Below are 121896 nucleotides of genomic sequence, written 5' to 3'. Positions count from 1 at the left end.
TGGTTACATGAAATTCCTAATCAAGACTTTTTAATAAGCCCTTTAAATTTTTGTTACTGATTAGAAAAGTGTTCACACAATTTAAAAAGTTTCGTGTATTTATATATTTTCCAGCTTTCTTGAGGTATACTGACAAATACAAATTGTATATATTTAAGGCATACGAGGTGATGATTTGATATACGTATACATTGTGAAATGATTAAAAGTTTTGAAAACCATTTTTACAACCACTTAAAAATTTACGTCTTAAAGGATCGAATGTCTTTCATCGACAAGGGTAATTTTGATATTTATTGTGATGATGTAACTGGATTTCAAGTCTAATCAAACTTTTTCATAACGAGTATCTCAAGATAACGATGAGACGTCCGGGATCCCAGCAGGTGCAGGAGCCGCGGGGCTGGAGTGGAAGCTGCAGTGAGCGCAGGAGCGCGCGCCCAGCGGGAACCCCGCCCCGCGCCCCGGCCGCGCTGTGCGCTGCGCAGCCGCCTTGCGCACTGGAGCCGAAACTAAGCTCGCGGATCCGAGTGGGTGGACGGAGACCCTAGCAGAGCCCAGAGGCTTGCAGGTCAGTGAGTGTTGAATGGCTCTTATGTTACTAGCTGGAGGCTTGTGGGCGTGCCAGCTGACCCCACTTGGTTGCCTTCTGCAAAGTCTGGGTGGAGGCTACTTTGGGCTGGAGGGCTCCCAGCGCCTCCCTTCCCCTCAACCCTCAAGCTGCCCCGTGGGCTGAGAAAATCGGTGTTAGACTGCACATGTGTGCTCTATTCACGGCACAAGAGGCGAGGAGCTGCTCTAGAGCGGTGATTCCCACTTTAGCACGCGTCAGAATCACCTGGAGGGCTTGTTAAACGACGGATTGCCGGACTTCCCTCCCCGCCACCCTCGTCCCCTGTTTTGATTCAGCAGGTCAGGGTGGGGCCTGAGAATTTGCATTTCTAACAAGTTTCCAGTTTATGCCGTAATCACACATTGAGAACCACTGTCACAGAGGTTAAACAAAAGTGTTTTCTAAATACTCCACTTCAAGCACCCCCTTCTCACTCCCTTAACTTGGTTTATTTTTCTTAAGAGCACTTACCATTCCTTGACATTATATATAATGTATTTATCTGCTTTTCGTTTGTCCTTGGTGAGGTCCAGGGGAGCAGGAGCTTTGTTTTGCACTCTCTCATAGTCCCATCGTCTAGAACAGTGCCTGGTACTTAGTAGGAGCTAAAAGATATTTGTTGCTTGAGTGAGCATGCCTTTTGGAAGGCATCAGCCAAAGCTGAAACCATGAGAGTGAAAAGGTCAGGAAGAGGGGGTAAGAGGAAAAAGGAGAAGGGCTGAGGACAGACCCAGGAGTACATGGACATTTAATGGAATAACAGAAATGAGAAGTAGAGCCGAAAGCTAGGAGCCAAGCCGAGTGCAGCAGCAGCGTGGAAACCCACAGAGGAGAGATTTTCAGAAAGGGAGGAGATACCAAGAATAAACAGCAGAGATCATCCAAGATGAAAGGAGTGAAAAGTCCTTAAGACTTGTCAATTAGAAGATTTCTCAATGATTTTGCTAAAAATAACTTAAGATGTGCAGAATATCGGGGGCAGATTGCTTTGGGTTGATTAGTGAATGGTGGATGAAAAAGAGGGAAAAAATGAGTGTGGATTATTTATTCAAGGATTTGGCCATGAAGGAATGGCGAGAGGGGGATGCAGTTCAAAAGAGAGTGTTTTTTTCTCTCTCTCCCTCTGTATTTGGTGTGCGTGTGTATAACATAAAAAGGATTAGAGCATAATTTTATGTTATAGGAAAGGAGTCTGTACAGACTTGTTGAATATACAGGACTGTGTAACAATAACCAAAGGTCAAAGTCATGGTCCTAGAGGAGTCGAGGGGATAGACTCAAGAATGGGATGGATGGCTAGGATGGATGGCCCCTCACCCTCTGAGACCATTAGGAAAGATTGAGCGGGGCCAGTTTTGAGGCCTGGGCTGGAAGTGGAGGGGGTTCATGTATGAGAGCCTCCATTTTCTCTGGGAGCTGGTACAAAGTCATTTTCTAATGGCGAGGCAGGAGTGGGTAAGAAGTGTAAGAAGGATGGCAAATGCTTGAAGTAATTGCAGTGGGAAATAGAATCAACCAGTGGCATCAGATGGCCCCAGATTGGGCATAATGTTAAAAAAACTTTGGCAAGCAGGAATGCTGTATTGGTTCTGTCACCAGCTTCTAACTCACCCACTCCCTCACTGTTTTTCTTTTTCCAAAAGATTCATTCTTGTCATGAGGCATATGTTAAAGCTTCAGAAGCTTGAAAAAACACAGACAAAACCTCTTTACTGGTGTTTTCTAAGGCAGGAATGCTGGTAGGAGCAGCTGCAATTGAAATATACTCCCAGATGCAAGCAGGGATGGGAGGAGAGCAGGTGGAGACAGTTAATTACCAGGAGAAAAGTGGACTTGGTCATTATTATAGGCAGCAGGGTGGAAAACACATTGGTTTGACTCAGAGCTTTCTGTTGTGGTTAATTAAGTGTAGGATCCCAGGGAATGAACTCAACAAACCCACTCAACAAACTCAACAAAGACCCACTATTCCTTTTTTATTTGTGTAACAACAAAAGGAAGCAAACCCAGAAAACACAATTCTAGGTCGGGGGAACAGAGGCCTCTCATGAGCAAAAGAGACAGGACTTGTCACCCTATTCCCAGAACTAAATCAGATCCCAGACACAGGCCCTCTTAAGAGTAGCCTAAATATTCTTACGGAAGGATGCTGCTGAAACGCTGTAGCTAAGCACTGAAAACTTTGATCCCAGCCTTTCCCCTGAGGCCTTGTGATACTTTATAGATAACTGATCTGGAGAAAAGTACCCAAACTTTCCCATGACTATCACTTACTAATTACAAACTAACACTAATTTTTGGGACCCAAAATATCACTGTTTGCCCTCAACATTTTGAGCTTATGGGGGTTAGGTGATAAATGAACTGAATTCTGGTCCAAGTTCACCTTTGGGCAGGTCTAGTGGGACTGTGGATTCATCCTATGGTTATGTACCCTGCCTGCCACGTGAGTAGGTAGAGTAAGTGATCTTAGCAACTGACAGAATTCCTACGTTGGTGCATTCGCTCACTGAGTAAGGGCTATTCTGGTACGAAGCGCCCAGTGGAGGGCCAGAATTGTACATCGGAAGCATGACCACATACCTGGAGAATCGCAGCGGTGAGTGTCACCATCCGAGGCGTGAAGGATGTGGGTATGATGGTTCCTACCTCACTCCCATTCACTTCCCAGGTTAGCCACCACAAAACACTGACAGGTCTTGGAGAATGACAATGCGTTACTGTAAACCCAACCGAGTGATGACGACTCCTTGTAGCTCCTCTTCCAAATGGGGTCTTCTTCTTCTTCTTTTTTTTTTTTTTAAGATTTTATCTTTCCTTTTTCTCCCGAAGCCCCTCTGGTACATAGTTGTGTATTTTTAGTTGTGGGTCCTTCTAGTTGTGGCATGTGGGATGCCATCCCAGCATGGCTTGATGAGCAGTGCCACATGCGAGCCCAGGATCCGAACCGACGGAACCCTGGGCTGCCAAAGCGGATCGAGAACTTAACCACTCGGCCCCGGGGTCAGCCCCCAAATGGGATCTTCTTATTGAAGCGACTCAAACAGCCCCTGACACTCAGTTTGCAGTTACTGATCTGGGATTTAGCTTCAGTATATCTTTTTAAAACTCTATTTTCACCATGTACACCAATAACTGTCTAGATGCAATCATTAGTTTTATATTTTTATTGCCTGTCACTCTTTTTATATCCTTGTCCGTGTCTGTTTATCAGTTTCTTCACTTTAAAATAGGGATAATTGTAACTTTCTCAGAGTAATTGGGAAGAAAATCAAATAATCTTTGTAAATCGCATGTAGTTAAGTGCTCAATGTGTTACCTGTTAGCTCAGATAATTGGGGATGAGCATCTGGGATCATGTGTTTTTCACCTCATTGTTTATTTTGCAGGAATCATTTTCAAGTTATTTAGTGAGATGATAAACTTTCTGAATCCTTGCATGAGTCTTCTTTTCCTCCACTTGAATGCTGATTTTGCTGGGTAACGGATTCCAGGTTCAGCTTTGTCCCATTGGGAAATCGAATGGCAATCTAATTTCCATTGCTTTATAGGTAACATATTTCTGTATAAGAACTCTTGATTCCCTTTGTCCTAGGCTTTGTCTAGGATGGGATCTTTTTTCATTAGTTAGTCTAGGGACTCAGTGGGCCCTTTTAATCTGAAAATCTGGGGCATTTTCATCGTTCTAACCCTCACCACCATTCTTTCTGTTGTTTCTGTAACATCTGTCATTCAGATGTTGGACTATCTGGATCCATTCTTCATGTCTCATCATTTTCCTTTTTGTTAATTTGCTAATTAGTACTGTCCATTCTGCTATAAACCAGCCCATAAATCTTTTCTATTTTCTGTCTTTTAGGGATTCCTCAATATTCCTGGCTCATTGATGGAAGGTTTTGTTCCCCAGAGCTTGTTTTTGGATTTAATAGGTCATGGGAGGTAAGGTAGATGTGTGTGCTCAGGTTTCCTTCTTGATTCACATTCCTTGGTTCTCTTTTGGTTTGTCTGTTCCTTTAATTAGACTGTACATTTTAAGGTGGAAGTCTTTATACTATGCCTCTCTATTCTATACTTCTTAAACTACTGTTTCCTGGTTTTCAAAGACCTTACATCCCCAGGTTATTTCTCCCCATACAGCCTCTTCTTTAGTTTCCCACCTCTTTTATCTCCAGTGGCACCTGGAATGGTCTCCGCTCATTCCAAAAGCTGTCCACGGCCCACATTCCTCTCTTCAGGGAGCCTAGATTGCATCTAGCTCTGCAGTGATTCTCCACCAAGCATGAGAATTGCCTGTAATTGCCCCCCAAAGAGATCTAGACCTGCTGAATCAGAATCTCTGCTCATCAGACCTGGGCATCTTCTTTTCCCCCTTATATAAGCTCCACAGGTGATTCTGAGGCAAACCCGGGTTAAGAACCTCGCGGCCGCCTTCTCCTCCCCGCTGGCTGCGGGTCCCTAAGGCGGGACGGCCCCCTGCCCAGGAGGTGGTTGGAGAGGTTCTCGCGCCGCAGCCCCACCTCACGTCTTCCAAGGACGTCGGAGGAGGTAGGCGCCGGCGATCCCGCTGCCCGAGAGTCCCGCCAAGCGGCCCAGCAACTGGGACGGCCCCCAGACTAGACCCTCGAGCTGCCACTCATGCCCAACCGTCGCCCTGGCCGCGCGCCGCGGGGCTGGCCTGTGGGCCCGGGCGCACCCCGCCGGCCCCGGGCACTGGTGCGCAGGCGCGCGGGCCGCCCCCGCCGCTGCTCGGTCCGGGCCGCTAGTCCAGGCAGCGCCTTCGACTCTCCCGGGCCCGCAACGGCAGCGCCGGCGCCGGGGGCGAGACGGTGAGGGCGGCCGGGCAGGGCGGGCCCGCTGAGGGGTCTCGTCTGGGGGCCGCCCCAGTTGCGGGGCCGCACTCCGCCAGGGGCGGTGAGAGACGTTGGGGGCCGGGCGGGGAAGGGGACCCCGGCCTGGGCAGAATGGGGAGGGGCTGGCGAGGGCAGGGCGTTGACTCCGGCGAGGGCAAGCGGGGAGGCTGCCCGCGGGTTTGGGCTGAGAAAGGAGGCTGGTGCGAGCGCCCTTATGGGGCGCCCTGCCTGCGCTGGGGAAGGCGGGCTTGCGTTGCCCTCCACCCCAGTCCTGGTTCCCAGAGAGTCCACGAGAGATTCTATCTGATACGATGTTTGCAGTGTAGACTCACCCCAAACGAACCCCAGTGAACGCTTCCGCGAAAACGAGACGGGAACTTGGACTTCTCACACCTTAGCCAATGGCAGGGACTCCTTGAGACGCACGTGGGTTAATCAACACAGGTTGAGCTTTACAGTTTGAATTGGGGACTTGGGGGATGGGCTTCACAAGTTTGAGAAAACCCTCACCATATTGCTTCTGCCTTAACCACTTTTAAAACTCTCATCTCCGTTTTATATTCCGCTCTTGGTCGTTTTATTTTTTACGTTTTTGGTGGGGGGTTGTCTGCTTTTCCTCGTGAGCACTGTTTCTGTCTTAAATCCCGTAGGGTGCAATGTCTGAACAAGAGCGTATGCAGGAATGCCTGAGGAAAGAAATAAGGTCACTTCTCATTTCCACCAAAGATGGTTTGACCCCGCAGCAGTTGGAAAAGGAGTACCTTTCCATGGTTGGCAACCATTTACCACTCCGAATCCTTGGGTATCGGTCCACTATGGAACTCGTGTTGGACATGCCTGATGTTGTCAGTGTCTGCCCCTGTGGGGATGGTACTGTAATACTGAAAGGTAGGTTTAAGATTCGAAGGTCTAGAAACTTTGTAAGAATAACTCATTTAGTAAAGAATTGTTCCACCAATTATCCTGCCTCCCAGGCAGGGGATTTTAATTCTTTGAAGGGGAGGGGGTCATAGGCACCTTTGAGGTTTTGGGTAGAATTAGAGCTTTAGCAAAATCAAGAAACCTTTCCTCAGAAAGATGTGCATTCATAAAAACTACATCTTGCATATGATTTCAGATTATTGCACCATTAGGAGGAACATAACAGTGGGACTTTTTAGTTATGAAATCATGCTTTAAGTTTCATGAAGCACAAAAAAAATCATAGGGAAGTTTATTATTTATCTTCAGAGTTTCAGATCTTTAAGGAGTCAATTAGTAGTAGTAAGAATATATTGGGCTTTATCTTTCTCCATCCTCTGGTACAGGAGCTAACAAGCCCATTTCTTGCTAAACTGCAAGAAATAGAGGAACTGAGGGTTCCTGTTTATCATGCTACCTAGATGCACAGTTCCTTGGAGAGTTAAAAATTGTCTGTATTACCATAAATGCAAAGGATCAAGAAGGGAGTGAATTTTCACCTAAATAAGATTTCTTTTTTCACACCTCCTTAGCCATTCCAGATGAATCCACCAAAGGAATAGCAAGCTTAGTTGCAAAACAGAGGAGCAGCCATAAGGTTCGAAACTCCGTGCAGAAGGGAAGGGCCAGTGTTTGCTCTGGGCCAAGCTCTCGTCCGCGAGTACCTTACCGAGGAAGGGTGCCCCCTATTCTTCCAGCTGTTGTGAAGAGTGAGTTGAAAGACCTTTTGGCATTTTCTCCTGTTCTCCTCTCTGATTTTGAAAAGGCGTTTGCCAAGCGATTTGGACGATCATTCCAGTATGTGCAGTATGGATTCCTCTCTATGTTTGAAGTGCTGAATGCTGCTTCAGATGTAATTTCTGTAGAGCAGACCAGAGGAGGTTCTTTGTTGATGCTAAAGAAGAGCGTATCAGAGGAAAAGCAGAGAGGATGGCCAGCAGGTAAGCATGTTAGCATTCGTAACTATTGTGGTCAGCAAATTCTGGAGCAGTCGTGGCACAGATAGAGGTATGTGAGCTCCAAGAGTTGGTTGAAGTTGAATCCTGGCTCTACCTCTTGCTGAGTGATCTCAGGCAAGTTACTTAAAATGTCTAAACCTTAGTTTCCTCATCTGTATAATAGGAATAATAATACTTGCCTCTTGGAGTTGTGCTGAAGATTAAATGAGACGAGGTCTGTAAAGTGCCTGGCATTTAGTAAGCTCGTAATAAGTGGCAGCTGTTATTATAACACAAGATCAGTGCTCTCTAGGGCACTGAAAATGAACATTAGTTGTATGTGTTCATGTAAAGAAACATGGAAAATGAAAAGTATTAAAAATAATAGCATTTGCTATCTGATCTTTGCTGTCACTGATTTTTGGTATCATGGCAGGCACTGCAGTAATTTATATGGTGTAATGATAACCACTTTTTTTGTATAGCATTTTACCTTGGATTCTCATTGTGGTACCATAGACAGGTAGGGTGGGTAACCTCATCTTATAGATAAGGAAACCAAAGCTCAGGAAAGTCAAATGACTTTTTCAGAGTTACAGGGCTAGAAAAGTAGTACAGCTCTTAATTACTGCTCGTCTAGCGCATTTCCTCCCCCATCAGACCAATGTGATCATTTGTATAGTGTCTCTCTAGACCCTAGACAGTGTAGAATCTATACACTGAGCCTATTTGGGGAATTCTGTGCCTATTTCAGTGATTTTTCTTTTTCTCCAAAATCTGTATTTAGATTAATATGGGTGAACCCTGCGAATGTCATGACTTTACAAACCGGTATTTAAACTCTGGTGTGTAATGTAATTTGATGAGGATATGCAGGGGGTTACATACTCTGGTCAGGGAAAGCTGGGGGGGGCACTGAGTGTTTTGAGTCTAGCCCTCACCCGTATCAGTATTCTTGAGGTGCTCGAATTTAGGGAGACAACTCATGCTATTAAGCTTATAAGAGATTGAGTTGTATACAGCAGTCTGCCAACTTATTGAATAGTGCAGGTGGATATTCCTTTCTAGTGATTGGATTGTTCGTGTTCCCCGTCCGTGGTCTCTTGTTCCTATCATCAGGAGATCTTGGAAGTAAAGGTTTTTTTTTGTGACTTTGATCTTAGAGTAAATAAAGAGCTAGGCTATGGTGAGGTCCAGTGATACACCTTCCATGTTGTACAACAGAATACACCTCTCCACTGGTAGTCCCCTCCCTACAAATCTTGAACAAAAAAAATCTAACTCTAGAATAATATCCTTTATTCTGTAGCTTTTCACCACCCCCCCCCACCACGCATCCTGCTAGGTAGTTATCCAGTTTGAGAAGCATAGTTCTAAGCAGACTCCTTGCTGAGACACCTTTTAGTCTCCTAAACAGCTTTTTAGGTTTTTATCTATTGAAGCCTGCCTTTCTGTAGTTATCTTCAGGTGACCTTAAGTGGAGTTTCAGGTAGCCCCAGCCTTTTCAGTAACACACTTAGGGTCTCTTGGTTTTCTTCTATAGATAACTAATCACTTCCATTATATGTAAATTTTATCACCTTATTATGAAAATATTAAGCTTACTTACTTTAACTTTTAGTTCTGAGTCGAGGGTAATTAGCTCACAGTAGCCTCTATATATAACTGCCAGAAAATAAAGTAGAAATTGCTAGTGACCGTTTTTCTCTCTTCTTTTATTCACAAAAGGTAAAATTTTTACCCAGCCTTTTAGAGTGAAAAAACAAGGGTCATACCCCACAGGCTCCCCAGTAGCAAAGACACGCTTTTCACAACCCACTTCAAACGTGGAACCACCGAAGCAAGTACTGAACGTGGAAAAGGCTTCTAAGTCAAATGTAGTGGAGACCTCAAGGCTGAATCACACTGAAAAATTAAACCAGGTGAGATATCTGAGTTTGGAGATATAAATACACCAAAAATGGGTTTAAGTTAGATCTAATGGAAAAGCTGACCTTTAAAAATTCCAGTCATTTACTTATTTCAGATTTAACTCAAGTATTTTCTATGGCTCTGTGGTTAGGAAGAAGTGCAAGGTGGCAGTGAGAAAAGAGTACAATTTTATCAACTCTGTGGTTTCTACTATTTTCTGCAAATGACTCCCAAATCAGTATTTCTAGTTCCAGCTTCTCACCAAAGTTATAGAAGCATATTTACAACTTACCTCATGAGCATCTTCACCTGAATGGCTGGCCCTGAGCACTGCAGTTCTGCTGTTTTTCTGTGACTGTAGTACTGAAGGGCTTTGAATAAAAACTACTAGAATTTAACCAACAAAGGCTTGGTTAAGATAGCAAGATAACAACTTAAGTAGAGCTCAGAATAAGCACATGGAAATTAAATTCAAGACATAAAAGTGCCTTATTTCTATAACTTAAAAAAATTAGCTTTAGTAACAATTTACATTTAGTAAAATTTATCCATTTTAAATGTACAGTTTGAGTTTTGACAAATGTTTCTAGTCATGTAATCACCATAAAATCAAGAAACGGAACGTTTCCATCATCCCTCAGAAAGTTCCTTCATGCCACTTGGTAGTTAATCTCTTTCTCTAGCTGCAGCCATAGACAGCCACTGCTTTCTATAATTTTGACTTTCCAAGAGTGTCATATAAATGGAATTAAATAACATCTAGCCTTTTGTGTGTAGCTTCTTTAATTTAGCATGGTGCTTTTGAAATTCATCTAGTGTGTATCAATAATTTGTTCTTTTCTCTTGTTGAGTATCATTCCACTGTATTAATAAACCTAAAATTATCATCCATTTCCCATTAGATGATATTTGGGTGGCTTCCTGTTTGGGATATTATGAATAAAGCCACTATGAACAAAGTATGCACACTTTGTATGAACATAGACGTCATTTTTCTTGGGTAAATACCCAGAAATAGGACTGCTGGGTCATACAGAAAATGTATGCTTAGCTTTGGAAAACAGTTTGGCATTTTTTTATAAAGTGGCTGTATGAGTTTTATATAATATATAATTTATATATAATACATAATTTTATCTATCTAATTATATTAATATATGTTAATTATTATTAATACTGTATTAACTATAGTTTCCATGCTGTACATTACATCCCCAGGACTTACTTATTTTCTAACTGGAAGTTTGTTCTTTTGACCACCTCACACGTTTTGCCCACCCCCAGCTCCCTGTCTCTGGCAACCATTCGTCTGTTCTTTGTATCTGTGAGTTTGGGTTTTTGTTGTTTGTTTGTTTAGATTATATAAGTGAGATCGTATGGTATTTGTCTTTCTTTGACTTATTTCACTTAGCTTAATGCCCTCAAGCTTCATCCATGTTGCTGCAAATGGCAAGATTTTCTTTTTTTTTCTGCTGAATAATAATCCATTGTGTATATATGTATACACACATTCCACATTTTCTTTACCCATTCTTCCATCGATGGACACTTACTTTGTCTCCATGTCTTGGCTGTTGTGAATAATGCTGCAATGAACATGGGGGTGCAGGTATCCTTTTGAGTTAGTGTTTTTGTTTCCTTGGGATAAATACCCAGAAGTGGAGTTGCTGGATCATACGGTAGTTTTACTTTTAGTTTTTTGAGGAACCTCTGTATTGTTTTCCATGTGGCTGCACCAGTTCACATTCCCACCAGCAGTGCACCAGGGTTCCCTTTTCTCCACACCCTTACCAACACTTGTTATTTCTTGTCTTTTTGATAAAAGTCCTTCTAACAGATGTGAGGTGATATCTCATTGTGGCTTTGATTTGCATTTCGTGTACCTGTTGACCGTCTGTATGTCTTCTTTGGAAAAATATCTATTCAGATTCTCTGCCCATGTTTTAACTGGAGTGTTTGTTTTTTGCTATTTTATGAGTTCTTTACATATTTTGGATATTAACTCCTCATCAAATATATGATCTGCAAATATTTTCTCCCATTTGGTAGGTTGCCTTTTCATTTTGTTGTTGGTTTCCTTTGCGGTGCTGAAGCTTTTTAGTTTAATGTAGTCCCACTTGGTTTTTCTTTTTGCTTTTGTCGCCTTTATTTTGAGTGACAAATCCAAAAAATCATTGCCAAGACCGATGTCAAGGAGCTTACCATCTATGTTTTCTTCTAGGAGTTTTATGGTTTCAGGTCTTATGTTCAAGTCTTTAGTTCATTTTGAGTTAATTTTTGTATATAGTGTAGAGTTATATCGTTTTTGTAAAAAATAAGTACTCTACTAAGTAAAACCTTTCTGAGTTCTGTGAGCTGCTCTAGCAAATTAATTGAACCCAAGGAGGAGGTCATGGGAACCTCTGATATAGGCACTTGGTCAGAAACACAAGTAATAGCCTGGACTTGTGATTGGCATCTGAAGTGGGGGATAGGGACCGCACACAGCCTTGTGGGACTTGGCCCTTAACTCTCCGGGTAGATAGTGTCAGAATGAGTTGAATTGTAGGATACCCAGCTGCTGTTGGAGAATTGCTTAGATGTGGGGGGAAACCCACACATACCTTGTAATTGGAATCAGAATCTTATAGGTTTTAGAAAAAAATCTGTTTATATCATAAGTTACATTGTTTTTTTGTTAATGTTAAGCCAACTTGATATTGCTGGATGACTCCCACTTGGTCATTATGTATTATCCTTTTTATATATTGCTGGACTTAAGGATTTTTGTGTTTATGTGCATAAGGTATATTGCTCTGTAGTTCTTGTAATGTTTTATCTGATTTTGGAATCATGGTAATACAGTCCTCTTGAAATGAGTTGGTAAGTTTTTCTTTTTTATTCTGAAAGAGTCTGTATTAATTTTTCTTAAACGTTTTGTAGAATTCATCAGTGAAGCAAACTGGGCCTGGGGTTTTCTTTTGAAAAGATTTTCAACTATGGACTCAGTTTCTTTAACAGATAATGAGCTATTCAGATTATCTATTTCTACTTGAATGAAGTTTGGTACTTTATGTCTTTCAAGAAGTTGTCCATTTCATCTAAGTTGTCAAATGTGTTGAAGTAAAGTTATTTATAATATCCACTCAGTATCTTTTTAAGGTCCGTAGGATCTGTGGTGAAGCTCCTTCTCTCATTCCTAATATTGATAATCAGTGTCTTTTCTCTCTCTCTTTTATGATCAGTCTGACTAAAGATTGATCCATTTATTTTTCAAAGAACCAGCTTTTGGTTTTATTGATTTTTCTCTTTTATATTTCATTTATTTCTGTGCTTATCTCTATTATTTCCTTTGTGTTAATTTTCTCCTCTTGCTCTTAAGGTAGACGTTTGATCATTGATTTTTGGTCCCTCTTTTTCTAATATAAACATTTAAGGCTATGAATTTCCTTTAAGTATTTCTTTAGCTGCATCTCAAAAATTTTGATATGTTGTATTTTCATTTTCATTGAGTTCAAAATATTTTCTAGTTCCCGTTGTGATTTCTTCTCTCTTATGGATTATTTGTAAGTATGGTGTTTAATTTTCAAATATTTTGGGATTTTTCAGAGATGTTGTTGAGTTCTAATTTAATTGCATTGTGTTCAGAGAACATAGTCTGATTTCATCTCTTATAAATGTATTAGTGCTTGTTGTATGGCCCAGAATGTTTGTCTTGGTGACTGTTTCATATGCACTTCAAAGTAATGTGCTTCCTGCTGTATTTGATTAGAGTGTTCTATAAATGTCAATTAGTAAAGTTAGTTATGATGTCATTCAGGAGTTCTGTATTTTTACTGATGTTTTCCTGCTTTTCCCATTAATTACTGAGGGAGCAATGTTGAAATCTTCAAATATAATTGGGGATTTGTCTATTTTACATTTTAGCTTCAGATATTTTTGAATCTCTCTTAGTGCATACACATTTAGGATTGATATGTGTTCCTGATGAGTTGCCCTATTTATCATTATGAAATGTCTCTTTTTATTGCTCATAATATTCCTTGTTCTGAAGTCTACTTTGTTTGGTATTACCAAAGTCATACCAGCTTTCTTTAGGTGTAATGTTAACATTGTGTATCTTTTTACATCCTTTTATTTTATTTTTAAAAATTATCCTTATTTTATTTTTTGCTGAGAAAGATTCGCCCTGTCAATCTTCCTTTATTTTGTATGTGGGTTACCACCACAGCATGACTGACAAGTGGTGTAGGTCCATACCCAGAATCCGAAACTACAGACCTGGGCTACCAAAGTGGAGTGTGCTGAACTTAACCACTGTGCCACAGGGATGCCCCACCTCCTTTTATTTTTAACCTACTTGTTTTACTTTTAAAATGGGCTTCCTGTAAGCAGCATATAGTTATATCTTGCTTTTTTATCTAATATGACAATCTCTGTCATTTAACGGGAGTGTTTATACCATTTACATTGAATGTGATTACTGATATGGTTGGATTTAAATCTATCATCTTGCTATTTTTTTGATTTTCACCCATTTTTTTTCCTTCTTTATTTTGAATTAATTCTTTTAAATAAAATTTTTTAGAGAAATTTTAGGTTAACAGCAAAATTGAGCCGAGAGTTGTCTTATACTCCCTGCCCCTACGTTCACACAGCCTCTGTTCTATGAGTGTCCTGCACCACAGTGGTACCTTTGTTATAATTGATGAATCTCCATTGACACATCATAATCACCCAAAGTCTGTAGTTTACATTAGAGTTCACTCTTGGTATTTGAAATTCTATGGGTTTTGACAAATGTGTGATGACATGTATCCAGTATTATAGTATCATACAGAATAGTTTCACTGCTCCCAAAATGATCTGTGGTCCATCTGCTCATCTCTTCTTCCTCCCTAGCCACCACTGCTCTTTTTACTGTCTCCATACTTCTGCCTTTTTGTACAGTTTGAATCATACAATGTATAGCCTTTCATATTGGCTTTTTTTACTTAATTATTAAATATACATTTAAGGTTCTTCCATGTCTTATGGCTTGAAAGCTTATTTCCTTTTAGCACTGAATAATATTCCATTATCTGGGTGTACCAGTTTATTTATCCATTCACCTACTGAAGGACGTCTTGGTTACTTCCAAGTTTTAGTAATTATGAATAAACTGCTGTAAACATATAAATGTAGGTTTTTGTGTGGACATAAGATTTCACCTCCTTGGAGTAAATACCAAGGAACATGATGGGTGGGTGATAAGAATAAATTTAGTTTTATAAGAAACCACCAAACTCTCTTCCAAAGTGTCTATAACCATTCTGCATTCCCACAAGCAATGAAAAAGAGTTCCTGTTGCTACATCATTAGCATTTGGTATTGTCAGTGTTTTGGATTTTGGCCATTCTGATAGGTATGTAGTGATATCTCACTCTTTTAATTTACAATTCCCTAATGACATATAATGTGGAACATCTTTTCAAATGCTTACTTTCCATGTGTATATTTTCTTTGGTGAGATGTCTCTTCAGGTCTTTTGGCCCCCCCCCCTTTATTTTTTTTAACCTGAGGAAGATGTGCCCTGAGCTAACATCTGTTGCCAATCTTATTTTTGCTTGAGGAAGATTCCCCTGAGCTAATGTCTGTGTCAGTCTTCCTCTATTGTGTATGTGTGTCACCACAACAGCATGGCTGCCAACGAGTGGTATAGGTCTGTGCCTGGGAACTGAACCCAGGTCACCAAAGCAGAACATGCCAGACTTAACTACTAGGCCACAGGGCCGGCCCCTCTTTTGCCCATTTTTTAGCCGGGTTCTTTGTTTTCTTATTGTTGAGTTTTAAGGGTTCTTTGTATATTTTCAGTGACAACCCTTTATCAGATATGTCTTTTGCAAATATTTTTTCACAGTCTGTGGCTTGTCTTCCCATTCTCTTGATGTTGTCTTTCACAGAGCCAAAGTTTTAAATTTTAATGAAGTCCAGCTTATTCTTTCTTTCATGGATTTTGCTCTAGTGTTTTGTGTAATAAGTCATTGTCAAACCCAAGACCATCCAGCTGTTCCCCTACGTTATCTTCTAGGATATTTTTATAGTCTTTATTTTATGTTTAGATCTGTGATCCATTTTGAGTTAATTTTTGTGAAGGATGTAAGGTCTGCATCTTGATTCAGTTTTTTGCACGTGGATGTCCAGTTGTTCCAGCACCATTGTTGAACAGACTGTCTTTGCTCCATTGTATTGCCTTTGCTGCTTCATCAAAGATCAATTGACTATGCAGTCATCTGCCATTTATTGACGTTTCAGTTGGTGACAGACCACATATACAACAGTGGTCCCATAAGGTTATAATGAAGCTGAAAAATTCCTATTGCCTAGTATATCTGGAAGAAGACAGTCAAGAGGTTTGTCCATGACTTCGAAGGATTTTCCAAGGATGAGGAGGTTGTAAAAATCAACAAGGCTGTGGTTGACAGGGCAGACAGCTTTACCCTGGGTGTGGATGAGGATGACATTGAGGAGCTCCTAGAGGTGGCTCCTGAGGAACTGACTAATGAGGGGTTGTTGGAACTGGAACAGGAACGCATAGCTGAAGAAGAGGCAAGAGAAAAGGAAACTGCAGGAAAAGAAGAACTACCAAGAAAATTCACAAAGTGTTTAGCAGAAGCTTTTGCAGACCTCAGCAAGCTCCTTAAAACGTTTGAAAACATGGACCCTAACAACAAAAAGTTTTTATCATAGAGATGCATGTTCATGGTGTATTATCTGTTTACAACCAAATCTATGATGAAAAAAAGAACCAAATCATGCAAACCACCATGGACATATTTCTCAAAAGTGACACCTCTTCAATAAGAGCTTCAGGAGGTGTTCCAGAAGTCATTGTTATCATAGGAGATGACAGCCACATGTGTGTTAGTGTCCCGGAAGACAAGACCTTCCAGTGGGACAAGGTGTGGAAGTGGGAAACAGTAATATTGATGATCCTGACCCTGTGTAGACCTAGACTAATGTGTGCATTTGTGTCTTAGTTTTTAACGAAAAAGTTTAAAAAGTAAAAAGAAAAGGAATTTTTTAAATAGAAAAAAGTTTTAGAATAAGGATATAAAGGAAATATTTTTGTACACCTATGAAGTGCGTTTGTGTTTTAAGCTGTTATTATGAAAGTCAAAAGGTTAAAAACATTAAAAAGTTTATAAAGTAAAAAAGTTATGGTACACTAAAGTTAGTTTATTATTGAAGAAATAGCTTTTTGAAATAAATTTAGTGTAGCCTGAGTGTACAGTGTTTGTAAAGTCAGTAGTAGTATACAGTAATGTCCTAGGCCTTCACATTTACTTACCACTGACTCACCCAGAGCAGCTTCCAGTCTTGCAAGCTTCCTTCATGGTAAGTGAGCTATACAGGCTTATCATTTTTATCTCTTGTACTGTATTTTTACTGTACCTTTTCTATGTTTAGATAGGGTTAGATGCACAAATATTTACCGTTGTGTTAAAATTACCTACAGTGTTCAGTACACTAATATGCTGTACAGGTTTGTAGCCTAGGAGCAATGGGCTATACCATGTAGCCTAGGTGTGTAGTAGGCTGTCCCATCTAGGTTTGTGTAAGTACGCTCTGATGTTTGCACAACAACAAAATCACCTAACGATGCGTTTCTCAGAATGTATCCTTGTCATCAAGCGATGCGTAACTGTATTTCTGTGAATCTATTTCTGGGCTCTCCGTTCTGTTCCATTGGTTTGTCTGTTCTTTTGCCAGTACCACATTGTCTTGATTACTGTGGCTTCATAGTAAGTCTTGAAGTTGGGTGGTGTCAGTCATCCAACTTTGTTCTTTTTCTTCAGTGTTGGGTTGGTGATTCTTGGTCTTTTATAAATTTTTTAATCAGTTTGCTGATAGCCACAAAAAAACTTGCTGGGATTTTGATTGGGATTGTATTGAATTTATAGATCAAGTTGCAAAGAACTGACATCTTGACAATATTGTGTCTTCCTATCTGTGGACATGGAACATCCCTCCATTTATTTACTTCTTTGTTGTCTTTGATCAGAGTTTTGTACAGTTCCTCATACATATTTTGTTCATAAGATTTATACCTAAGTATTTCATTTTGGGGGGTGCTAATGTAAATGGTTGTGTGTTTTTTTAATTTCAAATTCCCCTTATTCATTGCTGGCATATAGTAAAGTGGTTGGCTTTTGTATTATTAACTTTGTATCTTGCAGCCTTTCTATAATTGCATATTAGTTCCAGGAGTTTTTTGGTTGATTTTTTTTATTTCTACGTAGACATGTCATCTGCAAACAAATATAGTTGTATTTCTTCCTTCTAAATTAGTATACTTTTTATTTCCTTTTCTTGTCTTATTGAATTAGCTAGGACTCATAGTAAAATGTCAAAAAGCAACAATGAGAGGGGACATCTTTACCTTGTTCCTCATTAAGTATTTTTTTGTGACTCCATTTTGTTGCTGCTATTTGTTAACTACTTATAGCCCTTAAAAATATTTTTAGTGGATGCGTAAGGCTTTTCAACATATAGTCACATTTGACCCTCATATAATATCACACCATTTCATGTAGATTGTAAGAACCTTGGAACAATGGATTTAAATTTCTCCCTTCTCATTCTTTGTCCTATTGTTGTGATACATTTTAATTCTACATTTTATATACTCCTTAATGCATCATTATTTTTGCTATAAAATATGTATTTTTAATAAACAATATTTAATATAAATTTAATATAAGTATTAAAATACTGTTTATTTAAAAAATAAGTCAACTATCTTTTAAAGAGGTTAAAAATGAAAAAACTTGTATATTTTTCCACATTTATTTCTGGTGCTCTCCAATCCCTTGTGCCTAAATTTCCCTCCAGTGTAATTTTGCTTTGAAAACTTTAACATTTCATATAACAGAAATCTATTGGCAGCGAGTATTCTCAGCTTTTGTTCACCTGAAAAAGTCTTTGTCCTCATTTTTGGAAGATAATTTTGCTGGGTGTAGAATTCTAGGGTGATAAGTTTTTCCTCAGTTTAGAATTTCAGAGGCAATTCCATTGTCTTCTGGTCTGCATAGTTTCTGACAATAAGTCTATAGTAATTCTTATCTTTGTTCTTCTGTATAAAATGTTTTTTTCCTCTGATGCTTTCAGGATTTTCTCTTTGTCGTTATTTTTCTGCAGTTTGATTCTGATGTCCCTTGGTGTAGTTTTCTAGATTTGTTCTGGTTGGGATTCATTGAGCTTCTTGTGTCATTGCATTTCTTGTATGTGGATTTATAATTTTCTCAAAATCTGGAAATGTTTTTTTCCAGTTTTTAAAAATTTTGAGGTCCTAGTAGTTTATAACATTGTGAAATTTCAGTTGTACATTATTATTTGTCAGTCACCATATAAATGTGCCTCTATACCTCTTATGCCCACCCTCTAACTCCTTTCCCCTCTGGTAACCACTAGTCTGTTATGTCTGTCCACGTGTTTATCTTCCACATTTGAATGAAATCATATGGTGTTTGTCTTTCTCTGTCTGGCTTACTTCACTTAACATAGTACCCTCAAGGTACATCCATGTTGTTGCAAGTAGGACAATTTTGTCTTTTTTTATGGCTGAGTAGTATTCCATTGTGTGTGTGTGTGCGCGACACATCTTCTTTATCCATTCATCAGTTGATAGCCACTTGGGTTGCTTCCAAGTCTTGGCTATTGTGAATAATGCTGCAGTGACTATAGGGGTGCATAAACCTTTCTGAATTAGTGTTTTCATAATCTTTGGATAAATACCCAGAAGTGAAATAGCTGGATCATATGGTATTTCTATTTTTAATTTTTTGAGAAATATCCGTACTGTTTTACATAATGGCTGCTCAGTTTGCATTCCCACCAGCAGTATGAGGGTTCCCTTTTCTCCATCTTCTCCACACTTGTTATTTCTTGTCTTTTTAATTCTGATGAATGTGAGGTGATATCTCATTGTAGTTTAGATTATTTTCATTTCCCTAATAATTAGTGACGTTGAACATCTTTTCATGTGCCTGTTGGCCATCTGTATGTCTTCTTTGGAAAAATGTTTGTTCATATCCTCTGCCTATTTTTTGATCGGGTTGTTCTTTCTGTTGTTGTTGAGTTGTATATGTTCTTTATATATTTTGGAAATTAACCCCTTATCAGGTATATGATTTGCAAATATTTTCTCCCAACTGGTGGGTTGTCTTTTCATTTTGTTGATGGTTTCCTTCGCCATGCAGAAGCTTTTTAGTTTGATGTAGTCCCATTGTTTATGTTTTCTTTTGTTTCCCTTGCCCAAGGAGACATGATATTCAAAAAGATACTGCTAAGACCAGTGTCAAGGAGCATACTGCCTTTGTTTTCGGCTAGGAGTTTTATGGTTTCAGGTCTTAAATTCAAGCCTTTAATCCATTTTGAGTTAATTTTTGTGTATGGTGCAAGATAATGGTCTACTATCATTCTTTTGCATGTGGCTGTCCAGTTTTCTCAACACCATTTATTGAAGAGACTTTCCTTTCTCCATTGTATATTCTTAACTCCTTTGTTGAAAATTAGCTGTCCATAGATCTGTGGTTTTATTCCTGGGTTTTCATTCTGTTCCATTAATCTGTGTGTCTGTTTTTCTGCCAGTACCATGCTGTTTTGATTACTGTAGCTTTGTAGTATATTTTGAAGTCAGGGATTATGATACCTCTAGCTCTGTTCTTTTTTCTCAGGATCACTTTGACTATTTGGGGTCTTTTGTTGTTACATGTAGATTTTAGGAGTCTTTGTTCTATTTCTGTGAAGAATGTCATTGCGGGGCCAGCTCCATGGCCGAGTGGTTAAGTTTGTGCACTCCGCTTTGGCAGCCCAGGGTTTCACCAGTTTACATCCTGGGTGTGGACACGGCACCGCTCATCAGGCCATGTTGAGGCAGCATCCCACATGCCACAACTAGAAGGACCCACAACTAAAATATACAACTATGTACTGGGGGAATTTGGGGAGAAAAAGCAATTAAAAAAAAAAAGATTGGCAACAGTTGTTAGCTCAGGTGCCAACCTTTAAAAGAAAAAATATCATTGCAATTCCAACTGGGATTGCATTGAATCTGTAGATTGCCTTAGGAAGTATAGAGATTTTAACTATGTTTATTCTTCCAATTCATGAGCATGGAATATCTTTCCATTTCTTTATGTCTTTGATTTCTTTCAATAATTTCTTATAGTTTTTAGTGTGTAGGTCTTTCACCTCTTTAGTTAAATTTATTCCTAGGTATTTTATTCTCTTTGTTAAGATTGTAAATGGGATTGTATTCTTAATTTCTCTTTCTGCTGGCTCATTATTAGTATATAGAAATGAAACTGATTTTTGTATGTTGATTTTATACCCTGCAACTTTACTGTGTTTGTTGATTATTTCTATTAGTTTTTTGGTGGATTCTTTGGGGATTTCTATATATAGAATTATGTCGTCCACAAATAGCGAGTTTTTTACTTCTTCCTTTCCAATTTGGATCCCTTTTATTGGCAGGGGCTGAGCTGCGAGTGCACCCCCTGCAGCCTCTGTTCACAGGTGCGGGCACTGGTGTGAGGCTTCACCCCTTGGATTGCTGCTGCTGTGGGAGGGAGTGGGGGCTACTCCCCCGGTTCCACTGCCTGCTGGAGGTCTAGTTCACCTACCTTCAGATGTATAGATGCATGGATCTGTTAGGCCTCCTCTTGTACTGTGTCAGGAGTCCTTTGCTGGCCAATGGATGTCCCATTGCTGGTAACGTAGAGGGGAGAGACAAAGGGAATAACTCACTCCACCGTGATGTTGACGTCACCCTGAACTTGTTTGTTTTAAATAGATTCCTCACAGGTTTTCCAAATAGACCACGGTAATGTTTATGAATAATGTTTGCTTTGTTTTTTCCAATGTTTAAAGTTCTTTTTAAATTTTTATTATTATTTTTTTAAACATTGGCACCTGAGCTAACAGCTGTTGCCAATCTTCCTTTTTTTTGGTTCCTTCTTCTTCTCCCCAAAGACCCCCAAGTACATAGTTGTATACTGTAGTTGTGAGTGCCTCTGGTTGTGCTCTGTGTGACACCGCCTCAGCATGGCCTGATGAGCGGTGCCATGTCCATGCCCAGGATCTGAACCAGCAAAACCCTGAGCCACCAGAGTGGAGCACACTAACTTAACCATTCAGCCATGGGGCTGGCCCCTCCAATATTTAATGTTCTTATTTGCATTTTCTAAATTTCTTGTACCGACTAAGAATTCCAGAAAAAATATTAAAATATGATAGTGCATAATATTTTTCCGAGACTTTAAACTTTGTAGACTTGAGTGGGAAGACTCTGCCTTTAACTGCTGAGCCAGGCAGTAACAACTGCAAAGATGGGACCTTTGCTTTGGGCATGGCTCCAAGGAATGGAGTGAGAGAGATGCCAGGTACACTTTTTCTATGTTTGTTTTCCTTTGCATTTCATCCTGTGTTTTGCAGCTCCAAGAATTCCTCGTAGATGTAACCTAACAACCACATCTCACTTCCAGTTGAAGTTTTGGCCATCAGAACTATTTAAATCTTATTCTAAGGAGTGGGCTCTATTCCTAAACTATATATTTTAATTTCCTAGCAGGCTAGAGTCTACATAATTATCAGATCCCATGTAATCCTATTTATAAAAAGTATAACTTTCCATTTCTTTAAAATTATAGACCTATCACTTTGCTAGGTAGTCCCTCAAAACTCTACAAGTATATGTTTCTTTATGTGCATAGAAAAAAACATAAATATGTTAATAATATTAAAGTTGTAAATTTGCAGATTTCTGTTTTCTTTTGATCGTCTGTATTTTATATTTTTCTACAGTGAAAATATGTTATTTTGTTATAAGAGAAAAATGTTATTAAAAAGACAAATATTTGGGGCTGGCCCCATGGCCGAGTGGTTAAGTTCGCGCGCTCCGCTGCAGGCGGCCCAGTGTTTCGTTGGTTCAAATCCTGGGCGCGGACATGGCACTGCTCGTCAGACCACGCTGAGGCAGCGTCCCACATGCCACAACTAGAAGGACCCACAACGAAGAATATACAACTATGTACTGGGGGGCTTTGGGGAGAAAAAGGAAAAAAAAATAAAATCTAAAAAAAAAAAAAGACAAATATTTGTTTCTGCTTTGTGAAATGAGAATTAATCCTTCTTCATTTTTCTACTGCAAGAGGAACAGGCAGGCTTGGTCATTAGCATCCAATCCTTGCCCATTGCCATGCTGTGTTTCACACAGCAAATGGTTAGAAGCCTGTTTTATAAGACACGAATAAGTTTTTTACCCTTCAGTTTCCTTTATTTTGAGCTCTGGAGAGGAAGTTGAGGTGAGGAATGAAATTGTGAGTGGGTGAGTATGGATTAACTATATTTTCTGGTGAATGAAGCCTCAGATGTGCTGTCCAGCCCAGCTCATCAGAATTCTCTGCATTAGTGTCCAGTCCTAGACCACAGCTAACGCTGGTGTTTCTTTGCTTGCCATTAGTAGGTCATTGCCTGTAAGAGTGGTCAAGGAACCAGGGATCTGGCATTTCTATGTTCTCTAGCCTTAAGACCATCTAAGAGTACCCCATCCTACCCTACCCACTGTCTTAAACGTTAGAAAACTTTTTTGTAACATTCAGCATGAGATTTAAAGTAGTGTACCTGGAATTATAAAGGAAGATCTTCTGGTCTTAAATGAATTAAAAATGAGGGCTGGGGTCTTAGTTTGCACCTAATTTTGAATTTGTACCTAAACGATTGATAGTTTTTATGTGAGTTAGGTGTTATACTTGGTATTGCATATAAGAAAAGAAGCTTTTTTATGTCACCTGATGATCTGGCTGAACTATCTTTTAAGAGTATCCTTGACAAGTGACTGGATATGTTAAACAATTATTGTTAGAAAGAGCCATTCATTGAGTTAATTAATGTAATTCTCTGGAAGTTGCATTTTCTGGCCAACTTAAAATAGTTTTTTTTTCCCATGAGTTCAGATGAAATTTTTAGTATGGCAAGTCAGATTTCATATTGCCTAGCTTTTAGTCAAATGAGATTACCTAGCAAATATTTAAGCAGTTGAAAACATCACTTCTGCATGTGTGTCTCTGCCAGTTTTGTGATCTTTATCAGAAACGTATTAATGTTTTACCATATGGCCAAAAGTTTCTGTAGTATATTCCTCTAAGATGTAACTTCTGTTCCTTTCTGCTTTTAGCCTCATGCATCTTCCTTCCAAAATGCTTCTGCCCTCGTGTTTCTGAATATCACCCAGGTGTCCAGGTGTCTGTTTAAAACTTTTTCTTGTTACAAAAGTAATACAGATTGATTGCAGAAAATTTGAAATACAAAAAAGGATAGAAGAAAAATAAAAATCACCTATACTTTTATCACCCAGAAAAGTTTTTAAAAAATAAATAAAATTAGAATCATTTTGATCTAGGTTTGTGAACTGCTTTTTTTTTAGTCCTAATTACATGTTATGAACATCCCACATTCTTAAATATTGTCATGTAACATAATTTTTAATGGCAGTATGGATATGCCATAATTTAACTTATAACCTCGGTTGAGCATTTAAGCTGTTTCTAGTTTTTGCTATTAGAAAAACCTTATGGTGAAAATCTTGCTCAAATTGGCACATATCTCCATTACTCCGCAGGATAAATTTCTGGAGGAACAGTCCCTGCTTCGAAGGAATGTGTACTTGTAAGGCTTGTCATGTATGCAGTTAGTTTGCCCTCCATAAGAGCTGTTTCGGGTAATGCTCACATAGATGTACGTGAATGGACTTCTTGTCCCTTTGCTAATACCCACAATAGATGAGCACTTTTTCAGAAGACCTCCCCTGGCCTCTCCCTCCTCACCAAACCCAGTGGAAGTTAGGTCTCTCATTGCTTTCCCAGCACCTTCAGGCATATTATCCTTTCATGACACTCTGGGCTTTTTTCATAATATTTATTGTAATTGTAACTATGTATTATTTGTGTGATGTTTCATGTCTGTCTCCTCACACTAGACTGCAAGTTGCATGAGGGCAGTGACCATATCCAGTTTATTACCCCTGTATATCCCGGGGTATAATTAGTATGATGTGAAACACGTAGGGTGTGTTCAGTACCTATTTGTTGAATGAAGAAATGGGCATTATTGTAAAAATTTTCCAATTTGATATGAAAATAAGTATATCTATTAGTGCCTATTTATTAGAAGTTGAACTTTCTGCTTTTGTTGGCTATTTAGTATTAATTTTTATGAATTGTCTGTTCATGTCTTTGTCCATTTTTCTGAGGAGTGTATCTTTTTGATTCAAAACTCTTCTCTGGTCCTAGAGGCTTCTCTCTGAATATAACCTGTTTTGGGTCACTTCGCATCTTTATTTATGCCCCTTGTCCTCTTGATTTATTGCCCGTTCCTTGTGTTTTGGTATGTAGGCGTCGGAGACTAAAGCATTATTGAAATCAGGGTCCCCTCTTGATTACTCTCCTCTTGTCAGTCACTGATTACCTCCCACTCTTACTTTTTCCCCCGACGTTATAACTTCTATTCTCTAATTATACATTTCCCCAAGTTTACCTGGACTTTAAAATTAAAAGATGTAAAAAAAATCGCTCCCACCACTTTTGGTTTAAAGTCAGCTTAATTTAGTCATCTAGCTTGAGGCAAAAATTATTTTTTTCTTACTTTTTTGAGAAGCATTCTGTTCCTAGCTAAGAGCCCATCATGTGACATCTTAAGCCCAGGCCTGGCACGTATTTTCTCTAAAGGCCACATAGTACGTATTTGAGGTTGGGGGCCGGATGGTCTCTGTGGTACCCACCCTACTTTGCCCTTGTAGAGCGAAAGCAACGTGGGCAATGTCAGTGAATGAGTGTGGCCATGTTCCAATAACACTTTATTTATGGATACTGAAATTTGAATTTCATATAATTTTCATGTGTCAACAAATGTTATTCTTTTTTTGATGTTTTTCCCCCAACCATTTAAAAATGTCAAGGCCATTCTTAGCTCATGGCCTCACAAAGACAGATGTCAGCCCAGATTTGGCCCAACGGCCACAGTTTGCTGACCTATCAGAGTCCGTGCTCAAGAGAGACAAATCAAGTTTTTAATCACCATCCCGCCATTTACATTCCAGTTTCCCAAACTCTTGCAATTGATTAAAAACCTACCTCTGTGTTTCAAGGTCCTTTAGTTGCCTGCATAAAACTTGAAGTTCTTGAGGCTGTTTCCATGGTTTCTTCTTATTCCTTCTTGTGGAATCAGCAATTCCTTCCTCTCTGTTGTCTTCTTTCCCAGTTTCTGTGGATTCCACTTACGTAATATCCCCCTTTCTCCTCTTGTTCTCTTAGCAGCCTTGTGACAGCTCTCACTCAGAGAGTTGCAGTGGTCTCCTAACTGGTTGTCCACCCTCCAGTCTAATTTTCTGCTTCAGGATTAAAGTTCTGGTAATGTCTTTCCCCTGCCAAAAATCTCTGATGGAAGTTTTGTCTACATGGCCAAGGAAAGCTCCTTAGTTTGGATTTAAGGTTCTGTGATATCCTCCAGTCCACCTCTCTCAGTTTTCTCTTTCATCCTTAATGCCTTCAGGGAAACTGTTTCACTCTTTTTCCTTTGTTCGTGAAGTTCCTTCTACCTTCATTGCCCTCTCTACCACCTCGCTCTGCAGTATTCTCCCCATCCTTCAAGGCCCTTCTAAAAGGAAGCCTTCCGTATATTTATAACTGAATGTGATGAATATCCCGCTGCACTTTGTACCTCTTTAATGGCACTTAGAGCCCGCCTTAGGTTGGAGCTGTTGATGCATTGATCTTATTTCCCCACCTAATTGTGTAAGTGGCTTGAGAGGAATGACGCTGTCAAAGATGACCTTTTTTTGTCCCCTGAAACACCTAGCACAGTAATAATTTAATAAGTTATTGTATTGAATCTTCAGGTGGTAGGAGCATATTGGGATGTGAAAAGTCAGTTATGTTTAGATTCTCTTACTGTTCACTGGGAGAGCTTCAGGGAATCGTCTCATGGCAGCAGGAGTACAAAGAACAGAAGACCAAGGGCTGAGGCCTTTCGTGAAGCTGGTGACGTAATCGTAGGAATCTAATCCTCCGCTTCCCAGATCCCATTTTCCCATTAACCTTATGAGATACAGAGATTATCTTCATTTTTCAGTTGAAGAAACTGAGACATAAAAGGTCACACAGTTTGTCATTCCTTACAAGTGACAATAAGATGAAAGATTAAAAAATAAGAAGTTTAGAAGGAAAAAATATTAAGTGATTGTGCTTGTGTGATAGGATTTTAGGTAATTTGTGTTTTTCTTTATATCTTTGTGTCTTTTCTAATGTGTGTTTTTTTACGTTTCTCTCTAAGCATAATGATCTTTCACTCCACTTTAGATCTCCCCTGCTGTGGCTTTTCGCTGGACCTTGGCTATCTGGATAGGCTCCATCCTACTCTCTGATCGTAATCTCCTGTGCTTCCAGCTTATGTTTTCAGTTGTTCCCATACATCATCTTTTTACCTTATTGGGGCCTCTCCATGCCATTGGCTTCTCTCTGCTAAGATCCTCAGATCCCCTGCTTTCTTAACTCAGGCCCCTCCTGTCTTTACTCCTCCCTATAGTTTAGATTATCATCCATTATTTCCTCAACTTTTATTTTACCACTTTTTCTACTTTCTCAACTGTCTGAGCTCTCTCCCCTTTCTGTCCACTCTTAGGAATGGGCTTTGCTTCTGAACTCACAGAGGAAATACTGAAGCCATCAGATAGTAACTCTGTCCACCTTCTGACCCACATTTGTGGAGCTTTTTCCCTATCCCTGCTGGGTCTGTCTTTCCCCTTTTCTCTACATCAGAGGAGATTTCCTTCTTGTGCTCGCTTGAGGGCCAGTCATTCCACCAGTGCCCTGGTTCACACTTAGTCCCACCTTCCAGGGACCTTCCACCATCCCATCTCTTCCCCGCATTAGGCGTTCACTATGTATGTGTTTAATAAACATTGAATACTTTCATAAACAGAAGAAAATGAGTAATAAAAGTCCTTTCTGGATAAGAGTATGGGATGGAGTAATTGAAGACTAGAATCTAATTGTTATAGAGAATGTTAATTATCCTGGAAGATTCCAGAGTGTTTAGTTTTATAAATATTCCATCTACTCTAAATGTATTTTATATGCTATGAAATGCTACAGTGCCTCTGAAGAGGTATTGTATCCATTTGGTTGAAATACATTTCCTCTGATAGATATTTCCTTTACATACAGTTTAGATTTATTTTTGACATTTTTTTTACTAGATTTTTTTTCTTTTTTCATAGTTGGAGAACACATTCAAATCAGTTATTGCACAAATTGGACCTGGAGGGACTATCAATCCAGAACTAAAAGATAAGATAAAATTTGTAAGTATTTTCTCTTTCTGAAAATGGATAAGAATAAGTAATTGTACATTTAGATATCATTTGTGGATAAATTTAATTTGCCTACAACTATTTATTAGTTTTGTATTTATACCTGATCTTTTCAAATGTATTGCAAATGGAGGGGCTGTTCTTTTAAGATCAGGAAAATAACCCGATAAATTACACACCCCTAAAAATTTTTAAATGTTGTCAAAATTATTTAGAAAATTTGTTCCTCCATAAATTCTCTCTCCTCTTTTTTCTCCCCCTCACCCCAATAAATCATCCTTAACAAACAGTTCAAGATCCTTCAAATACCAATTTTATATACATATATGTGAACTATTATTTTAAACAGTGCATGGTATGCCATTGTGTTGATGTACCATATTTCATTTATGAGATCCATGATTGACTGACATTTGGGTTATTCCTAGCCTTGGCTATTAAAAAATGCTGTAGTTAATATCCTTAAACATTTATCTAGAAGTGGAATTGCCAATGGTATTGAATATTTTAAATTTTGATGTTAAATATTACTAAATTGCCCTCTAAAATGTTTGAACAAATTTACACTCCCGCTTACAGTGAAATGTTATTATCCAATCATGTTGTTTTAGTTTATACCTTTTGGTTTCTACATTAAGTATCTTTTCATATGCTTAGTAGCTGTTTATATTTATGTGAATTGCCTGTTGATGTCCTTGCCCTAATTTACTGTTTTGCCTTATTAATTTGTAAAAGCCCTCTGACTGTTACGTGTTGGGCTAGAGAGTATGTACACTTAAAATTTAGGTGGGAGCTGTTAATTCTGATTTGAATAATCAGAGTGCTATTACCACGCTTAACTGCCTTATATTATTCCTTTTTAGCTGTTGTGATTTTACTGGGAGAAATACAAAAACCTTGGTGGATTCAGGCCCCGTTTTTTTGTTTGGACATTTTAGCAAGTGTCCAACAATTGGGTTTACTCAGCAGTGCTCAATATGACTTCTTTATGGTAACAAAAAAATCAGAGAAAAATTAAGAATCCTTTGATAAAGGATTGGTTAAATTACCCACGCAAACTAGGGAATATCATGCAGCTCATAAGAAAGTTGATGTATGTCACTATTATTTACATGCAAGTATCTCCTTGGCATGTTGTTGGGCTTTAAAAAGAGATTTTATAGAATGGCATGTTTAGTATTGTCCGTTTGTATAAAATCATGAACAGTCTGCATATATGTGTGCATAAAGAGGTTTCTGGAAGGATGATTTCTGAAAAGCAGCAATGATTATCTCTGGGTCACAGAATTTGGGGATAATTTTTACTTTATATTTTTCTGAAGCTTGAATTAGAAATTTTTATAAAATATATCTGGACAAATCTAGGAAAACACAAAGCTTTTTATACTTTATAGGAATAGAGTAAGTCTACTTGTAAGAATTTATCCTAAAAAATAATTGGACAGGTGTGCAAGATGCAAGTGTGAGGATAATTGTTACAGTATTTGTGATGATGAAAAATAGGAAATAGTCATAGAGGATAGAGTAAATAAATTTAAGTATATTGAATACTTTTTGAAAAGTCTGTAGCCAGTAAACATGTCGATCCGTATTTACCAACATGGAAAGATGTCTGTGGTATGATAGTAAAAAACTGGTTATGGAAATAATGGCCTTATTTTTATATTAAATATAGGTATATTGTTGTGCATATGGACAACAATGGCTACTATTTATGGACATTTTCTCTTTGCTTAACTGTATTTTCCAAAGTTTTCTAGAATGTCCATTGTACTACTTTTCTGCCATTTAAAATGCTTGAAATTATTTTGTAGAATATTTATTTTATGAGAGCTAAAGCTAAATATGGTTATATTGTATTTTATTTTCTATGTATTAGGTTGTATCCAAGTTTCCAGAAGGCTTGCTTATTTCTAAACTGCTTGGAGAGTTTGAGGTGAGTGTTTTCTTTTTCACCAACCTGGTTTTTTATGGCTTATGTTTCTTGTGATAGAGGTTTTGTTGCTACTCCCGGGATCCTCCAAGTCTGTGCTCTGGAACATCTTGTTTTGCAATTTGGTGTCCTTTTCTTTACTAAAGAGTTAAGAACATCGTCCTTAATAAATGTTTGATTATGCATAGGAAGGATTTTTTTTACTACTTTCTGTTATTGTTAGATTAAAAGTTAATTTATTTAATGTCTGATAATACCAAGTGTTAGTGGGAATGTGGAGAAACAGAATACCTCCTACACTGCTTGTGGGACAAGACCCCTTTGGAGAGCATTTTGGCATTATCAAGTAAAGCTGAAGATATTTACCCAGTGATCCAGTAGTTCCACTGCTACATATGCACTTTAGAGACACTCTTACACGTGTGCACATGGAGACATACATGAGACATGTACATTGCAGCATGGCAGAAAACTGGAAACAAGTTAAATGGCCATCAAGAGGAGAATAGATAAATAAATTGAGATTGACATTCCATACAATGGAATAATATGTAGTAGAGAAAATAACTGAACTGGATCTGCTCTGTAGCATGATCATTTTTGGAATCATAATGTTTAGTGAAGAAATCAAGTTGCAGAATGATAATTCAGATACTGCCACATATCCAATTTTTAAAAATGGTAAGACTGTACGTATGTTAACTGTGTGCCAGGCTCTATTCTGATTGCCATTCATATAGTAATTCATTTGATTTTTCACAACAAACCGAGACACAGAGAAGTAACTTGCTTAAGGGTCAGACAGCCAGTAATGGGTAGAGACAGGGTTTGAACCCTGGGCAACATGGCTTCAGAATCCTAACTCTTAACTACTATGCTGTGAAAACTATCATATATTTGTAAATATAAACATGGATATTATGAGATACTATAGCATAATGGTTAAGATGCGTCACTCACCTCTATGTGCTATTTTATAGAGGATGTGTAAAGTCAGGATAATATTACCTACTTTATAGAGTTTTGTGAAGTTTAAATGATTTAAAATAAAGTGCTTAGAACAGTGCCTGCCACATAGAAATTGTTCAATAAATGTTAACTCATAGTTGAAGAAGAAGAAGAAAACTTAGATAGGAAAGATACACATCATCTCTCAATGATGGAGAAAACTTAAATTCACATTCTTTTAAAGAAATGAATCTTTTAGAGCCAAAAAGTTTATTTAAATAGGCCCATGGGAGAAAGGGTCTTGATGTTTTTTGGATTAACAAATAAAGTCACTTATCTAATATTGAAATTACAGAATAAAGTCTGGGAATAATAGAATATGACTTAATTGTCCTAAAATTTATGGGTAAAATCAACCTCTTATGCCAGATTCATGACTCAAAGTGAACAGTTTTCTGCCATGAACATTTTAGTAAATGTAGTTTCCTGTAATAAAAATGCATGGTGTTAAGGTTACAAGTCAACAGTTTTGGAGAAATTAAAACAAACATTTAAATTTTATGGAGAGGCTCTTTGCTCTTCTTTATAAACACACTTAAGCAGAAATCCAACTTTATGATTAGAAGTATATAGTAAGTATAGATTTAATTTAACCTGTATTCTAACTTGTAGAAACACTTTCTAACCCTTTATTTATCCAACATGATATTAAAGCTACCTGTGTGATTAGTCCTCTTGAAATACTTGGTCAACAGTATGCCATTCTTGTGTTACATGTACATGTAATTACATGTCTTACATCTACATGTGTTGTAATGTAAATGGTTATATGTTTGTAATAAAGCCAAAGAATGGAACAGAACAAATACTGAAAACTGTAATTTGAGTAAACTTTAATGAAATGGAAAATTTGAAACTATATATTGAAAAAGCACATTGCATACCTGAGAATATCAACCCAGAATGACCAACACCAAATAATTGGACTTAAAGAAAAAGAGAAAGCTGTTCTTTGGGCATCTAAACAAAAAGAGCAAGTGACTTATAAGGGAGACAGAATTAAGTTATAGACATTTTCACAGCAATGTTCTATGCTAGAAGAAAAGGGAGCAACGTGTTTCAGGTATTCAAGGAAAGAAAATGTGAGCCAAGGATTTTATAGGTAGCAAAATTGACTTTCAACTATAGAGAACCAGACAAGCTATTATCACTGTGCAAGAATTCAAGAACTATTGTTCCCATGAGCCCTTCACAAGGAGTCTACTGAAGAAGGAACTTCAAATGACCAAACTCACTAAGGAGACATGACAGAACTGACAGCGCCACTTATAAAACTAAGACCAAATGAGCGTTAGAAAGGGGAGAATATAGTAAATAATGGCTATATACCCTTACAATGTAGATAAACGACAGTTACACAAAATAGTAGAAAGAGAAGGGGTAAGCATGGGCAAAAAATTTTAACTGCTTTTATTAATTATATTGGTGGTAATATTAGTACTATTATTCTGAGACTATGGTGTAATGTGGTATAGAGCATATTAATAATTACGGGACATATGGGAGTAATTATGGGATAATTTTAATTGTATGTACAAGGATATTATAATTAAGTAAATCGAGCCTGGAACATCTTATCATTCCAGACCACAAGGAAGCTCTTAAAGACTGGGTCAACACCAGGAGGGCTCAGGAAATCCACTTGAGGAGTTATTTCACATTTCAATATGGATAATAATTGCAGTGGTTTGAAGCCCATCAAATATGTTTAATTCTTTGAGTTCATGTGATATTAAAAACTATTTGGTCACCATGGAGGATGATAGAGAACCAATCATTTTCTTGAAAAATGGTAAATAAAGAGAAAGAGCCAGTCACTTATTCTGGCTTTCCTAAATGAACTGGTATGACTAGCTAACCAAATAGCAGATGAGGGGAGCATATCTCTATAAAATGTTCCAACTAAATAACCAAAAAAATTTGATAAAATTAGATTATCACTATGTTAAAACCCTCAATAAAATAGTGAATCTAGGCATTGATCAGTAATGGCTCCTAACAATGCCAAAAAAGAGACAGCCAGACACTATGTGCCTCTTTTCAGAACACAGCATCGCTTACAGTGTTGTCAAAGAGATGGAGCATGAGTCTGATCAAGCCTATGGACCCAGCTGTCAATTTACAGAAAATAGTGTTTGCACTACGTGTGTGTCATCTGCAGAATCCAACTGCGAGGAAATGAAATCATGTAATAGGGATGTATACATATATTTGAAGGCATAAATATAAACTCTAAGGAAAGAATAATATAACTAAAAATGGGTTGGAGATGGAAGAGGAGTGAGGAGAATGGGAGTAGAAATATACCAGTTACTTCCTTGCTTATGGTTGGGAGTCTGTAAAGCAGAAAGCGTAACAAAGGAATTAGGGCAAAATATATCTGACATGTCAATCAGTGGACTAAACTAACTTACTGAAAAACTGAGTCCCAGGGTCACAAAGCAAAGCTCAGTTATGTTTCATATACTGACATGGAATTATCTCTATATTAACTGAAAAAAGCAAAATGTGTATAATAGATGTAATGTGTTATATTGAAGGATGACACGTGTTCATGTTTTGACAATTTCTGGAAAGTTTCACGAGAAACTGGTGGTGATGGTTTGTGCAAGAAACTACCTCTAGGCAGGTGCTCTCCTGGGTCACTGAGGGATGGATGGGAGTGGACTGGAGACTGAGTTTTTGCTGGATACCTGTTTGAAACTTCCAAATATCACTTAATTATTCAAAAAATTAATAACTTACATTTAAAAAAATCCTTGCCAAACTAGTCTTGTGCTCAACTGATTTGTATATTCATAGTATTAGGCTCTTACAGAGAAGGTAAAAAAAAATTAAAGAGATTAATGAGCATAAAAGGAAAAGAAGCCACGATATGTAACGTGCAAACAAGTAGACAGAGATGCCAAGTCTGGTTCACCATCGCGCTCCCCCGGGCCTCTGCCAGTTCTTTCGCTCTTGGGGTGTTCACGATTGGCTGTAGGTGTGATTATGAATGACTGTTTTAAACCATGGCTTGACTGATGGTGGGCCCCCATTTCTAGAAGAGTCCTGGGAGAAGTCATAAAGAGTTAAGTTGGGCCTCAGAGGATCACACGAACAGGAAGGTCTACCCTGCATTAGTCCCAGCCTCTGTCAGGGTCGGTCCTTTCAGAGTGTCTGCCTTCTGTGTACCTGTCCATCTTCCCCACTGTGTAAGTCAGAGCAAGGATTTATTTCTTCCTAACACCTAGTCAGAGGAAGAAAGCAAGAATTATGATTAGCTTAAGTGCTTTACCTCAGTTTGGGAGACACAAGTTTAGTTAAGAATTTGAACATTTTTATCGTGTGCTGTGCTTGGGTGGACCAGGGTTCACGGGTTTGGATCCTGGGTGCTGACTTATGTGCCGCTCATCAAGCCACGCTAAGGAGACATCCCACATACAAAATGGAGGACGGTTGGTGACAATAGTGACAATAGTTCTTGAGCAAAAAGAGGAAGATTGGCAACAGATGTTAGCTCAGGGCCAATCTTCCTCACCAAAAAAAAAAAGAAGAAGAAGAAGCATTTGAACATTTTAATGGGAGGTCTTATTAATGAGGAAGCAAACTTCCTAATTCACTGTACAGTTTAAACCAAACATTTAGTATCTATCCTAGATATATTCTCTTCTGTCTATATTTGGTATAATTTTTCTTGTTTTCCAAGGCAAGGAAATCAAACAGTATACGGTAAGAAATACACTGACACCTGCTTATTTGTCTCAACTTCTTGGGTGAAATAATAAAATTTTAAGGAAATATTTTAAAATAGTATTACTTTATTGCATATTGAAAGTGGTAGTGAATATTCTCTCTCAAAATAGGGGAATATCAACAGTTTTATTAGAATTTTTGTATTTTGTTCATTCTCTTTTTTTTTTGACTTTCACTTTATAATCAGACGTTAAAAATGAGAGATAAAAAGGTCCCCTAGTTTTCACCTCAGTTTGTCATATGCTCTAAGAGGAGCTGGAGCTTGCCCTAGAAGTTTCGTGGTGAGGGCTTTTAGGTCTCTTGGTTTGCATTGTACTTGCATGGAAGCAGCCTTGAGAATGCCTGCATTCACTGAGCCTTACAAATTTAGCTTGGCTAAGTCCAGATTGAAGCGTTGTCCAAGGGCAGCTGTATATGTTGTGTTCCTGGTATCTAACGTTGTTTCATATTATTTGTGTGTGTGGTTTTTTTTCCTGACAGGTACATTTTAAAGAGCAACTTTCACCAAAAAAGTTGGGCTTCTTAAATGTAACAGAACTTGTTGGAGCTCTAAGTGACATTCTCCATGTTGAGTTCAGGGAAGGAGAACAAGATTTACTGGTGTTTGATGCTGATATGAAGCCTCTACCACCTGGTGAGTTGAATTACAATATGATGCAAACCTGATTTTTAATTGTCCCTGTATAGACAAGGAAAAAGAAAGCACTGGTTATGTAATGTTCCTTATTGTAACCGCATCAGCCAAACAGATCACACGTTAGCCTTGAAAATGTTTTGCATATAATGACCTTCTTTCTGGTGATATTTGTTGTAATAAGGCTAACCTATATTATTAATAAAGACCATCTGAATTTCTAAAATTTAGTTTCTTCATTGTCCAGATTTTTGGATAATTCTGAGGAGATCAATTTTCTGAAAAGATCTGGTGGGGAAGCGCTAGATAGTTCAGTGGTCCTTAACTCTGGCTGCGCATCAAAAGCTTTTTAGAAATACATGGAGATTTAGAATAAATGGGTGTGCACTGAGACCTTGTACTTGTATTTTTTTTAAATACACTATTTATTTTGGGATAATTTTAGAATTTTATAGAAAAGTTTCAAAGATACTACGGAGTTTCCATGTGCCTTTCTGCCAGTTTCCCCTAATATTAACATTACCATGATACATCTATCAAAAGTAAAAAATTAACATAGGTACCTTACTATTAACTAAATTCCAGATTTCATTCCCATTTGACCAGTTTTACCACCGTTGTTCTTTTTCTGTTTGTGGATTCACTCCTGCATACCGCATTGCATTTAGGGCACTTGATGTTTTGTTTTGTTTTTTGTAAGGAGGATTGGCCTTGAGCTAACATCTGTAGGGAACTTGATTTTTGTTTGTTTGGGCTTAACTTTTTTTCTTTTGAAATTTATGTTGAGATTATTATAGATTCATATGCACTTATTAAAAACAAATACAGAGAGATCCCATATACACTTTCCTCAGTTCCCTCAATGGTAACGTCTTGCCGAACTATAGTACAATATAGTGCTTGTATTTTGATAAGTTTTTACAGGTGGTCATGATGGACAGCTGTTGTTTTTCCAAAATGTAAATGTATCTTTGTTGATTTTTCTGATAATTCAAATAACTCATGTTCATTCTAAAATATTCGAACAGCACAGATAAGTAGAAAGTTGAAAGTGAACATTTCCCCCAAAACAGTTTGAAAGTAGAACAGCTGAACATTTTACTCCTCCCAAAAGTGCTGTTAGAATTTTTATGTAGCCTTCCAGATGTTTTTCTTTTTTTTTCCCCTAAAGATTGGCACCTGGGCTAACATCTGTTGCCAATCTTCTTTTTTCTTCTTCTCCCCAAAGGCCCCCAGTAGATAGTTGTATATTCCAGTTGTAGGTCCTTCTGGTTGTGCTATGTGGGACGCTGCCTCAGCATGTCTGCATGAGCAGTGCCATGTCTGCACCCAGGATCCAAACGGGCGAAACCCTGGTTTCGCCCAAAGCAGAGCCTGTGAATTTAACCATTCGGCCACAGGGCCAGCCCCCGCAGACTTTTTTTGATGTATATGTAAGCATAGCTGGATTATTAAAAACTTACAAAAACAATATTTGCTTGTTTAAACAATTCCAACAATGCAGAGGTGATAACTAGCAGTCATAGTTTTAGTGGGTCTTTTTCTGGACCTCTTCTATGTAATATAGTTATTTATCATATGTATAACTTTCTTATACAATATTGATTATTGATATAATAGTTTTGTGTAAGTCCTTGCTTTTTATACTTCATATATTATGGATGTTTTTCCATATCAGCATATACAAGTTTATTTCATCCTTTTTAACTACATATAATTCTTTTATGTGATTGTATTATAAATTCATTTAACCTGTCTCCTATTGATGGACATGTAAAGTCTATCCATTTTTTATCATTAAAAATACAGTGACAAATATTCTTGTATCTCCATCTTTGTGCACGTATTAGTTTTTCTTTAGGAGCCACCGTGATTTTAGATCTATATGGGGTCTGTTTTAATGTGTCAACCTCTTGTAATCATTATACACATGTAAATTTGAATAAAATACGTGATTTATTGGGAATTCCCTAAAAATTAAGACACGTATTATGAAATATTAAGTAGTCACGTACATTAAGCAGTGATTAATGTTCACTGCTAACGTTGAATGAGAAATGAATCGAAATCAGGATGTTGAAAAATAAAACCTTTCACCGAAGTTTAAGAGACCTTACCAGACTTACCCTCTCCCCCCACAACATAAATAAAGATTTGTTCCTATCTGGAACTTCATTTATATCCCTTCATACTGGATCTGCAAAGACAGATTCCTCTCTCTCATTTATCATTATCTGCCCAGTGCCTGGCACATGGAATGTGCTTAGGAACAGTTATACAAGTTATTTTAATATATATACATAGGACACTCTGTTGGTCATTTCAGATGGAGCTGTTTCGTCAGTTAGAAATTCATGTCTGGTTCAATCAGATAAGAAAACAGAGGCCAAAGCTTGTGTCTCCAGTCCCCCTAGAAATTCACTGTCTACTGCTGCTGTCAAGGCGACTACATGGGATTGCCCTTCAAAAAACCTTGAAGAGCAGAAACAGAAGATTTGCAAGAAGCCTAATCTGGTGGTAAAGCCTTTACAGCTGGTGAGTAAGGTTTAAAGACTTTGAGCATTGGAGATTCAGCATTATGGAAAGTAACTGAGTGAATGTTTCTTTAAACCAAAATTGTGTTTTAGAAAAGTCTTATTTCTAGATAGGTGATTTCTTGGAAGTCACCTTATGAGGATTTATTCTGGTTTTTGTCTTCTTTATAACTAGCTTTCCCTCAAGTCTCATTTTAAATTTTTCAGATCGCTTTGAAGATTTGACAGTTCGTTCAAGATGACATTGCTGATTCTCTGTCCATGTTTTTCAAAATGTAGTATTGAAACCCTCGAGAGCTTTAGTGGGAAGAACAGAGGAGCTGTGTTTCAGCTGTATGCCTCAACCACTGCTGCAGGCTGCCCCTATCCTCAGTTATGGGGTGCTTTTATTTTTTTCTCCTTCATTACATCTCCACACACAATTCTCCCTTTTTGTGTCCTCATCTCCTATTACTTATTTTGTTGTTATTAAAGAATCAATTTCTTACTCTTCTTCCCTTCTACCCTCTATTTGTGGCTTCTTTCATGGAAGGAAAACATTTTGTTTGGGGAGCCTGCTATATTTTCTCAAGGACAGTAGGAAAACATAAAGAAAATAATATATTTTAGAATGACAGAGTTTGAGAAACCCTGTTTTTGATCGGAAGACTAGTCTGAAATTAAATCCATTCTTTAAAGTTACCTTTGTTGGAAGGGTTGGGTAGGATGAGTATCTTAGTTCAGCCTGAATATTTGCAGTATTATATTTTCAATTTTGTATAGGGCAGTTGTGTAGCACACTTAATTCTTAACATCATAAGGCAGGAGTTTTCGTGTTTTAACACAGGTAAGGATCACCTAAGGAATTTTTTTAAATGAGTAATTGTGGGCCCCACTTCCAGGTATTCTGCATCAGTAGATCTGGGCTAAAGCCTAAGAATCTTCATTTTTGTAATTTCCCGGGTGATTCTGATAAAAGTGACTCGTGAAATATACTTTGAATACATTGTCATAGAGTTTGAAATGTCACCCAAAGATTTATAGTGGTTTCTATGATTTCTTTTTTTAACTTATAGCAAGTAGAAATTAGCAAATCACAGCTCAACCTGGCAATGGCAAATCATGATATCCCACCAGATGCTGTGCGGGACAAGAAACTGTGCAGGTTGCCACCGTTAGATACCAGTACCCTTGTGGGAGTCTTTGTGGAGTACGTCATCTCTCCTAGTCAATTCTACATCCGAATCTATAGCAGGGATTCATCAGAGAAACTTGAAGACATGATGATTGAAATGCGGTAGGAATCTGTTCTTTTCAATGTATTTTCCCTGTATCTCATTCTAAATCAGCAGTTCTCAAACAGTTTGGTCTCAGGGCTCTTAAAAATTAAGGACATAAGAGAGCTTTTGTTTATTGATATTTATCATATAGAAATTAAAATCGCGAAAGTTTAAAAATAATGATAAGTCCATTTGTGTGAATATAACCTGTTTCTATGAAAAGAAACTATTTTATGGAAATTAGAAGAGTGGCATTGTTTCACATTTTTGCAGATCTCTAATATCTGGCTTCAAAGAAGAAAGTTGGGTTTTAATATCTCCCTCTGTCTTCAATCTCTTGAGATACGTTGTTCTGGTTGAAGTATGTGAAAACATCTGGCCTCGCACAGATAGGTAGCTGAGAGAAGGAGTATTTTAATAGCCTTTTCAGAAGAATATCTTTGATAGTGTACCAAATCTTGACAAATGGTAGTTTTTAAAGATTAGTTGCAATGTGGAATTTGAATTTTCATTCTCTGCTGTGTTAAAATCCATTGCTCTGCCTTTGCACTTTTTTTTTTAAAAGATTGGCACCTGAGCTAACATCTGTTGCCAGTCTTTCTTTTTTCTTCTTCTCCCCAAAGTCCCCAAGTACATAGTTGTGTATTCTAGTGGTAGGTCCTTCTGGTTGTGCTATGTGGGACGCTGCCTCAGCACGGCCTGATGAGCGGTGCTAGGTCCATGCCTAGGATCTGAACCAGAGAAACCCTGGGCCGCTGAAGCACAGCATGCAAACTTAACTGCTCGGCCCTGGGCTTGCCCCCTGCCTTTGCACTTTAATGGATCTAGAACTGGCTGTGTAATTGGAGGCTCTGGTGTAAAATTAAAATGCAAGGCTTCTTGTTTAAAAATTAAGAATTTCAAGACAACAGTAGCAGAGCATTGAAGCAAGCATAGGCCCTCCTAAGTGTGGACTCAGTGAAACTGGCCCTGAATGGCTGTGTGACCCCCGGCTGTGATTTCAAAACATGCCTTGGTCATTTGGAAAATACTGGTTCACTGAGTTACGTAGAGCTTCCAAATGTTGACATACTTCATCACACAATATATTTTTAAAAAATCACATTCATTAATATCGCCACTGATCTTATCAGAAAAGTATTAAGTATTAGGAAGCTGTCAAGCTCATGGTGGTGGATGCAAGATTTCCAAAATTCTAATTGTCACTTGAAAGCTTTGAATTTTATCAATGTTTTCCAATGGCAGGCTCAGTTCGTTTTGGAGAAAGTGTATGAGTTACCCGAGTCTGAATAAACATAGTTTGTTAGTGGTCCTTTCAAGCAAAAATGGTGTTCCATGAAAATAGTGTCTAGTTCATCTTTCAAGTAAAAATAATTTACTTGAAAGATGAACTAAAAGCTGCTAGTTCAGTTCACAATTCAAATGGACAAGTGCTTTTCCTTAAGACAGCTTGGGAAGTGTTTTATGTTACTTTCATTTTTCTCACAGAGAATATTGAGAAGAGTCACTCAGTGGTTGGGACTTAATAAACTTAGTAATTTTTATTCCTTTATCAAGGACATTCTTAAGTGAGATTTGCCTTTTTTTTCTTTCCTTTTTTATTTACTGTGAATGCATGACAGTGACAAGTAAATGACAACTAGTAAAACTTGGTGCCACTGGCTTGATTTAGCTAAGGTGCCTGGAGTTTTACCCACCCTTGCTTTTACACAATCAATGCAAATGTTAACACGGTGAAAGGGGCAAATAACTATTTTCATAAGAATACTAAAATAGCAAAATAACTTTGATCCTACGGACTTCTTGAAAGGATATCAGTGTCCTGGGAGTTCCTGAACTACACTTGGGGGACTACTGCTCTAAATACCTTTTCTTTCCTGAAAAATGATGCTCTTTTGTTAGTAAACACTATGTAAAATATGTACATTTTCAATCTCTTTAGATTTGTTCATGAACAACGTCTGATTTTTATATTGGTGTCACATATAAGAATAATTTATTTATTTTGTATCTCTCCAAAAGCATTTCATGTTTTTTTCTAATTTTACCATGTTATATACTCATCTACCACCCAAGAACCCCTAGCATAATGCGAGTCACATAATAATCACTTATTAAAAATATTATCAAATATTCCATTCCAGTATTCCTATAAGAGTTAGTGCACGTTTTCAAGCACACTTACTGGTTCTGTGACCTTGAAGTTTAACTACTTTACTTCTCTAGGTCTTGTCTTCTCCAAAGTGGAGATAATAATGGTACCTACGTGACAGAGTTGTGAAGATTAAAGTACTTAGAATAGAGTCTCGCTCAAATGTTGGCTGCTATTATTATTAAAACTGTATCTGCTGTGTGCTTGGTGTTGGGATGTTGAAGCACTGGTGGTACGAGGAGAAGACAGACATGTCTTTGCCTTTGTGAACACCACGATTAGCTAGGAAGATAGGTAGGGGATAAGTGGGATGTTGTACAAGGCAGTAGTTCTGCCTGGGCAAGGTGGAGGAAAGCTTCACAAAGGAGATACTTGAGCTAGGCCTCTAAAACAAGAATTTGCCAGTCAGGGAGGTGTGAGTGGGTGTGTGCAGGTTCACTCACTGGCACCAAGGCCAGCACTAACACAGGAGGGAGCGGCGTGCTCTGGGAACAAATAGGGAAGTGAAGTCACTGCCACGTGAGGTTGGGGGGACAGTGACTGGATGTGAAACTGGAAGATTAGGGAAGAGTTAGAATATGAACACCATGGGAAGGAATTTTGCCTTATTCTGTAGACAATGTGGAGCCTCTGAAGGCTTTAGGAAAGGAAGGCCATCAACAAGTTCGTATTTTAGAAGGATAACTCCAGTTGCAATGTGGACGATGGATGGCGTGAAGAGGAAAATGTCCATTAATAGGCTGGTCTTGGTGAAAGAGAGTGAGTGGAAAGGAAGAAATAAATTTAAGAGAAATTAGGGAAGTAAAATTGTCAGGTCTTGGTGACAAGAATGGGGTTGAGAAGCAGGAGAGTATGAAAATTGTGTTGACCTTAGAGATTGGGTAGGTTTGAACTGGGGTTAGAAGTTTATGCATAGTGCCTCTAAGATGTCCATGAGATAATGAATTGGCAGTGTTGAATGGACAATATTAGTTAGAATTACAAAGATGTAACTTCGCCATAGTAGCATAAAGAAGATAAAAGTTTATTTCTTCTTCCCATAATAGTCCCTGTATAAGCAATACAGGATGATAAGGTAGCTAGCTCCATGGTGTTAGGGATACAAGTATTTTCTGTCTTAGTGCCCCAGACAATGTGTAGCCTCATCCACGTGGCCCAGGATACAGCTCACCACCACATCCACTGGGCCCTCATTCCAGCCAGAATGACGGGGAAAAAGAAGAAGGTGGGGGCGTTGGAGGCATGCCCTTTTCTTTGAAAGACACCAGTTGGAATTTCCACACTTTACTTTTTTTAATTGTGGTAAAAGACAGATAAAATTTACCATCTTAAGCATACATGCTTTGTTTTTTCTCACATCCTACTAGTAGAACTTAGTGTTCACATAGCCAGATCTAGATGCAAGGGAGCCTGGGAAATCGGAATGGCCGTCTACTCAGTTAAAATTGGGGATTCTGTTACTAGGGGAAAAAGAGAGGAGAATGGAAGTTAGGGGACAACTAACATCTTTTCCGTATAGTTGGAAATAAAGTTTTAAAGCTCAGAGAGATGCAGGGTGTAAAGAGAGATGGAGAATCATCACTTTATCAGTAGTGGTATAACACATGAAAATTGATGAGATGCTCTACAGCAAGAATAATGATAAATGATTAATATTTGAGTGCTTACTATTTTTGGACTCTGCTAAACATTCATATTATTTAACTAAGATTTTATCATCATCATCCCCATCTTCACCAAGTAAACTGAAGCAGAGAAAGACAAAGCCACACAGCTAGTAAACTCTCGAGTCAGGATGTGAACCCAGGTTACTGGTTCCAAAGCCTGAGCTCTTATTATATGTCCGAAAGGTAAGACCCCAGAGAAACCAAGCTGTTAAAGCAGTTGCAGAGCCAACAAAGGAATAGTTCTTGACACGGGAGAAGTAGGAGAAAATAGTGTCTGGAAATTAAGTAGGACAGAGTTTGGAAGAGGGCAAGATCGGGATCATGCAGCACAGAGCAAGTGTGTTGAAAGCTGAGGAGAAGGGCTATTGGATTTGGGAATTAACTGGCCATTGATGTCCTAAAAACGTCCATTTTAGGAAGTGCTGGGGAGTGAAGTTGGATTACATTCTGTTCAGCAGAGAACATGGGATAAAATGAGTGTGTAAGTTTCTATTTGAAGAAGTTTGTTGGTGAGGAGAAAGGATTTGGATAAGAAAAAGGAAAATAAAATTAATTGGTATTAATAAGCCTTAATAAATCAGAAAAAGTGGGGATGTTATCTTTGCTTTTTGCCAAGATTTTGCTGCTCTTGATACATCAATAAAAATCATCTTTGACTTTTTCTTCCCCTATGGGTTTCTCTGTGTTATGGAATTCCACAGGCGCTGTTATTCTAATCAGCTGGTTTCTGATCGATATGCCATGCCAGAATATTTTATCCAACCAGGACATCTCTGTTGTGTAAAGATTTCTGAGGATAAGTGGTGGTATCGGGTCATTATCCATCGAGTCCTGGGGAAACAGGAAGTCGAAGTGTTCTACCCAGACTTTGGAAACATCGGAACTGTTCAGAAGTCTGCCCTGAGGTTCCTCAAGTGAGTTAACACGTTTAACAAGGACAGCTTAAGTTCTGAATCACAATGCTGAAGCTCTGTGGCGTTAGGATCGCTCTTCTTTTCCTCTTGCCTTCCTCTCTCCGTCCTTCCCTCCCTTCCGTCCCTCTTTCTTCTTAGTGCATGCTTAGCAAGTGGTTGTTTAGGTTCACAGTTTGATTAGACTCTCTCGTGTCTTCTTTCACATGACTGTGAATCTGAATGGGCCATGGACTAAATTTCAGTCTCTTGTTAAGGAAATGATTCTTGTGTCAAGCTAAGAGTCACATTTATACAGCAGGAGGGTTGAACCGTTCCTACCTATATTTTAGTTGCATGGTTTTCAAAGACTATTATGTTTTACAATTTTATTTCTTAGATTGCTTTAAAGTGTAAGATATTAATCTAAAAATGCATGAATAGAACACTCCAAAATGGCATGGATAGCTAGAATCAAGAAATGGATTAGAGATTCCATAAAATGCAGTTTTAAAGTGTGGTTAAATATTCATGTATTTGATTATCTGTTGCAGGTGCTGCTACACAAAGCTTCCAGCTCAGGCTATCCCTTGTTCTTTGGCTTGGGTGAGACCAGTAGAGGTATGTTTGCTGTTTCTCTATTCTTTTGTAGTGAGGAAGATTGGCCCTGAGCTAACTTCTATTGTCAGTCTTCTTCTTTTTTGCTTGAGGAAGATTGTTTCTGAGCTGATATCTGTGCCAGTCTTCCTCTACTTTGCATGTGGGACACTGCCACAGCATGGCTTGACCTGTGGTACGTAGATCCACCCCTAGGATCCAAACCCACGAACCCTGGGTCACCAAAGCAGAGCACACGACCTTAACCACTGTGCCACTGGGCCGGCCTCTGCTTGTTTCTCATTTAATCAGCAAACATTTGATGCCACGAACAATTCTGGGTTCTCAGGATACAAAAATAAAACATGGAATGAGCCATCAAAGAAATCATTGTACACAGTATGGAAGATGGAGATGTAGACAAAAATAATTGTGCTGTGTCATGTTTGCTACAGAGATTTTTATAGTGTATGGTGGAGTTGCAAAAGGAAGAGTGCTCATCCCTGTTCAGGGCAATCAGGGAAGGCCCCATCATAGAGGTGGCGTTTGAGTGGAACTTTGAAGGAAGATAAGGACTCTACCTGGACAAAAAAGAGAAGAAGGACATTCCAGGCAAAGGGAGAGCAGCGTAAAACATCTCAAATTTGAAAAATCTTGAGTGGACCTGTTTGGCTACATGTTACAGAATGAGCTGGAGTTGGTGCATGGCGAATGATGTCAGAGAAATAGGCAGGAATCTAACGGGGAGATCCATATCTGTGTTCAGGAATCTGGACATTGTCCTTTAGCACCTGGGGAGCAACTAAAGGGGGCAAATAGAGAACTGCCACAGTCAGATATGTTTTTTAAAGAATTCTCTAGTGACATCAGTGTGGGAGATGATTGGAGTGGGGTGGAGCAGGAGGCATTTTCATCCATACAGATACATTTGTTTGTGTAGTTATAATTATGCACCTAATTTTATGTTTTTCCCTCGCAACTCTTAATTATACATGCCGTACACATTAATTGTACCGTATTTGTCTGCTGAACCTAAATAACTTATCAGTTGCTTACATATGCATGGATTATTCCTTTAAAATTTTTTTTATCTGGAAAACACGATAAAAATGTTACCTATAGTTCCACTACTCAAATGTGTTCAATTCAGAAATTTGATGTGTTTCTTTCAGTTTAGTTTATTGGATATTGGGGGTAAGGGCTTTTGTAGGGTTTTCAGGGTTGTATAAAATAGTAATCATTATTTTGTGTTCTGCTTTTTCAGTCAGCATTATAGCATAAATACATTTATACATTATTATAGTTCTCAATTTTAATAGATTGATAGTAATCTGTTGGGTAAATAGACGTCGTAGCCTGCGTATCCCTTTATCGGTAGACATTCAGTCTGCTTCTGGCTTTTGAGAATTATAAACAATGTGTGCAAAGTATGGTTTTTGTGCAAGTCAGTATTCAGGATTGTTTTCTAGAGTGCATTTTAGCCCCAAGTAGTTTTTCTTTTACCCCTTCCCTCAGGAAGCTCGGGGCTGGCTTTGTGACCCAGTTGTAGCCGATGTGCATTATTCTCAAGTCAGCCAGATGGCTTCCAGTTTTGGTTCTCTTTGTTGTGTTTTCCTGTTTCCTTCCTAAACTGCCTCTGCCTTAGGGCTTTTGCCCACTGTGATCACTAGAATAGCTTATTCAAAGAATTCTCATGGTTGACTCCTTGTCATTCAGATTTAAGCCCAAGTGTTATTTCCCCAAGAAGGACTTCCTTGACCAGCCAACTTAAAGTGGTCCTGTCCACTTCAGTCGTTCCTTGTCACTTTGTTTTATCTTCATAACACTATCTGGTATTATCTTGATTATTTGTTCTCATACAGCAGTGTGAGCTGCTGAGATCAGGGACATTGTCTGTCTTGTTCACCGCTGTATCTCCAGTGCCTACATCAATGCTTGTGCATGGTAGGTGCTCAGTACATGTTTCTAACTGAATGACTGTATCTCACTTTTTTTCTATGTCTTTTTTCTGGTTTCAAAAATGTTAATGTAGGGCCAGCCCTGGTGGCCTAGTGGTTAAGTTCAGCACACTCCACTTTGGTGGCCCAGGTTCGGTTCTTGGGCACGGAGCTACAACACTCATCCGTGGCCATGCTGTGGCGGCCATTCACATACAAAAAGTGAAATATTGGCAACAGATGTTAGCTCAGGGTGAAAGCTTCCTTGGCAAAAAAACAAAAAAGTAGTTAATGCATTTGATAATGGCAGATTAGCAATAGAGTAGCATAGTGGACTAATACTCTCTTAGACAAAATCCAAAGCAGGAGAAAAGCAAAGGTCTCCTTTGGAAGTCAAACTGCAGTCGGGAAAATCAGGGATTTTTCAGCTTCTTTCCCGAGGTCGCTCCCCAGTCTACAGCCTTGCTGACTTGAAGAGTTAGAGGATATTTTTTGGGATTGCCAGAACAACCAGAAGTTAGGGGGAAATACTTGAAGGGAGGGAGCCACAGAATGGGGGAGTTCCAAAGTCAGTGTGTTCAGTCTGCCCAGGTCCCTAGATGACAGCTAAACTTGGCAGGCTCTGGGGAGAACCCAGTGGCCCCAGGGAAAAATTATTGGCTTGCCTATTCTTTTTCTCACCTTGCATCTCCTACTTTGAAGAGATTTTTTTTTTTTTCTTTTTTTTTGAGGAAGATTAGCCCTGAGCTTACTGCTGCCAATCCTCTTTTTGCTGAGGAAGACTGGCCCTGAAGTAACATGCATGCCCATCTTCCTCTACTTTATATGTGGGGCACCTACCACAGCATGGCTTTTGCCAAGTGGTGCCATGTCCGCACCCAGGATCCAAACCAGCGAATCCCAGGCCGCCACAGCAGAACATGCACACTTAACTGCTGCGCCACCAGGCGGGCCCCACTTTGTATGCTTTTTATCTTTGCCTACGTACTGCTCACTCTCTTTGTAAAAATTATTTATAAGAATGGTTGAATAATATAGGCTGAGATTGCCTACCTCTAGAGAGATTTCCGTTCACTTCTGCCAGGTACCTAGGAATACTACCAGTCTGGAACCATGTTAATTTAACTGCACAACCTGAGGATTTGTGTACCACCCAGGTGATGTGAAATTGAGCTGCAGATCCATGTGAGGGCTGGTTCCTTTCTTTCTCCCCTTCTCCTGAACGTGTAGCCCTACAGGGACTCGACTTAATGAAGAAAAGTGCTCCTCTCCCCCTACCGTGGGTGGATAGTGCTTTGATTTCTGTCTCCATTGACCTGTGAAGCCACCGAAACCAAAGTTCGCATTTGCCTGGATTGACAGATACATTAAGGCAAAAGTAGTGGGAACTCTTCCTTTTAATTTTGGCCTGATAATTTGTTATTCTCTTGTTAGTTCTTTGATACTTTTTGTGGAAATATTTTATCTAGAAAGTTTAGTTGTTTCTGTGGGAAGGTTGGTCCAATAATCTAACTGAACGATTTCTGAAAATGAAAGTTTTTCACCACATAAATAAAAAAAATTTTTTCTATAAACACATTTTTTATCATTTTTCCTTTATTCTGACTTTCTCATCCCCAAATTGTAAGCATCTTCCAATGTGTTATTCTAGTACTTTTACAGTTTTATTTTTACACCACACTCTCTAGTTCATTAGGAATTCATTTTTGTATATGGTTACTATAATTTGGGTTTGAATTTCTCATCTGAATCCGTATCTTGGTTATATTTCAGGAACATTGGACATCGAGAGCTGTTTTGCAGTTCCAGAAGTTGTGTGGCTTGAAGCCATTAGTGGGGGTAGTGGATGAATATGTAGACGGAATCCTCAACATTTTTCTGTGTGATACATCCTCAAACGAAGACGTCTATTTCCATCATGTCTTGAGGCTAGAGGGCCATGCTATCGTGTGCCGGGAAAATGTCCCTTCTAAGGTAGAGCGCTCTGGATGTATTTTGTAACGTATTTCATTGAATCTCAACACTTCAAGGTATAACCGAATTTAATACAGAAGGTTATTTGATTTATTGTTTAATCTTAGAGACATCTGTGAGATTCCCACCTTCTTAATGCAGAGCATTCTCTTAATTTTCAGGTGACCACAGAAAACTACATTTGGCTTGTTGTCCTTTAGAATGTGAATATTTTTATTTTAAATAATTGATTGAGGATTCTGTCTCACCCCAAAGTATTTAATTCTCTGAGGTCTTAGAGAAGAACATGTTCTTATTTTGTAATTATTGATAGCAATGTCTACATCACCGTTAATATTGATGTAGATAATTTTTGTGACTAGGAAAAACAATATCGAATATCATCAATATAGAAAAAATTTTAGAAGATAATACATTTCCACAACATTTGAAAATTATGAAGTGCTGACTGTTTCACTTTTCCTCCGAGTAATTAAACCCTTCCTTCTCTTTTTAATCCTAGGGTTTCAGAGAACTCAACCCCTTAGCTTTATACACTGAGTCCAGCGCGGGGCCGGAGGACGTGGGCTTGACAGACCTGGGTTATCTTTCCCAGCAGCACTATTTTCATGAAGACCGAGAGATAAGTCCACAGTCAAAAGAGAGTGAACTGTATACCCTGGTAAGAGGTTTTTACAAATGTTTTTATAATTGTTAACATTTAGGGAGTACTTACTATATGCCAAACACTTTAAATATGACACGTTATTTAATCTTCATAAAATCCTTGTAACATAGTGACTATAATTGTCCTTATTTTATAGATAAGGAAACTGAGGCTTTCCAAACCCACGAAAGTTTGGAAACTTTACGCAGTGATCTTCCCAGTTCCCTCGTCTCGCGTTGTTTGCTGGTTTACCCCTTTGCTTCAGTCCCGCTTCTCCCTGTGAGGTTCCCTCCGACAGTCGGTTCCCCTGCTCCCCTGGTGCGGCCGTGCCTTCACCTGCGCCTGTCCAGACGCTCTTCATCTGCCCTCTGCGCTCAGGTTCTTCATCAGCTGTTCTCACTTCTTGCTTTCTCTCTAAACCTTTTGACAACTCCCACCCACAGTAATAACAATAATAATTTTTTTATTATATATTATTCCAGCCCACAGTAGTAGTAATAAAAAAATATCGACAACAGCAACAGTTACTGAACTTGCACTACGTGGCAGGTACTGTTCTAAGTGCTCACATGTGCTAGTTAGTTTAATCTTCACAAGCACTTGACCAGGTTGGTAGTTTCTTATCCCCATTTTAGATATGAGTAAAGTGAAGCACATAGTAAGAACTTAAATGATTTTTCAACAAATGAACAAATAGACATGTCTTCTGAGTCTTACATTCTTCATGACCACAAGTACTAGGCTAAGAATATAGGATGTGTTGAGTTTGAGAGCCAAAAATGTGTTTTTTTGGACAGAGCAAGGCTTTTTATTTCCTTTGAATAAAATATGAAAATCTCGTTTTAAGTATGTTTTCTATATCTGACTGTTAAAATAAAATTATAGAGATGACCTTACTTCTTTCGTACACATATACTAATTACTAGAAAAGATAAAAAGGAAAGCCATTTTGACTAGTGGGAGATTAACCTGCTCTGAAAAATAGGTTTGAGTGTTTACTGCTGCATGTTTAAAACAACATAAGGATTTTAGATTTCTGGTTTACATTAAAATTAATTGAGCTTGTTTGGCCTGTAACTCTCTCTGAAGCCTGAATTTTTCTTAGTTGTTATTTGACTAGAACAGTTATATTGCCTAGTTCTTGAATTCAACCTTAAAAATTTTTAAATATCCTATCATTATTCTGTTGATGTCTTCAGACAATCATAGTTCAGTCCAGAGAATGAAATAAGGCAAGCTTTTCTGCAAAAGAGATGACTTAAAACTCCCCTATTCCACTCCAGCCTATATTTTAACGTATCAAGACTCCCGTATGCTGCACACGCATGCACCTGCATCTGTACACCTGGCTCCCTGTAATTCCTTTTCTTTTAAGCATCCCAACAGCTAGTGTGTGTTATCTCCTTCACTGTGTCTTCTCGACATCCTCCTCCCCCGGTAATATTTTCGTCATATCTCTGTGCTGGCTCGACATGGAAGGTTGTGCTGTGGTTCTCTGATTGTGTGTCTTCTATATTCTGCGTTCCTTTAGAGGTGGGACCTCTAAAGGATTCCTGCTTATATCCAAAGAGCTGCACCTTTTGTACTATGTGCTCAATAAGTGTTTGTCAGCTTGAACTGGTTTAGCAGGATGGGAAGACCTAGGGTCATGGACACAGTTAGAAAATAATGTAGCATTTGTATGAACCATAGCAAAAAATTCCCCCCCAGAGTTGATAGACACATAGATTTTGGAAACAGCATTAGTACGGAAAATAAAATAATTTCTTTTTTCATATCTATTAGCAAGATATTAAGGATGAGAAGGCTTTCAGTCGCCTTAAATCTGAGTCAAAGGAGCCAAAGGATTCTGAATTCAGTTCTTTGAAAACCCAAGATAAGAGCTGTGAAGAAGATCCAAAGTGGTGCATCCCCAGGTTAAAGGATCCAAAGGAAGAAAATGAGGTAGGAGAAGGGAAGATAGTTTGTTTTTTGGGGGTTTTTTTGCTGAGGGAGATTAGCCGTGAGCTACCCTCTGTTGCCAATCTTCCTCGTTTTTGCTTGAGGAAGATTAGCCCTGAGCCAGTCTTCCTCCACTTTATATGTGGGTCGTGGCTGCAGGATGGCTCATGAGTGGTGTAGGTCTGCACCCAGGATCCAAACCTGCGAACCAGGGCTGCTGAGGTGGAACACGCCAAACTTAACCACTATACCAAGGGGCCAACCCCAGAAAGACAGTTTTTTGAAAATGTAATTAGTATAATTACTTCATAAGTGAAGGGGACTAGAATAAGATAGCTCTTAACCCTGCTGCTTTCAGTACTGTCAGAGCACCCCCCACAGATGAATTACAAATTCCCTCTTCAGCGGTCACCGAGACCAAAGTTGAAGCAACATGGCTTTGATCACAAAAATGAAAAGGCGTTAACTGGCTTTGATGTGTTGTTACTATCCCGCATCTTTGGGTAGTCTTCAAGAATTATGCGGTGATTAGAAACTAGTATTGAGAAACAATACTAGGAAAACCCATCAGGAAAAATGTTGACAACTTTTTTAGAGAATATATTTTATTTTATTTTATTTTATTTTATTTTTTTGCCGAGGAAGGTTGGCCCTGAGCTAACATCTATTGCCAATCTTCCTCTTTTTTTTAATTCCCCAAAGCCCCAGTACGTAGTTGTCTATCCTACTTGTAGATCATTCCAGTTCTTCTGTATGGGATGCTGCCACAGCATGGCTTGATGAGCAGTCTGTAGGTCTGCACCCAGGATCCAAACCAGGGAACCCTGGGACGCCGAAGTGGAGTGCACAAACTTAATCACTCGGCCGTGGAGCTGTCCCTCTTATTTTTGTCTTAATCAAATGTTTATGTTCATATAGGTTATAGTCCCCCATAACCCCTTCCCCTACATTTCCTGTTTCACAGAACAACCATTTTCATCTCTTTTAGCTGCTGCTTTTGGAATTCACCTCTGTTTCTTTCATTACATAACATGCTTATGTTGTTATTTTCTGATTTTTCAGTTTTAAGTTTGTATGGTTTTCCCACTGTGAAGGAGGAGGGTTGGTTCTTTCATCCCTTCACCCTCACCATACACAAACATATCCTTTCTGTCCCCTTCCACCATCTTACTAATATAGTTGTATCAAACTTTCTATTAGAGCACCATTCAATATTTACATTATTAGGACTCTGTAAATGCTATTCACAGTCAAGTAGTATGTTATGGCAACTTTTCCTTTCCTTCATAACTTTTATTTTCTCTGGTGTTAATCTTTTTTTAAATCAACATACAGTAAAATTGACTTTCTTTTTGGAATACCATCCTATCAATTTTAGTACGTGTATAGATTTGTGTGACCATACACCATTTGTGTGACCACCACCATAAGATGAAGAATGGTTCCATTACCTGAAAAAAACTCCTTGGTGCTACCGTTTCATAATCACCATCTCCCCAAATCCCTAACCCCAGCAACCATTGATCTGTTTTCTGTCACCATAATTTTACCATTTTTAGGACAGTCATATAAGTGGAATCATATGGTATGTAGCTTTTTGAGACTGGCTTCTTTCATTCAATATAAATTTTTGAGATTTATCCAGATTGCTGCACGTATCAGTAGTTCGTTTCTTTTGATGATGAGTAGCATTCTGTCGTATGGCTATATCACAGTTTATATATCCATTCACCCATGGGAGGACATTTGGGTTGTTGCCAGGTTTTGGTAATTTGAATAGAGCTTCTGTAAATGTGCTTATGCAGGGTTTCATATAAACATAATCAGGAATAGGATTACTGGGTGATGTGGTAAGTATATGTCCCACTGTTCTGTGGACTGGCTGTAGCATTTTGCTTTCTCACCAGCAATGTGCAAGTTCCTGTTGCTCCATATCTTAAAAAGCGCTTGGGCTTGTCAGTAATTCTTATTTTTAGCCATTCTAACAGGTGTGCAGTGGTATCACTGTAGCTTTACTCTGCATTTCCCTAATGGCTATGATTTTGAATATCTTTTCATGTGCTTACTTGCCATCCATACATACTTCTAGGTGAAATGTCTGTTCAAGTCTTTTGCCCATTTTTTGATTGATTGGGTTTTTGTTTTCTTACGTTGAGTTTTGAGAGTTCTCTGTGTATTCTGGATACTGGTCCTTTGTCAGATACGTGATTTTCAAATGTATTATCCCACTTGTAGCTTGTCTTTCATTCTCTTAATAGTGTCTTTCATACAGCAAAAGTTTTTAATTCGGAGAAAGTCCAGTTTATCAGTTTTTTTCTTTCATGTACAGTGTTTTCAATGTCAAGACATCTTGAATTAATTTTAGTAGAAGATGTGAGGTTTAGATCAAGGTTCATTTTGTTGCATATGGATGTCCAATTGTTCTAGCACCACGTGTTGAGAAGACTGTGCTTTCTCCATTGAACTGTCTTTGCAGACTTACCAAAATCAGTTGTCTGTATTTGTGAGTCTGTTTCTAGACCCTGTTCTGCTCCATTGATCTATGTGTCTGTCCCTTCACCAGTACCACGCTGTGTTGATTAGCGTAGATTTATAATACCTCTTAAAATCACGTAGTATGATTCCTCCTACTTGATTCTTCTTTTGCAAAATTGTTTCTAATATTCTAGTTCCTTTTCCTTTCAAGTTTTAGAATCAACTTATCTATAGGATTTTCGTTGGAATTGCATTAAGTCTATAGATAAACTTGAGGAGAATTAACGTCTTTAATCTGTGAATACAGTATATCTAATTTATTTAGATTATCTTTTATTCCTTTATTATGGTGTTAAAATTTTCAGTATACAGAACATGTTTTGTTAGCGTTATACCTAAGTATTTCATTTATTTTGGGAGCACTTATAAATGACATCTTTTTATTTCACTTTCCCTATTTTTATTGCTAGTATGTAGAAATTGATTCTTGTGTTGTGACCTTGTATCCTGTGAACTAACTAAGCTTACTTTTCAGTCCTTTGAGGTATTTTGTAGATTTCTTTAGGGTTTTCTACGTAGACAATAATGTTGTCTGCTAATTAGGGCAGTTTTATTTCTTCCTCACTAATCTGTACATCTTTATCTTTCTTCCTGACTTCTTATTACACTGGCTAGGATTTCAGATATGATGTTGAACAGGAGTCATGAGAGAACATCTTTGTTATCCTGCCGAAAGGTTTTATCATGTGCATGTGGCTATGAATTTTATTAAATGATTTTTCTGCATGTATTGATGTGATCATGTTTTCTCCTTTATTAATATGGTGTATTATATTAATTGCTTTTCAAATATTGAGTTAGACTGGCATTCCTGGGATAAAGCCCACTTGGTCATGGTTTATTATTCTTTATATATTGCTGGATTCCATTCGCTAATATTTTGTTGAAGAGTTTTACATCTGTTTTCATGAAGGATATTGGACTGTAGTTTTCTTGTACTGTCCTTGCCTAGTTTTAGTTCCTGGGTGAAGCTGGCCTCATAAAATGAGTCCACAAGTGTTCCTCCCTCTTCTGTTTGCTGGAAAAGAGAATGTAGAATTTCATTTATTTCTTTTTTATTTTTTATCTGACATTTTTATTGTGATAACTGAAGATTCGTGTGCAGTTATAAGAAATAATACAGAGATCCCATGTAGTCTTTACCGACTTCCCCTAATGGTCCCACTTTGCAAAACTGTAGTATACTATCACAACCAGGATATTGATATTGATACAGTTGTCCCGCCACATGCCCAGCTGGGTGAGGGGTGTGGGATAGGTTGCTGAGAGACCAAAGAAAAGACCCAGAGAGTGAATAAGACATATGGGTTTACTGGGGACTGACTTGCAGGGAAGGTCTAGTGGCACCCAGCTGGACTGGCAACGTGCACCTGCTATCTCCCCCTGAGAGAAGCTCGCTTAAGTAGGCAGAGGAACAAAGGCTGCATGCTTGTCAACGGGGACTGTCCCTGTGTGACCTGTCTTCCAAGTGCCTGAGCCCTCCTGGAGAGCGTCTGTGTTCCCTCAGACTGCGAGGGTCTCTGTGCTAACTCTCCCCCAAGAAAGCAGCTGGCTTTGCCAAGCCCAGGACTGTTATCATCATGAGTGCTGGCACATAGCCCAGGCAAGGAGCCTCAAGGACACATGGTTTAAAGGGCACGTTGGCTAGTGCCCCTACATTTCACCCCTCATGTGTCCAGGTGGCCCTTACAATCTCATCGTGCCAGTCTTCTGCAGTTTCCCTTGAGCCAGACACAGAGAGGAGCATTGTAGCCAGAGTCCACCACAGCAATACAGAGCACAACACGAAAATAAAAGAAGTAGTAAAAAGCAAGGACAGGTTACTTGGCAGGAGGGGAGTAGAAATGGGAAACTGCACAACGTTCCTCCACTCTTGCAGGGCTCTCCAGACAGAGGCATTGGCAGCTTGGAGACGCCATGGTAACCCCATGGTTGAAGAGAGGCAGCTCGCTGCACACCCAGAAGTTGGAGTGGTTTTGTATGTCAGCAATGGTGCGTGTCCAAGCAGTGAAAAGGTTGGCAGATGTTGTTCTAAGGGCAAAAAGTAAGATGTTTAAAAGGAACTAAAACAGTGAGGTCATAACTGCCTAACAAGACACACCAGAGGGAAAGGATGAATGTACCTTGGGGAACTGAAGGTGTTATTGTGATACTCAATTTTAACTCTCTTCTCCAGGGGGCTATGAGACCACACCAGTGGGGCACCACCTGCCCATCCCAGGACCAAGTGACTGTGTGGGTCTCAGTAGGGAGCTCTTGTGGCAGAGGAAAAAGCAAGTTGTTTGGAGTGCCCATCTGTGGTTGTAGTGACTCTCCTTGATTAGCTCTTGTCTGTAGATGTCCTTTTGTCAGCCTCTGATATGCACTGGGTTGGGTACACCTCTCACGTTCATTCAGTTGATTTATTACCATTGTTGGGCATCTCGTCTGGTGGGCTTGGATTTCTCAATACATTGCTGAAGGGACTGTAAAATGGTACAGCCACTCTGGAAAACAGGATGATAGTTTCTTCTGAAACTAACCATGAAATTACCATACAACCGAGCAATTGCACTCCTGGGCATTTATTCCAGAGAACTACATTCACACAACAACCTGTAAGCAGGTGTTCACAGCAGCTTCATTTGCAATAGCTAAAAACTGGAACAGCCTCAATGGGCAAATGGTGAAACACACTGTGACACACACATGCCATGGACTACTACTCAGCAACAAAAGGAACAGACTGTTGATACACGCAGCAACTTGCATGAATCTCCAGGGAATTACACTGAGTGAAAAAAGCCTACATGATTTCATTTACATAGCATTTTTAAAATGACAAAATATTATAAATGGAGAACTGATCAGTGGTTGCCAGGGATCAGGGATGGTGAGGAGAGGGCTGGTAGAAGGAAGGTGGGTGTGGCTATAAAAGGGCAATACAAGGGAACCTTGTGATGATAGATTTATTCATCACCTTGACTACACTGTTGGATACACGAACCTACACATGTCAGTACTGTATTGAACTAAATAACACGCACACACAAATAAGCACAAGTAAAACTGGGGAAATCTGAATAAGAATGGTGGATAGTATAGGGGCACTAGCCTACATGCCCTGTAAACCATGTGTCCTTAAGGCTCCTTGTCTGGGCTACGTGCCAGCACTCATGATGATAACAGTCCTGGGCTTGGCCAACCCAGCTGTTTTCTTGTGGGAGAATTAGCACAGAGACCTTTGCAGTCTGAGGGAACAAGGAGGCCCTCCAGGAGGGCTCTGGTTCCTGGAATGTAGGCATTGTTCGGTAGAATGTTCTATTAATGTCAATTAGATCCAGTTGATTGGTGTTATCATTCAGTTCTTCTATATCCTTGCTGTCCACTAGATTATTGATTACTAAGAAGAACGTTGAATTCGCCAGCCACAATCTTTATTTTGTCTATTTTCTCCTTTCTTCCAGTCAGCTTTTTTCTTTATCTTGAAGCTCTAGTGTTAGGCGCTATCCATTTAGGATTATGTTTTCTTGGTGAATTGACCCTTTTATCATTATGAGATGTTTTTCTTTATCCATGATTATTTTCTTTGCACTGAAGCCTACATTGTCTGATAGCATTATAGCCACTCCAGCTTTATTTTTTTGAGTGTTTGCATGGTGTATCTTCTTCCATCCTTTTACTTCTAACATCCTTATAGTTGAAGTACGTTTCTTGAGAGAACATATAGTTTGGTCATGTTTTTTATCCATTCTGACAATCTGAGTTGGGTTTTTTTTTTTTCCTTCTTTTTCTCCCCAAATCCTCCTAGTACATAGTTGTATATTTTTTTTAGTTGTGAGTCCTTCTAGTTGTGGCATGTGGGACGCCGCCTCAACATGGCCTGAGAAGCAGCGCCATGTCCATGCCCAGGATCCGAACTGGCAAAACCCTGGGCCACTGAAGCAGAGCACACGGACTTAACCACTTGGCCACAGGGCCGGCCCCTTGCAATCTGAGTTTTAATTACTATGTTTAGACCATTTACCTTTAATATAATTATGGATATGTTTTGATTTTAGGTCTATTACTTTATTATTTTTAAATTTTTATTATATTTTTATTATCGCTATTTGTATAGTTTTTTTCAGTGGTTACTCTAGGAATTAATTGGTATTTTACCACTTCGAGTGGAAGGTAGATATCTTACCACCGTGTACTCCTTACTGCCTTCCTTTCTGCTATACTTATGTATAACATCTATATATGTTGAGAATTTATAATGTTGTATTTTTTTGCTTTGTATTCTAAAAAATTCAAGAGGAAAATAATAGTCTGTTCTATTCACCCAGATATTTACTATTTCTGTTGTTCTTCCTTGGTTTCTGATATTCCAGTTTCTTTCTGGTACCATCCCCTTTCTGGCCAAAGAACTTCTTTTAGCAATTCTTTTAGGGCAGGCCAGCTGACGGTGAATTCTTTTAGTTTTATTCATTGAGAGTGAATTTATTCATCTTCATTCTTGAAGAATATTTTTGCTGGATGTAGAATTCTAGATTGCCAGTTCTTTTCTTTCAGCTCTTTAAAAATTTCATTCTTCTTCTTTTTTGCTTTCATTATTTCTGATGCAAAATATGCAGTACTGGAATTGTTCCTCTGTAATAATGTGTCATTTTTCTTTCACTACATTCAAGAAGCTTGTCTTTAGATTTCAACAGGTTGATTATAATCAATCTAGGCATGGATTTCTTTGGGTTTATCCTGTTTGAGGTTTGCTAAGCTTTTTGAATCTGTAGGCTTATGTCTTTCACCAAATTTGGAAAGTTTTCAGGCATATTTCTTCAAATAATTTTTCTGCACTTCGCTCTTCCTCTTCTCCTTCTGTGACTCCAATGACCCAAATGTTAAAACCTTTTGATATTGTCCCACAGGTCCCTGAGGCTCTGTTTGTTTGTTTGTTTATTTTTTTCCCAATTTTTTTCTCTCTGTTGTTCAGATTAGATAATTTCTATGGAACTGTCTTCAAGTTCATGCGTTCTTTATTCTCATCTCTGCCCTGCTATTGAAAGGAGAGTCAGGAATCTCAATATTCAGTATAGAAACTTTCACTTAATTCCACTCTTTTTATCATGCTTGCTCCACCTTCAGTTCTACCCTCCAGAAGACCCTTTAGTCTTCCAGCAGGAGGAAGAGGCATAGTTTCCCAGGTTCTTGAAATAGGGGAGGGTAACTGGAGATCTGACTGCTGCTTACACAGACTTTCAACCAATGCTCTTATTTTCGTTCCCACTTTACACTCTCACTTCCAAAAACCTCACAGTAGCAATTCCTGAGCTTTTGCAGTATCTGTGGTATCAATTGCGGTCGCTGCTTGCTTTTTTCTGCTACAAGCTCAGGACTCTGCTTTCTTAAGACTGCTTAATAAGTTGTCACTTTTCTGTTTTCCTGTATCCAGAATGTAGATAGTATTTTCTCCTCTTCTGTTCTCTTTGACCATACCCCAAATCTCTTTACTTATATTTTAGTGATGTTTCAGAAGGGAATAAATTCTGTATTCAAACTGCCATCTTTACCTAGAATCAGGAAATTTGTAAACCTAAATTTTAAAATCTCGTTTTACAGGAACTGTAAATTAAAGTTTTTCTTTGTCTTCTGATACATTCCAGGATGAGATTCCCACTGGAATGCCATGCCTGGAGTCAGTGACCATAGATGATGATATTTGGGATGAGAACTGGTTGCTTTTGCAGACTAAAATGGGAAACGGAGGTGATGCTGTCTCCCACTTATTTACCTCAGGCCTTGATGGGAAGAAGCCATATCCATCCTGTAAAGAAATGCCACCGAAGGTTAGATCCTTGGGGAAACAGAAAGCAAATCACTACTGAAAAAAGGAAATGTAAATTATCTGAGACTCAGGAAAGCTATACATTCTGGAATTCAAAAGGATTTATCAGACAGTAATTCAGAGGAATGCATTTTTTCCCCCCAAAGATGGTCGTGGTAGGGAGGGGGACAGGATGAAGCAGGAGAGAATAAACAGTGTACTTATTGTACCTGTCTACCCTTTCAATCATTGTGATTTTTGTTTTATTCTTGGCACCTAATCATGGTTTTAGGATCTGTAAATAAACTGTTTTCTCTAATTTTATTTTTGTTGCATTAGCCTTATAATATAACGTCTGGATCTCTGCAGTACAAATATTTGCTAATATTGGGCCTATCTATCTAAAATTTATTTCCCACAATTATTAGAAAGAAGAAATATCTACAGTTAAGTTGCTCCTCACTATTTGTGCCATTTGAATACTGGATGGTCATTAAGAATCATCTGGCCATGAAAACAGTATTGAGGAAAATACTACAGAGTTGTATTTATTTTTATGAGAACACATGGGTGTTCAAAAGAATTCAAGACGTTGGTTATGGACCAATAAAGCAAGAAGGAAAAGTCACACTGACATAAAAAGTTAATAAATACCTTTTCCTGTGTAATATGCATTGCCGCCTTGCCTTTACCTTGCCCAAGTTATTTTCTGTTTGGATCATGTGGCACTATATTTCAGTTTATAGTTGCAATTTTTTCTCTCTAGGATTGGTGTTTTTCTATGCCGAAAGATATGTGGGATGATTCATGGCAGCCTTCAGGCCTTGTGAATGGAATGAAAGTAGAAGTTCAAAAACCAGAAGGACTGGGCACTCAGGAAAACAGTACAGACACAGCCAGGAGTCAGAAGGTGACTGTCTAATGAATGTTGTGACAGGTTCTCATGAGCAAGTGCTTTCATTTCTAGAAAGTGAAATTCTGGTTAATGATCTCTCTCTCAGCATTTGGTAGAATACATATACATAAAATGGATGTTGATTTTTAGATTAATTTCAATTAACTTAATATAGTTATTCATCTCTTCAGAAGAAAATCTCGAAGCTAGAATTAAAATATTGATTAAACTCTATGTTGGGATAGAGAAAATAGTATTTTCATGAGCTCTGTATCTGTCCTATCATCTAGGCCAGGTTTTTTTAATATTGCTTTGGCAGAAAGTACTAACCCTGAAACAAAATCTGTTTCTTTTGTGTTTCTCAAATATATCAAGTGTCCTGAAAACAGCAGCACAATTTGTGTGAATCATGAAATTTGGCTACCAGGCCTCTGTACTTTTGCGTGTTACATTGAAAATAAAGGAGTCAAATCTAGGAGACTCGTTGAAAAGCAGATTTGTGGAAGATGAACCTTCTGAGTGATCTATTTCCTGCAGAATGTGGTTACTTTGTGTGAGAGCACTCAAAGTACGCTGTATTACATAGAATAGTCTGTTCCAGAAATGTAAATTTCTTGAGAGCGTTGATTTAGTTTCAGGATAAAATAGACTTTTATATTTTATTTCTCATGTAGTTTGTTTCTAAGAAATAACAGCTTTATTGAAATACAATTTACATACCATGTAATTCGCTTATTTAAAGTGTACAATGCAGATGATTTTTAGTATACACAGACTTGTGCAACCATCACTACAATTCATTTTAGAACATTTTCATCACCTCTTCAAAAAAAACATGGTACCCATGAGCAGTCCCACCCCTTCCCCATCCTCCCACAGTCCTAGGCAACTACTAATCTGCTTTCTGTTTCTATAGGTTTGCCTGTTTGGGGCATGTCATATAATATATGATCATTGTGATTGTGTTGTTTCCTTTGCTGTGCAGGAGATTTTTAGTTTCAAGTAGTCCCACTTGTTTCTTTTTGCTTTTGTTGCTTGTGCTTTTGGTTTCATTTCCAATAAATCATTACCAAGGCCGGTGTCATGAAGCTTTTCCCTTATGTTTTCTTCTAAGAGTTTTACAGTTTCAGGTCTTATGTTCAAGTCTGGAATCCATTTTGAGTCGACTTTTGTCTATAGTGTAAGATAAGGGTCCAGTTTCATTCTTTTTCATGTGGATATCCAGTTTTCCCAATACCATCTGTGGAAGGGACTATCCTTTCTCCATTGTGTACTCTTAGCATCCTTATCAAACATCAGCTGACTGAATGTGTGTGGTTTTATTTCTGGGCTCTTCATTCCATTGCTCTATGTGTCTGTCTTTATGCCAGTACCATAATGTTTTGATTACTATAGTTTTGTAGCATATTTTGAAATCAGGAAGTGTGATCCCTCCAATTTATTTTTTTCTCAATATTGTTTTGGCTTTTTGGGGTCCTTTGTGGTTCCATACAAATTTTAGGGTAAAGTTTATTTTTGTAAAAAATGCCCTTGATGTTTTGGTAGGGATTGTATTGAATCTGTAGATCACTTTGGGTAGTATGGACATTTTAATAATATTAATTCTTCCAATCCCTGAACATGGAATGTATTTCCATTTATTTGTGTCTTCTTCCATTTCTTTCATCAGTGTTTTATAATTTTTGGTGTACAGATCTTTTACCTCCTCAGTTAAATTTATTCCTTGTTATTTTATTCTTTTTGATGCTATTGTAAATGGGATTATTTTCTTAATTTCCTTTTTGGATTGTTCATTGTTAGTGTATAGAAATGCAACTGATTTTTGTGTGTTGATTTTTGTATTCTCCAACTTTACTGAATTTGTTGATTAGTTCTAACAATTTACTGGTGGAGTCCTTAGGGTTTTCTATGTATAAGATTATGTCATCTGCAAACAGAGATAATTTTACTTTTTCCTTTCCAATATGGATGCCTTTTATTTCTTTTTCTTGCCTAGTTGCTCTAGCTATGACTTCTAGTACTATGTGAATAGATGTGGTGAGAGTGAGCATCCTTACCTTGTTCTTGATTTTAGAGGAAAAGCTTTCAGTTTTTCACCATTGAATGTGATGTTAGTGGTGGGCTTTTCTCATATGGCCTTTATTATTTTGAGGTAATTTTCTTTGTATTCCTAGTTTGTTGAGAATTTTTATCATGAAAAGGTATTGAAATTTGTCAAATGCTTTTTTCTGCATCTATTGAGATGATTGTGTGATTTTTTTTATCCTTCATTCTGTTAATGTCATGTGTCACATTAATTGATTTTTATATGTTGAACCATCCTTGCATCTCAGGGATAAATCTCACTTGGTGTATGATTATTTTAATATGCTGTTGTATTGGGATTTCTAGTATTTCGTTGAGAATTTTTGTGTATGTGTTCATCAAAGATAATGGCCTGTAGTTTTCCTTTCTTGTAGTGTTCCTTTCTTGTAGTGTCTTTGTCTCGCTTTGGTATCAGGGTAATGCTGGCCTCATAAAATGAGCTTGGGAATGTTTCTTCTCTTCAGTTTTTTGGAAGAATTTGAGAAAGATTGGTATTAATTCTTCTTTACATGTTTGGTAGAATTCACCAGTGAAGCCATCTGATCCTGGGTTTTTCTTTGTTGGGAGGTTTTTGATTACTGATTCAATCTCCTTAGTTGCTGTTGGTCTATTCTGATTTTCTGTTTCTTCATGTTTTAGTCTTTGTAGGTTGTCTGTAGGAATTTGTCATTTCTTCCAGGTTATCCAGCTTGTGTGTAATTTTTTTGTAGTAGTCTCTTAAGACCCTTTTTATTTCTGTGGCATCAGTTGTAATGTTTCTTCTTTCATTTCTGATTTTATTTATTTTTCTTCATTAGTCAAGCTGAAGGTTTGTCAATTTTGTTTATATTTTCAAAAAACCAACTCTTCGTTCCATTGATTTTTTTTTTCTATTCTCCGTTTCATTTATTTCTGCTCTAATTTTTATTTCCTTCCTTCTGCTAATTTTGGACTTAGTTTGTTCTTTTTATAGTTCCTTAAGGTGTTAAGTCAGGCTGTTTATTTGAGATCTTTCTTCTTTTTTATCTAGGCATTAATCACTATAAATGTCCCTCTTCAGCTTTTGGTGCATCCCATAAATTCTGATATGCTGTGGTTTCATTTTTATTTGTCTCAAGATATTTTCTAATTTTCCTTAATTTATTTTTGGGACCCAGTGGTGGTTCAGGACTGTGTTTAATTTCCCAGATTTCTGAATTTAATCTTTATTTTTGATGGATATTTTCCCTGAGTGTCGAATTTTAGGTTGGCACTTTTTTCTTTCAACTCTTTGAAGATGTTATTCTATTTTGTCCTGGCTTCTGTTAAATTGTCAGCTGTCTGTTAGCATTGCTCCTCTGAGGGTAACGTCTTTTTCTCCTCTGGCTTCTTTTAAGATTTTTCTGTCTTTTGCTTTCAGCTCTTTGATAATTATATATTGAGATGTTATGTCCTTTGGGTTTACCCTGCTTATGGTTCACTGAGCTTCTTGAATCAGAAGATTGATGCCCTTCATCAGTTTTAGAAAATTCTGGCCCGTTTATCTAAGCAAATATTGTTTTTCCTCATTCTCTCTCTCCTTTCCTGCTGGCATTCCACTTATACATATGTTAGAACTTTTGGCTAAGTTCCACATGCCTCATGGGCTCTGTTCTCTTGTTTACTTTCTTTCTTTTGCAGTACCTCAGTTTGGAGATTTTCTGTTGATTTTTCCAGTGCACTAATCCTGTCTTTTACAGGATCTAGTTTGCTGTCAAACCTGCTCATTGAGTTCTTAATTTAAAACATATTTTTTTTTCAGTTCTAGAATGTCCATTTAATTCTTTTTTATAGATTTAAATTCTGTTCAAATTCTCCATATTTTTATGAGTTTTGCCTATCACTTCCTCTACTTTCTTGAACATGTTAATCATAGTTATTTTAAAGTCTTTTTCAGATAAAGTCAATATCTGAATCAGCTTTGGGTATGTTTTTGTCTGTTTTTTTTTTTCCTTCCCTAGTTGATCTTGTCATTTGATCCTGTTCTTGGCATGGGCCAGGGAGTGGGGGAGGTGGAGAAAAGGGAAGCGTACCTCATGATTCTTTTTAATTGAATGTTGGACATTATGGATAAAAAGTTACGGAGGTACTGGATGGCTCACCCTCCTCCAGGGAGGGTAAGCTGTCCTGTGCCCAGCAGATACCAGCCACTCACCTTAACACACGCTCTGAGGCTGGTTTTAGGCTTTGTATGGACTGCTCTATTTCACTTTGTCCTAACTCCTTAGATGTGGCTCCTACTCATAAAGCATGACCTTTTGGGGATCTCAGCTGCAAACCTTGCTGGGGCTCAGACTCCATCCTCTGGCTCCTCAGCTTTATTGAGATATAATTCACTTTCAATACAGTTCACCTATTTAAAGTGTACATTTCAATGGCTTTTAGTATATTCACTAGTATATTAGCATATTGTGCATCCATCACCACCAGCAGTTTTAGAAAATTTTTATTATCCCAAAAGAAACCCAGCATCCCTTAGCTGTCACTGCCCCCCCCCCTCCAAGGCCCTTATGCCCCCAGGCAGTCACTAATCTACTTTCTGTTTCTATTGATTTGCTTATTCTTAGGGATGTTTTATGTAATTGGAATCGGTACAATATGTGGCCTTTTGTGTCTGGCTTCTTAGCATAATCTTCTCAAGTTTCATCATGTAGCATGTATCAGTACTTTATTTCTTTTTATGATTGAATAATACATTGTATAGATAGACCACATTTTGTTTATTCTCAGCTGATGGACAGTTGAGTTGTTTCCAGTTTTTTGCTATTATGAATAATGCTGCTGTGACATTTGTGTAATTTTTTTTTTTAAAGATTGGCGCCTGAGCTAACAACTGTTGCCAATCTTTTTTTTTTCTGCTTTTCTCCCCAAATTCCCCCCAGTACATAGTTGTATATTTTTAGTTGTGAGTCCTTCTAGTTGTGGCATGTGGGATGCCACCTCAGTGTGACCTGACAAGCAGTGCCACGTCCACACCCAGGATCTGAACCAGCAAAACCCCCGGCCCCCAAAGTAGAACACACGAACTTAACCACTCAGCCACAGGGCTGGCCCCTGTGTACATGTTTTTGTGTGGACCTGTATTTTGAATTTTATTAGGTATATACCATGGAGTAGAATTGGTGGGCCATTTGGTAACTCTGTTTAATGTTTTGAGGAATTGCCAGACTTTTCCAAGCATCTGCACCATTTTACATTCACTGGCAATATAAGAGTATTCCAGTTTGTCCACATCTTTGTCAACACTTGTTATTATCTATTTTTTTTATTATAGCCATCTTAGTGGGTGTGCAGTTGCGTGTTATTTTGGTTTGGGGCTGTGCTTTTGATCGCATATGTTAATGTTTCAGAAATCATGAACTTGTTTCTTGAGCTTCTGCCACTAACCTCTAGTTCCATGAAGGTATATTTTCAGACAACTATGGGGCAGTCAGTCATTGATAACTATGGAGGGATAAATCTGGTATAGCAGTGCTTCTCAAACTGTAATGTGCGTACAGATCACCTGAGAATCTTGTGAAAATGCAGGTTCTGATTGAGCAAGTCTAGGATGGGGACTGAGGTTCTCCATGTCCAGCAAGCTTCCAGGGGATGCTGAAGCTGCTGGTTGGCGTACCACACCTTGAGCAGCAGGGCTAGACCACTCCAGAGGAAGAGACGCTTGCTTTTCAATTAAATGTTTCAATTGACTACAGGTACCTGCTTTCAAAGTGTCCTTCAAATTTAGAAAGCATCCCCCTGTCTTCTTGTTTTTCAGCATGAAAATCTGTCGGAGTGTGTCTTAAATATGTTGTAACAGTGCATCTTTCTTCAAAATCATGTTTATGAGAAAAAAAAGAGATAGAGCTTTTAAAAATTTATTTCTGATTTTGATTGTTATTAAACTACTGAAAATAGGCAGCAGAGCATACAGTAAAAAGCACTTGGTCTGAGAGTTTTATAAACCAGGGCTTAGTCTTTACCACCAACTAAATTTACAGGTTTCAACAAGTTACCTTTTGGAGCCTCAGTTTGTCCATCTGCAAAGACTGGTTTAGACTAGTGATCTTTAGAACTGTAAAATTTATCATATTAATGTTTACTGAATTGTTACTGAAGCTTTATTGAAAGAACTCTCTGGTGCTCAACCTTATTTTAAGTGAGAGTAAACTTAAAGGGTAATTAAAGCACACACGTAAGTTGCATAAACCAAGCAAAAATTTGAATCCAGGTCTTTGGTTTCCCAAAGTACCATATTATATGGCCAGTATACCTATCTGGAATTTTATTTTATGTTGGGGAAGATTCTCCCTGAGCTAACATCTGCTGCCAATCTTCCTCGTTTTTTTTTGTATGTGTTCCGCCACCACAGCACGAGCGCTGACTGACGGGTGGTGTAGGTCCACACTCAGGAACCGAACCTGGGCCGCCAAAGTGGAGCACGTCAAACTTAACCACTAGGCCACCAGGGCTGGCCCTAGCCATCTGGAATTTTAGAGTTTCATTTTTTTCTGTCAAAAAAAGGTTACACATGTAGCCATTTGTATATTACATGATTATATAAGCCACATTCATGCCAGCCATGTTTGAAAGTGAGCAAGATTTTTTGTCACAGGACAAAAGAGGAACACCAGCTAATCTAAAATGTCTACTGCACATGAACCTGAAGAACATACAAAGCTGCATTTTCTGTTTGTGTATGATCATTGTTTCAGTTTACTCTAGGCCACTCCCAGACTGTAAGCCACTTGGGTCAGTTTGTTACAGCCTAGTCCTGGTAGGGCCTGCGTTAGTCATGTTAATGCCAGTTAACATCACAGAAGGTAAGTGCTGCTAAGTTACCATAGACTATTTCTACTTCAGCAATGACTATAAGGTACGACATAGCATCTAATGGTTAAAATTTGGCACTCCATTTACTTTAGCCCAAATTTAGCCTCTGTTTGGGACGTTAATCTTTTTCTCTCAAACTCTGCTTCTTAATACTCCATTTTGTCTCTTCTTCTAAGGAGCCTTCCTTTAACTCCTTTGTGTTCTCCTGGTGTGGTGTTCACACTGCAGAATACCTCCCTTCACGGCTAGCTGCAGCACATAGACTGTTTCCCTAATGGAGAACCGGGAGCTCCTTAGGGACAGGGATCGTTTCTTGCTGGGAGGCGGTGTGGTGGAGCACAGAGAACATGGATGGGGCTGAGTTCAGATTTCTACCTGCCACTTCCTGGTTGACATTGGATAACCTGCTCTGCCTCTCATAAAAAGCATTACACTAAGAGAAAGAAGCCATAGTCATCTTCAGACATAACACCTATCCTAGAATGGTTGTACCAATGTTTAAATGAAGAAACGCTTGCAAATAGCCTAGCACTGCCCGACAGTGAGTGCTCACTGAATGTTATTTCTCTGTTTCCTGCCACTCTTCCTTAGCTGTACATGGCAGCACTCAGTGCCATGTTTGTTCATAATATGTGTTCAAAAGTGTTTCTTGAATTGAATTCATGGTCACTAATTTAGAGAAGGACTTGTTTTTCCTAGAGAGTATCTAGGTTCTTAAAAGTGAGTTTTGTTTGGGGCCAGCCTGGTGGCGCAGCAGTTAAGTTCACATGTTCCACTTTGGCAGCCTGGGGTTAGCCAGTTTGGATCCCGGGTGTGGACCTACACACTGCTTGTTGAGCCATGCTGTGGCAGGCATCCCACATATAAAGTAGAGGAAGATGGGCATGGATGTTAGCTCAGGGCCAGTCTTCCTGAGCAAAAAGAGGAGGATTGGCAGCAGATCTTCGCTCAGGGCTAATCTTCCAAAAAAAAAAAAGTGAGTTTTGTTTATTAATTATGATATGAAAAATATCTGTCTTTTGTATATAAGTAAGGGACCAAAACAGGTTTAATTGTTCCTATTATACTAACAGTTACTTTTCATGCTTTTGCCTCATTTTTCCCATTCTGCAGCAGCCAGACTTAAAGAGTTCTTCAGATTCTTCCACATTGCCCCAGTTGGAGGAGTTCTACATCTCTCTTATCCGGTCACAGCAGTCAGCAGAAGGGGACCAGGTTGAGCCTAACGATGTTCAGAATCAGGAAAAGCAAATTCAGCTGTCCACGGCAGCACTCAGTTCAGCTCCTACAGTGGTTGATTCCCCAGAAAATCACTCTAGTTCAGGTAGGTTTACGTATAATCGGCAAATATAATGTTCGCTATCCTGCCAAAAACCTTTGTTTATCTTTTTCAGAACATAACTTGAAAAATTGCTGATTGTATCATTTGTCTCAAATCCTCATATTATTTCTAGGCTCCATTGTTTCCTTTTACTTTACCACTCTTCTTTTTTTCTGTAATTCAGTGTGTCTGGGGGCATCAGGTTTATATACAGTAAAATTCGCCAATTTTTAAGTGTACAATTCTGTGAGTTTTGACAAAAGTACACAGTCTTATAACCACGACCACAATCGTATAGAACATTTCCATCAATCTGAAAGGTTTCCTCATGTCCCTTTGCAGTCAGTCCTTCCCTCCACTACTTGCTGGCTCCTGGCATGTTACTTTGCCTTTTCTAGAATTCTGTATAAAGGGAGTCATACAGTATGTAGTTGTTATGTCCTACTTCTTTCTCTTAGCATAATGTCTTACAGATTTATTTAGTTTGTTTCCATTGTCAAAAGTTTGTTCCTGTTTATTGCCAAGTAGTACCCAGTTGTGTGGATATACCATAATTTATTTATCTGTCCACTAGATGATGGATATCTGGGTTGTTTCCAGATTTGGGCCATTGTGAATGAAGCTGCTTAACATTCACATACAGCTCATTGTGCAGACATGTTTTTTATTTCTATTCAGTATGTTCCTAGGAGTGGAATTGCTCACTCATATGGTCACTGCATGTTTAACTTTTTAAGAACTGCCAAAATCTTTTCCAAAGTGGCTGTACCATTTTGTATTCAGACCAGCAATATATGATGGTTTTGTTGCTCCGTCGGCTTGGCCAGCACATGATACCATCAGTCTTTTTTAATTTTGCCATTCTAGTGGGTGTCAAGTGATATCTTACTGTGGTTTTAATTTACATATCTCTAGTTGCCAATGATGTTGACCATCATTGGTATGCTTATATGCCACCTGTATATCTTTAGTCAATTGCCTGTTCAAGCATTTGCTCATTTTTATTGGATTATCATCCTTGTATTCATTTGTAAAAATTCTTTATTCCAGACACAAAATATGTGTTAGATATATATATATATTGCAAATATTTTCAAGTGTGTGGCTTGCCTTTTCATTTCCTTAACAACGTCTTTGGAAGAGCGAAAGTTTTTATTTTGATGAAGTCAGATTTACTGATTTTTTCTTTATAGTTTGAGCCTTTTGTGTCCTATTGAGAAATCTTTCCTAACCCAAGAAACTAAGATTTTCTCAGAAAAGTTCTAGAGTTTTAGGTCTTACATTTAAGTCCGTGATCCAGTTCATTAATTTTTGTATATGGTGTGATGGGAAGATCAATATTTATTTTGATTACATATAAATATTCAGTTGTTTCAGCACCATTTGTTGAAAAGACTTTCCTTTCTCCATTAAAGTGCCTTGATATCTCTGTCGAAGTCAATAGGCTGTGTATGTGAGGGTCTGTTTCTGGACTTGCTGTTATGTTCTAGTAGTCTGTGTATACACTGTCTTGATTACTGTGGCTTTATAATAAGTCTTAAAGTCATATAATTTTGTTCTTTTTCAAATTGTTTTGGCTATTCTAGGTCATTTTACACATGAATTTTAGAATTAATTTCTACACAAAACCTAAAAGTTTTATTGGGATTTTTTTTTTTTATCTATAGATCAGTTTGGAGAGAAGTGACATCTTAACAATATTGAGTCTTCTCATCTGTGATGATGATCTATTCCTCCATTTATTTCAGTCTTTAATTTCAGCAGTATTTCGAAGTTTTTAGTTGTATTGGTATTACTCATATTTTGTTAAATTCAACCCTAGGTATTTCATGTTTTTAAATTAGTGTATAAATGGTATTTTTATTTTAATTTTTGATTGTTGCTAGTTTATTGAAATATGGTTGATTTTTATATATTGTCATTATATCTTGTGACCCTACTAAATTTAGGTGGTCGTGTCTTTGGGATTCTCTGTAAAGAATTATATCATCTGGGGGTGGGGGGGAAGCAGTTTACTTTCAGTGAAAATTGCTTTCTTCCCTTTTTTGTGTGCTGATTATGAACTCCAATATGGGGTTGAATAGAAGAGGTGAGAATGAAATCCTTGCCTTATTCTTCACCTTTCAGGTAAGGATTTAGTCTTTCACAAATAAAGTATAATGTTAGATGTAGGTTTTTCATAAATGCCCTCGTCAGGCTAAGTAGATTCCAGTTTATTCCTAGATTTCTGATAGCTTTTATCATGAATGGGTATTAAAGCTTGTCAAATGCTTTTTCTCTATCAGTTGAGATGAATTTTTTTACTAGGCTGTTCCTAGGGTGAATTGCATTGATTTTCCAATGTTAAACCAACCTTGCATTCCTGGGATACTGCCCTCTTGATCATGATTTCTTTTTAATTGAGGTAACATTTGTTTATAATGTTATATAAATTTCAGAGTACATCATCATATTTCGAATTTTGCGTAGACTACATCATGTTCACCACTCAAAGACTGATTACCGTCCATCACTGTACACAGGTGCCCTATCAACTGTTTCTCCCTCCTTCCTCCCCCCTTCCCCTCTGGTAACCACCAATGTAATCTCTGTGTCTGTGCATTTGTTTGTTGTTGTTATCTTCTATTTATGAGTGAAATCATATGGTATTTGACTTTTCTCCATCTGACTTATTTTGCTTATACCCTCAAGGTCCATCCATGTTGTTGCAAATGGCTGGATTTCATCTTTTTTTATAGCTGAGTAGTATTCAATTGTGTATATGTATACCATGTCTTCTTTATCCATTCATCCATTGATGGACACTTAGGTTGTTTCCAGGTCTTGCCTGTTGTGAATAATGCTGCAGTGAACATAGTACAACTATCTTTATGCATTTGTATTTTCGTCATCTTTGGATAAATACCCAGAAGTGGAATAGCTGGATCATATGGTAGATCTATTCTTAATTTTTTGAGGAATCTCCATACTGTTTTCTTTAGTGGCTGCACCAGTTTACATTCCCAGCAGCAGTGCGAGAGTTCCCTTTTCTCTATGTCCTCTTCAACACTTGTTATTTCTTGTCTTGTTAGTTATAGCTATTCTGACATGTATGAGGTGATATCTCATTGTTTTCTTTTGCATTTCCCTAATAATTAGTGATGTTGAACATGTTTTCATGTGCCTGTTGGCCATCTGTATATCTTCTTTGGAAAAATGTTCAGATCCTTTGCCCATTTTCTAATTGGATTGTTTGTTTCTTTGTTGTTGAGTTGTATGAGTTCTTTATATATTTTCGATATTAACCCTTTATCACATATATGGTTTGCAGATCTTCTCCCAATTGTTAGGTTCTCTTTTGGTTTTGTTGATGGTTTCCTTTGCTGGGAAGAAGCTTTTTAGTTTGATGTAGTCCCATTTGTTTATTTTTTTTCTTTTGTTTCCCTTGCCTGGTGAGACGTGGTATTTGAAAAGATGGTGCTAAGACCAGTGTTGAAGAGTGTACTGCCTATGTTTTCTTCCAGAGATTTTATAGTTTCAGGTATTACATTCAAGTCTTTAATTAATTTTGAGTTGATTTTTATGTATGGTGTAAGATAATGGTCTACTTTCATTCTCTTGCATGTGGCTGTGCAGTTTTCCTGCATCATTTATTGAAGAGACTTTCCTTTCTCCACTGTATATTCTTGGCACCTTTGTTGAAAATTAGCTGACAAGAGATGTGTGGTTTTGTTTCTTGGCTCTTGATTCTGTTCCACTGACCTGTGTGTCTGTTTTTGTGCCAGTACCATGCTGTTTTGATTACTATAGCTTTGTAGTATAGTTTGAAATCAGGGAGTGTGATACCTCCAGCTTTTTTCTTTTTTCTCAGGATTCCTTTTGCTATTTGGGATCTTTTGTTATTCCATATAAATTTTAGGATTCTTTGTTCTGTTTCCATGAAATGTGTCACTGAGACTTTGCTAGGGATTGTATTGAATCTGTAGATTGCTTTAGGAAGTAGAGACATTTTAATTATGTTAATTTTTCCAACCCATGAGCACAGAATATCTTTCCATTTCTTTGTGTTGTCTTCAGTTTCTTTCAGCAATATTTTATAGTTTTCAGTATGCACGTCTTTCGCCTCTTTGGTTAAATTTATTCCTAGGTATTTTATTCTCTGTTGAGATTGTAAATGAGATTCTATTCTTAATTTCTTTTCTGCTATTTTGTTGTTAGTGTATAGAAATGCATCTGATTTTTGTATGCTGATTTCGTATCCTGCCACTTTACAGTATTCATTATTTATAAGAGTTTTTTAGTGGATTCTTGAGGGTTTTCTGTATATAAAATCATGTCATCTGTAAATAGTGAGCATTTTACTTCTTCCTTTCCAATTTGGATCCCTTTTATTTCTTTTTCTTGTCTGATTGCTCTGGCTAGGACTTCCAATACTGTGTCAAATAAGAACACTGAAAGTGGGCATCCTTGTCTGGTACCTGTTCTTAAAGAGATAGCTTTCATTTTTTCACCATTGAGTATGATAATAGCTGTAGGTTTGTCACGTATATGGGCTTTATTATGTTGAGGTACTTCCTTCTGCACCCATTTTATTCAGACTTATTGTAAATAGATGTTGTATCTTGTTGAGTGCTTTCTCTGCATCTATTGAGATGATCATGTGACTTTTATTCATTTTGTTGATGTGTATCACATGGATTGATTGGCAGATGTTGAACCATCCCTACATCCCTGGAATAAATCCCATTTGATCATGGTGTATGATTTTTTTAATGTATTGTTGTCTTCAATTTGCTAGTATTCTGTTGAGGACTTTTGCATCTATGTTCATCAGGATACTGACCCATAATTTGCTTTTTTTGTGTTGTTCTTGTTTGGTTTTGGTATCAGGGTAATGTTGGCCTCATAGAATGAGTTAGGAACTTTCCCTTGCTCTTCAATTTTTTGGAAGAGTTTGAAAAAGATAGGTATTAAGTCGTCTTTGAATGTTTGGTAGAATTCACTGGGGAAGCTATCTCGTCCTGGACTTTTGTTTTTTGGGGAGGTTTTTGATTACTGTTTCAATCTCCTTACTGGTGATTGATCTATTCAAGTTCTCTATTTCTTTTTGATTCAGTTTTGGAAGCTTGCATGATTCTAAAAATTTATCTGTTTCTTATAGATTATCCAATTTGTTGGCATATAGCTTTTTCTAGTACTCTGTTATAATCCTTTGTATTTCTGAGGTGTCCGTTGTTATTTCTCTTCTTGTGTTTCTGATTTTATTTAAGCCTTCTTTCCTTTTTTTTTGGTGAGACTAGCTAAAGGTTTGTCAATTTTGTTTGTGTTTTGAAAGAATCAGCTCTTAGTTTCATTGAACTTCTTTTTTTTCTTTTGGTCTCTATTTCATTTATTTCTGCTCTGATTTTTATTATTTCCTTCCTTCTACTGATTTGCTGCTTTGTTCTTTTTCTTGTTCCTTTAGGTGAACTGTTGTTTATTTGAGATTTTTCTCATTTCTTGAGGGAGGCCTGTATTGTTATAAACTTCCCTCTTAGTACTGCTTTTGCTGAATCCCATAAATTTTGGCATGTTGTATTTTCATCTTCATGTGTCTCCAGGTACTTTTTGATTTCTCCTTTGCTTTCTTCATTGATCCAATAGTGGTTAAGTAGCATTTTGTTTAATTTCCACATATTTGTGGCTTTTCCAGTTTTCTTCTTATAGTTGATTTCTAGTTTCATACCGTTGTGATCAGAAAAGATGCTCAGTATTATTTCAGTCTTCTTAAATTTATTGAGACTTGTTCTGTGGCCTAATATATGATCTATCCTGGGAAATGTTCTAAATGCATTAGAAAAGAATGTATATTCTGCGTTTTGGGGGTGGAATGTTCCGTGTATATCTACTAAGTCTCTCTGGTCTAATGTGTCATTTAAGGTCAGTGTTTCCTTATCAATCTTCTATTTGGATGATGTGTCCATTGATGTAAGTGGAGTGTTAAAGTCCTCTACTATTATTGTGTTACTATTTCTCCTTTTGTGTGTGTTAATAGTTGCTTTATGTATGTAGGTGTTCCTATATGGGGTGCATAGGTATTTACAAGTGTTATAGCTTCCTGTTGGATTGTTCCCTTTATCATTATGTAATGCCCTTCTTTGTCTCGTGTTACAGTTTTTGTTTTAAAGTCTGTTTTGTCTGATATAAGTATTGCTACCCCAGATTTCTTTTCATTGCCATTTGCATGGATTGTCTTTTTCTATCCCTTCACTTTCAGTCTATGAGTGTCTTTAGGTATGAAGTTTGTCTCTTGCATGCAGCGTATATATGGGTCCTTTTTTTTTTTAAATTCATTCAGCCACCCTGTGTCTTTTGATTGGATCATTTAATCCATTGACATTTGAAGTAGCTACTGATAAATATGTACTTATTGCCATTCTGTTACTTTTTTTTCTGGGTGTTTTAGTAGTTCTTCTGTGTTCCTTTCTTCTCTTGCTCTCTTCCCTTGTGATCTGATGGCTTTCTTTAGTATTATGTTTGAGTTCCTTTCTCTTAATTTTTCATTTATTTATTATAGGTTTCTGGTTTGTGATTACCATGAGGTTCATGTTCAATAACCTTCGTAAATAGTAATCTATATTAGGTTGATGGTCTCTTAAGTTTGACCTCTTACTAAAAGTCCTAGACTTTTACTCCTCTCCCCCCACATTTTATGTTTTTGATATCATATTTAACCTCTTTGTGTATCTCTTAACCTCATATCATGGAGATAGATGTTTTTAGTACTTTTGTCTTTTGACCTTCATATTAGCTTTAAAGGAGGTTGATCTGCTGCCTTTACTGTATATTTGCCTTTACCAGTCATTTTTTTCTTTGATAAAATTATGGTCTTTTCTTTTCCACTTAAATAAGTTCCTTTAGCATTTCTTGTAAGCCTGGTTTATTGGTGATAAACTCTTTTAGTTTTGGCTTGTCTGGAAAACTCTCTATTTCTCCTTCAATTCTGAATGATAACCTTGCTGGGTAGAATATTCTTGGCTGTAGGTTTTTTCCTTTCAGCACTTGAAATATATCATGCCACTCCCTTCTAGCCTGTGAAGTTTCTGCTGAGAAGTCAGCTAGTTTCCTTTGTATGTCACTTGTTGCCTTTGTCTTGCAGCTTTTAGGATTCTCTCTCTATCTTTAATTCTTAACATTTTAATTATAATGTGTCTTGGTGTGGCTCTCTTTGGCTTCCTCTTGTTTGGTGCTCTCTGTGCTTTGTATACCTAGATGTCTGTTTCCTTTGTTAGGTTGGAAAGGTTTCAGCTATTATTTCTTCAAATAGGTTCTCTGCTCCTTTGTCTCTCTCTTTTCCTTCTGGGACACCATTAATACAGATGTTAGTATGCTTGATATTGTCCCAGAGGTCCTTTAGACTGTCCTTGTTCTTTTTAATTCTTTTTTCTTTTTGTTGTTCTGCTTGGGTGATTTCCTCTACTCTTTCATCCAGCTCACTGATCTGTTCTGTTGTGTCATCTACTCTGCCATTGATTCCCTGTAGTGAATTTTTCATTTCCTTTGCATTTTTCAGTTTTTCAGTTTTGTCTTGTTTTGTTTAAGGAAGATTAGCCATGAGCTAACATCTACCGCTAATCCTCCTCTTTTAGCTGAGCAAGACTGGCCCTGAGCCATCTTCCTCTACTTTATACGTGGGATGCCCGCCATAGCACAGTTTGACAAGCAGTGCATAGATCCACACCTAGGATCTGAACCAACCCTGGTCCGCTGAAGTGGAATGTGTGAACTTAACCACTGCACCACTGGGCTGGCCCCAGTTTTTCAGTTTTGATTGGTTCTTTTTTATATTTTCCAATTCTTGGTTGAAATTCTTACTGTGTTCATCTATTCTGCTCCCAAGATCAGTGAGCATCCTTATGACTATTAGTTTGTACTCTCTATCAGGTAGATGGTTTATCTCTGTTTCATTTAGTTCTTTTTCTGAGGACTTGTCCTCTTCCCTTATTTGAAACATATTCCTTTGTCTCCTCATTTTGCCTGCTTCTCTGTGCTTGTATCTATAAATCAGGTAGATCAGCTACATCTCCTGATGTTGGAGATGTGGCCTTATGTAAGAGATGCCTTACAGGGCCCAGTAGTGTGCTTTCCTCTCATCACCAGATGCAAATGTTCCAGGAGTGTCTCCTTTGTGGGCTACATGTGTCCTTCTGTTGTGCTGGAGTTAATCGTGCTGTGGGTGCACAGGTAGGCTAGGCTGGCCCCCGGGCTGGCTGGTTGTAAGGCTCAGCTGCATGTGGCTGCTATGGTCACTTTAGTCACTTTATTAGGTGGGGCAAGCCCCAGCATGGCTGGCTGCAAGGTCTAATGGCACACACCTGCTGCTGTTTTGCTCTTAAGTGAGTCAGGCCCCCAGTGTGGCTGGTTGCTAGGCTTAGGGGTCACAATTGCTGTAGGCCTCAAGCCAGTGAGGCTATTGTCAGCTTTCTCAGGAGCACAGCTGGGTGGGGCTGGCCTCAAGCATGGCAGCACACAGTCATTTCAGGCATTGGAAGTGGGGCAGATCCCCTGTGTGGCTGTTTGACATGGCCAGCAGCACAAGTCTGCAGCCAACAAACCTTCGGGCCCACACACCCCACCAATGCAGTCCCACCCCAAATGGATGCCCTGCCCCACTGAGGCAGGCCCACTTGCCCTGCTGCGGAGGTCCCACACACCCCACCTGTGTGGGCCCACAAGTTCCCTGTGGACTTGATGGTGGGTGGGGCCTGTCCCTAGTGGGGGTTGCCTCCTCTGGCTTAGCTGGATTAAATCAGTGCTGTAGTGGGCGGGGCAAACCCATGTGCTAAGAGGCCAAGGGAAGAACTCCAGTGGCATCTGCCAGCATCTGTCATGCCTGTACTGGGTCATAATAATGGCTGCTGCCAGTGTCTCAGTCCGTGAGGAGGTGGGCCCATCCATCTCCTGCATCTCTGAGATGCGCTCAGAGTTTATCAAGTGAGTCTCTGTTACCAAAGGTCTATGCACCTTTCTGGTGTCTTTGTGTTGGTTTCCAGAACTGGTGAGTCTGTGCATGGACCCTTTAAGAGCAGGCTTTCTTTCTCTTGTGATTGACACCTTCTCTGGGGTTATTCCGCATTGATTTTAATAGCTAGCAAAGCCAGGTATTATGGCACTTGTCTCAGTTGTGCTGAATTCAAAGGCTGCTTATTGTGGCAAAGCTCTCCTCAGATCACCCGCTCCTCCAGGAGAAGCTTCATACCTTAGGACTGCTCCCGGCCGTGAAGCGCCACAGCTGGAAGGTGTTTTTCCCTCAGCAGAGGGGGTGTTTCTGCCTCTTCCACCTCTGTCAGTGTTGTCCCTTGTTGTGGGAGTTCTTTTTATCCAGGTTCCTGCTCTCTCAGAGGCCACTGTTGCACAGGGGCTTGTAGATTTGTTGCGTCCATAGGAGGAGGTGAGTTTAGAGTCCTCCCATGCTGCCATCTTCCCAGCAGTCCTCCCCATGATGTCTTATTTATTTTATAGAGTGCTGGGCTCTTTTCTTAAAATCTTAAGAATTTTTGTGTCTGTGTTCATGAAGGATACTGGTTTCTAGTTTTTGTGTGTCTGTGATGTCTTTGTCTTGCTTTGGTATCCAGAGAATGCTGCCCTCGTTGAATGAGTTGGGGCATGTTCCCCGCTCTTTTCTTTTCTGTAAGAATTTGTGTGGAATTGATGTTATTTCTTCCTTAAACACTTGGTAGAGTTCAATACTGAAGCCTTTAGGGCCTGGAGTTTTCTCTGTAGGAAAGTTTTTAAGCTACAAATTCAGTGTCTTTAATAGATATAAGGCTCTTTGGGTTATCTGTTTCTTCTTGAATGAGCTTTGGTAGTTTTGAATTTCAAAGATTTTATCCAAGTTGTAAAATTAGCATGAAATGTTCATAATATTTCTCTTAAGCACTGCTTTAAGCTGCATTTCATGAATTTTTTTTCATGAATTTTGATATGTTGTGTTTTTATTTTCATTCAGTTCAAAATATTTTCTAGTTACCCTTATGAGTTTTCTCTTCAAGAAGTATGTTGTTTGGAGATTTTCCAAATTCGTTTCTCTTATTTATTGATTTTTAATTAATCTTACTTTGACTAAGGGACATACTTTTAATCCTTTTAAATTGCAACACTTATTGTATAGTCTAGAATATGTTTCATCTCTGTAAATGTTTTATGTATACTTTAGAACAATGTGTAGTCTGATATTAGGATAAGTATTTTATAATAAATTAAGTCAAGTTGATGGATAGTGTATAGCCTTACTAATTTTCTGTCTGGTTGCTCAATTATTGAGAGAGAATTGTTGAACTCTACAATTATATTGTTGATTTGTCTTTTTTTTATTTCAGTTCTATCAGGTTTGTTTCAAGTACTTTGACACTGTTACTAGGTTTATTATGCCCTATTGATGAATCAACCCATTTATTATTATTAAATTACACACTCATTATCCACTGTAGTATTCTTTGCTGTGAAATCTACTTTGTTGATATTAATATAGCCACTCCAGCTTTCTTTTGATTTATATTAGCATGGTATATCATTTTCCACCTTTTTTCTTTTAATGTATCTTTATCTTTAAAGTGGAGTTCTTGTAGGCAGTATTGTAGTGTGGTCTTGCTTCTCTATTCAATTTCATAATCTCTTCTTTCTAATTGGAGTGTTTGGATAATTTAGTGTGATAATCAGTATGTTTGGGTTTAAATTTACCATTTTGGTGTTTTCTATCTTTCGCATTTGTTCTTATGCTTTTTTTCTCTTTTCTTTCCTTTTTAATTATTTTTTATGATTCCATTTGTTTCCTTTATTGACTTAGTAGTTTTACTTCTTTCTTTCGTTTTTGCTCTTTGAATGGTTGCTTTAGGATTTATAATCCATATCTTTAAATTAACATTCTCAGATTGTTATCTGTATAGTATGAAAACCTTACAATAGCCTACTTCCATTTCCTATTTTAATTTTAATTTTTTAAATTTATTTTTGGATGTACATCATATTTTGAATTCTGTGTAGATTACATCATGTTCTCCACCCAAAAACTAATTATAGTCCATCCCCTCACATGTGAGCCTAATCACCCCTTTTGTCCTCCCCCCTCCCCCTTCCCCCATGATAACCACCAATCCAATCCCCAATGCTGTGTGTTTTTTTTGTCGTTTTTTTTTTCGATCATATGGTATTTGACTTTCTCCCTCTGACTTATTTCACTCAGCGTAATACCCTCAAGGTCCATCCATGTTGCCATTTCCTCCACCCTGGCCTTTGAGCTATTGTTATATATTTTATTTCTTCATGTGTTGTAAACCTCAGAATTCACTCTATTATTTTTGCTACCCAGTCACTTCTCTTTTCAAGAAATTAAAAATGAGAAAATTTTTTGTTGTTTACTCATGTTTGCCATTTCCAGTGCTCTTTATTCCATTGTGTACATCAGGGTTCAGCAAACTTTTTTTTAAAGAGCCAGAAAGTAAACATTTTCAGCTTTGCAGTCCACACAGTCTACGCTGCAGACACTCACCTCTGCCACGTAGCACCAGGACAGCCACAGGCGCACACAAATGAATGAACATCGCTGTTCTCCAGTACAACTTTACTTAAGAAACAAGTGGTAGGAGTAGTCTGCCAGTGCCTGTTGTAGATCCGAGTTTCCATCTGGTATTATTTTCTCTTTGCTTGAAGAACTTAAACTTTTCTTGTAGTGCTGGTCTGATGTGTTCTTTCAGCTTTTGTGCATTAGAAAAAGCCTTTATGTTCCCTCCATTTCTTTCAGATTGTTTTTCTAGATATAAAGTGATAGGTCAACAAATTTTTCAGTGCATTAAAAGATATCACTCAGGGGCCGGCTGGTGGCACAGTGGTTAAGGGTGCACATTCTGCTTTGGCAGCCTGGGGTTCACTGGTTCAGATCCTGGGTGCAGACATGGTACCGCTTGGCAAGTCATGCTGTTGTAGGTGTCCCACATATAAAGTAGAGGAAGATGGGCACAGATGTTAGCTCAGGGCCAGTCTTCCTCAGCAAAAAAGAGGAGGATTGGCAGCAGATGTTAGCTCAGGGATAATCTTCCTCAAAAAAAGAAAAAAAAAAGATGTTACTCTGCTTGTCACTGTTGACATGAATTCTGTTATTGTTTTCTTTGTTCTCTGTAAAGTATTTTCTCTGGCTGCTTTTAGGACTTTTCTCTCGCAGACTGGTTCTCAACGATCTGATTATAAGGCACCTTGGTGTGGTTCTCTTCATATTTCTTCTGCCGGGGTTCATTGAGCTTCTTGGATCTGTGAGTTCAGAATTTCCATTAAATATAGAAAAATTTCCTTCATTATTTCTTTAAATATTTTTTTCTGTTGATGTTCCCTCCCTCCTCGTTTTTTTTTTCACTCCAGTTACAGGTTACACATGTGATAGGCCACTCATGTTTTTCCTCAGCTCCCCGATACTCTCTTCTTTCTCCCAGTCTTTGCTGTCTCTGTTTCATTTTGGATAGTTTCTGTTACTATGTCTCCAAGTGTACTAACCTTTTCTTGTTCAGTGTTTAATATGTTATTTTCCCATCCGGTATATTTTTCCATCTCAGAAATTGTATTTTTCATCTCAAGAGACTTGGTTTGGATCTTTTTAATATCTCCCATTTCTCTCCTCATTTATACTCATATTTTTCTCTGCCTTCTTGAATACCTGGAGTAGTCTTATAAAGCTATTTTAATCCTTGTCTTGGGAATCGAGCATATATATCATTTCTGCATTCTGTCAATTGTATCCTGTCTGAATTGGCTTATACTGATTGATTTTTTTCTGACTAGTAGTCATATTTTTCTGCTTTTTTGCTTGTCTGGTAATTTTTATTGGATGGCAGACACTGTGAATTTTGCATTGTTGGCTGGGTCTTTCTTCTTTCTTTCATTTTTTCCTTTCTCCCTCCCTTCTTTCCTTTCCTGTCTGTCTGTATCTATCTATCCATCCATCTGTTTGGATGGGAGGGATGCAATGAAATTAGATTTATTATCTCTGTGTTTCTTTTAGTTTCACCAGCCTGGCCTAGGAGAGCCTTTACTCTGTCGGCCCTGCTATTTAGGCAGCACCTTTCTGAGGGGACTGACGGGACTTGACGTCCTGTGTGTGAGGACTTTTTTACACTGTGTCTGGTGGGAACGTGAACCGCTTGCACCAATGGAAGCTCCAGTGGTTGTTCTGCCGACTCCTTTCAGGTTGGTTCCCCCGCCGTGGTGGTTTCTTCATGTGTGTGAGCCAGATCACTGCTCGGCCGACGACTGTGCAGATCCCAGCTGCTGCTCTCTCTGCAGCTGCCTCTTCTCTGTTACTTTTTCCCCTAAAAAGTCCAGACACCTCGGCCTCTATGAATAACAAACTCTGTCTTCTCAACCCAGTACGACCTCGGGCTCGGTGTGGATTCTCGCTCCTTGTGGTGCAGCCTGGAAATCATCTTCAGACGGGGAGCTAAGGCACTCATGGGCTCACTTCATTTATTTCCTTTCTCTCAGGGCTTGGTGTCCTGCACGCTTGGTCTTCAGTGTCTGGAAGCTGTTGTTTCTTATTTTGTCCAGTTTTCCAGTTGCTTAAAGCAAGAGAGATTTTTTTCCAATCCCTTTTGAATTAACATGATGTCTGGAAGCAGAAGTTTTGCTCCTCTTTTAATTCTTTCATCATGGTCCCTGCTTTCATATTTTTATACCTTTTAAAATGAGCTCACCAAAAAATTTCATTGGAATTCACCATCTCTTTTCCTCTCTAGTGGGCACTAAAGTTTTACTTTTTAGACTACCCTGTCAAATCCTCCTTGAACATAATTCATCACAAATATTTGGCACATTTACCACATGCTACCATGCTAGATGCTAAAGATGCAAAGATGAATGAAATACTCCATTATGCCTGCTTTTTCTCTGAATTTTTTGAAATCTGTGTTTTTGGAGTCTAGAGCAGTGCTTTTCAGGATGTAGTCAGCACGCTGGTGCTAGTCCACGAAGTGTTCGCCATGATGGGCGACACAATAGCGCATTGTTTAGCTCACCTAGATTTTTTTTCCCAAAGCAGGACTTTGTTGAAGGAAGCAGTGTGTCGGCTTAGATGCTGGCGAAAGCTCCTTCACTCGTTGCAGTCAGGTAATAAATAATAGCGCTGGTCTAGAGCACAAGTGTGAGAATGCCTTTCCTTGGCTGTTTGGAACTCTGAGACATTGGAGTTCCCAGCAATTCATTTCATTTAAAAGGTTCTTTCTTCATAGTTAAAAGTAATTCCCAAGGAGTTCATTTTATAGCCAATAACTGGTTTTTGGAATTTCAAAGCAACCAGAGTCTTGGTCAGTTTTGTTCTGACGCTGGCACAAGACTTGGATTAGAAGCACTTTGCAACAGAGAAGGCCCATTGAAGGCCCTTTGAATGCCCTCTTGCTCACTGCTGTAAAGAAGTAGGGGAGCTTAAGGACTCTTACCTGGAAGTGAAATTACGTCTGATTCATTTTTATAATGTCCTAGGAGAAATCTTCCCTTCCTTATTCGAAAGTGCATTTTTTCACTCTCTTTTTTGCCCTCATCCTGACAAGAATTTATACTATCTCTGCCTGATTCCCATCTTCATTTCCTTACCATTTGTTGATTGGTTTCGGAGTTCCATCCTCTCTGATTTGCCATTAGCAATTGTCATCACCTAACAGAAGATGACTAAGCACATGTTAGTAGAGGTCTAGAATGGGAGAGAGAAGCCAGTGCGTGTGAGAACCCCTTGAAAAGACGGACGTTTTCTTTCTTTTTCAGTGGAAAGCTCTCCAGGGAGCCTCAAGAATGAAGATTTTTCTAGTAGCCCTGCTATTCCAGTGTTCAAAGACAAGAGTGAGGGAGCCATGGGCCAGCTTTCTCTCATTTTGTCTCCTCAGCACCAGATTCCTCAGAAGCTCTACATTCCTCGAAGTACAGCCACTGCTGCCTTAGGAGCTGCCGCGCGGTTGGCCACGTCCAGGAGCCTCCTGCACTGGTACCCCAGTGTGAAAAGGATGGACGCCTGAGGGGGAGGGGGGAGGGAGGGAAAGTAATCCAGATACTTAGGGCTTGGGGATTTCAGGCCAAAATAAGGAGGAGGTATTGAGAGGAAATGGTATGTTGATAGTTGATGCCTTTGTCTTCCTGTGTGACTGTGTTAGTTGCACTTTGCCAATAGTCCACTTTGTTGTGTATTGATATTAATGTTAATTTCCATTTTTATTGACCATATTTCTTATTCTGTATAGGTTTGTCCACCTTTAATGTAGTAGTTTAAAGGAGTTTTAGTTTTTTTTTGTTTTTTTGTTTCTGTAAAAGTTTTTCTTGTACATATCATGAATGATAAATGAAAACTGAAAAACTAATGTTTTGTGATCCATATTTAGTAAGACAAAAATTCTCTCACATCCCTATCTCCAGGAAAACGGATGTCTGAATTTTAAGGCTGCTTTTTTGATCTCATTTGAAAGCTTCCATATTAGAGAGAATCCAGGGCTGCAGTCCTTACCCTCGTTATTTCTTTGAAATAATAGGATTAAGTACTAAAACCCACACCCTGAAGCTTTGGTCACGTAAACACTTTTACGTTTTAAAAAATTAAGCTGTCTTTCAGTATAGGCAATTTCTTGAAGACTAATAACAAAATGATAGCGACCGATTGTTGAAACTTAGCCATCTGTGTAGTCCTCACACTTCCCAGGAGCCTGAATGGAACAGTAGTTCAACAGTGGTATTGTGTAAGCATTTACTTAACATGATTTCTCTGACGTCAAATTGTGTGAAATATTATATGACATCATCAAGAGAAAAGACTGACAGATGAAATTAAAGAATGAGAGTGATTCTAATTTCTTTGTGGCAAAATACCAGACTTATCCCCAAATTTAAAAAATCCAATACGGAAGCGTTTCTTAGAAGTGAAATCGGAGGAGGAGTGTGACTTGCCAGCAGGCTGCCTTTGACGAGGTTCTCACCTCGCCACCCGCTCCTCCAAGGCCTCCTGTTTGGCAGTAAAGGGCAGAGCTGACCCCTAGTTCCTTTCTCTCTTTCCACAACAAGGAATTTCTCCTCTTTCCTTCTCAACTACGTAATCCGCAAAATGTCCACTGTGGAAGAGAGTGAGATGAGAGTAAATATAAAAGTGCATTTAAATTTAGAGTATTACTGGCTAAAATTTTCTGAGAATTAAGTAACCATGAAACAAAGTTAAACCCAAAGTCTCTAAATACTGATATTTTTTTCTATTTAAAAACCTTAAAGAAAACATGTTTAACGCACTAAAATTTAAAAATCCAGATTCACCTTTAATTCTCATATAAGAATGACATTATATTAAAAAGTTTTTTATCAGGAAACATCACTGATAGTTGACCCAACAGAAAGAACAGGTTCCCATTTGAGTTTTTGTGATTTTACGTCAGACGTCTTTGTTGGAGAAGACAATTGAAGAGTTATATGGAAGGTCAGTGAACAGTTGAATATCATATGACGGTCAAAGATATATCATACGCAACTGCGATAAGAATTGGAAAAGCTCTGTTTTTCATATAGGTTTAGGTAATTATCTACAATTTGTTTCTAAAGAAGAAAATTCATTTTGGAATGATGCTTCTTAGAATTCTTCCCTTAAAGAAGAAACCAAGTTTGAGTGATATATTTCACTTCTCCAGATAGGCAGTCATTGGGTTTGGGGCAGGGTGAATCTGGTAGAAGCAAGATTTACATATTTAGGTCAAACTGTAACCCTCTCTATAACAGACTCAACTACCCGGAGGAACTCTGCCAACATTGGGTAACCTGACAGTGACTGATTTTACGCTTTGCCAGTTAGATTGGGATTATAAAATCACTGTACTAAGGCTCTTTCAGAATCCTCTCCATTTGCAAATGGCCAGATACAGAATCACTTAGACAAAGCCATCCCAAACTGATGAGTGTCAACACACTTTGAAAGAAGCCTATTTAGTAATTAATAGTTAATATCCTAACCAATCTGTTCACCTACCTTCACCCACAAGGTGGGCTTTGTTAGGTAGTTAACTAAAATAGCCCAAAGCATCAAACAAATTTAATGGATAATTTGAAAATAACAAATTTCTCTATATGGTCAGGAACAGCAATAGGTCATGTTCAAAAGATAGGTAGATGCTGTGTGGTTTTATTGTTAATTATCTTTTATTGTCAAAAGATGGGCTGCCGTCTACTAAGAACAGCCCTCCCTCCGCACGTTTTTGGCATTAAAGGCCTATTGGAAATAATAGAGGTCCTCAAGAAATGTTAACTGGGAAAGGGACCCTGAGGTGCGTGAGAGGGACTGGGAGTGAGAACATATAGGAAAATCCTGGTTATAAACTCCTCAGGGATGGAAGAGGGAGTGACTTTACTAATTGCCACTCAGGTTTTAGCTCCAGTGGCTTGTGGCCAATACCCCTCTCCCATCCGAAAACACACCGTGGGATATCCAAAGAGGAGCCATTCCAGCTGCCGTCAGCCACCCCTTTTCCCTCTAATTCTCACACATTCGAGATGCCAGTTGCCCATTTCAAGGCATGGAGATAACGAGAGACTTCTGCCTCCAGTCAGACTGTGCCTAACCTAGAGACTTAGAATTACAGAATTTTGATCTAGAAGGGACCTTACATACGGAAATTTGAAGCCTAAGAAAACTGACTTGCCTATGGTCACACAGCTTAAATTCCCGTATCTGCTTTCTCCTAGCTCAGTGCCCGCAGGAAATTTCCCACAGGAAAAGACTGCAACTCCATCTTGTGTAGTTTCATGACTTGATGCCAGAAGACGTAGTTTGGTAGATGAGTCCAGACGAATGGTTGTTCTGACGGCTGAGCACACCCCTGGGGCTGGGGGGAGGGGCTGATTGAGGAAGGTCTCATGTTCTTGAATGTGCGCAGCCTAAGTCCCAGTGGGCCCGTTCTCCAGCTGAAGAACCTGAAAGGAGGGCATTGTCAGGGATGAGAAACCAACATTTTTACAGAGCAATCTTTCTGAAGCTTCCTGTTAACATATAAATGTCAACTGTGTAGCAAGGCTTTTCTAACAAACTTTTGATATCTTTTCAGCATTAAATTTATCTTTTTTATATATGCAGTGCCACAGACAGCATTATTCATAATTTTGCGTGAGACATCACTAAGACATTTAAAAGATTTCATTTCCTGTAATCCATTCAGATCTTGACATTTTCCAAGATGCCAGCCAAGGTGCTTATCAACTAAATCTATCTGTGCGCTTTGAATGTGGCTCTCTTCCTAACAGGCGTCATTTTTCTCATTCAGCCAGTCACCAGTCAACCTAGTAACCTTTTGGTGTCATTAGCCTGTTGGAACCAGAATCCTTTAAACTCTGTGTAGACAGAAACTGTTGTAACTTCTCATTCAAGGACTTCTTTAATATTTAAAATCACAATAGACTTGTGTGCCACTTTTCACATGAAATTGAGTATATCTCTACCCCAATACTGAGTAGAGGATTTATTTACAGCTAAATTTTCTTGCCGATAAGCATAGTTTTCAGGAAATGCTTTTAGCTTTCTCTTTGGTATAAACTTTGTTTTATATTTCTGTTAAAATTTTTTAAGGTGTTTTTTAATTTATGGAAAAATAGTTACAAGGAAGAATGTTTACTTCTTGGTGCAATTTAGATAAATAATTTGATGAGGAAACCAGATTTATGACTCTCTCTGCTCTCTAAACTTTTGTTACAGAACTAACGGGAAGTTACTGGGATCCAGGAATTATGATTAGCCCAAACTTTGGAGTTTGTAAGAGCATTTTTTTTGATTTATTTAAGTATTTGTGAAGTTGGAATTTGTTTTGTCAAAAATATCTATAGATTTTTTGTATGTGTAATTAGTTTTTGTGTGATGATTGTGCAGGAATGAAGATTTCACTTAAATATGTGACCCAAAAGACTTAGTTGAGTAAAATACAAAATTTCCTTGTGTGGTTGTAAAAAACAGAGGTTTGACACTCTTCTTGACTAAAATATTTGTCTTCACTTTTGGCACAACCTCTTTATTCTTAAAGTACTTTGGCCTTTGCAAATCTTTGCTATATTGTAGGCAAATACTTTTATTCCATGAACTTGGAAGTTCCTTCACCCTGGAGCCTCCTCTTGAGTACCTGACGGCCACATTTCAGAGACTTGTTTTCTTCCTCTTGTTTCTAGCAACATGTCAAACCCTTCTAAGCCATCTTCCAGTGTCTTCGCTTCTCTTTTGAGACTGTTGCGCACACTGAATACCAGCACCCCCTTGTGCCGCAATGCAGAGAGCGCTTTCCTGATCCCGCAGTCGGGGCCTTGCTGCAGTGGCTCTCTGCCTCAAGCAGGTCATTTCCAGGTGCTTCTCAAACTCCAGTGAGGTGATGTTCAGTACAAACTTCTCCTTAGTCTGTCATTCCACTGGACCATAAATAGAAACCAAAGACAGCCCAGTTCATTTCTTACTGGAACAAATGACTCCTTAACAAAGAGTCCTGTTACTGCAGCGTTGTTACTCATGTTCTGATGAAAAATCTCTCCTGATATATATGAATTCATATATATGAAATATGAATATATATTTCCTATATGTGAATATATGTGGTTTCATATATGTGAAAATATCTGTCAGTTAAATAAGATTCTCTGTGTCCTATTTAGGATACTTTTAGGCAAAGGACATCCCCAGAGGATGTTCCCTGATTCCTCTTCGTGAATCCTTCCTCCTAGTGGACACCTGTCTTCCCCTTAGAAAGATGAAAGTTAAGCAAACATACGTGATATGGGCCAGAGCCAAAAGTTTATCCTTTCTTTTCTGAATTTCAAAAGTAATAACATTTCTATACTGATCTGGAGTAGGACAGTTAAACAGAGTAGAAAGGTTTGGCTGTAATTAAGTAATAGCAAGCTTTCTACATCTCACGTTTTAGGCAGTGGAACATCTGTTTATGATCAGGTAAACAATGTGTTTTTCAACAACCTTTTGTGCACTTGATGCAGATTTATTTTTGCTAAACTTTTTATATTTAGAAACATTACTCCACTAAAACTTTTTGGTCTTTATCTAGGTTCTACTTGAAATTGGTCCAACAGTTGACTTTACCCAAATTCACGAGGCTCAGCAAAGTCAACTGTTGGACCTGTGCACCACTGGTCAAGCCATGCTGTAGCGGTGTCCCACATGCAAAATAGAGGAAGATTGGCACAGACATTAGCTCACGGCCAATCTTCTTCACCAGAGGAAAAAATCAACTTGATTTAAGAGAAAAATGATGAGTTTACAATAAAAGCCAAATCAGTTGTAGGAAACATCATGTCATTAATTATCAGTAAATCTGCACCCTGTACTGGCTTTGCTTAGGACCTTTTCAGATTTACAGAGTCATTCAACATATTGTGGAAATCGATTTTTGGTATCAAATCTAGAGTTTATGGAATTTTTGTCAAGTCTCTCAGTTAAGTTGAAGGGGATTAACACTCATACTACCTTGTGCTTGTGCCAGATCATAAGCATAGAATACTCTTGAGACATAACCTTATTAAAAACCATTTGCTTGAGCAACTTGGTAGAACCATGAGGTCATTAACTATTTTAAGTAAATGTCAAGCACTGAGGACTGTCTTCCCAGAAAGTACACATTCATACAAAATTGTTCCCTAATTTCTAGGAGTCTATGACTTCTGAAGCTCACCCTATACTTTCTTGAACAGGGAAAGGTCAGAAAAATCTCCCTCCTCCCCCAGCTCCACCTCCACCTCCTCCCGGGGTGTTCCCTGCCACCATCCACAAGTTGCCTCAGACATAAACCTAGGAGAACGATCCTTCACTGCTCCTGGCCTTCACCCCCCACTGGATCCTCTATAAAGGCCTGTCAAATTCTCCCTCCTAAGGATCTCGTTAGTCCACCTATTTCTCTCTCGATTTACTGCCACCACCCGAGCCGAGCCGCCTTCATGTCTTTTCGGGCATGTGGCAGAGGTTTAGTAAGTTTTATTGAGTGAATTAATGAGTAAACAGGACAGAGCATATGATATAAATAAGGTCGATTGAAACCTTGATCCCTTTTCTATAACACCATATTCTGAACATCTGTAAAACAGAAGGCTTTATCGAGAAGAGTCTAATCAAACATCCCATTTAACCTTTGCATTTCAAATTGAATAAAGAGCACGTCCTCCAGATAAGAGAACTGAGTAGAAAGACTGGAAATATTTTGTCAAGGTTATTCTTCTGCATAAACCTCATTTGGTTATTTTCCTGGTTCGGTTTGTGAAAGTGCAAAGAAGAAAAAGAAGCAGTTCAATGCGTGCAGCTTCTCAGCCACTTGGCCTCTGTTCAGGAAAGTCTGATTTACCAAATTGGCTTCTTTCAGTTTGTTGATCGTTCTTTGTTCTTGGAGGCACACCTCTGACTTCCCAGTTTATTTTCCAGAAAATCCTTTCAGCACCACAGACCCCAGTTCAGTGGACAAACAGAAGAAATTCATTTAAAATGGTTAACGTATTAGTTTGGACGTAAATTGCTTTTTGTGGACTGTCTGGTGGCCTCTCAGTTTGGGGCTAAATTGAGAGAGAGAGAGAGCTGTGCCAAATATTGAACTCCAGGGGCAAAAGCGAAATGAAAGAAACCAAAGAACTCCTTTTTAGTTTTTTGGCAACTTCTCTGCCGTTAATACTTTTTGCGAATATATTTACTTTGAAAATTGCCATTGTGAAGTTTTTGTTCTGTTTTGAATTCTTTGTAGCGTGAGAAAATGTGATTTTAAAAAAATTGCTAACGCAACTAAAGAGATAAGCAGGGAAACTACCACCAGCTTTAAATTTGTTAGATGGCAAAGGTTAAGTGATGGATTCTCACTGAAAACTGAAAGCTGACGACTAACCATTCCGGAGCGTCACCGAGGCGGTGGGGAGGGCAGCAGGGTGCAAGCCTGGCCTCGATTTTAATCGCCTGGGGGAGCTTTCAGAAACTTCCACAGCTTGGACCACATCAGCCTCCACGGGGTCTGACTTAATTGGTCCCAAGTGTTTCAGTGAGCAGCAGGGGCCGAGAACCGCGGTCCAGGAGGATAATCCAGCCGCGAGAAAAAACCACACACGCGGCTCCTGACCTTTCTCACCGTGAACTTTGGAGTGGGCATCCTCGAGGGGGTTAGAGGGGCATACCGCCCGGTGAGGGGAGAGCGTCTTCCCCTCATGCTGCCCCGTCCTGGCCGCCCATTTCCTCCGCTTTTGCCTCGTGCTGACAGAGCGCACCGTCCACCCCCGTCCCCCGCATCTCTGACGCCGTGAGCCGCTGTGACAGGTGGGAGTGTTCCCCCCTCAGAAACTCCGGCGTGGGAGTAAGAGTTAACTACTGTGCTCAAGTCATTTTTACTTTAAATAAATGAGACAGGGTAGTGATCGACTACTGCAACTGAATTTTTTATTTTAATTTTTAATTGTAGTAAGAACACAACATGAGATTTACCCTCTAAGCAGATTTCCGGGTACACGATATAACATTGTTAACTGTCAGCGCACTGTTGTACAGCAGATCTCTAGAATGTATTCGTCTTGCGTTATTGAAGCTTTAACCCCACTGATTAGCGACTCCCCATTTCCCCCAGACTGATCTTAATTTGATTATCTAATGTCTAAATCCCATGTTCTCTGTTCTCTCACGGCGGCACATTCCCACCAACTCCGGTAAAGATTTAATATGGGCGGTGCCATAGGCTTGAATGGTGGCTCTTCCCCTCTCTCAACACGGACCAAATGTTACAGCAGCACGGAAAGTGTTGAAACAACATGCCCACCGGTGCAGCCAGCAGAAACCAACCAGTAATCATTTTATCTTCAAGATAAACTGGGACACTCGGGACCTTGAGGTGAAACTTCAACCCAGCTCCATTTCCTGCCGTCTGTGGGAGAAGTCTGTCGGAGGGCTAGGGGCCTGGTGTCGCTGCGGGTTTGTTGGCAGCATCGCCGGGTTCCTCCAGGACCAGACACGGCCCGGCCTGCAGGGCCCGCCGCTGAAACGGGCGAGCAGGAGAAAGCAGCTCCGGACTCCTCGCGAGACTCAGCTTGGGGATGATAACCCTGGGTGCCTCCACCCGAATTATTTCTCAGCGCAGAGTTGGTGAAGGGGCTATTTCACCAAAGCTGGATTTTTAAAAAAATTATTTTGTTCTAAAAGTCACATGAAGTAGTTACTCTTTGGAGATTAGGTTTTGCTTTCTCCTCACTGCTAGGTGGCGCTCGAGGACAGGAGTTCTGTTACCATGTCTGGTGCTAAAGCTCCTCTCCTTGAAATCCTGTCTCACAGCGCTGTGAAATTGTAGCGTTGGAAATGGAGCTTAGAGCTCACTTCGTCCAACCTCTCTTTTTACTTGAAAAAAGTAAAAGTGACATAAGTGAATTCTTTGGGAAATAAGGGTCTTAGATTAATTCTCATAAGATGATCTTCCTTCCTACAGTTTAACGTTTCTCCTAATTTGACCCTACAGGAAGCTGCCAGAGCCCTCCCTGTTTACAGCACTTTAGACTTTCATCCTGTACGTCCATCTTTATTCCTTGAAGGCGGTGGGGACACACCAACAAGTCTCTAATCCTATTTGGAAAACTACAATTACTAATTCTATCTCGCTCCATTGAAAAAGTTCTGAGAAAAAAATATCACCTCTCCATCTTTATTTTGGATTTTCCAGGCAGAGAGGCTTTTTACCTCCTTTATAAGTTTCTGTTGTAGAAAAAAAGCAAAATTCTTAGTTTAGCTGCATTCTGAGTCTTTACAAGGATTTTCTTATCCCAGGGCATTAAATTTTGTGTGTTTGTATGTTTTCTGGGGGAAGGTCCTTGGCTTCCTGAGATTCTCAAAAATGAGGACGCATACCTGCAGGAGCTCCGCATCCTGTGTTGTGAGACTGCGTGCTGTGCAGGGTCTCTGCGGAGATGGAACACAGCTGTTAACCCTGTGCCTTCACACCCAGGTGAAGACGAGCAGCTTCCATGGTGCAGAGAGTGGCGTTAGCTCCCAACGAGATCTGAGTCAGTTATGATAACCATCACTTGCGGAGGGCTTTACACATCACAAAGCAGCAGAGACAGCTGCCAACAAAAGCTAATGAGTTTAGGCCATATCAACACAAGGATAGTATCTAAGACAGGAAGTTATTTCACAAGTTCAGCACCCTGTTCACTTCTCGGCAGCACTGTGCTTACAAAAGAGGTTGACCAGCATTCACAAAAGAATTGCTTGGATAATAGAGCTTTATTGAGTTCATATAATGTGCCACATGCTGTTTGTTCTCAGTGCTTTATGTAGATTATCTCATTGAATCCTTATAACACTACTGGATAGGTACTGTTATTACTCCCATTTTACAGAGAAGGAAATAGAGGCTCAGAAAGGTTAAGGATCTTGCCCACATGGTGAAAGAAATTAATATTGTGTCATAATAATGTTAATAATATCAATTTACTAAGTACGTATTATATGCCATACCCTTTAGATATTTTATTTAATATTCACAAAATCCCTATGACTATTCCTTTTTTACAAGAGTAGAAACTTGAGGCTCAAAAAATTAAGTAACTTATCCAGAGTCACACCTAGTAAGTGGCAGGAACTAAATGTATCTGACTCCTCCCAAGAGTTGTCTATATTGTCTCCATTACACGTCCTTTTCCCGCTTAAACCCCCTCCAATTCCACCCACACCGCTCCACCAAAAGCGCTCCTGGGAGGGCTCCAGTGACCTCCACGATGCTGAAGCCAGGAGTCAGTCCTCCTCATCTTGCCTGACCTATCAGTAGCGCTTGACACCCTTTCTCTCCTTCAGGGATGTCACATTCTCTAGTGTTTCCTCCTACTCGTTGGCCTCGTCGGTCAATCCTTCACATCTCCTTTTCTGTCTCCTCCTCTTTTCCCTGGTCTCTTAGTGCTGGAGGCAGCAGGCCTCATTTTCTTGGCAAGTTCCTCAGTCTCATGGCTCTAACCACCATCTAGATGCTGAAGACGCCCAGATTTATATCTCCAGCCCAGACCTCCCTCCTGAACTCCATACTCAAATGTCTGCTTGACCTCTCCACTCAGATATCCAAAGGACATTTCACACTTAGAAGGTCCAAAATGGAACTCATGTTCTTGCCCCATCTGCACCCCAAACCACGCCACCTACAGGGTCCTCAGTAACCTGAGGTGATTGCAACTCCCTCCGTCTAACTATGCAGGCCAAAAGCTTTGGCATTATCACAGACTCTTCTCTTTCTCTCATACCCCGCACCCAATCAGCTAGGAAGTCCTATTGGCTATACCTTCAAAATGTGTCTGGAATCCGACCCTTCTCACCACCTCCCTCCTACTGCCTGGTCTGAATCGCGGTGTTCAGCCTGGAAGACTTCAACAGCCTCGTCAGGTCCCCAGCTCCCCACCTTGCTCTTTCACTCTGTTCTCCACAAAGCAGCCAGAGAGAGCTTTTCAAACCATAAGTCGATGGAATCCCTCCTCGGCCCAAGACCCTCCATGGGCTCCCAGTTTTACTCAGAGTCCCAACACTGGCGCTCCAGTGGCGTTGCCAGACAAAATGCAGGATGCCCAGTTACGTTTGGATTTCAGCTAAACGGCGAAGAATTTTTTAGTATAAGTATGTCTCATGCAAGATTTTGGACATGGTTATACTTAAAAAATATTCATTGTTTATCAGAAATTCAGATTTAACTGAGAATCCACATTTTTATTTGCTAAGTCTGCCAACCTACCCACAAGGCCCATATGTGATGTGTGCCCCCTGTTACCTTTCTTGGCCTTATCCCCCATTATCTCCCTTTTGCTCACTCCGTTCCACCCACACTGTCCTTCCTGTCCTTGAGTGTAAACAGGCAGCTCCCACCCTTTGCTTTGCCTTGACTGTTCTCTCTCCAGTGTCTGCATCTCCCAAGAGGTCATTTTGAAAATTACCTCTCAACCCCTGCCCTCCTGCTCCCTCTTACTCTGCTCTACTTTTTTCCATAGCACCTAACTTCTAACATATGATAGAACCTTTTTTTTTTTTTGAGGAAGATTAGCCCTCAGCTAACTACTGCCAATCCTCCTCTTTTTGCTGAGGAAGACTGGCCCTGAGCTAACATCCATGCCCATCTTCCTCTATTTTATATGTGGGACGCCTATCACAGCATGGCTTTTGCCAAGCAGTGACATGTCCGCACCCGGGATCCGAACCGGCGAACCCTGGGCCGCCAAGAAGCGGAACGTGCGAACTTAACTGCTGCACCACCAGGCCGGCCCCTATGATACAACTTTTTATTGTGTATTGTTTGTCTCCAAAAACCAGACTATAAACTCCACCAGGCAGGTGTTTTTGTCCATTTTATTCATTATTGTATCCTGAGAGGCTAAAACAACAGCACATAGGTACACGATGAATGTTTGTTGAATGAATGAATGATTTCCAAAGCCTGTGCTCCTTTCCATTGCATAAAATCCCCCGTGTTCCAACTTGTCCCATGACAAATATGTGAAGAACCTGAGAGTGCACAGCCTGGAGAGACGAGATGTGCACTGACATCCCAGCTGGAACGGTCCTTCTGTCCTGGGCCGTTCTGGGTCAGGGCACAGAACTGTCCACGCCTCTCTGCCCCAGTCAATTACCGTGTCCCACATCCTCAGCTTTGTCCTCTATTTAACAAAACACTTGTTTATTTTCTATATTGCCAGGCCCTTTGCTAAACTAAAAGAATACGAGAATCATCAAGAAAATTCCTACCTAGAAGGACCTTACAGTGCGGCTGAGTTTCCTGCCTGTCTGATAACATGAAGGAACTGGACCAGACTGGCCACATTTGCCCCTTTCCAAAGAAAGCACTACAGCTCCCAGGTGTCCTTTATATCCTGTCATCTCCCCCCAGTTTTGTCCTACTCTTGGGGAACCCCCAGGAGAAGAACACAGTGAATATGGAGCAGGAGCAGTTAGAGCTCATCTGCTCTAACCTCTCTGTGACCCCAGTGCGGTAGCTCGGCAGAGACAGATTAAAGCCAGTGCTTGCAGGAAGCCTGTTGGCGTCAGTCTCGAATGACGCCAACAGGAAGGTGGGGCGGGAGAGGGGGGATGTGCGGGTACACACGGGCTCAGAGAAGCAGACTTGCTGCTGAAAATCATTTCCCCCCGAGTGTCCCAGGAGGAAAGAAAAGCATTACAACTGGGATAATAATGTTTACTCAATAGCTTTGTATACAATTTCAACCCACCTTGTTTCTGCACTGTTGTGTTCCTCAATCACTGATTAGGGAAATTACCATCTTAACGTGCAATTGCTAACTGGGAAAATCTAGGCGGTTTGCAGAAGTGTAGTAGTAACATGGCTGAAATGCATAAACTAGAAGATGGGGAAAGAAGCATCTTTGCGGGAGGATGGTGTTCTCTTCTGCCTCTCCCCCTTCAGCCCGGGCAGACCTTCAGCAGGTACTAGTTGCTAAATGAGAGGCTGTCCTGTTGGAATTCAAAGAAGATTCACCATGAACCTGTCTGACACAGGCTGCCTAACTTCCTGTTTCCATGGTATTAAATTTACTAAAAGAGCTCATCCTTTACTGAAAGACAACAGCGCCCTAGCGCAACTGACCAGGCAGAGAGGGGGTAAGAAAATGTGGGCCTTGGGACCAACGAAATGCCGGTCGCAGGAACCTGTTCTTTCTTCTTGTAAAAATGACCACCTAAGGACCCCTTAGATGACAGCCCAGGGTTGTAGAGAGCAATCCTAGACCTGGCAGATCTTGTCAGGCAGAACAGGCCCAGCAAAACTGGGAGCCCTCTTGATCCTCAGCATTCTCTGATTTTCATTTTCAGCTCTTCTCCCTCTGACCTCTGTTCCCGGTGCCCCACGACTGGCCACGAAGTTCCCCTGCCTGCCCTCCCCCGTTACGACGCATCCAGGCCCTTGCTAGGTGGCACTGACCCTTGTTCCACATTTTAGAGTCAGGATTTAGCTACCCAGTTTAAACTTTTATCTATTACTGTTAGTAACTATTATTGCCTTATAGTGAACTCTATTCCCCTCACTAAATCTTCCCCCCTTTTTTTTTAACAACACATGTAAAAAGGGGAGAGAATCTATGCTTTCTGCATACTTTCTTCAACAATTTGAAAAATTTTCCCATCGGTCCTTATCTTTGGCTTGATATAACGCTTTTCTGTTTCTTGGTAATAATGCCCTATGAGGAAGTATTTTAAACTCGTTTTGGCACTGTGCATTTATCCTTCCTATTACTTTGATGAAGTGGGAATGTGGGAATAAATAAGATTCGAACTGCAAAAAATATATATGTTTTAAAAATTAATTAAATAATTTTACTAGAAAAAAATTACACCTTGAGCACCAAAGCAAGAAAACTATTTTCAATCAGTTTAGTAGATCTTGTCCCAAGAACGAAATGCTCAGGGAGAGCCTGGCAGGCTGTCCACAACCGCCACGCATCCAGGCAGGATGTTCAGTGGTTACTTTTATTTTAAAAGTGAATAAAGTTTCCACAGCTACAGAAAACGGGAATCTTACAGGATCCACTTACAACTTTATCCCAAACCCCGATGTCTTCCCTATAAAAATTCCCAGGAAACTTAGCTGTCTAGCAGAAGAATGTGACAAAACCAAATCCAAAGGAAGAGCTAATGACTTAATGAATATAACAGTCCCGAGAACCCTTCCTGAGTGCCTGCCTTTTGGAGAGGCAACGAATGAATGAAGAAAGCGAGGCTGTAAATGTCCAGGTGTAAACAGGCCCTTCTTAGATACTATGTCTCAAAGGAATACGAGAATTAACTAAAATCCTGAGAGTTGTGCCAGGGAGAAAACATTCCATTGACCCTCATTATAACTGAGACAACTCCCAGTTCTTAATCAATCCTCCCCTTTTCTGGACAAATAGTGCGTAGGTCCCTTGTTTCTAATTCCTCACCTATGGCAACTTGAAGTGGTATTATTTTAACTAGGAAAATATTTTCAATTTCTTTGTCACTTTATCCAAAAATGTATAATTTAATCACATACAGAATGAAAGATGTTAAAGATTTCTTCCAAGATGAATTAAGTTGCCAGGTCCCCCAAACTCAAAGGAGCCACTTTAAACTGAGGAACAGGCTCTAAGAGGAGACACTGACACCAAGTGTGAAGAAATGTCTAGATGATTGTCTCCGAATGGCTAAAGCTCAGCGTCTCCATTCAACCAACACAGATTGTTGTTGGACCTACTGTGTGCCAGACATTTTACTAGCTGCCGAAGACAAGTGATTCTTCCTGCCTTTGAGGATTTCACAGTTTGGTGAGGGGGAACTTGCAGATGAGCAACCCGAACGGGCTGTGAATAGTGCTCTGTGAGCCTGGAAAGGATCCTTGGCGGCACAGAGCTTGACCCCGCCTAGGGCTGGAGAGCAGGATATATCACAGGAAGCTTTCTCAGAAGTTGTCACCTATGCTGGGTTTTGAAGGTCGTATACTTGGAAAATATTTCAAAAGCACTTAAAAAGGGATTTCAAAAGCACAAAAGAAAGAAAGGAAGTGTAGGAGATACATTCCACTTGGTTGGGAAAAAAACGTTTAAAAAAATCAGTTTAAGGAAAATAACAGAAAACTTGTAACGAAGGTAAAAGATGATTTTTTTGACCTTTTATGTTACGCTAAGAGCATTTTCTAATGAGCCTACCACACTTTATTTCCACAACTGACCATGGCCCAAGCATTTTACAAATCTTTAAAATTTTTAAGGTGATTTTCTTTTCCGCAAATGTACTGATGACTCCAAGGGTTATCGTTTATCGTCCTATAGGATGTTAACCAATTTGCAACTAACTTAGCAAATTTATCTCATCCTTCCTTTTCTTCCCCCACTCGTTATAAAAATTCTGAGTTTTCACATTGTCTTTGAAAACAGCTTTGCCATCCTGCTGGTTTCATCACTAAAGAGTTAAATAAAACTGAAATGAGCTAACTATTTTTTGTTTAAGAATTAGGTTTTTAATATTTTGAGAATTACACTTTGATGGATAAGTATGAGCAGAAAATAAATAGCTCATTATAAAAGTATATGCTATATGCAAAGTACTTATTAATTAAAGGTTTTTAATTTACTTAGATCACCCAACCCTCACTAGCTACATGATCCTCTGTTTTTTCATTGTAAGAAAAATAGTGATATTCAACAATGTTCTAGACCCAGCACTTTCATCTGGGCAGCAGTCTCAACTATTGTTCTGGCACCTGTGTGCACTCATGGGAATGGTTTTCCACTGCTTCTTCTGGGGACTTATGGAAACGTTAATTTGTGTTTTCCCTGCGGTTTAAAAATTCTCTCAGAAAGCACCCACATTTACAGCGATTAATCTGAGAATATCAGAACCATATGGTAGCATGTGGCAACTGAGAATGTGTATACCTGCCAGCAAATCACCTTGCATCCTGCTGGAAATAGCGCAATGCTGTGACTAGGACGCTTTCTACTGAGTTGGCCATCACAAGACCCAAAACTTTTGACTTGAGTTTAAACTGAGTAATGTTTAAATTAGTGCATGGATATTTTTAAAGGTCTTCATTTCTTCTTCACTTAATTAATTGCACATAAATAGAGAGACAAATGAGCTTGAACATAAATAGAGAGATAAATAAGATGGAGAGTGGGTATGCACCAGGCAAAGAGACCACATGTGCAAGAGGCATAGAGATGTGGGGAGCAAAGGCATAGTGTATTTGAGGAGCTCCCAGTAGATCGATATGACTGGATCATTGGGTGCAGATAAGATAATGGAGAAATAAGGCTGCCCAAATAGGCAGGAGCCAAATGAAAAGGGGCCTCCAGGCCATGCAAAGGAGTTGGGAATTTTGAGGGCAATAAGTAGTCATTGAAGGATTTCAAATGCATGTTATAAAGATCACTTTGATAGTAAATATGAAGCATAGACTGAAGGAGGCAAGACTGAAAACAGAGTGACGGTTAAGAGGTTATTGCAATAATCCATAATCCACATAGAAGTAATGAAAGCCTAAAGGAAGGCGTAGGGGATAGAGAGGATCAGATTACCTCCCCTTGAAAAGGAAACTGTCCAAAGATCTTATCAGAAAATGCAAGTGTTTTCCATCTCTTGTCTCCACAATCCATTTGTATGAAGAGAGGTAATAAAATTCCAAACAAGAATTTTACCTACGTGTCTTGAAGCTATTCAGAGGACAGTATCTATTGATATTTGGCCTCTCCTGCTGTATCTTATGCTGCACATAAGAGTCCACAAAACTCCCCCATATCCCCAGGAAGAGCAGCCTCAGGAGAACTGGGAGAAATGTTGAACTACAGTTATATCCCCTCCAGTCTTTTGAAAACAGAAAATTTCCATTTTCACAATTCCAATGAATCATTTATAACTAATCAAATCACTTTTCCTTTAAAAAATGCATCATTTTCTTTTGCTAAATTTGGTATTTTATTTGACATGCAGTAGAGAGACAGATAAGCTGATCTCTTGGAGGGGGCTGGGGTCCCAACTGGCTATTTAAGATTGAGAAGGAGACAACAGAGTAGCCTGGGACCTAAGGCCACCCGGGAAACTAGTGTAGTAAAGATCTACAAAAATCTCCTTCGTATGCAATGAAAACACTGGAAAATTGTCAGAATCAACTTTTTCAGAACTCTGGATATTAACCAATTGCAGCAATTCAGGATGTTTATTCAAGAAAAAATTAGTAAGAAGAGCAAACTTTGTGGCATTTTAACCCGCCCAGTTTCCATTCTCCCTCTCCCCAGCTCCACGGTAGACTTAAAACAAACAGCCCACAATCACAGGGAAAATCAGCAGCCTGGCAGCCACCGGAAGAGACACAATAGGATTGGAGCTCCTTCAAAGCCCCATTACCAGAGAACTTTCACTATTTGACCTGTCTAGCAGTTCCCTGGAAGACTCCACTAGCAAGTACATCTTTATTTGACCTGATTCCAGAGCTCAACCAGTGCAAACAGCCTTTTCCCCAGGGGGTATTTATTGAGAACAATCAGAGGCAATTGTTTTGCTTTGCGAATGCTTGAGATATTGGATAATAGTTGGGAGAATAGATGAATCAAAAAGCTTAAAAGGAAAGTAGGGAATGAGATGTACATATAGAGCTTTGAAAAGCTCTGACATACATATTCCTGGGAATCTAGAAAGCCAGGTGCATGTGCAAGGCTGTGCACACGCTCTGGAAAGACTTGAGAAGGCTCTAAGTGCTCACCTTTGGCTAAACTTGAGGCTCTGTGCAAGCAGAAAATGAAAGCTAAGGCAGAGTTGTAAACTACCAGCTGAATGTGGAAGGTGTGCCCCAACATGCATGCAGAGATCTTTGGCAAAGACTGGGAGACTTATTGGCCTTAAGCATTTAAGGAAATCTCTGTCCAATCATTAGCTGACCACTAAGCTAAGGAAGCAGAGACTTCAACGGCCACACATGACAAAGAATACAAACTTCACAGAACTAGTTCACTAAACAAACAACAGCCAACAGCAACAACAACAAACCCTGGGGAGGAGGGAGAATCTGATTTCCAGAGTTGCTCATTATATTACTTAAAACGTTCCATTTTCAACAAAAATCACAAGACATGCAAGGAAATAAGAAAGTATAGTCTACATACAGGAAAAAAAAAAAGCATTCAATAGAAACTGCCCCTGAGGAAGCCTAGATATTGACCTACTAGTCAAAGACTTTAAATCAGCTGTTTAAAATATGTTCAAAGAGGTAAAGGGACATATGAGAATGATGCCTTGTGAAATAAAGAATATTAATAAAGAAATAGAAGTTAAAAGAAAAAGAACCAAATAGAAATTCTGAAGGTGAAAAGTAAAATAACTGAAATGAAAAATTCACTACAGGGGCTCACCAGTACATTTAAGTAGAGAGAGGAAGAATCAGCAAACTCAAAAATAATCCAATTGAAATTATCCATTATTAGGAGCAGAATAAGGAAAAATGAACAGAGTCTCAGAGATCTGTGGGATTCTACCAAGTGTACCAATATATGCATAATGGGAGTCTCAGAAGGAAAGGAGCAGAAAGAATATTTGTTGAAATAATGGCCAAAATCTTCCCAAATTTGATGAAAACCAAAAGCCAAATGGACTCCAAGTAGAAGAAACTCACATCCACACCTAGACACATCATAATCCATCTATCCAAAGACAAAGAATATTGAAAGCAGCAAGAGAGAAGTGATTCATTGCACACAAGTAATCCCCAAAGAGATTAACAGCTGATTTATCATCAGAAACCATCGAGGCCAGAAGACAGTGGAATGATACATTCAAAGTGCTGAAAGAAGACTGTCCACCACGAATTCTGTATCCAGCAAAAATATCCCTCAAAAAAACGAGTGAGAAACTATGACATTCCAAAATAAATAAAAACTGAGAGAATTTTATCATTAGCAGAATTTCTCTATAAGAAAGAATAAAGTGGCCAGCCCCCATGGCCTAGTGGTTTGTTCAGCAGGCTCTGCTTTGGTGGCCTGGGTTCAGAGGCCTATGCCACTCATTTGTTAGTGGCCATGCTGTGGTGGAGACTCACATAAAAAAGAAAAATAAGAGGAAGATTGGCAATGGATGTTAGCTCAGTGGGAATCTTCCTTAGCAAAAAAGTAAAATAAAATAAAGCAATAAGAAAGTGAGTCCTTCAGGCTAAAATGAAAGGACACTATACAGTAACTCAAATCCACATAAAGAAATAAGCACCAGTAAAGGTAACTACATAGGTAAATATAAAAGACAGTTTTGGTTTGTTTTTTTTTTTTTGAAAGATTCACCCTGAGCCAACATCTGTTGCCAATCTTCCTCTTTTTTTTTTCTCCCCAAAGCCCCACTGCATGGCTGTATGTCCTAGTTGTAAGTCCTTCTAGTTCTTCCATGTGAGCCACCACCACACATGGCAACTGATAGACGGGTGGTGTGGTTCCATGACTGGGAAATGAACCCAGGCCATTGAAGTGGTGAGAGCGCCTAACTTTAGCCACAAGGCCATCAGGCCTGGCTCTAAAAGACAGTTTTTGTAACTCTTCTTCTGCTATCTGACTTAAAAGACAAATGTATAAAGTAATAATTATAAATCTGTGTTGAGGGGCATATAATGTACAAAGATGTAGTTTGTATGAAAATAGTAGCACAAAGAGAGGGGAAGCAGAGCAATATAGGAGCAGAGTTTTTGAATACTATTTGTATTAGTCAGGCTTCTCCAGAGACACAGAATGAATAGGAGATTATATATATATATATATATATATATATATATATATATATATAATCAGAAACTATATATATCTATCTTTTAAATATATATATATATATTATAAGGAATTGGCTCATGTGATTATGGAGGCTGACAAATCCCAAGATCTGCAGGGTTGGTCAGTGAGCTGAAGACCCAGGAGAGCTGACAGTGCAGTTCACGTCTGAGGCCAGCAGGCTTGAGACTCAGGAAGAGCCAATGTTTCAGCTGAAGTCTGAAGGCAAGAAAAAGCTGACATCACAGTTTGAAGGAGGCAGGCAAGAGGAATTCTCTTACTTGGGGAAAGGTCATTCTTTTTGTTCTATTCAGGCCTTCAACTGATTGAATGAGACCCACCTACATCAGAGAAGGCAATCTGCTTGACTTGGTCTACCAATTTCATTGTTAATCTCATCTAAAAACATCCTCACAGAAACACCCAGAATAATGTTTGACCAAATATCTGGACATCCCATGGTCCAATCAAGCTGACACATAGAATGAATCATCACACTACTGAAATTGAATTGAAAGTTTGTATGAATCTGAAGTGTATTGTTATAAATTAAGATGTTAGTTGTAATCCCTATGGCAACCGCTAAGACAATAGCTTAAAAATATATAAGGAAACCGCACGATCATCTCAATAGATGCAGAAAAAGCATTCGACTAAATCCAACACCATTTCATTATTAAAACACTCAGCAAACTAGAAAGAGAAGAGAAATTCCTCAACTAGTAAAGGGCATTGATGAAAAACCCGGTGGTAACATGGTACTTAATGGTGAAAGACTGAAAGCTTTCCTCATAAGACCAGGAACAAGACAAGGATGTGCCCTCATGCCACTTCTGTTCAATATTATACTAGAGGTTCTAGGCAGGACAATCAGATGACTAAAAGAAACAAAAAGCATTCAGATTTGAAAGGAGAAAAAAAATCTCTATTTGCAGATAACGTGATCTTGTAGAAACGAAAATCCTAATAAACACACACACATGAAACTTATTAGAGCTAAGAAACAAATTCAGCAAGGTTTCAGGATACAAGATCCATATACAAAAATCAATTGTATTCCTATACATTAGTAATGAACAATCTGAAAATGAAATTAGGAAAGCAGTTCCAGTTACAGTAGTCCAGGACCTGTACACTAAAAAACTACAAAATTTTGCTGAAAGAAATTAAAGAAGACCTAAATAAATGAAAAGACTTTCTATGTTCATGGATTGGGAAACAATATTGTCAAGATGTCAATACTCCTAAATTGATCAATGCAATCCTTATCAAAATCCCAGCTGGCTTTTTGTAGAAATTGACAAGCTGATCCTAAAATTCATATATAAGTACAAGGGACTCAGAATAGCCAAGACAGCCTTGGGCAAAAAAACAACTACAGAGCTGAAGGAGTCACACTTTCAGATTTCAAAACTTACTATGAAGCTACAGTAATCAAAACTGTGTGACACTTGCACAAGGATAGATACATAGATCAATGGAATAGAATTTATAGTCCAGAAATAAATGAATACATTTATGGCATTGATTTTTGACAAGGGCACCAAGATGATTCATGGGTAAAAGGATCATCTTTTCAACAAATGGTGCCAGGACAAATGGATAGCCACAAGAAAAAGAATGAAGTTGAATCCTACCTCACATCACATACAAAATTAACTCAAAATGGATTAAAGACCTAATTTAAGAGCTGAAAGTATAAAACTCTTAAAAGAAAATATAGGCATAAATCTTAGTGATCTTGGACTTAGCAATGATTTCTTGGGTATGACACCAAAAACATAGGCAACAAAAGAAACAGATAAATTAGATTTCATCAAAATTAATAACTTTTGCACTTCAAAGGACACATCAAGAAGGTGAAAATGGGAGCACAGAGAATGGGAGAGAACTTTTGCAAATATATATATGATACGGCACTTGTATCTAGAATATATAAAGTACTCGTACGACTCAATAATAAAAAGACAAAAAGCTCAATTAAAAAATGGGCAAAGGTGGGGCCAGCCCCGTGGCCAAGTGATTAAGTTCGTGCACTCCGCTGCAGGTGGCCCAGTGTTTCGTCGGTTCGAATCCTGGGCGTGGACATGGCACTGCTCATGGAGCCATGCTGAGGCAGCGTCCCACATGCCACAACTAGAAGGACCCACAACTAAGAATATGCAACTATGTACCGGGGGTTTTTGTGGAGAAAAAGGAAAAAAATAAAATCTTTAAAAAGAAAATGGGCAAAGGATCTGCACAGACATTTCTCCAAAGAAGATAAACAAATAGCCAGTAAGCACATTAAATGGTGCTAAACATCATTAGCCATCAGGGAAAAGCAAAGCAAAACCACAATGTAATACCTCACAGTCACTATGGCTATAACTATACAAGACAGATAATAACAAGTGATGGTGAGGATGTAGAGAAATTGGAACACTCATACATTGCTGGTGAGAATATAAAATGTGGGAGCTGCTTTCAAAAACAGTATAGCTAAGCACAGAATTACCACATGACCTAGCAATTCCACTCCTAGCTATTTACCCAAGAGAAATGAAAAGTTAGTGCTTACAAAAACTTGTACATGAATGTTTATAGAAGCATTATTCATAATAGCCAAAAAAGTAGAAACCACCTAACCATTTCATGACAACTGATCAATGGATAAACAAAATGTGGTATATCATACAAAGGAATATTATTCAGTCATAAAAGAGAATGGAATAATGATTCATGCTACAAAATAGATGAACCTTGAAAACATTATGGTAAAAGCCACATATTGTATGATTCCACTTATACGAAATTTCTAGAATAGGCAAATCCATAGAGACAGAAAGTAGATTAGTGATTGCCAATGGCTAGTGGGGAGAGGAGAACAGGAAGTAACTGCTAACAGGTATGGAATTTCTTTTGGGGGTGATGAAAATGTTATTGTAGATAATGGCAATGGTTTCATAACTTTATGAATAAACTAAAACCCCCAGAGTTGTACACTTTAAAAGGGTGAATTTTATGGCATATGGATTATATATGAGGAAAAAATTAATAAAAACAGCCTTTTGATAGGAGCAAAAGCCTCTGTCTGATCCAGCAGGGAGCTGTTGACCTCATAGACTCCAGAGGCGGCTTAGGGGAAAGATGGCGCTGTCCAGTGATGGATCGCAATCAGAGACGTGGATCAGAATTACGTGTGGAGCTTTTAGACTACACAGTCAACAGACTCACTTTTAAGTTTTCTGATTTAGTGGGTCTGGGGTGGGACCATGAATGTTTCCATGCCCCATGCACATCCTATCCCTAAAGTGTGGCTCAGACCGAACCTAGGATTTTATATATTCCAGGCTTAGATGCTTACGACTGCCCAGAGGACAACATTAGAAATCAGAATCAAGAAGTCCAGATGCCTATTCTTGTAAGTCATTTTGGTTCTATGCTGAGGATTCTCTCCTAAGAGCAATTGCTGTCCACCTCACGTTTCATGAAGAATACTTACAAAGGATATTGGTCACTGACACTTCTTTCCCCAAATTCATGCCAACATCTCGACTGTGTCAGGCATGTAAGAGGAAATTAATAAATGTAATTTATTTTCCCTTCTTTGATTATATCAGCTTATGTCTGAGCCCCTAAATCTTTAAGAATTAATAGCTTTCCTTAATAGTAGCTTTGGAATTTGGAATAGTAGCTTTTGTAATAATACTTGGAGTACTTTTGGAATTAAAAGAATTTAGGTAAGGATTAATACTAGTTAATCTAAAAGTAAATATGAATTCTAGTGAAACTTGGAAATATCCTTCATCGCTGAATGACATTATGTATGTAAATCTGTTGCTCACAACCTCAGTCTTGGCAAGTATCAGAACACGAACTCTCAAGGGTTGTCCCAAACATAGTGGTTCCCAGAAAAAGAAGAATGACTCAAGACAAGAACCCTGCGGAGGGCCTCAATCTGTTTCCATGATTTACGATCCTCTTATCTCAGCGATGACTCACACCATTTGGTCCAGACCTACAGAGGTCACGTCTGACACTTTGGCAGAGAGAGGGGCACACACCATCTTGAATCTATCTTGGGCTCACGAATCACCCTTCTTCCCTGCAAAGTTATCAGCTGCTTAATTACAGATGAGAAGTTTGCATCTGTGGCCAGAAACCAGGGCCAGGTTTAATAAAACCTGAACTGGCTCCCAGTTTCCAAGGACAATCAACATCAAGAAATCCCACTACACATTTTCCCAGGACTATACTGTTGATGAAAAATGCCCGTCTTCCCAAGTATAACATGTTCTCAGATTGATGAATGGATACCTACAATGTCTAATAAAACAACTGCTAATACATCTGGGTTTGAGTGAAATGGCAAGAATACCAAAATTAACTATCAAAGTGACCTACAAAAATCACTTTCTGAGCCAGCCCTGAGGGCCTAGTGGTTAAAGTTCAGCGCTCTCACTGCTTTGGTGGCCCGGGTTCATTTCCCAGTCACAAAACCACACCACCCATCTGTCAGTTGCCATGCTGTGGTGGTGGCTCACGTAGAAGAACAAGAAAGACTTACAACTAGGACATACAACCACGCACTGGAGTTTTGGGGAAGAAAATAACAGAGGAAGTTTGGCAACAGATGTTAGCTCGGGGCAAATCTTTCCCAGCAACAAAAAAAGAGGTGACATTTAAAAAAAAAATCACTTCCCATGTGTTTCTATTCCTCTTGCTCTAAAACAATATGTTGGGCAGTTCAGTGTGGTCTTGTAACAGATAGGGGAGAGGAATGAATGACTTCTCAAGATCCTTTAACTTCCCATACTATAAAACCCAATGTTTGGGAAATTTTGTGCAATTATTATTTTATAGTTAATAACATACCCACCGTACAAAACTTAAAAGATTTAAAAGGGTCTCCATAGAAAAGTTTCCCTCCCATCCATTTCCCTTAATCTTCCAATTTCTTATCCCAGGGGCAATTAGAGCAGCAAACAAAACAGAGTCGCTGTCCTCAACGAGCTTACATTCTAGTGTAGGAAACAGAATAGCTCTGGATACTGATAGATCCTACAAGAAAAATAAAATAGCCTGAGAAGGACCAGCCTTTGAGGCTCTCAAGGAGAACAAGGTCAGCTCTGTCAAATGCTGCCAAAAGTTTAGGTAGGGGGTAGGACATAGCGACATGTCTACTAGATATCCCAATGTGAAGAGGGTTGGTGACCTTGACAGTGGAGGGTAGAGACAGGACCTCGATTCTAATGGGTAGAAGAATGAGTGGGAAATGAGACAGTGGAGACAACGTTAGACAGCTCATTCTAGAGATTTGCCATGAGTGGGCAGAGAAATGGGACAGTAGCTGGAATGTTGTTGCCCAGGTTAAATGAAATTGCGTATTTAAAGTGCCGAGCCTGGGGCTTGGCACAGAGCGGGCACCAAGCTATTCTTACTATGATATTTCCTATCCCTAGTCTTTTCTATGTCTATTCAAAGTTCATTTTTTCCCTAAAAACGTTTTCAACCTATGATCATCTTTTTTGAGTCCTGGGAATGTACAGTGACTCAGAGAATCACCCAGAGTTATGAATGATTGAATCTCTGGCCACTACAGATGAAAGTTACTTTTCCAGGAACTGTAAACGGAAGGGATTTGTGTTGTAATGGCCTGTCGGAGTGCATTTGGTGTTGGCAGGATGAGATTAGATGACAGCTCTCTGCTTTGGAGGGTGCCGCCAGGGACCGGACTCCAGGCAGTAAGTGATCTTTGTCCTTTTTCTCGCTGCTGCTCTGTCCCACCTTCAGCTTGATCATAGTACAGATGTGAGAGCACCCAGTGAATTCCTTGTCTCCACACAGGTTCTCTGGCATTTCCATATTTTCCCGTCATAATTTGGGAGGGGTGGTGTTGGCATGTTTCTGGTTTATTTGTTCTGTTTTTTTGTTTGCTAAATGTCTGCCAAATAGACATATTTCCCCAGTTGTCATTATTTATTTATAATCACTTAAATGGCCAAAGATAAGCCACAGGGATAAAAAGATAAAGCAACTTGGATAACTTAGAACCAAGGTAAACTACCCTAGCAGAAGGGAGAGAGGGTTCGTGGTGCTAATCCTTGAGTTACTGTAGTCCCGGGCCTCAAGGCACCATCTCACGTCCCAAGCAGTAGATCCACATTTGTTCCAAAACTTGGGCATATGTGCAGCATGTAAGTCCTTTTAAAGAATCAGTTAATCCTAGATTCCTAGTAAATATATCTATTTGTACCCAGCTGCATAGCTAGTGTTCTGGCAAGAGAAGAACATTCCTTCTCACCTTCACGGTGACAGAGTCCGAATGGAGCCTTCTGATTCTCCTCCTGCCAGCTGAATGGCAGCATCCTGAAGCTTCTCCTCTTGGAGCTGTTGCTTCTTAAAGCCCTCTTTTGTAGTCTTCCTAGCATGGTCTCCTTTTTCAAAGCAATTTGGTGTCTATTGATTCTATATGTATTTGTGACTTCAATCAATCATTGCCTTGCACTGATATGCAGTTGTTTCATGTGCATGGGTCTTATTTTTCCAATTATAATTGTGAGTTCCCTTAAACTTCTTTGAATTCTCTTCAGCTGGGTATGTAATATAGACCCTCTGTAAATATTTTTGAACTAGTTTTCATGCATTGCTTTACCCCCACGGATCTCAGAGTTTCACTGGGGAGGCAAGTGATACCCAGGTCAAATAGTTCAATGACAGGACAAGGCAACAAAAGTAGAGACGTAGTACAGAAAAGTAGTACCCACGAGGTACGCTGCCGAGGTTGTCAGGGGAGGGAAAGTCACCAGGCTGCTGCACTCTGAGAAGCCGCTCCCTTGCCTATAGCAATTGTCACTTGCCCTGAGAGAATAAGTCAGTAGCCTTGAAACTTGGCCTGGTTTTACAACTGAATCTGGCTAGCATAGTGGCATTACTGCAACTGTCGTTTGTCCTTTGCACACTGATATCTCCGTTTCCCAAAAGGAATTTGTTCTACAGACAATCCCAGCTCCTGGCCCCTGGAAACCTCACAGCACTGTTTACTCCTGTCCTCTTTTCCCTCTCTCCCAAGCCCTTTCATCGCTCTTTTTTTTTTAAACCTCTGTTTCTATGAAAAGATTTATCTTTATGGTTCAGCTCTCTAAAAGAAAGCCAGCGGCAGGCGAAGGGGCACCGAGAGTAGGCGTGCGCTTCCCTGCGCTGCTTTCTGGGTGCTGCACTTGCGCTTTTAATCCTCTCGCTGTCAAGCTCCATTAGGAGATTTGAGCATCAGCCTCTACCTTTGGGGCCTGGCCTCCCATCAGCCCGCTGAAATGAGGACAGCGCTTGAGACTGGTAATCAAGAAGAAAGACAGGTTGGTATTGCGAAGGGCCCTTACTCACCATCCTTACAGCCCAGTCGCCTCCCGTATCACACGCGGGCATTTACCCCCCCACTTGCAGGCGCTGACTCCCATTAGGCAAAGCCGTCAGAATGCCATGTATGTTTAGTATAGGAGACTTGAGACAGGTTCGGACAGAATGGCCTGGGAAGAGAAAAGGGATATAGATTTATGAGGTAATATGCCGTGAAAAGCTACAAATGTGAACTTGGATGTGAAATAGCGAAGGAGGGACTCGAGTAGCAGTACACGTCCAATGACAATGAGCAAATCATTTCTGATGCGAGACCCCTGAGAGCAATACCGAACCAAGTACGAAGATTTAGGGCTCTTCTCTAGACAACCACGGTAATGGTATGAGAGCAATCTCAAAGAAATTTCCAGAGGAAATAGGGCAGTTTGCTCTACAAGACATGAAATATGAGACAATAAGTAAATTTATATGGTAGATTTTTAACTATAACTTCTGATATAAGAAGAAAATACTGACTTATGGGGCCCGCTTTGGGCTGAATAAAAAATGCGCTAGACTTGGGCCATGCCAGCAAAACTAAGCATTGTCCACACTGTGGTGTATAGAATGATCCCCTTGTGTCTTCACGCAGCTTGCCGGTTCCTAGAACACCATTCTTCTCCCTGTGCCCATTCACCTGCTTACTAATATGCTGTATAAAGTCTTTTTAGAGCAAACATTACATCCTTTTGCTGTTTTTGTTATGATGTTGCTGTCCTTTATTTCTCTCCAGCTTTATTGAGGTATAATTGACAAATAAAATTGTACATATTTCAAAGTCTACAACGTGATGATTTGATAGACATACACTTTGTGAAATGATTACCACAATCAGGTTAATTAACATATCCACCACCTCACACAGTCACCTTTGTGTGTGTGTGTAGTGAGAACGTTTAAGGTCTACTTCCTTAGCAAAATTTCAAGTATACAATACAGTATTATTAACTTGTCACCATACTGTATATCAGATCCCCAGAACTTATTCATCTTATAACTCTAAGTTTCTATTTGATCAACATCTCCCCATTTCCCCGACCCTTCAGCCCCTGGTAACACTATTCCACTCTCTGTTTCCGAGTTCAGCTTTTTTAGATTCCACATACAAGTGATATCATTCAGTATTTGTCTTTCTCTGACTTATTTTACTTAGCATAATGCCTTGAAGGCCCATCCATGTTGTCACAAATGGTAGGATTTCCTTCTTTCTCATGGCTGAATAATATTCCATTAGAGATAAATATATACCTTATCTTCTCTATCCATTCATCTGTCGATGGACACTTAGGTTGCTTCCATAGCTTGGCTATTGTGAATAACGTTGCAATGAACATGGGAGTGTAGATACTCTTTGAGACATTTATTTCATTTCCTCTGGAGATACACCCAGAAGTGGAATTGTTGGATCCTATGGTAGTTCTATTTTTAATTTTTTGAGGAACCTCTATACTGTTTTCCACAATGGCTGTACCAATTTACATTCCCACCAACAGTGCACAAGGGTTTCCTTTTCTCCACATCCTCACCAACGTTTGTTATCTCTTGCCTTTTTGATAAAAGCCATCCCAACAGGTGTGAGATGATATTTAATTGTTGTTTTGATTTGTATTTCCCTGATGATTCCTGAAGTTGAGCATCTTTTCATGTACCCATTGTCCATTTGTATGTCTTCTTTGGAAAAATGTCTATTCAGGTCCTTTGCGCACTTTTAATTGGATTATTTGTCTTTTTGCTATTGAGTTGTATGAGTTCTTTTTATATTTTGGATATTAACTCCTTATTAGACATACGGTTTGTAAACATATTCTCCCTTCTATAGGTTGCCTTTTCATTTTGTTGATTGTTTCCTTTCTGTGCAGAAACGTTTTAGTTTCATGTAGCTTTTTATTTTTGCTTTTGTTGCTTTTGGTAACATAGCCAATAAATCACTGCCCAGACCGATGTCCACGAGTTTTTCCCTATGTGCTTCATTCTAGGAGTCTTATGGTTTCAGGTCTTACATTTAAGTCTTTAATTCATTTGAAGTTAATTTTTGTGAATAGTGTAAGATAGAGGTCCAGTTTCATTCTTTTGCATATAGATATACAGTTTTCCCAAAGCCATTTATTAAAGAAACTATCCTTTCCCCCTATTGTGTGCTCTTGGAGCCTGTGTCAAAGATTAGCTGACTGTATATGCATGGGTTTATTTCTGGGCTCTAAATTCTCTTCCATTGACCTGTGCTTTTTATGCCAAAACCTACTGTTTTGATTACTATAGCTTTGTGATATAGTTGAAATCAGGAAATAAGATGCCTCCAGCTTTGTTCTTCTTTTTTAAGATTGCTTTAGCTATTCAGGGGTTTTTGTGGTTCCATACAAATTTTAGTGGGTTTTTTTTCTATTTCTGTGGAAAATACCACTAGAATTTTGATAGGGATTGCATTAAATACGTAGATCACTTTGGGTAGTATGGATATTTATAATAATATTAATTCCTCTAATCCATGAGCACAGAATATCTTTCCATTTATTTGTGCCATCTTCAGTTTCTTTCATCAGTGTCTTATAGTTTTCAGTGTACAGGTCTTTCATTTTTATGGTTAAATTTACTCCCAAGTATTTTATTCTTTTTGATGCTATTGTAAATAGGATTGTTTTCTTTCTGATAGTTTGTTGTTAGTGTATAGAAATACAACTGATTTTTTTGTATGCTGATTTTGTATCCTGAAACTCTACTGAATTTGTTTATTCTAACAGTTTTTTGGTGAAGTCTTTAGGGTTTTCTATATATCAGATCATGTCATCTGCAAATGGAAACAATTTTACTTCTCCCTTCCCAATTTGGATGCATTTATCTCTTTTTCTCGTCTAAATGCTGTAGCTAGGACTTCCGGTACTATGTTGAATAGAAGTGGTGAGAGTGGGCATCCTTGTCTTGTTCCTGAGGACAGCTCTACTCTGATACCAAAGCCAGACAAGGACACTACAAGAAAAGAAAATTACAGGCCAATATCCCTGAGGAACATAGATGCAAAAAATCCTCAACAAAATACTAGTAAGCAGAATTGAACAGAAAAGCATCACGCACTGTGATCAAGTTGGATTTATCCCTGGGATGCGAGGATGGTTCAACGTATATGAGTCAAGAAATGTGACACACCACATTAATAAAATAAAAGACAAAAATCCTACGATCATCTCAACAGAAATCACCTGACAAAATCAGCATTCTTTCATGATAAAAACTCTCAACAAATTAGGTATAAAAAGAAGGTACCTCAACATAATAAAGCCCATATATGACAAACCCACTGCTAACATCATACTCAATAGTGAAAAGCTGAAAGCTTTTCCTCTAAGATCAGGAACAAGACAAATATCACATTCCCCCCACCCACTCTTTTTTTAAAGCTTCAGCACATGGTTGTGTATCTTAGATGTTAGTTAGTTCTCTCTGTGAGCTGCCACCATAGAATGACAACTGATAGACGGGTACATGTGGTTACATGACCAGGAAAACAAACCTGGGGCCATGGCAGTGAGAGCGCCAAATCTTAACCACTAGAACACCAGAGCTGGCTCAAATATCACATCCTTGATGGCAAAGAGAGACTGTAGTGCAACAATGAGCTCCTAGATCTATTCAGATCTTTTGCATAATCTTGAGTAAATCACTTATATACTCTATCCCCATGTGTAACATTAGCTAATACTCCCAGCTTTCACGTACCCAAAGAAGCTTCCAACCATATGAATGAATTGCTAAATACATAATTGTGTTAAAAAAGATAAATATGTTAATATCTTGCCAATGTTTTAGGCGGCTGAAAACAGACCAAAGGCAAACTAATTCTGTTTCTTTAAATCATTCTCCTTTGATTTAAGGTTTTACAGCAGTTGCAGAAACCACTTACAGAGGTTACAAATCTGAATAAGAGATGGCTCCATACTCATTTACTGTATCACCCCATAGCTCTTTCGTGAATTTTTATTCAAGAACCAATTCATCCCTAAATATCTTCTGGTGGCCCATGCCAAAATGGAAATTGGATGTCAACTTTGCTTTATATGGAAACATAGATCCCTAAATCTTTTTGTTGCTGAATGTAGCTTTTAGGGTGTGGGCACTGGTACTATGTCCCCATTGAGCCACAAACACCTTTTTACCCTCAGTTTGCTGTACCAATTACCTTAACTCAATCATGAGAAAGTACTTCAGTATAGTTATAATACTTTTCAGCACATTGTTTTAATGAATAATATTTGTAGCCTCCAAGAGAAGAGACTGACCACATTCAGTCTTGAAAGTAGCTGCACTGGCTGTAAAGTGGTTGTTTAGTCTCGTGCATCAGTCAGTCCTGGCCATGAGGACAGGTGAGAGGAGCCGGAGGAGAGGAGGTGGACGGAGACCTGCTCAGAAAGGCTGGCTAAAGTGTGAAAGTAAAAAGGGATGTGTGATGGTGATGTGAACACGAAGCACATGGAGAGGAGTCAGGAAGCCTGGGAACTCTCAGCATTTTTTAAAGCTATCATTTATTGCACACTAACTGTGCATAAGGCACTGGGCCACGCAATCTCCCTAGGTGCAACCTGAAGAGGTAGGGAGTATTTATCTCCCAATTTGCAGCTGAGAAACTAAGGCTAGGAAAGATTAAGTAATTTTCCCAAGGTTTACTCTGGCTGTGAAAGGATTCAAACCCAATTTGTTTGATTAAAAGTTTCATGCTCTTAATCATTTGACTATTGACTATACTATTTGTTTTTGCAGTGTGATTATTTGAAATGCAATTCGATAATTCCTGATTCCCAAGAAATGACTATCCTTAAGAGAGGATAGATGCTTCACTTGTATGACGGAGACTAGGACAGGGAGAGAGGAGAAAATGCAGAGCTGAATACATTTAAATGCAAGATGAAATTCAGACCTTCATAGAGGTAGCACGCCCCTTTTCCTTAGATAATTGATTACACCCTACCAGAATCCCAATGCCAAGGCCTTGTGAGAAAAGACCACCACCCCCCCACCCCCCGCCCCCAATTTCTGGGAGTTCTCAGCCGCACTTTCTCACTTTTCTCTCTGCCTCTGTGCTCATATATCCACCTGTGCTGCCTCTTTTCTGACTCACATCAAAGCAGGTGCAAAGCCAAACCTCTTCACTTGTACCCACACCCCCACGAATCCACTCACAAAAATGCGTATTGTTAGTTTAGGAACTTTGCTGAAGATTTGGGAGAGGAAGGTCACAGGAAGGGGTGACAGGATAAAGCGAAAAGTCTTCTGCCATATGCCTGTGTCCACTGTCCTCCTCTCCTCCATCTTGTTCTTACATCCAAGGAGAAACAGAAAGTCTTCTGGGGCTGGCTCCGTGGCCGAGTGGTTAAGTTTGCGCGCTGCGCTGCGGCGGCCCAGGGTTCGGATCCTGGGCGCCGACATCGCACCGCTTGTCACGCCACGTTGGGGCTGTGTCCCACATCCCACAACTAGATATACAACTGTGTACAGGGGGGGTTTGGGGAGATAAAGCAGAAAAAAAAAAAAGATTGGCAACAGTTGTTAGCCCAGGTGCCAATCTTTAAAAAATAAAATAAATATCCCTGACTCTCTCTTCAAAAAAAAAGAAAAAAGAAAGTCTTCTTCTTGCCTCATGGAGAACAGTTTTTGAAAATCAATTTCCCCCCTAAATTTAGAAAGGCAATTTGGTGCATTTCCCGTCTCTTAGCATAATACATCCCTGATAAAGACTGGAAGAGCAAACACATCAATGTTTTTGTGTTTTTGCACCAAAATGAATAAATATTGGCGCCAAGTGAGATAAATAAAGATTTTAAATACCCTCACTATAGCCTAAGTTTTGCCACCAAATTAGATCAGCTTAGCTCAGGTTTTGTACTCAAATGAAGTCTTTTCTAAACTGACTTTTATAGATTTTTGAATTTCAAATTGTGGATAAGGGATTGTAACCTGTATAAGAGAAAACCACTGAGCTAGGCTATATGATCTGATCCATCTCTAGAGAAATCTGTGGTCTTAATCACTGATTAAACAGTACTTGACAGCTTTAAATAGAAAAACTTAAATCTTAGCTCTGATTTGATACATGGCTTGAATGTCTGATGGCAGTATTGGCCATATGGAAGAAATTAAACTAACACTTCTTTTCGATATCTCAGGAAGCTTCCACCATAAGAACTTGTCTTTAGATAAAAAAGAAAATTTTTTCCCAATTATACTGACAACACCAAAACTGTTTTTGAAAAGAGGAACAGCCCCCTCAGATAATGGAGGAGGCGATGTGTCCACTGGCCAATCTAGGAGGCTGGAGTGAGATCTGAGTTTAGTCTCACTGCTATTAAGAGATGTGCCCCTGTTTGAATGGTCCTTTGATTTTATAGTGAAAGTCAATAGAAAAATATTATTGATTTTATAATTTACTTTACTAGAATGCACCTAAGAGGGCAAGGGATATGGCAGTCACTATTTTCCTTGATGTAATCCTATATGTCTTTAGCAAAAAGGCAGTTTTCACCCAAAAGAAGTTCTTCCAGATTAAAACAAGAACAACACATCCACACATGCAACTGGAGAACTTCTGCTTCTGATAATGTCACTTAAGTAATTCAGACCCATCTTCCTGAAGGTTAAGCTGAAGATAACTAATTGATTGGCTAAAGGTTTATTTTTTAAACTAAATATGTTTAAAATCTTCTTAAAAGCATCAAAGAGCTAACAAGTTAATCAGGAATTATTAGCTTTAAGCCCCAAGAGAGGACAGAAATCCAAAGACATGAGCCTTACATTTGGGGCCACTAGGGGCCATTTGGTAATCCTGGTTAGAGGTCAAAAGTTGGAGTCCATGGTTCACCAAAGGTATGCATGCTGCTAACTGCCACACACTCCCTCGCCCCTGTCTTGGATTGGGATCCCAAAGGAGCTATACTTAGGAGAGGGTGAATGGGAAGTGGGGCAGCACTTGTACTTGGCTGTGGGCTGGATTTAGCAACTAATTTCTAACGAATATCATATGGCAAAAGTAATGCTGTTTCTCCACATGGTCCTTCATCCTGGGTTTCTTTATATCATGGTGGTCTCAGGGCTTCAAAAAGACAAGAGCAGAAGTTGCAAGCCCTCTTGAGGCTTAGGCTTTGGAACTCATACAATGCTATTTGCACCATATTCCACCATATTGTGTTGGTAAGTCCCAAGAGCAGCCAGAGTGAAGGGAGAGAAGAAAGAAACCCCACCTTTTCTGGGAGGAGAACAAAGTCATATTGCAAAATGTCATGAATACTAGAATGAGAGGAAGTTCCCTTCTGTGGTAAAGAGTATCTACAAAAAACCTTCAGCAAATATCAAACTTAACGGTGAAACTTTAAAAATCTTGCTTGCATATTCATATGTGAAAATGACATGATAGCTCAAAAATACATGAAGCCAAAGGTGATAGAATTGAAGGGAGAAATAGACAATTCATCAGAAAAAGTTTAATATCCTACTTCCAATAATGGATAGACCAACTAGACAGAAGATCAACAAGAATACAGATGACTTGAACAACACTATAAAACTTCTGGACATACATCTACAGAACACTCCACCCAACAGCATTCTTCTCTAGTGCACATGGAACATTCTCTAGGATAGACCATATATTAGGCCATAAAGTCTACCTCAATAAATTCTAAAAGTTTGACATGAAGGAAAGCATGTTATTGAACCATTATAGAATAAAATTAGATAATAGGAATAAATTTGAGAAATCCACAAAAATGAAGAAATTAAACAACACACTCCCAAATAACCAATGGATCAAGGAATAAATAATGGAAAATTAGAGTATTTGAGATAAATGAAAATGAAAACACAACACACCAAAACTTATAGAATGCAGCAAAAGCAGTGCTGAGGAAGAAAGTTGTACCTGTAAACATCCATATTAAAAAAGAAGAAAGATAGCAAATCAATTACTTCAACTTCCACCTTAGGGAAATAGTAAAAAGAGCAAACTAAACCCAAAGCAAGAAGAAAGAAGGAAATAATAGAGATTGGGGTGGAAATAAGTGCAATAGAAAATAGAAAAACAATAGAGAATCAATAAAACCACAACTGCTTCTTGGAAAAGATGAACAAAATTAACAAACCTTTAGCTAGATTGGTCAAGAAAAAGAGAGAGAAGATTCAAATTACTAAGCTCAAGAATGAAAACGAGGTAATCACTACCAACCTTACAGAAATGAAAAGGATGATAAAGGAAGACTATAAACAATTGTGTGCCAACAAATTAGATAACCTAGGTGAGATGGACAAATTCCTAGAAAGATGCGAACTATTGAAACTGACTTGAGAAGAAACACAAAATGTTGAATACACCTGCAGCAAGTAAAGAGATTGAATTGGTAATTTAAAAACTACTCACAAAGAAAAGCCCAGACCCAGACAGCTGATGAATGATACCGTTTAAAGATGAATTAACACCAATCCTTCACAAACTCCTCCAAACAATAGAAGAGGAGGGAACACATCCCAATTCATCCTATAAGACCAGTATTACTCTAGTACCAAAATCAGACAAAGACATACAAGAAAACTACAAGCAAATATCCCTTATGAATATAGATGCAAAACTCCTCAACAAAATATTAGCAAACCAAATCCAGCAATATATAAAAAGGATTATACACCAGGACCAAGTGAAATTTAGCCTAGGAAAGCAAATTGTTCTAATGTTAAAAAATCAATGAATATAACACACCATTTAAACAGAATAAAAGCCCAAACCACTGGATCACATCAATGGATGCAGAAAGTATTTGACAAAACCCAACACCCTTTTATTAGAAAAACATTCAACAAACTAGGAATAGAAGGGATCTTCCTCAACCTGAAAAAAGGCATCTATGAAAAACCCACAGCTAACATTATACTTAAAGGTGAAAGACTGAATGCTTTCCATCTAATATCTAATATTAAGAATAAGACGAGGATGCCTGCTCCTTCCACTGCTGGAGGAAATTCCAATGGAGGTTCTAACCAGGGCAGGAAAGGTGGAACAAAGAAGGCTGACTACAAGGGAATCAAAGTAGAAATTATTAACAGAAAGAAAACAGGAAATCTCCAAACACGTGGAAACCAAACAACACACTTCTAAATAACCCACTGATCAAAGAGGAAGTCTTAGGGGAAATAAAAAAAATATATTGAAGTGAATGAAAATACAACATATCAAAATTTGTGGGACCCTGCTAAAGCAGTGCTGGGAGGGAAATTTATAGAACTAAATGCATACATTAGAAAAGAAGGAAGTCTCAAATCAATAATCTAAGCTTCTACCTCAAGAAGGTAGGGAAAAAAGGGCAAACTAAACCTAAAACAAGAAGAAGGAAGGATATAATTAAGACAAGAGCAGAAATCAACAAATTGAAAAAAGAATAGAGAAGTCAATAAACGAAGGGCTGTTTCCTTGAAAAGATCAATAAAATTAACAAACCTTTAGCTAAGACTGACAAAGGAAAAAAGAGAGACAACACAAATTCCCTGTGTTTCAGGAATGAAATGGGTAGTCACTGCACGCCCCGTAGACATCAAAAGGATACCAAGGGAATACAATGAACATTCTACTCATAAAAATTTGACAGCTTAGATGAAATGTCAATTCTTTGAAGAATACAAACTCCCACATCTCACTCAGTCTGAAGTAGACAATTTTAATAGCTCTGTAACTATTAAGGAAATTAAATTTGGAATTTAAAAACTTCCACAAAAGAAATCTCCAGGCCCAGATGGTTTCACCAGAGAATTCTAACCAGCATTTAGAGACGACTTAACATCCAATCTACATAGTCTCTTCCAGAAAACAGAAGAGGAAGGAACACTTCCTAATTCATTTTATGAAGCTAGTATTACCCCCACATGAAAAACAGGCAAAGACAGTACAAAGAAAGAACACTACAGATCAATATCTCTCATGAATAGAGATGCAAAAATGCTTAACAAAATAATGCCAAATAGAATTTAGCAATACATAGAAAGAGTTACATACATACATGACCACGTGGGCTTTATTCCACGGATTGAAGTCTGGTTCAATTTTCAAAAATCAATGTAATCCACCATATTAATGCGCTAAAAAGGAAAAAAAAAAATCACATGATTATATAACCTGATATAAAACATTCACCAAAATTCAATATCAATCTATAACAAAAACTTTCACAAATAGAGGAATAGAAGGAAAATTTGTCAAACTGATACCTACAGCTAATTTATACTTAATGATGAAAGACTGAACACTTTCTCCCTAATTCCCATCAAAATACCAGCAAGTTTCTTTGTAGATATAGAGCTTATTCTAAAATTTAAAAGAAAAGGCAAAGGAACTAGAAGACCTAAAACAATCTTGAATAGAAGGAATAACATAGGCGGGGTCAGACTTCCCAAGTTCAAGATTTATCATATAGCTACAGTAATCAAGACGGTGTGGTACTGGTGGAGGAATAGACAGCTCACTGGAACAGAATAGAGAACCCAGAAATAGACCCACACAAATATGCCCAATAGATTCCTGACAAAGGTGCAGAGACAATTCAAGGGAGGACAAATAGCTTTTCAACAAACGGTGCTAGCATAATTGGACATCCTTAGGCAAAAACAACAACAACAAGGGCTAGCCTGGTGGTGCAGCGGTTAAGTTCACACACATTCCACTTCCATGGCCCGGGGTTTGCCAGTTTGGATCCTGGATGTGGACCTATGCACCACTTGTCAAGTCATGCTGTGGCAGGTGTCCCATATGTAAAGTAGAGGAAGATGGGCATGGATATTAGCTCAGGGCCAGTCTTCCTCTGCAAAAAGAGGAGGATTGGCAGCAGATGTTAGCTCAGGGCTAATCTTCCTCAAAAAAAAAAAAAAAGACAAAAAAATAAAATAAAATAAAAAAACATAAAAACAAACAATCCGATTAGAAAATGACCAAAAGACACAAACAGATATTTCCCCAAAGAGAACATATAGATGAAAATACAGATGCCAAATTAGCAAATAGGGGAATGGGCATTAAAACCACAATGAGATAACACTACACACCTACCAAAATGGCTAAAATTTTAAAAATATTGACAACATCAAACACTGGCAAGGATATGGAGAAACTGGGTCACTCATACATTGCTGGTGGGAATGCAAAATGGCACAGCCATTCTGGAAAACAGGTTGACAGTCTCTTAAAAAACTAAGCACACAACCACCACGTGAGCCAGCAATTGCACTCCTGGACATTCATCCCAGACACATGAAAACTTACGTTCACATAAAAACCTGTACACGAATGTTTATAGCAGCTTTATTCATAGTAGCTCAAAACTGGAAGAAAAAAACCCAAAATCCAGATGTCTTACAATGGGTGAATGAATGGTTACACGAGCCGTGGTACATCCATACTCCCCAAGAAATAAATCTGGACAAATTGCCAGAGAATTATGCTGAGTGGAAAAAAAAAATCCAAAAGGTTACAAACTGCATGATTTCACTTCTGTAACATTCTTGAAATCACACAATTTTAGAAATAGTAAATAGATAAGTGGTTTCTGGGGGTTAAGAGAAGTAGGTGTGGCTACGAAAGGGAAATATGAGGGATTTTTGTGGTGATGGAAATGTTCTGTGTCCTGACTGTGTCAATGTCAATATCCTGGTTGTGATGCTGTCCTACAGTTTTTGCAAGATGTCAACAATGGGGGAAACTGGGTAAAGGGTACTGAAATCTCTCTGCATTATTTCTTACAACTGCATGTGAATCTGCAAACATCTAAAAATGAACATTCTGATTTAAAAAATTATTTTTGATCAAAAGATCAAGATTAATGAGTAGGAGAAGATACTTGCCATCTATAACTGACAAAGGCATATAGCCAGAATATACGAAAAGCTTTTGTGAATTAACCAGAAAAAGTCAGACAACTCAATGGAAAAATGGGTAAAGATTTGAACAGACACTTCACAAAATAGAAAGGTCAAATATGCTATAAATACATATAAAAGTGCACAACCTTATTAGTAATTAGAGATACAAAATGAAGATCACAATTTTGATACCATTACACATCCACCAGATTGACAAAAATTATGAAATCTAGTAATATTATGTTTTGGCAAGGATGTGGAGCAACTGGAACAAGCAAACGTCTCTGGTGAGACTGTAAATTTTACGACCACTTTGGAAAACAATTTGGCAATATCTAGTAAGTTAAATATAAGCCTATCTTAGAGCCCACAATTCCACTCCAAAGTATACACCCTAAAGAAAAGT

General features: G+C 38.9%; 1 protein-coding gene across 4 annotated transcripts; it reads left to right on the top strand.

The window, feature by feature from the left end:
- The first annotated feature begins 479 nt into the window (after window positions 1-479).
- Window positions 480-83332, top strand: TDRD5 (tudor domain containing 5). Of its 4 annotated transcripts, none has more exons than XM_044758256.2 (19): window positions 480-571; window positions 4473-4552; window positions 6114-6351; window positions 6957-7364; window positions 9090-9283; window positions 27568-27651; window positions 29540-29596; window positions 34817-34970; window positions 37297-37505; window positions 38560-38780; window positions 43284-43496; window positions 44027-44093; window positions 47780-47980; window positions 48483-48641; window positions 50412-50570; window positions 58727-58909; window positions 59654-59797; window positions 67790-68000; window positions 82755-83332. In XM_044758256.2, the coding sequence occupies exons 3-19, from the start codon at window positions 6120-6122 to the stop codon at window positions 83000-83002; spliced, it is 3144 nt and encodes a 1047-aa protein (XP_044614191.1). In that variant the 5' UTR covers window positions 480-571; window positions 4473-4552; window positions 6114-6119; the 3' UTR covers window positions 83003-83332. The 4 variants fall into 4 exon arrangements, with proteins under 4 accessions (XP_044614191.1, XP_070353705.1, XP_014700773.2 ...); XM_070497604.1 differs by having other exon boundaries at window positions 485-571; window positions 82874-83217; XM_014845287.3 differs by lacking the exons at window positions 480-571; window positions 4473-4552 and adding an exon at window positions 5334-5439.
- The last annotated feature ends 38564 nt before the right edge of the window (window positions 83333-121896 follow it).

This window comes from Equus asinus, chromosome 25 (assembly GCF_041296235.1).
Source record: "Equus asinus isolate D_3611 breed Donkey chromosome 25, EquAss-T2T_v2, whole genome shotgun sequence".
NCBI lineage: Eukaryota > Metazoa > Chordata > Mammalia > Perissodactyla > Equidae > Equus > Equus asinus.
Note: the sequence above shows the minus strand (reverse complement) of the source record. Positions and strands in the feature narration are given on the sequence as shown.

Coding starts and splice junctions, on each gene's coding strand:
- TDRD5 (XM_044758256.2), top strand. CDS start 6,120: ATGTCTGAACAAGAGCGTATGCAGGAATGCCTGAGGAAAGAAATAAGG. Junction 43,497..44,026: donor TCTGCCCTGAGGTTCCTCAA/GTGAGTTAACAC, acceptor TATCTGTTGCAG/GTGCTGCTACACAAAGCTTC. Junction 58,910..59,653: donor GTAAAGAAATGCCACCGAAG/GTTAGATCCTTG, acceptor TTTTCTCTCTAG/GATTGGTGTTTTTCTATGCC.